This window comes from Peromyscus leucopus, chromosome 7 (assembly GCF_004664715.2).
Source record: "Peromyscus leucopus breed LL Stock chromosome 7, UCI_PerLeu_2.1, whole genome shotgun sequence".
Lineage (NCBI taxonomy): Eukaryota > Metazoa > Chordata > Mammalia > Rodentia > Cricetidae > Peromyscus > Peromyscus leucopus.
Window position 1 is genome coordinate 7,579,854 of NC_051069.1, and position 126,409 is coordinate 7,706,262.

At 51.2% G+C, this 126,409-nt stretch overlaps 2 protein-coding genes, 1 long non-coding RNA gene and 2 other non-coding genes across 6 annotated transcripts; 3 read left to right on the forward strand and 2 right to left on the reverse strand.

Annotated features, from left to right (window-relative positions):
- Nucleotides 1-8,032: 8,032 nt before the first annotated feature.
- LOC114692050 lies at nt 8,033-8,148 on the forward strand. Its single transcript, XR_003734324.1, has one exon. It is a non-coding gene; the product is annotated as a U5 spliceosomal RNA (small nuclear RNA).
- Nucleotides 8,149-14,088: 5,940 nt separating this feature from the next.
- Nucleotides 14,089-14,205, forward strand: LOC114692054. Its single transcript, XR_003734325.1, has one exon. It is a non-coding gene; the product is annotated as a U5 spliceosomal RNA (small nuclear RNA).
- An 11,937-nt stretch (nt 14,206-26,142) lies between these two features.
- On the reverse strand, nt 26,143-68,189 carry Igdcc3 (immunoglobulin superfamily DCC subclass member 3). Of its 2 annotated transcripts, none has more exons than XM_028866657.1 (14): nt 67,827-68,189; nt 64,537-64,842; nt 35,290-35,434; nt 34,796-34,926; nt 34,301-34,438; nt 32,886-33,044; nt 31,782-31,947; nt 31,228-31,475; nt 30,870-31,034; nt 30,392-30,583; nt 30,205-30,309; nt 29,327-29,465; nt 29,034-29,238; nt 26,143-28,035 (listed from the first exon to the last, which is right to left on the reverse strand). In XM_028866657.1, exons 1-14 carry the CDS (start codon nt 67,939-67,941, stop codon nt 27,895-27,897), a joined length of 2,355 nt encoding a protein of 784 aa, XP_028722490.1. In that variant the 5' UTR covers nt 67,942-68,189; the 3' UTR covers nt 26,143-27,894. The 2 variants fall into 2 exon arrangements, with proteins under 2 accessions (XP_028722490.1, XP_028722496.1); XM_028866663.2 differs by having other exon boundaries at nt 29,327-29,405; nt 67,827-68,135.
- A 3,342-nt stretch (nt 68,190-71,531) lies between these two features.
- On the reverse strand, nt 71,532-108,243 carry Igdcc4 (immunoglobulin superfamily DCC subclass member 4). The gene is given in 23 exon segments (XM_028866672.2): nt 71,532-74,363; nt 74,703-74,867; nt 75,499-75,727; nt 76,220-76,325; nt 77,510-77,647; nt 77,761-77,931; nt 78,085-78,212; nt 78,744-78,927; nt 81,593-81,694; nt 81,780-82,016; nt 83,585-83,698; nt 83,701-83,757; nt 84,966-85,103; nt 85,606-85,770; nt 86,213-86,383; nt 86,386-86,535; nt 86,538-86,624; nt 87,297-87,452; nt 88,076-88,216; nt 89,579-89,715; nt 95,602-95,743; nt 96,371-96,724; nt 108,138-108,243. Coding segments are annotated over 23 exon segments (3,753 nt in total). The 5' UTR covers nt 108,202-108,243; the 3' UTR covers nt 71,532-73,946.
- Nucleotides 104,129-104,763, forward strand: LOC119088305. The gene is made up of 2 exons (XR_005091926.1): nt 104,129-104,181; nt 104,294-104,763. It is a non-coding gene; the product is annotated as an uncharacterized LOC119088305 (long non-coding RNA).
- Nucleotides 108,244-126,409: the final 18,166 nt, after the last annotated feature.

Sequence of the window (126,409 nt, forward strand, 5' to 3'; positions counted from 1 at the left end):
CCCAGCACAACACTACAGCAGAGTGTGGCCGTGGCTGTGGACAGGAGGAATTCTGGGGCTTGCTAGCTGCTGGACTAGCTCCAGGTTCAGTGACACCTATCTCAATGGACTAGGATGGTAGTGATAGACCTGGTCACTTCTTCCTCTGGCCTCTACTTCCATGAGTGCAAAAACTCACACACCAAAATGGGGGGCAGAGAGGGGCTGGGGAGATGGCTTAGGGAGAAAAATACCTGCTGCCCAGCCTGATGACCTGAGAATAATCCTTCTTACCCCATGGTGGAAAGAGAGAGACTCCAACACATACACAAACATTAAAAACAAAAACAAAACCCTAACCAAACATATTAATTAAATGATGTAAATAAACATACACATACAGTCACTTTGCTCTCTCTGAGAAATAAACCCCTTCCTTGGGCATTCAGGCGGGGCTGGACTCTGTGCTCATCAAACTCTGGGTGGGGGAAGGCGGACAAAACTACCTCCCCAGACCCCACAGAGCCTCCCAGGTCAGGCAATGGGTGCAGGCTACCCCCAGGAGTCCTCCTGATAACAGTTGTCCTAAGGCCTGAGCTAATCCAGAATCACCAAAATGTCTGAGAGTTTCATGGCCTCGAATAAAACCCCTCGAGCCCCCAAAGTCCTGGGGTCCCGTGAAGCACCAGAAACGCTAAGGTAGCTGCTGCACATCTGGAGTGCAGTGGACGAACCTCATCCTGGGAAAACCTGACCTTCACTCCTGCCAGGTAAGTATAATAAACGTAATTTTTAAAACATTAATGAGGGCTGGAGAGATGGCTCAATGGTTAAGAGCATTGGCTGCTTTTCCAGAGGTCCTGAGTTCCCAGCAACCACATGGTGGCTCACAACCATCTAATGAGATCTGGTGCCCTCTTCTGGTCTGCAGGGATGCATGCAGGCAGAACACTGTACACATAATAAAGAAATAAATCTTTAAAAAAAAAAAAAATTAATGAAGGGCCAGAGGGATGGCTCAGCAATTCAAAGAGCTTCCTGTTTTTCCAGAGGACCTGAATTCAGTGCCCAAAACCCACAGCTGGTAACTCCACTTCCATGGGATCCAACACTTGCCCTCCATGGTCACTGCACTCATGTGTGGAGTGCACATGTTAATTATGTGAAGACACACATAGTTAAAAATAAAGGAGCTGGAGAGATGGCTCAGTGGTTAAGAGCATTGGCTGTGCACCCAGAGGACCCAGGTTAAGTTTCTAGCACCCACATGGCAGCTCACAGCCCTCCGTAACTGCAGTCCCTGGCGATCCAATGCCGTCTTCTTTGGGCACCAGGAAAGCATGTAGCACACAAACACACATTCAGGAAAAACACCCATGCACATAAACTATTTTTAAAAATAATCTTTACAATTCTTTTAGAAATAAAAAATACCGCTGGGCAGTGCTAGTGCACACCTTTAATTCCAGCACTCAGAAGACAGAGGCAGGTGGATCTCTGAGTTAGAGGCCAGCCTGGTCTATAGAGTGAGTTCCAGGACAGCCAGGGCCATAGAGAAACCCTGTCTTGAAAAATAAAAACAAAACAAAACAAAAAAGTAAAAAAATTAAATTAAATAAATAAAAAACACTAATTAAACAGAGAACAAGTATATGCTTACAGTTTTGTTCTATTAATTTTATTTTTTGTTTTTTGAGACAGGGTCTCTGTGTAGTTTTGGTGCCTGTCCTGGATCTCACTCTGTAGCCCAGGCTGGCCTCGAACTCACAGAGATCCGCCTGCCTCTGCCTCCTGAGTGCCGGGATTAAAAGCGTGTGCCACCATACCCAGCAACAACTCGTTTATGAAATTTTCATTTGTTTTCTTTTTGGTCTTACTCTGTAACCCAGGCTGGCCTGAAACTATGTGGCCCATGCTGACCTTGAACAAAACAACTTTTCTCTCTCGTGATACACTCTATTTGATGTGACATTGTCCTTGGACAGGCCTTCCCGTCTTCAATCCTAATTCCTTTGGCTCCTTGTTTACAGCAGTGACTTTGAAGGCTGCGTCCATCGAATCTGACCTCTGCCTGCTTGCGCAGGCGGTCTCTGCTGCCTGCTTTCGTTTGATTTTCACTGTGTGAGTCATATTTTCCTGTTTCTTTCCATGCCTTGTGATTTCTGTTGTTTTGGAGAAAGGGCATTTTAGAGAATATACTGCTGCTTGTTCTCCTATTTCTGGAGCGTATGATTATTGTCTGCTTGTTTATTTATTTGGTGATGTCAATGGAGGGAATCAAATCCATGTCACCCCTTCAGTGCCTCTAAAGTTGCCACTCATGCTACACATCAGGGAGTATGCTCACAGTGACTGTAGAGGGTGTGTTCACAGTGACTGCAGGTGTATGTTCACAGTGACTTTGGCAGTGAGGGTTTTTGTTTGTTCTGTTGGTGTTGGTGTTGGTTTCGTTTGTTGTTTTTGTTGTTGAAGACAAGTTCTCACTATATAGCCCTGACTGGGCTAGAACTTAACCATGTAGAACAGGCTAGCCTCAAATTCACAGGGATCTTCCTGTCTCTGTTTCCTGAGTATTAGGATTAAAGTCATGTGCCACCCCACCTGACTGAGTTTTTGTTACATGGTTTTGGGTTTCATGAGACAGGGTCTCATTCTACATAGGCTGTCCTTGAACTCTGTTCAGCCAAGGTTGGCCTTTTCATTCAGCAACCCTCCTGCCTCAGCCTCACAAGTGCTGGGCAGTATATTTTGCAGACCTTTTATGTGTCTTCGTCCCTGGCCACATCCAGTTGTTCAATTCACTCAATACTGTATGATTGCTCAGTTGTTTTGGACTCCTGGGAAGGAACAGTCCCTGAATCGGTGTTCATATGTTGTGACTCTGTTTACTCTCCTGAAAATCTGCAAGCCTATAGATGAGCACATAAAAGAAGTGAGATTGTCTGTCTCCCAGTTGCCCTTAACCACAACCTCCAGGACAGCCTCACTTTATTTCTCTATTTATTATTATAACCATTGTTGTTATTTTTATTATCATTGTTATTTGCCTTGCTAGGGATTAAACTCAGAGCCTTTCCCATACCAGGAAGGTGTCCTACCACTGAGCCACACAACATCCCAATCTGTTTGCAGGAGGTTTCGCCATGCTTTGTTACATACAGAGTCCATTCCTTTGGGAAACCATTAGTCTTCTCTGGTAGTTAAAGCCTCTGGCCCAGGACTACGGAGACGGGGTGGGGACAATGAGAGGCTTCTTTCTGAGTGGCACTCTTGCTCTGTAGGAAATGTGCTGGTAGGGGAACTGGAGGGATGTCTCAGTGGTTAAGACCTGATCTGCAATCATGAAGAGGAGAATTCAGATCCCAGCACCCAAATAACAAGCCGAGGCCCCTCAAATATCTGTAACTCCAGCCCAGAGGGATCTAGTGCCCTGTTCTATCCTCTATGCATGCACAAACACAAATAAAAACATGTCTTTTAAAAATACTTTTAAAATGCTCTAGTACACGGGTCAGTGGTGGTGCATGCCTTTAATCCCAGCACTTGGGAGGCAGAGCCGGGAGGATCTCTGTGAGTTTGAGCCAGCCTGGTCTACACAGCAAGTTCCAGGACAGGCTCCAAAGCTACACAGAGAAACCCTTTGGTGGGGTGTGTGTGTGGGTGCTCTAGTGAAAGGAGGAGGGTACAGCAGCGTAACCTTGGCTTACTACAACTCAAATTTAGTCCAGGGAGACCTCGAATTGAAAGCAATCCTTCTGCCTCAATCTCCTGAATGCTGGGATTACAGATGTGAGCTACCATGCCTAGCGTTTACTATGCTCCTTAATAAATGTTGTATGTCCTTAGGATTACTTCTAGAGACTGTAAATTGTGTTGAGTGTGACGTATGCAAACACCCACGTACACGCACAAAGGCCAGAGCAGAAGTGTCCTGCTCTATGATGCCTCACCTTATTTCCTTGAGACAGGGTCTTCAACTGAACGTGGAACCAGGCTGGCGGCCAGCAGCCCCTCATGGTGCTGGGGTTATTCCCATACTCACAACCTACTTTTCACATGGGTGCTGGGGATTCAAACCCAGGTCCTTACGCTTACACAGCAGGCACTCTTACCCACCAAGCCGGCTCCCCAACTCCTGTAAATGTTGGATTTTTTTTGTTTGTGTTATTTTCAAGACAGGGTTTCTCTGTGTAGCCCTGGCTGTCCTGAAATTCTCTCTGTAGATCAGACTGGCCTTGAACTCACAGAGATCCGCCTGCCTCTGCCTCCCAAGTGCTGGGATTAAAGGGGTGTGCCACCACCGCCCCACTGTTTTGTTTGTTTGCTTTGTTTAGTTGTTTTAATTTGGGGCTACAACTGGAATAGCTGAGTGCTCTACAATCTCCTTTCGTGTATAAGATCCTGGATTCAATTCCCAGCATCATATAATCCCACTTGAAGAGTAAAGAAGGCAAAAATTCAAGAAACAGAAGAAAGCCATTGAAAATATAAGGAATCGAATAAAAATAAGACCAGAAAATAGAGTACAGACATGAAGCATGGTATAAAAGGGTATAGAGGCGTGGCTGGAGAGATGGCTCAGCATCAAGAGCACTGGCTGCTCTTCCAGAAGACCTGAGTTCAGTTCATAGCATCCCTATCAGGTGGCTCACAACTGCCTGAAACTCCAGCTCCAGGGGATCTGACGGGGCTTTTAGGAACACATAACACACACACACACACACACACACACACACACACACACACACTACATATAAATAAAAGATAAAAGCAAATCTTAAAAAAAAATTAATAGCCAGGCGGTGGTGGTGGTGGGTGGTGGTGGTGGTGGTGGTGGTGGTGGTGGTGGTGGTGGTGGTACACGCCTTTAATCCCAGCACTTGGGAGGCAGAGGCAGGCAGATCTCTGTGAGTCTGAGGCCAGCCTGGTCTACAGAGTGAGTTCCAGGAAAGGGGCAAAGCAACAAAGAGAGACCCTGTCTCAAAAAAAAAAAAAAAAGAAAGAAAGAAAGAAAAAAAACTTTAATCGGGACATAACAGCATCACCTACAGCAAACCAACACTTGGGACATGGAAGTTAGGCGATCAGGAGTTCAAAGCTATCCTGATCTACGAACCTTGTTCCAAAAAAACAAAATACTGCCAGGGTCCACACCTTTAATCCCAGCACAGGGGGGCTGAGGCAGGTGGATTTCTGTGCATCCAAGGCTAGCCTGGTCTATATGGAGAGTTCCAGGACAGTAATGTCTACATAGTGAGATCCTGACCAAAAAGAAAGAAAAATAGAAAACCCATGGTCATCTTCATATCCAGAAAACTAGAAGTAGAGTAAAAGATGCTTCGTCAAAACAATTCCTGCCGTACGATGGTGATGCTGCCTTTAATCCCAGCAGGCAGAGAGGCAGGAAGATCCCTGTGAGTTTGAGGCCAGCCTGGTCTACTTGGTGAGTTCCAGGACAGCTCGGAACAGAAGGAGAATGCAGGGACATTGAAGATTCTCTAGGAAGGTCCGGGGCTACAGCTCAGCACAGAGCACCAGCTCAGTAGTCACGGGTCTCTAGTTCAATCCCCGGTGCTGGATAAATAAGTTACTGAAGCGCATCACGAAGGCGTCAGCAACACGGGACTGTGTACTCATCAGACCGTAAGCGGCTGCGCGGACACCCTGCCAGGAAAGCCGGGCTGCTCTACTGAAAATCTGGCACTTACCAGGGACTACTAAAGCCGTCAGTCAAGTGAGGAAAAGTACAACAAGGAAAATAGATAATATACACAAGGCAGGATTAAAAAGACGGGGAAAGTTCAGGGTACATGGAAGGGAAAGAAAGCGCTCACTCCAGGATCTGGTTAGCATTTCTTGCTGGCTGAGGGTCAAGAGCTTCAATAGAACCAACAAAACCGGGGAAGACTGCCCGCTAAAACTACAATCCTGATCCCTCGTGATTGCTCAACGTGAGTCAAACAGGAAACATGCTGTGGTTGCTTAACACCAGAGAGACATGTATGCAGTCTTCGAGTTTATCAGCAGTTTCTCATCTCCAGACCTGAACCATGCACCTCATAGGCCACTTTAATTTTAGATTTACAGAACAAAGGTCTTTCATAAACTACATTTATTTGTTTGTTTGTTTGTTTGTTTGTTTATGTGTATGTGTGTGTTGTACACATGTGGAGGTCAGAGAAGAACTCCTGGGAGTCTGTTCTCTCCTTCCATCATGTGAGTCCTGGAGACTGAACTCAGTTCATCAGGCTTGGTGGTCAGTGCCCTTACCCATGGAGCCATTTGCCAGCCTCCCCTCGCTTCTTTTGGAAGCAGAGTCTTATGTATCCCACCCAGGCTAGTCTCTAACTCCCTACGTAGCTGAGGATGCCCTTGAACTCGTGACTCTTCTGCCTGTCCTTCCCAAGGGCTAGGATCATCAGCATCTTCCACAAAGTCCAATTTCATGAAGCTCTGGCAATCAAACTTGGGGCGTTGTGCAGATTAGACACTTATCAACTGAGCTACGTTTGTCCCTAGCCCACAACACAAAATTCTTTAGGATACATGAGTAAACCAGCACCTTAAAAAATATTTCTAGGGGGCTGGAGAGATGGCTCAGAGGTTGAGAGTACTGGCTGCTCTTTCAGAGGTCCTGAGTTCAATTCCCAGCAACCACAATGAGATCTGGTGCCCTCTTCTGGCCTGCAGGGATACAAGCAGGCAGAAGACTGCATATACAATAAGTAAATATATCTTTTTAAAAAATTATTTCTAAGCTGAGCAGTCGTGGCATATATCTTTAATCCCAGAACTCAGGAGAAAGAGGCAGGCGGATCTCTGAGTTTGAAGACAGCCTGGTCTATAGAGTGAGTTCCAGGACAGCCAGAGCTACACAGAGAAACCCTGTCTCGAAAAACCTAAATAAATAAAATAAAAACCTGGATTTCCCGACTTTAAGAAAAAAATTTGTGCTGAGCTGTGCTGGCACACACCTTTAATCCCAGCATTTAGGAGGCAGAGCCAGGCGGATCTCTGTGAGTTCGAGGCCAGCCTGGTCTACAGAGTGAAATCCAGGACAGGTACCAAAACTACACAGAGAAACCCTGTCTCAGGGGGGAAAAAAAGAATACTGAGAAAAGTAAATTTTACTTAAGAAAAAAGATTACCGAGAAGAAAAAAAAAAAGTGTTAGGTGCCAGAACATTAACAGAAATGTGTTTATCGAGACTTTGTTTTTGACGTATTTTAATGGGGTGTGCTGGATGTCTCTACAATTTTATTCATAGGACTGCAGAACCTGGGAAAGCTGCTGCTGCTATTGATGCAGAGCGTGCTGTAGTTATTGGCCTTTTTATATAAATAAAGACGTACACATACACACTCACTCACAAATAATGATGCATATGTCAACCGTGGGAAAGGTAGCCCCCTTTACTACGCTGAGTTGGCACGGTACAGAAATAAAAGCCGCGATGGTTTAGAAATGATGAACTTCGTTTTTTTCCCCCTCCATTTGTACAGAGGTAGCACACTACACTGAATATGCGAGATCTTATCTACGCTGGTTTCCTTACAGAAACTAAGAACAGAGAAAACACATCGCCAACACTCCTGAAGCCCTCTGGGCTCCTGTCCCAATCCCACCTCCCAGAACAGGAAATCTGTCAGTATCTCGTCCTTTTCAGTTCCTCGATGCCCAAAACCATCGGAAACATTCTTTATTTTAAAGAAACCGTGCTCAAATGCCTGGGTACGGAGATGTGAACCCAGTCACTCGGTGAGCAGGAGGCGTAAGCCTTCGCCCCGCCCCTGGAGGAGGCCCCCGGGAACGCCGCCAGTCTCTAGGGCGACTGCTCGGATCATTTGCATACCCATAACACACTGCAACTGATACCGATATTTTCGTGGAAATATACTTACCTTTCCTAGAAGTTTTAAAACTAAAAACATATATATGATATAGTACAATCATGAAGAAATGTCTGTATGTAATGACTCTTTAAATACATGGTCACCATCAGTACACTAGGAGGTTCAGGTCCTTTAGGAACGTATTCAGCCGCCCAGACTCCATACTCTGGTTTCTCTTCAGATCGTATAAATCTTTCGCCTTTTACTAAAGATTTCCGTGGAGAGGAACAACTCTGAGTCTTAAACCAATTTTTTGAGGCCTTGTCTCTACAAGGCTCCATATGCTTGTTTTAATGATAGACAACCTGTCCGGCCGTGCTTCGTCTTAGCTTGGCGTGTGCTTGTCAGCGGTGGCTGCTGATTCTCATCTATATGGAGTTTGTGGTGTGCGTAGTCGCTCTGGCTGCCCTGGAAGTTGGCTCTGTACACCAAGCTGTCCTGAGGTCAGTTCCTAGAACCCGCAGTGGGATCTGGTGCCTTCTCCTGGGAGTAGAGGCGTACGTGCAGAGAGAGAGCTCACGTACATTAGAAGAAGAAAACAGGACCTTCTAAAGGGAGCCTCCACGTGGAGTGGGCGACACCACCCGGGTCCCGGGTCCTCAGCAGCCGCGGTCCTCCCTCCTTGTCCTGACCGTGTGACAGCCGCTCTGACTGCCGCCCCAGACTACACCTTCTATCCGCACGCCAGAAGGTGCCCCTCCCTCCTGAAGTTGCTCCAGCCAGGCGTGGTTCACTGGCTCCGTCATTAATTCACTGCATCTCCCAAGAGCATCTGCACTGGGCTGGTGTGACGTGTAACCTCGGAGCGCTTCCCGGGACCCCGGGCCACCGTCCCGTGTCACACCTCCAACCATCCCCCGATGAAATCCACTCTGCTCCTGTCATCACGCGCCGCCCAGAGCATCTGAACCGCTTTTGTCCTTTGTAACAAGGAGGCTGGTCTTTCCTTCCGTAGTCACTCAGGCCCTCTGCCTCCCGGGTTGTTTTCCTCTAAGGCAGATGGTCAATATAAAAGGAGCTTGAGAACACAGCTCAACGTGGAGTGGTGCCTGCTACATACAAGGCCCTGGGTTTGATCCCTAGCACTGGGGGAGGGGGTACTGGGGAGGGGAGGAGTTGACTCAGCTCAGAGGAGATTGGAGCTGTGACTCGCTGCTGCCTGTCTGACCCAAGAGTTCCTAGCATCACTCAGATTTCACTCTCAGATGTCTCTAGATACACCTTTGGGGTCCTCTCTCTTCAGAGCCTGAAGAAGTTAGGAGGTGATAAGTGGATAGAAGGAGAAATGAGAGCTACTTTGACCTCAAGAGCAAACTTTCATTTATTTGTTTGTTTGTTTATTTGTTTGCTGGTTTTTCAAGACAGGGTTTCACCGGGCAGTGGTGGCCCACGCCTTTAATCCCAGCACTCGGGAGGCAGAGGCAGGTGGATCTCTGAGTTCGAGGCCAGCCTGGTCTCCAAAGCGAGTTCCAGGAAAGGCGCAAAGCTACACAGAGAAACCCTGTCTCGAAAAACAAAAACAAAACAAACAAACAAAAAGACAGGATTTCACTGTGTAGCCCTGGCTGTCCTGGAACTCTCTCTGTAGACCAGGCTGGCCTCGAACTCACAGAGCTCCCCTGCTCTGCTCCCGGGTGCTGGGATAAAGGCGTGTGCCACCACTGCTTGGCATTAAGAGCAAATGTCATGCTGTGGATTTTTCCGTATGCTGTGAATATATGTTATATATATTCATATATATAGTATATATATATATATATATACTATATATATGAATAATTTGTTAACAATTAAAGCTGCATTGGCCTATGGCAGGGAAGAATGGAGGCAGGCAAGAAATCCAAGAGGGATAGAGAGAGAAGGAAGGCAGGGTCAGAAGGAGATGCCAGCTTGATGCAGTAACACCATGGCCACGTGGCAACACATAGATTAATAGAAATGGGTTGATTTAAGATGAAAGAGCTAGCTAGCAAGAAGCCTGAGCCATAGGCCATACAGTTTGTAATTAATATAAGCCTCTGTGTTTACTTGGGACAGAGCAGCTGCCGGACCGGGCAGGACACAGAAACTTCCCCCTACACTTTATTACTACTCCTCTAGAACCTCTCAGCTAGCTGGGCACAGTGGCACACACCTTTGATCCCAACACTGGGAGGGTTGGGACAGAGGCAGCAGATCTCTGTGAGTTCCAGGCCAGTATGCTCTACAAAATAAGTTCCAGGTCAGCCAGAGCTGTCTCAAAAAAAAAAAAAAACAAAAACAAAAAACAAAAAACAAACAAACAAAAAAAAACAATAAATAAAACCTCTCAGCCTAAGAATTAAATTGGCAGCCAGGATTGGTGGTGGATCTCTGAGTTCAAGGTCAGCCTAGTCTATGGAGAGAGTTCCAGAACAACAAGGTCTACACAGAGAAACCCTGTCTCAAAAAAATAAAAAGAAAGAAAGAAAGAAAGAAAGAAAGAAAGAAAGAAAGAAAGAAAGAAAGAATACTCTCCCAGAGGATCTGGGTTTGGTTCCTAGCACCCACCCATGGTGACTCATAACCAGCCATAACTTCAGTTCCAAAGAATCTGACGCATTCTTCTGACATCCAAAGGTACCAGGCACACAACATGCAGGCAAAACACTCATGCACATAAAATGCATAAATCTTTTTGTAAAAAGATTAATAGGAGAAAAACATACACATTTATTTATTTATTTTTTATTTTTCCCGACAGGGTTTCTCTGTGTAGCTTTGTGCCTTTCCTGGAACTCCTTGGTAGCCCAGGCTGGCCTCGAACTCACAGAGATCCGCCTGGCTCTGCCTCCGAGTGCTGGGATTAAAGGCGTGCGCCACCACCGCCCAGCACATTTTCTATCTATAAAAAAGTGACCACTGAAATAGATAATCACGTGCTTATGCACTGCCGAATAAAGAGAAGGAAAGGTGGGCTGGAGCCCTTGGCTGTAAAGCCAAGTGGAATCAACATTAGGCAGAGATCCGCCCTTGTCTCCTCCCTTGAGGTTTAATCCAGTGGGGCAGGTCAGGGATCTGGCTAGGGGACCCCCTCTAGGAAGAAGAGTTCATTTGACAATTAGATACAATTTCTTTCTCTGATCCCGGTTCTGGTGGGGATCTCAGGAGTGGCGGGAGGTTGGGCTGGGTCCACCCACCTCTCCGAGATGTGACAACTGTAACTATTCCTCTTGCTCTCTCTGGTCTTTTTCTTCCTGTTGCTGACCATAGCCCGAGTATGCTTGAAGCTCCTTAGCTGGCGCTTGAGGCTTCCTCAAAGCTCCCCGCCCAGCCGTGTAGCGACCATACTGCTTATTGTCTTCGTTCTCCTCCAGGCAGCTGCAAAATCTACAGCTTGCCTGCCCGGGGCAGGTTTTTCTTTAAAACCCGGGCTTCTGTTTGTGTCTGTTCTTAAATTATATTCTAATAAGACTAAGAACCTCAAGAGGGGACACCCAGATCCCTGATGTCATACGATAGCTCTGCTGGAATGCCCCGAGATTTATGATGACACTGCCTTTCTTTAATCATCAGAGAAAATGAAGCCATTCCTGCACCCCTAAATAACATCAAAAGCAGTGACTGCCAAGCCTGATGACCTGAGTTTGATTACTGGACCCCACGTGGTAGAACTGACTCCCCCAAGTTGACTTCTAACCTCCACGCATCCATGATGGCATGCCCCCAATAATGTCTTGTAAAACATTAAGAGGACAGGGGGCTAGAGAGCCAGGGCTGTTACATAGAGAAAGCCTGTCTTGAAAATCAAAACAGACAGACAAAGATGAAATGAACCCTTTCCTCCCGGAGCTGATACTGCTCCACAGCAATAGAAACCTCACTAGAATGAGACTACAGGAAGCTGGGAGGTATTTTATCAGGGTTTGTTTGCAGAGACTTCTCTCAACTGGATGCCCTCTCTCTGGTGATCAGAATGTTCTTTCCTCCTATTGTGGAGAGGGAATCTTTTACAGGGAGCTGGTCTTGTTTCCTGATGTCAGAAAGAGGAGGTGAGGTCAGAGTGGCATTCATGTGCAGGCTGTTCTGTTTTTCTTTTTTCTTCTTTCTTCTTTTTTTAAGACGTATTTATTTATTATGTATACAGTGTTCTGTCTGCATGTATGTCTTCAAACTAGTAGAGGGCACCAGATCACATTACAGGTGGTTATGAGCCACCATGAGGTTGCTGGGGATTGAACTCAGGACCTCTGGAAGAGCACCCAGTGCTCTTAACCTCTGAGTCATCTCTCCAGCCGTTTTTTGTTTTTCTTTTTTCTTTTTCTTTTTCTTCTTCGAGACAAGGTTTCACTGTGTAACCCTGGCTGTCCTGAAACTCATGTGTAGACCAGGCTGGGTTCAAACTCACAGAGATCCTCCTGCCTCTGCCTCAGGTGAGCTGGGATTAAAAGTGTGCACCATCACTGTCCAGCCAGCTGGGTCCCCCCCCCCCCGCCCCCAGTCTTTGGCTCAAAATAAATCTCGTGCCTCTGTGTCATATTCTACTGCTCTCAGACCTGACTGCATAAGAGAGGGGACCTGACCCCCATCTCCTCTTTGCTGTGAGAGAAAATCCAACATTCCACCCCCTTCCTCAAGTAGAAAACCAAGCCCCAAACATGGCTGGGTAAACGCTGCACAACACAGTAACCATTATCCATGCCATCCATTTAGATGAAATTAATCCAAACTATGAAATAAAAAGCCCAGGAGTGCGTGCGGCTAGACAGACAACACAGTGACTAAGATCATTTCCAGAGGCCCCGAATTCTGTTCCTGGCACCCACATGGTGGCTCACAATAGTCTCTAACTCCAGTTCCAGGGGATCTGACAAACATTCATACACAGAAAATAAAAGTTGAAACATTTTTTAAGACATATTTCCGGACCTGAGCGTGCATGAAGTACAGAGTAAGACCCGTCTCACAACAACATTCAGTTCCCAGATGCACTAATATTTCAAGGGCCCAGCAGTCACGTGGGGCTAGTGGCTGTCACTTTGTGCATATCTTTTCTGTCTAAGCTATTCCAAACCAAGAGCTCCATCACCTCCCACCCAGAGGCGAGAACCTGCTGACTCAACCTGAGTCACACAGCAAGACGGCCTCCAAACACACAAAAAGAGCTGGTTTCCATTCAGAACATGGAGTCGGGGCAGGCCAGCCCCGGGTGCCACTGCACTAAATAAAGTTCAGGGTCAGAGACCCACAACATCTCCTCCACAGCAGTGGCAGAGCCTGCAGGAAACCGGAACTAGCGTGCACGCTGCAATTATATTATTTATTTATATATTTTAGGTTTTGTTTGTTTTTTTTTTTCTCAAGACAGGGTCTCACTATGTAGCTCTGGCTGTCCTGGAACCCACTATTGTAGACCAGGCTGGCCTCGAACTCCTAGAGATCTGCTTGCCTGGGCCTCCCGAGTACTGGGATTAAAGGGGCACACCACTACACCTGGCTGCAAGCTCCAATTTTAAAGCAAGCATCGTCAGCGTCAAATAGCAGATACGAAAGCAGAATATTCACAAACGAAGCGCTGCGTGCACGGCTAACATTCACTACAACCACAGTGGATGTAGGAGATGCCCGCCGTGCAGAGTAAGAAACAGGAAACTGGAGCATTGTTTACACCCGTCCCTCGCCCTCACTAAAGCGAGGAACCCGCGTCCTGAACTTAGCATCTCCACAGGTGATAGCTATCTTCTAGTACGAGTCTATTGCAGTCACTAGGGCCGGGATTATAGCTCGTGGGTAGAGCGCTTGCTTGACATGTGTGAGGTTTTAAGTCCAATCCCCAGAACTACAAAAGTAAAAAGAAAAAAAGAAAGAAATACAGTCTTTAACGTTAATAAAACGTAGACGCACAGAAACCCAAAACCCAAAGAGTCCGGGTCCTGGACTGAGCGCAGATCCGCTCCTAGCCAGCTCTCGGCGTCGCCCCCTGGTGGCCCGGCCGAGCACTGCCTGCGGCGCCGTTCCCGCCCTCGTCCACGGGGCGTGGCCGCCACAAATTTGCATATCCGCGGAACACCGCGCACAGGACAACCACAAAACGAAAAATTAACGTATCGTTCTAAGAATGTCTTTGTGAAAGTGAGCTTGAGTTTATAAAACAAAAAGAATGGTGCTTTTGAGCTATAGTAGTCTTGCGCCAAGTAAGACACCACCACTGTGCTGGGAGTTGCTGTTACTCGAGTTGTGGATGGCCGGAAGATCAGCCATACTCTGGTTTCTCTTCAGATCGTATAAATCTTTCGCCTTTTACTAAAGATTTCCGTGGAGAGGAACAACTCTGAGTCTTAAACCAATTTTTTGAGGCCTTGTTTCTGGCAAGGCTACATTAGTTCTGTTCAAAATAAGAATTCTTTTTCTCTCTACTGTGTACTTAGATGGACTGGCTGAGCACTCACTTGGTTTCCAACAGTTCTAGAGCTGAGGGCCTTACTTAGGGCACTACAAAACCACAGCTACTTTGCCCTTCTTAGGGTGGGGGAAAGAGTTTTGCTTTGTTTTGTTTTTGCGCTCTAGGCTGGTCTTGAACTCAGCAGCAATCTTCCTGCCCCAGCCTCCTAAGTGCTGGCATTACAGATGTGAGTCAACGCACCCAGGAAACAAGAAAGGACTGTGACAGTCTTTGCTGAAGCCCCGTGACAGTGAGGTTTCTACCAGCCCGGATCGATAGGTCCCAGAGAGGCCAACTTTGTTGTTGAGGCCACAGTAAAAAGAGACCGGGGAGATGCTGTTCTCAGCTGGCTTGGGGCTAAACGCTGTGTGACCCCCAGTCCTGATTCAGGGACCTGTCCAGGGCCTGGTCTCCCTACTTGTCAGGTGAGTCAGATCATCTCTAACCCCCGTCCCCCAGGGTCCCCCAGGCTCTGACATTTCACGATGCTAAGCCCCGGGCCCCAGGGAGTAGAGATGAGAGAGCGACAGAAACCAAAGTGCACACAGTCTATAAGAACCGCCCCCGCCTTTAGTTACTACAAGGCTGCCCATCCTATGGAACCTGACTCAGACAGGCTTCCTGTGGGGATGAAAGACGCAGCAGGGACAGAGCCACACAGCAAAGTCAAGCCAAGATTGACAGGCTACGTATGCGGTCACATGTTCACGCGCATTCATAAAGCCAGGCACACAATACGCGTGCACTCCCATGCATACACTCGCACCTGCATACTTATAAACATGCAGTCATATACCCATGTCACATACCACATACACACTTGCACACATACATTCTCCTAAATAACATGCAGTTACTTATGCACACGTGCATACCCTCACATGCATATTCATGAAACTGCTGGGCATGCGTAGCTTGCATCAATAACTATGGCCCCATGCATGCTGGCAGGCAAGTGTTCTACCACTGAGTTACATTCCCTGCCCGTGGAGAATTTTCTATGTTGAGCATGGCCGCTGGTAGCATGGCCGCTGGAACTCTACAGCAATGGACCCAGGGGAAGCCATGCAAGTGAGGGGTAGTGGGAACAGACTACTCAAGAGTCACAAAGGCCTTGTGGAAGCAGAGATGTGGCTGTCAGACCTTGAGGCCAACCCAGAATGTCCCAGAAAGGACTGGCAGGCACATCTCAGCCTGGAATGGGTAGACTCCCTCCCAAGCTCACCCTTTGTGTCAGGGTCCCAGAGACTGTTTCCCCTTGACTCACTAATTCCCATTGGAAGGAACTAATTCCTGCCCATCTCTTCTCCCCTTCGGACTGGGGAAGCCTCCAGAAGGCAAAACAAGCCTCTGGCTGGCAATCTGGGTCCCTAACTTAAGACAAGCTCCCACCAGGGTACTCCATATTCGACATCAAGGAGGATGTAGTATGGCTTCTGAGCCGTTTATGCCCCGAACACCTGACCCCGGTCAGTTGGGAGGCACACCCACACTAGGATCACGCTGCAAGATGGCAGGCCTGGTACCATCTGAAACATCAGTGTCCTGGAAAACAAGCAAGGCGGGGCTGTTCTGGAGGGAAGGGGAGTACAGATGTGGCCAGCTGGAGAGGGAGAGTTTTAGCTTGACTTTGGATCAGGGGTCACTAACAAAGACACCATCGGGGTGACAGAAGACATCGGCTATGAAGGGTTATGACTAGTTAACAGAGATGAATCATCACCTTCTGCTCTTCAAAGACAGTCCAGAGAGACACACTCCATCTAAAAACCTCCTCACATCCGCTGCTAGAGTAAGCGCAGAGGAAGCCTGGTGGACAGAAGCTGAGGACCTGTTAACTAGTACCACTACCTGCTGTCTATCGCATAACCTTGAGAGGCCTGGATGTTCTCACCTCTAGAGAGGGTATGGTGACAATAACTTTTTCTTTCTTCCTCTCTCTCTCTCTCTCTCTCTCTCTCTCTCTCTCTCTCTCTCTCTCTCTCTCTGTGAGAGTTTGTGAGACACGGTTCCACTATGTAGCCCAGGCTGGCCTTGAACTCACAAGAGATCTGCCTGCCTCTGCTTCCCAAGCATTAGGATTAAAGGTATGTGCTACTGAGCCCAGCAAAACAAATCTAAAGAAAAGATGGCTCAGTGGTTAAGAGCACTGAGTGCTCTTCCAGAGGACCTGGGTTCAGTTCCCAGCACCCACATGGCAGCTCACAACTGTCTGTAACTCCAGTTCCAAGAGATCTGGCATCCTCACACAGACATACATGCAGGGAAAACACTAGTGCACATAAAATAACAATAAATAATTTTTAAAGTTAAAATTATTGTATCAAAGCCAAGTGTTATTAATTTTACTAGGTTATATTCTTCAGCAATTTTTTTTTTTAGATTTTTATGTGTATGAGTGTTTTGCCTGCATATATGCCTGTCTGCAAACCACATGGGTGCCTAGTGCCCTCAGGTCACAGCAGTGAGTGTTATGTCCCCAGGAATTGGAATGCTGGATGGTTGTGAGCTACTGTGTGGGTGCTGGGACCCAAACCTGGATCCTCTGCATGAGCCACAAGTGTTCTTAACCACTGAGCCATCTCTCCAGCCCCCCAACATTTATTTTTCAATGTTTCTAAACCGCCCACAAGAGACTTAGTTCAATCTGATAGCCAAAAGACTATCAGAACATACCTACACAGTACTGTTAGTTAGAGATATCAGAACTCCCAAATAAAGAGTGGTTTGTCCTTCAAAACATCATCTTACTGAAGTAAGTAAACTAGGGTGGGGAGATGTGGCTCAGCAGGAGAGCGCTTGCCTGGTTTGCACAAGGCCCTGAATTATAATCTCCCAGATTAAAAACCCTTCAGTGTCGGATGGGGATGGTGGGGGGCGTCAGGCTGCTGGGCAAGGGGCACAGACCTTTAATCTCAGCCCTGGGGAGGCACAGTCAGACAGGTCTCTGTGAGTTCAAGACCAGCCTGGGCTACAATATGGGAACCTGTCTAAAAAACAAAAAAGTACATTGACATGAGTGTTGGCTAAATGGCGCGCTGCTCGTGGCTGGAGTCATGAGCCACAGTTACCTTTTTAGAGCTTTATTGGGAGAGGAGGGGGAGAGGGAGAGAGAGGACAGATGGAAGGAGGGAGTGTAAAGGGAAGAGAGGAAGAAGGGGGCACACAGAGGGCCCACCTGCTTTTTAGGCTGGGACGCCGTCGCAGGCTGATGACGTAATTAAGGACAGACTCCTTACAATGAGGAATCACACATCTTGGGAAAACAAGGCAGGCAGGCAGGGGGATTGCTTTTTTCCTTGGAGGTCTTTAGAATGGGTTTCTGTGAGTTTCAGCTAAAAATAGGCAGGTAGTTGATCACCTAACGCAGACCATGGGAGGCCAGTGGGCAGTATACAGCAGGTGACAACTAGTGTTTGACAAGTTGGCTCCCCAGACGTATCACACACACCCCACGCCCCCCATGGGGAGCCCCACCTGGCAAAGCCGTGGGGTCACCGGCTGTGGAGACGGTTGTTTTCTGTCTATAACTTTCTCAGGTGCCACCACTATACCTCCCTAAGAAGAACAGTTGTGGGGTTCCTTCCACAGCCCACTGGTAGTGTGTTTTACATCTTTGGGCACACTTACAGTTGTGGATGGTCAGGAAGATGATTTCTGTTTACGCTGTATAATTCTGATGCATAGAAATAATACCAGAATACTCTTCTTTTTTTTTTAAAAAAAGATTTATTTTTAAGATTTATTTATTACATCTACAGTCTGCATATATTCCTGAACGACAGAAGAAGGCACCAGATCTCATTGTAGATGGTTGTGAGCCACCATGTGGTTGCCGGGAACTGAACTCAGGACCTCTGGATGAGCAGTCAGTGCTCTTAACCTCTGAGCCATCTCTCCAGCCCCAGAATACTCTTCTTTACTGACACAGGAAAGTAACGATATTCTGTCACTAAGACCACCACCACCTGGCATTTATTTTATTTCACCATCTGTTCATTCATCTATCTACTCTTTATCTATGTTGGAATTCGTGGCCACTGGCCACTCCTCCAGCTACATGACCCCCCATGCACTGGCAGGCAAAACGATTAGTCACCCCAGGGCCTTAAATCCTACGTAATCTGTGAGCTGCGTGATCATGTAATTTGAGCGTAGCGTGATCACGCAATCTATGCGCATGCGTGTCGCAACTCTGTAAGCTCATACGGGAATGTGCGGGGGGGGGGGGGAATCCATAAAAAATGGATCACAGACTCCTCCCCCTCCTTCTCCGTCCCTCTTCTTCTTCCTCTCTCTCCACACATGTCTCTCCAACAGGCCTGAGCACACTCTCTCCTGTCCCTCCCTTCTCCTAATAAACTCTCATAGTGGGTTTTTGTCTGCCTCGTGACTTTTCCTCGAAGGGTAAACTGCTCCACATAAAACCAACAATCAGGAGCTGGAGAGATGGCTCAGAGGTTAAGAGCACTGACTGATCTTCCAGAGGTTCTGAGTTCAGTTCCCAGCAACCACATGGTGGCTCACAACCATCTATAACGAGATCTGGTGCCCTCTTCTGGCCTGCAGTCATACATGCTGTATATATAATAAATGAATAAATAAATCTTTAAAAAAAAAAAACAACAACAACAATCTATCAATCAATCTCTACCTACCTACCTACCTACCTATCTACAGAGACCCTCACTGGCCTGAAACTCACCAAACAGGCTGGTCAGTGCGCTGCAGGGACCATCAACCAATTTCCACATCTTCAACACTAGGATTTTATAAGCATGTGCCAACCATGGCCAGCTTTATTTTTTTTTTATTTTTTTATTTTTAGTGTGGGTTCTGGTGAATGAAGTTAGATTCATCTACACTTTCACAGACCAGTTCTTAGTCCCCAAAGACTATTTTACAAGGGAAGAAGATACAGAGTCACAGCAAGGCAAACCCCTTGGGTTCCTAATGAGGCCTTTGTAGTTCCTCCCTGTGACACTTGCTGTTGGTTCCACTGCTCTCTACAGGGAAAGCAGGCATTGCCATCTCGGTGGCTACTGAAAGCGGAGCATGTGTGTGAGTAGCCCATGGCCAGGTCGTTCATCATCATGTCAACCTTGGTGGAGCCTTGACTGTGTGGTAACAGCACCGGCAGGGTCCCTCTGGGGGACAGGGTCCCACTTCGTAGGCGATAAAGACTCCCGACTCAGAGGTCTGTACCTCTTGACTACCCCACCTACCGCTGCAGCTCTGGGACAGGTGTGCCTGGCGGGATCTTCCAGCTGAAGGGGAAATGTGGACGCATGGCTCACATCCCTTTGTTGGTTTTCAGCAAATTAAAATTTATCTCTCAGGGAGGAAATGAGAGGTCAGATTTTTTTTTTCTTCTTCTTCTTCTTCTTAATGGGCCCTGATGAAGGAAATGAATTGAGGGGGAAGGAATCAGAAATCTGATCCACCTCTGCTGGCTCAGAAAGGGAGTGGGGACTCCCTGCACCCTGAGAAGGGCAGCTGGGCACAGTGTGTTTTATTATATAATTAACCTTGACCCTTCTGGGTTCAAAGAAAGAGGTTAGTTGGAAATAAATCAATAGTCTAGTCTGGTCACTTCAAAGGCTCCAAAACCCGCTGGAAAATTCCGTGTTTGTTCAGTGTGCAAATTGGAATAGGTGTGCAATTCTTTCTGAAAGGTAGGAGGAGGGTTTTAGGTCTAAATTAAAATTAATTGTATATCCGCTTCCTCTAATCAGGCAGTCCGGGCCCTTTATTGTGTCTTGCAGGAAGAGGGAGAGGCCAGGAGAAAGCATTGTGACCTTTGTGTGGCTGCTGGGCTGGATTGAAGACCAAGCCAGCCTGGAGAGCGGTAGCAGGGTGCAGCCCTTTGTCATATGTCTGAAAAATCTTTTTCTGTTTTACTGCGTGGTGCCAGGGGTCAAACCCAGGGCCTCCTGCACACTAGACAAGCCGTTTCCCCTGACCTCTATCCCAACTGGAATCCTGAGGCTCACCAAACAACCGCCATCACCACGACACAGAATGTTTATTGAGTGCCTACATGGCACCAGGTGCCAAGAATTTTCTAGCTGGGCCCTCATTTGATCTCTTCACAAAGCAGCCATTTAAGTCTGGTTAGGATCGCCACTGGTTCAAGAAACGCCGAGTGGGGCAAAGGTCAAGTCTGGAGCTGCACGGAGAGTCTCCAAGTCTGTTTTCCTGCCCTGGAGGAAGGGGGAGGGGAGGATGAAACTGCCAGCGTCCCCAGGCTCTTCCCTCATTTCCCTTAAGAAGTTAGAAGTTAGAGTTAGCTGGGACTGGAGCCCAGAGCGTCACACATGCTGGGTGTCTGCTCTACCTGCCCTGCGCCTTCAGGAGCAAGCTCATTTGTTCATTCTTACTTTAAAATACGTATTCATGTGTGTGTGTGTGCCCCTGTTCATGTGTGCGTGCAGGTATGGGGGATGCCGCCTGCTGACTTGGCTTCTGGGGTCTGTACTCTAGTTCCCATGATTGTATAGCAATCACACACTGAGCCATCGCTCCAGCCCTGTTGTTGTTATTGTTATTATTATTATTATTGAAATGTGGTCTTGGTATGTAGCCCAGGGTTGAAATTACAGGGTACATCACCATTTCAGCTCAGGTTTAACTTTTGTTTTTTGTTTTTTAGTTTTTTGAGACAGGGTTTCTCTGTGTAGTTTTGGTGCCTGTCCTGAATCTAGCTCTGTAGACCAGGCTGGCCTTGAACTCACAGAGACCCACCTGCCTCTGCCTCCCGAGTGCTGGGATTAAAAGAGTGTGCCACCACCGCCCAGTCTAACTTGTTTTGAGAGACAGGATCTCACGTGTATCCCTGACTGGCCTGGAGTTTGCTATGTAGACCAGGCTGGCCTTGAATTCACAAAGTTCTGTCTCCCAAATGCTGAAACTAAGGGCACGTACTGTTAAGCCCGACCTCAGTCACCCTTGGTTTCATCTCTCGTTCATCTTCTGCTTTTCCCCTTTCCTCTCTCTCTCTCCCACATTTCCTACTGTTCCACAAGTTTTCACTGAGCATTTAATGCTACTCCAGTCGGGTCATAAAGTCCCTTGGCCTTTGGGAAGTTGAACCCTTAGGTCACCAAGCCCCTGAAGATGGAGTCCACTATGCTGTTGTGTTTCCAGGGGAGAGGGTTCAGTATGAGAGAGCTTAGCAAGGCACCGCGGAGAGCACAACAGTGGCTCTAGCTGGAGAGGATGGGGAAGATCTCCCCAGCCCGCGGTGGTGGTTGTTACAGACCGAAGGTACAGCCTGCAGAAGGATGGAGGTCTCGCAGTAAAGCAGGCCGGGAGAGGCCAGGGGCTTGTTTTAGATAGCAGGGCTCCGTGATGGGACTAGAACATTAGCCTCATTCCTCATTAATAATCACGACAGTGTGCTCAGCCCTGGGGGCTTCCTGGGCTCTGACTGGTTCCCTCCTCTAGCAACCCAGGAAGGAGGAGATTAGGCCAGAGATTAGTGTTGTCTGTAAGGTCGCTCAGATGGACAAAGACGGGCCAGGATTATAAACCTTAGCCCATACTCTTAACAACCCCTGCCTCTTGTGAGGAGACCTTGAATGATGGTCATAAAGCATTGGTCCTTGGTCTGTTCTGGGGCAATGAGTTTATGGCAGGTTCCCTGTTCATTTTATGATATACTTAACACTCCTTTGGACAGGAGGTCTCTCTGACAATTCAGGATCTCCTCATTCACAAGTAACATATGCACGCAGACTGAGCAGGTTGTATTGATATATTTAGGAATACACAACACACCACACACACACATACACACACACACACACACACACACACACACACACACACACACCAACAATAAAAGAAAAAGTGGCCACAAATTTGAGAGAGAGCAAAGGGAACATATTGGAAAGGTTGAGGGGAGGAAAGGAAATGATGTAATTATATTATAAACTCAAAAAATTCTGGTAAACAAAACCAAAACAACCCCATTTCAGTTCATTTCGATTCCACCCCCAATTTCCCTTCTGAAGACACAGAAGGAGTCAGCGGCCTGTCAGGACAAGGACAAGGACTCTGGGAGTCAAGCCCCATCCACCCATCCACCTTCTCTTCTCTGGGCCTTGGTTTCTTCACCTGGTTAAGGCACCTGCTTTTTTTTTTTTTTTCCTAATTTAACTTTTTATTAATTCTTTGTGAATTTCATATCATGCACCTCGATCTCCTCATCTGTAGTTTTTTTGTTTTGTTTTGTTTTGTTATTTTTTGCTATTATTTCTCTTTGGGGGCCCGCCATCCAGCTCCCAAATAAATACATGTAAACTTATTCTTACTTATAAATGCCTGGCCTTAGCTTGGCTTGTTTCTAGCCACCTTTTCTAACTTATATTTTCCTGTTTCTCTTTAAGTACATTTTTGCCTCTGGGCTTTTTGCCTTTCTTTTTTCCATATATCTTTCTTCCTTTCTTCCTCCATGGCTGGCTGTGTGGCTGGCCCCTGGTGTCCTCCTCTCTTTCTCATTTTCTCACTCCACCCTCTCTTCCCTAAATTTCTCCTCTTCTTTATTCTCTCTGCCCACCAGCCCTGCCTATCTCCTCTCCTGCCCAACTATTGGCCATTCAGCTCTTTATTAGATCAATCAGGTGTTTTAGACAGGCAAAGTAACACAGCTTCACAGTTAAACAAATGCAACATAAAAGAACATCACATGAGCTGGAGAGGTGGCTCAGAGGTTAAGAGCACTGGCTCCTCTTCCAGAGGTCCTGAGTTCAATTCCCAGCAACCACAAGGTGGCTCACAACCATCCATAACGAGATCTGGTGCCCTCTTCTGGCCTGCAGACAGAACACTGTGGACATAATAAATAAATAAATCTTTTTTTTTTTTTTTTTTTTTTTTTTTTTTTTTAAAGAATGCCACACATCTTTGCATCATTGAACAAATATTCCACAACATAAATGAATGTAACACATCTTAAACTGATATTCCGCAATGTTCATCTCTCCATCCCTTCCCACCCGCTCTCTGCCTTTGCAAACCCCTCCCCCACATAAGATAAACAAAATAAAATTTAAAGGAAAAGAAAAATCTCATTGTGGAAGCTGTAGTGTGACACAGTGAGCCACACCGTATACCTTTTAGTCCATGTATCATTACTTGCAAGTGTTCATTGCAATGTGTCAGTGGACTGGTTCGAGGCCTCTGGTTTCTGCTACACCACCAATACTGGGCCTCACTGGGACGATTCCTGGATATCCTGTTGTTGTCTTGTGTCATAGAGGTCCTGCAGCTTTGGGTCTGCAGGACCGGCCTCTTCACATGCTCAGCAGATCACAGATGGGGTGGATGTTGGGGTGGGCCAATTCAAAGCCCTGTTTCTGGGCCTGGGTGGTTGCTGGGTTGATCAGCCCACCAACTCTCCTTCATCCTCACCATCAGGGCAGGCTCCCCAGCACCACCCCAGCTAGCTCCCCCTGTGCAGTAAGGAGCAAGAGGAAGGGCCAGTTCGCCTGCTCTCACGCCCTCGGGGCTGGCTCACCCACGCCTACACCACCATAGCCAGCTCTCCTGTGTTGCCCGGGTGACGAAGCACCTGCTTTTAAATCTGATCATTTGAATTCAGTCCTTGGGACTCACATGGTGGGAGAGATCAGACTTCCCTAAGTTGTCCTGTGACCTTCACATGTGCACCATGAGGTACATAGTGTCATCCTCCACGGTAAATGAACAAATGTAATAAAAAGAACTTTTTTTTTTAAAATTTATTTATTTATTCTGTATACAGTATTCTGTCTGCACATATCCCTGCAGGCCAGAAGAGGGCACCAGATCTCATTACAGGCGGTTGTGAGCCACCATGTGGTTGCTGGGAATTGAGCTCAGGACCTTTGGAAGAACAAGCAGTGCTCTTAACCTCTGAGCCACCTCTCCAGCCCATAAAAAGAATTTTTAATGCAAAATGAAAAGAAGAAATTACCGATGTCATCCTTATTATCGAGACATAAGACTTCACTAAGGCCTCTTTCTTTCCTCAGAAGATTCCAGGCAACGTCAAACCATGCAAAGAGCATACGCTGTGGGGATCTAGTAGTCATTCTATTTATATGTTTTCCATTTGTTTATCTAAGTGCCACACCCCACACAGCGAACGGCAGCCTCCTTCCTGGCTGTCCGGTGACCTCCGGGTTCGCTTCCACACCTCCAACCTTGCTTTGCTGCTCCCTGACTATTCCATTCCTCTTCAAAGCCTTCCTTAACCCAGCCACCCCATGCCTCCCCTTTCCACAGCGTGTTGCTTCTATGCACAGAAGACAGTCTTTGGATACTTGTGAGTTATTTGTATTGTCTCTGTGCCTCTCTTGCGGAGGGTGAAGCACGTCTTGATTGCTACTGGTGTTTTAATGAGGCACACCAGTTCCGTTGGCTGTAGTGTTCATTGCTTCCACAAGGTGGCAGCAAAGTCCGCTTATCTTAGCCGAGCACCGTAAGTCCCGGGCTACCAGGCAGCCGGGGTGGAACCAGAGGCTCCTTGAGCTCCAGAGAGCTCCAGGGAAGTCAGGCCAAGGATAGGATTCCTTTCCACCTCAGCTGCGGCTCCTCTCCCCTCACATAAGCCTTGTTTGGTTGGTTGGTTCTATGTGTGTCTGTGTGACTGTGCATGCTATAGTGTGCCTGTGGAGGTCAGAGGACAACTTGTCAGTTCTTTCTTCCACCATGTGGGTCCCAGGGTCATCGGGTTTGGTGGCCAGTGCCCTTACCTGATGAACCATTTCACTTGCCAACTCCTGTTTGTTTTTGACAGGGTCTTTAGCCCAGGTTGGCTTCAAATTCTCTCCGCAGCTGAAGATGACCCGGAACTTCTTATCCTCCTGCCTCTACAACCCAGATGCCGGAATTAAAGATGTGCAACACCATACCTGGTTTATGCAATTCTGGGGATTGAATTCAGAGTTTCGTGCCAGACTACCAACAAAGCCTCATTCCCAGCCTCTGGTTTTGTATGTATTACATGCCTATGTGTGCACATGTATGTGCAGGTGTGTGTGTGTTGGGGCTGGGGCTTGCCTTGATTGCTTTTTATCTCATTTATTCTGTGTGTGTGTGTGTGTGTGTGTGTGTGTGTGTGTGTGACATCATCTCTCACTGAACCTACAGGACTTGCTTTAATAAAATATATAGCAGTTGTATGATCATTTCTAACCTGGCCCTCGTGACACTGTGTTACCGATACATTGTGTATTAAAGCAAGTTGTGAGGGCTGGTCATACTTAGGGAAATAGATTATACCAATGGGAAGAGGGTCAGGCCAGTGAAGCTGAGTGGAACAGAGATCGCTGCCCACTCCCAGGCCCGCCCAAAAACACCACAGCTCATAAACAGTGTAGATGCCATGTTGGAACACATTACTGGGCATCAGGCACTCAGAATGGGTTTTGAGCCCTGGTTATTACCTGGCTGGTGGGAGGAGGGGGTAACTAAATGTAACGCAGAGGAAGACTGAACATACTGAAGCTTAAGTTCAAGCCTGACTCACACCTCCCGAGTGCTGGGATGATAGGCGCTCACTCCCATGCCTGGTTTATGTAGTGCTGGGGATGTACCCCAGGGCCTTACACTAGGCAAGTACTCTGCCAACCGAGCTACCACCCCAGCTCCTCCCCTTTCTTGAGTTATATATCTAATAATGGAAATAATTACTGGCACAGCTACTTCATGAGGCCATGCATAGACATGTGACCTGCCCACACTGTGCCCACTTGTGGGTGCCTCACACAGTTCTGAAGGTTTGGTTGCCATTATCCCAGGCCCTGACCCTGTGAGGGTCCTTTCCCCAAAATGCATCCCCCACAATCCCCAGAACCTGGCCCAGTATAAAAAAAAAACTCAATGTTCACTTTGGCAACAGTACTTTTATTCAGTTAAAATGAATAGACTGTGACAAGCCCAAGCCAGGCCAAGGAGGTGACCAGTTCCTCTCCCCACAGCCCCTCTGAGCAAAGGAGAATGGGGCAGAGGGTTGTCCCTCAGAGTGGGAAGAGCCCTGGAAGCCACCTATCATTTGGGAGAAGGGACAGACTGCCCTTCCCAAGTCCACTTGGACAAGACTCTAGTTCCCTAATAAAACGCCACAAATTCTACCTTTATCAGCTAATTATCTAAAGTTCAGGGCGGGCAGTCCCGAGAGGATTTGGGGTCAGGGATTTTATGTTCTAACCTCATTTTTAAGGAATACATTTATCCCCCCCCTTTTTTTTTCTTTAAAAAAAGTTTACCTTCTGCTATTTAAAAAAATGTTTCTGAGTGTAACCAAAAATAGGTACTTTTTTTTTCTTTCTTTCTTTTTTTCTTCTTTTTAACCTAACGAGTTCAAAGAACAACATAACAGAAAAGAGAGATAAAACGTAAACACACCTCATACAAAAATAACTCCTGGCCACCCCTGCTGACTGGGGTAGGCCAGGTTACCTGGGTCCCGTGATACAGAAAGCTGGGGTGCCTCTGTGGGGGTGTACCCACTCCAAATAACGCAGTACATTCCAGGGACTGGGCCCCCGTGTCTGGGCAGGACAGGAGACAAGCCTCCAGGTTATGTCCTACCTTCCCCAGGCCCAGGCAGGGAGGGTTATAGGGATCCCACTGGCCAGTGAGTTGTCTGAGAAGGTCAGAACAAGGGCAAGGAGACACAGGGGTGGAGGGCAGGTGGTATGCAGGGGAGTGACTTGTTTGGGACAACAATTTATACTTCAAGAACAATCTTCCTGGTTTTTGGCTTGTTCCACATTTTCTCCCCGGCCAATTTCATCTCTGTTTCTGTAAACCCCAGGGTCACTTAGCCATAGCCTCCTCTTCTGGGGGAGAGACAGGCGAGGCTGGAGGAGAAGCAGGCTTAGCAGGGTTCAGTGACAACAGGGCCCACGAACCATCGGGCCTGAGGTTTGAGGTAGACGGTTTCTTTCACACTCGGGAAAGCGGCTCTTGTTTTGTTTTGTTTTTTTTTTTTTTTTTTTTTTTCTTCTTTTTTCTCCTTTTTCTTTTATTCAGGGCAAGAATATGGGGTGAGAGGGATAGCCAAAAGGGGCTTGAGGTAGGAGTGCATTCGGGCTCTGTGGGGCAGGGGGGCTGAGGCTACTGCCCAGCTGCTCCCAAGGACATTCATTCCGGCTGAGGTAGGTGCTGAGAGTCAAAACAGCTAAAATCCATCCTGAGAAAACAAGATCGGAGCAGGCCGACAGCATCAGGGGCCAAGCCACAGTGGGGACATATTTCTGGAGCATAATTCACTTCCTCTCTTTCTTCTTTCTCTCTCTCGTGTTTTTTTCGACTTTAAATTTTTGATTTTTAAAGGAAAACTTTGTTTCATTAGAAGGCGTGTTTCATTAGCAGGCATTGGTGAGGGGATTAGCTCTAGTAGGGGAGATGCCTTCCTGTAGGACCCACTGGCTCCTGGGGTTTCAGAACCCTGTCCTTCCATCAAGCTAGAAGCACTGGCGAGCTCCTAGAACCATCCAAGTCCCACGGAACAGGAAAAAGCTCGCCTTCGACCTGAGAATGGGGCGCCGCCCCTCCGGAACACACCAACACTGGCTCACAGGGACGCTGGGACTGCTGGAGGCTGGGTGGCCTGTCCCTCACTGAGGAGGCCTACATTCTGGGGTTCTGGAGCAGGCCCAGGCCCTGCAAAGGGGACTTGGCCTCTGCTGTCCTTCCTGCCCCAAGGTTGAAGCCTTGAAGCTGTACCATGGAGAGCTGGGTCTCCCCACATGGAGCAGGGGCCGAGGGATCCTGAGGAAGGAAGTCAGTATCAGAGCCAGAGGCGAAGATCAGTCTCCATCCCACCCCAGGGTGTGGGTCCAGCAGATGTGTCTAAACTTTTCACACTGCCACAATCATCAAAAAGATCGTGCTGGAGAAAGTCACATAGGAAAATCCTTTCTCTCAGGCCAGGCGGTGGTGGCGCACGCCTTTAATCCTAGCACTCCGGAGGCAGAGGCAGGTGAATCTCTGTGAGTTCCGTTCCAAGACAGCCAAGGCTACACAAAGAAACCCTGTCTCAGAAAACAAACAAACAAACAAAAAACAACTCCCCCGTCAAAAAACCCAAAATCTTTCTCTTTTTTCTTTGCAACAAGGTCTCACTGTGTAGCCCTGGATGACCTGAAACTTGCTATGTAGACCAGGTTGGCCTCAAACTCACAGAGATTCACCTGTCTCTGCCTCCTGAGTTCTGGGATTCAAGATGTGGACCACCAAAGCTATAATCATAATTTTTTTAAAAGAGGGTACCATGTAGGCTTGCTCTCTATGTAGCCAAGGCTAATCCTGGAATTCTGATCCGTGTGCCTTTACCTTCTGAGTGCTGCTGAGAATACACCACTATACCCAGCTCATCCTAGGTTTTTTTTTTCTTTTTTCTTTTTTGGTTTTTCAAGATAGGGTTTCTCTTTGTAACCCTGGCTGTCCTGGAACTCACTCTGCAGACCAGGCTGGCCTCGAACTCACGGAGACCCACCTGCCTCTGCCTCCCAAGTCCTGGGATTAAAGGCGTGCACTACCATTCCTGGCCAGTTCATCCTGTTTTAAGTAAATTCACGGCTTTGTGTTGGGTCACATTCATAGCGCTTATCGCCAAGTGCAGAAACTTGTGGCCTGAAGGCTGCAGACTGGGTGGGCCTGGCCAGGAATTAGGTGCCCCAGGAAGATCTTGCCCCGTGACCGAAATGGAGGGGCAGGATGGGGGAGTCCGCGGCTGAGGGAGATGGGTGGGAGGCATGAACACTCACAGTGGACCTGGAGCCTGGCTGCCCAGCGGATCCAGTTGGGAACAACTGCTCCAACTCCTTGGCATCCACGTGCTTCGCATCTCGGCCTAGCTGGCCCCCCTCTCCTCGGCTCACCCCATTCAGGGCCAGGATACCAGGGTCCCTCTGGCTCCGGGGACCTTGGGGAGGGGAGAGCTGGTTTTCCACATCCTTGCACAGGAGGACCCTAAGAGATGAGCCGAGTGTTAGGGGAGTAGCCTCGGGGACAGAGGCAGAGGGCTGAGGTGCCAGCTCCTCCCAGACTCAGGACCCACCTGCCCCTCTGTCCAAACAGGAGGAAGAGGACACAGAAGACGATGCAGGTGACTCCGATGTGGATGCCAATGACAATGCCTGTGGTGGATGGATGGTTGGTGACATCTTCCTTCCGGCAGTCACATGGGGGACTCAAGGCTAGAGGGCAGGGCAGGTTGGGGCACAGCTTGCCTGGCCTGAAGCAAGACGCCCCAGCCCTCTTCCTCTGCCTGACCCCAGCTTAGGCTTTCAGGTCTTTCTTATAAGTTCCAAGCACCGGCTCTGAGCCAGATACCAAGACTGGTGCTGTTTAGTTTGAGACAGGGTTTCATGTATCCCAGGCTAGCCTCAAACTCACTATGTAGCTGAGGATGGCCTTGAACTTCTCATCCTTCAGCTTCTACCTCGTGAGTGCTGTGATTATAGATGCTATGCCTGGTTTCTGTGGCATTGGGGGTGGAACCCAGGGCCTTTGTAGACGACTAGGCAAGCACTCAGCTGAGCTGGATTCCTAGCCAGGACAAGTACGTTGTTTTGTTTTTATGGACTGTTTCATCCTTGCCATAGTTTTATAAAGTAGGTATCATTTTGTTTTGTTTTTTTGGAGCTGAGGATCGAACCCAGGGCCTCTACCACTGAGCTAAATCCCCAACCCTAAAGTAGGTATCATTAACCCTGTCTCCTACTGGGGGAAAACAAAAACAGAAAACTTGAGAGACGTGAAGCCACTTGCGCAAGGTCACACAGCTGAAAAGCTGCTCAGTTAAGCTTCAGGCTTCTGTCTAAGCTGTGGGCATGGGGGCTACAGACAGTGTTCTCCCTCCTACCTAGTCTTCTTGCCGCCCGTTTCCTTCGCCTCGGGCTGGGCTGCAGCCCATGTCCTACCCTCAGCCCTCACCTGTCCTCTCAGAGGCTCCCTTCAAGGACACGAAGCGGACTGTGGCGTTTCCGTCCCCATGCTGGTTATAGGCGAGGAGTTTCACCTCATACACGGTGCTGGGGTCTGCAGGAAGCAGGGCTACTGAGCACCCCTGGTACCCAGTGGCACCCCTTGTCCGCCCCCTCCCTTGCCCTGCAGGTCTCACCAAGCTGGCTGAGGTTGTAAGAGGAGACCGTCCCAGGGAGCAAGATGGGGCCGGTGAAGGAGGCGGCGCTGGCCGGGCGGTAAAACAGCTTGAAGCCCCCATTGTGCTGGGCTAGCCTGGGCCAGGGCTTCCACAGCAGTTGCAGAGAGGAGCTGCCCAGCAACCGCACGGATAACGGAGGTGGGAGCGGGGCTGGAGGGCCGAGATGTGAGCAGTCAGTCGGTGGAGCTCTGGCTTTCCACCTGTGACCCAGACCTAGAACCCCAGAACCTGACAGCCCTCTGACCCCAGGCACAGGGCATGCACGGCCTGACCCAGACAGCACCTTTCCACGAATTAGAAAAAGCTGCCCCTTCCTCCCAGCACAGGCGCAGCCTCCGGGCCAGGCACCTGGTACCCACACAACCTAGACAGCTGTATGCACTGGCTCCGCTCTCATAGATTGAACTTCTATGGTTTTGCATCCCATCCTCCTTACCTTCACCCAGGGTGCTGGCCAGGGTGGGGACCGAGGCTAGGCTGGCCCCCCTGGGTGTGTAGGCCTTGATGTAGAAGCTGTATGCTGTGGAGGGCTCCAGGTCTCTGACCAGGTGCTGGAAGGTACTCTTGCTAACGGCTTCCTGGTACTCCAGCTTTGGTGAGTCTGGGAGGCAAAGGGCGGTGCCAGGGAGTGTTCAGGGAGAGGAGGGGGTCTTGGAAGCTTTGGGGAATGGGGTGGTCAGGGAGCAGGGTGTGGAAGGGAAGGAAGGTTTTGGGTCAGGATGGGTGTGGTCCACAGGGGTGGCTATTGTGAGTGAGGGTGGGTGACAGAGCTCTCCCTGACGGCCACTACCCACCGGCAGCCTTCCGGATGTGCAAGACGTAGCCAATGATCTCCTTGGTGTGGGCTAGAGGCTCACTCCAAGACACTCGAACCTCAGTGGAGGACACCGAGACCGCGCGAACATTGCGTGGGGGGCCTGGCAGCCCCTCGGCCCACAGCACGGTCAGCCTGGCACTGGCCTGGGAGGAGCCGGCAATGTTCTCAGCCACACATTGGTAGATGGCCTCATCTTCAGGACCGACTCCAGAAATGCTCAGTGTGCTGGAGGAGGAGGGAGAACCTCAGAGGTCGGCCACACCTCCCGCCTGAGAGAGGGAGAGACTGAGCCCCTCCTGTCTGAGCAAGACTTATCGGCACGAGGGGTGGGTGTGGGTGGGGGAGATGAGGGGGGTGGCAGGCTCAAGACTGAAGGCCCAGGTCCCAGACTCCCATCTCAGCACTCTCCCCCGGCTAGAGACACACACTTACATCTGGGTCACTTATTTCAGCCCACCGTCTCTTCCGACGATAGCACCCCACACACACACACACACACACACACACACACACACACACACACACACACACCTGTTGTTGTTCTTGAGCCTGACGTGGCCTCCTGGCCCCAGGACTTGTCCATTCTTCAGCCACGTGACATGAGGGGGAGGTTCACCTTGAGCCTGGCAGGTGAACATGGCTGTGGTTCCAGCCGGCCTGGAGATGGACTGAGGATGCTGGACAAACTCTGCCGGGGCTGAGGGGTGAAGAGAGGAATCAGGGACAGCCACAAACGAGGGGGTGAGGAGGAAGGGGTGATGGGTCAGAGAAGAGTACTCTAGGTGGGCCAGGAGAGGCCCCCTCCCTTCTTCCTTCACCCCGGCATCTAGGAATAGGACTCCATCTTAAGGACTATTTAAAAGACTGACATCTGTATCCGAAAGCAATCAAGCTGAGCTCCCTGCTCAGGAAATTGTTAAATAAATAAATGTGCTAATAGGGCTGGCCGCACCTCCAGGGCTGTAACGACAGGAGATGGATGAGCCCCCCCTTCACCACCCAATTCCACTTCCCTCCAATGCACGGTCTCCAGCCTCTATTAACACCCAAGAATAAAATACTCCATCACTTTCCTGTGGACGGATTAACGGCACGCAAAACAAACGGCATTTAAGTTCCTGCTTCCCCATTTCCCATCTCCATTCCCATGCCATGGGAGGGGAGGCGGTCAGGGGAAAGCCCCGGGAATGGACATTGAGGCTGGCTGTGGGCCCCACATCTTGTGAGCAAGGTGGGAGCTACTCCGTGAGAGGGAGGTGACAGGCACGCTGGAGCGCACAGCCGGCAGGTGTGAGCGTGGAAGTGCCACATGTGCCACATGTGTGAATGAAACGGCTCCGCGGGAAGGGCCACGTGTGAGCCAGGGGAAGGACCTGCTGATATCAGAAAGTGGCGGTGCTTTCCAAGCTGGAGGGGTGGCACTCCCGTGGGCTGCAAGTCAGAGAACGCCATACCCCTCTGGGGCTAGTACTCATGTTCTGGGGAAGACCTGTGTCTCTGACCCGGCCAGAGACTTAGGAGAGGCCAGGGTGAGGCTAGGCGGCTGCAGGAATAGAAGGTACTGATCTCTGGTACAAACCAGAGGTGCTGGGGAGGCAGGGACTGGGGCATGGGAAAGGTTTGGCTGCTCTGTACCTTGTACCACCAGCCGGCCCTGGGCTGTCCTCCTCACCCGGGTGCCGGGCCTGTTGGCCGCACAGACGTAGACACCTGAGTGCTGGACGGTCACATCTGAGATGATGAGGTTCCCCGTGCCCAGCACCTGGATGCCCTCCACCCCGATGGGGCGGCCATCTACAACGGAAGCGGAGGGGGAATGAGCAGAGTCAGGAGTGTGCAAGGTGGGAAGGACGAGAACATTCCAGAAGGCTTGCCCCTTTACCAGTCTTTCGGAAAGCCCGGACCTATGGCTTTGGTACCATCCCTTCGCACAGCTCCAGAAGTGGCAGAAAAAACTCAGAATGTGAGCCCAGCAGCAGGGGCCGGAGTCCTGATTCTAGCGTGGTGATTGCTAGCTGGTTTCGTTCTTGCTTTTTTTGTTTTTAGGCAGAATCTCACTGCACAGCCTAGGGTGACATCCTCCTGCTCCAGCCCCTAAGTACCTCTAGTCCCTTCTCCTTGAGTCCATAGAGAATGTGAATCTGATCAGCAGTTGTGAATCCCAGGGCTGAGTCTCCGTCCTACTCCAGGATGCTGAGGCACATGCCCACGAATATAAAGGCTCTAAGAAGTCCCTCAGCAAAGAGCCTTGGTTAGCTTTGTTTCCCACACTCGTTAGGCCCCTGGGCCATTCTTTTTCTCCTGCTAGGCCATACTTTGGGAAATGATGGAGCAGATGGCCCCTGGAGTGCCTAGTGGCTCCTGATGGTAGCCTACCCTTTCCAGCCTCTCCCTGGGACCCAGGCCCTCCCCCCACCCCAGGGATCAGATTAGCAGAGCCAGAACACAAGGAGACAGCTCCCCATTCAGGCCCTGAAGTGGTGAAATCTACTCCATTATCCCACAGGGCCCCTCCTTCCCCCATCACTCAGCTGCTAGTGTGGCGTGGTCTCCTTGTGAATGCGGCCCCACCCCAGCCCTGTAGAGACTCCCTCCCCGCAGTGACCTTTCGGCCCATCTGCACCCTTTCACGGCTTTCTTCTGTTGCCTGGGGATTCTGGCTGGGGCGACTTGGGAGCAGGCAATCCCTGAGAGGGGAGAGCAGAGCCAGGGTGGGACGCTGGCTGAGATTTTGAAGGCGTAGGATTGCGTAACGGGGGGTGTGGCCAGGGCATAGAGGGTGGGGCGGGAGGGACGGGACTGGGTGCTGAGGGAGAACTGTCTATACTCGGTAACCCAGGGAACTAAGCCAGCCCCGCAGGGAGAGAGAGAATGCAGCAGCAGGCTGACCTCCAGAGAAACTCAGCCCCTTCCCAGGCCACAGGGAGGGGATTGACCCTTGGAGAGAACAAATACACTTTCAAGGCCCCAGAGCTGGGTGATGAGACCATGAGACCAGCCCTCCCAGGGGGTAGGCTGGCCCAAGAGCTGGGGCTATGGATAAGGCTCACCCAGGCGGCTCCAGGACACAATGGGGCGCGGGTTGCCCGTGGCGACACACTCCAGCACTGCGGTCTGGTGCACCGTCAGGGTGAGGTTCTCAGGCCCCACAAGGATGGTGGGCTCCTTGTAGACCCCGGAGCCTGAGCCTGGGAGGAGAAGACCACATTTCCTTATTCCAGTTGGAAGCTTTTCCATTTCCTGGTTCCCACTCATGACCCTGGACACACACATACCAGCCCCAAATCAAGTTTTGAGGACAAAGAGATGTTGGGGAACCTGAGGGTCCCGACAACCATCTTTCCTCTCCCAGCCACGCCTCCGGCATCGGGAGAGCCCAGGGCTCTCTGGGAAGACATGCTTCTCAGGAAGGGAGGGCTAGAGACCAGCCTCAGCTGCCTCTGGCTTGTGCTCACAGGGCCTCCATACACACTGGGGAACTGGGTCTGTCTGGGAGTAGACCAACTGGGGTGACTGAAGGAACTGGGCAGGCTGAAGGAGCTCACCTGACACGGTGAGCCTGGCCCCGTGGCTGACCCGCACACTGGCTATGTTTGAGGCCACACAATGGAAGACACCGCTGTCCTCAGGCCGAAGTCCTGTTATCTGCAAGACCCCCTTGGGCAGTAATGTGTACCTGTGAGGAGAGGGCACAGTTGACTACCAGCACGGTCATTGCAACCTCAAGTCCCGGGGACATAAACTGAGATGTGGGCACTAACCCAACCATACAGTTGTGATCACAGACGTTCACTGGGACCCTCCCAGGTGGATATACCCTCCTAATCTTGATAACAACCACACACAATCTTCACACACACACTTTCATGAGCCCTGGAGTCTGGGCCCAGGAAGCCATGTGGACCCCCAATTCTGACTGCAGCTTGCATAAATAGCACTGTCCCGGGCTGTGGGCACTGGTGGCACACACAAGACCTCCACAGTCATCTTCCAGTCAGTACCTCAGTCAGCCTCTCTGTCCTTCCCGTTACAGGCTCACCTCTCATTGTCCGTGTCCACGGGGACTCTGTTCTTCTCCCACGTGATCAGGGGCTTGGGAAGCCCATGGATTTGGCACTGGAAACGGGCCACACCCCCCTCCTCACCTATGGTGGCCTGGGGGTGCACATGGAAGTCCGACATGGCTGGAGAAACAGAAGGGGGGCAGATAAGGTGCACTGTGGAGGTGCAGAGGGAGAGATGAAGTGTCATTCACTGAGGTGCCGTCTGTTTGAGGCAGGACAGTAGCTTAAGAGACATTACCAGCCCTTCCCACAGCCCTGCCCACCGCGGGTAGGCAGCACTCTGGTCCCAGAGTTGACATAATTTTTAAGAGACCTGGGGAGGAGATACTGAGACAAGACATTGTCCTACGCAAAGTTCACAGCCGAGAACCATACACTCGAGTTACCAAGAAAAGGCAAAATAGTAATAATAATAGTAATGTTTTGAATATACATTTACAACATTGTGCTGGGCTGTATTTATGGCTTCCCTTGGCTGTAGGGTGGACATGTTTGGCAGACCAATTCCAGAATGATGAAGCTTGCCGGGCGGTGGTGGCGCACGCCTTTATTCCCAGCACTCAGGAGGCAGAGGCAGGTGGATCTCTGTGAGTTCAAGGCCAGCCTGGTCTACAGAGCAAGTTCCAGAACAGCCTGTTACATAGAGAAACTCTGTCTCGAAAAATCAAAACCAGAGCAGAGTGACGAAGCTCTATTAAGGTATGTGAGGGCTGTGGGAGGCTCCCCGGGGAGGAAAGGGTCTCCCAGACCTCACGCACGAAGGCCACCTAGAGAAAGGCACTCCTCCCAAACTGGCTACTGTCTTTTGATCTGCTGTGACCTGAGCAATGTGTGCCACATTCTACACAACTGGAAACCGAGTCCCAGACAGGGAACTGGTTCACTACTGTGGCCTCGTAGGGACATTGCCAGCCTCTTCCTGACCAGGGCCCAGTGGCTTTCTATCATTTTTTGTTTTTTTTAATCTTCCTTCCTTGTCCTTTCTCCCTACAGGCAGTTCTGCAGTTTCCACCAGATCCCCAAGAGGGTAGTGTATCCACGCAAGGTGACAGGCCTCTCAGAAGACTGTCAAACCCACCAATCTACATTTCAATGTGTCATAAATATTCAAGGACCCCCTCCCCACCTTTTGGGGATCAGACTCACACTTAAACTCTGATCTACAGAGGGGGCCATGGTGCCCCCTTGTACCCCCAGCTGGTTAAGTGTTCTTCCCACCCTGCTCCCACCCTGGCTCAGGCCCCACACTGCAGACCTGGGGAAAGGCCCCTCCCACACGAGCTCCCAGCTTCAGCACCCGGACTGAGATTTCATTAAAATCCACTTTGCTTCAAGTGCAGGAAGGCGGTACACCATCTGTCCAAGCTGTAGTCCCTCCCCTCTGGCACTCCATCGGTTGGGGCAGTGGCTCCCTCCCTCCTAGAATGAGTCCCCCCAACCCCCAGCAGCAGGGACCCCCGGAGCTTGTTGCTGGCTGACCCTGTTCTAGGCTCCCTGGCATGCCGGGACAGCCCTCCTCGTGTGGTCCCAATGCTCCCCGCTCAGGTTCCCTCAACCCACAGTCCTGCCCCGGACTCCATGGCAGCTCAGCAGCTTGAAAGGATGAGGACGAGCCTTTGTGCCTCCCCCTCAGGAGTCTCTGGGGGCTGGCTCCTTTGTGGCCATTCTCCATCTCATTTGCTTGTGGTTCATTAAATATAAACATGCATAAAAATCCCCTGCCCAGCCTCCTCCTCTCGGCTGGCCTCCTGGGAGTGTGGTGGGTGTGTGTGCACAACTCCTTGTACACATGTTCCGGGCCGGGTGTTTGCTGGGAAGCCTGGCTCTGTCTCCTGTATCTGGCCTAACTGTGCCCATCTGGACAATGGTAGGGGTTTGAATCTGCCGGCTACCACGGCGGGTATGTGTTTCTGGTGTCGTGTAGGTAATCAATCACGAGTGTCTCCCTGTGAGTAAAGCTCTTGCGGACAGGACTTTGGAGCCTGGGTTGGAGAGGGAAGGGCAAGTGGTCCAGCTGGGGACCCCATCAGGCTTGATGAGAGGATCCCCGGGGAGCATCCAGAGGTCAGCCTGCCCTGCCTCAGGCCAAAGGCTGTGCTTGGCCAAAGGCCTGTGGGTCAACCCAGGGCTCAGGAGTGGAGGTTGAAAGGTCTCTGGGGCCCCTGTCCAGCTCAACCTCCAGGAAGGTAGGGTTGGAGACAGATCTTGGGGGTCAGGGAGAGAGCACTCGGGCTCCAGAGTCGGCTCTCTTGCTCCCTCACCCAGACTCTGCCTAAGTAGGAGCTGATGCCCGCTTCTCACTCCAGCTGGAAAGGAGCTGTAATCTCCCTAGGCCCCCGTCCCCGACCTGGGGCGCGGACTAATGGTTCTGCTGACTGCAGATGCCTCCTCATTACGGAATCAAGTCTTTTGTGCCTCTAGGCCCCCAGGCTGGACTCCCTGGAGCCCCTAGAACTGGTCTGAGGAGAGACATGGAAGAAGCTGCTGCTTTTCAGGTCTGGGTGCTGGGATGGCGGAGTCTGGCCTTTACGGGGGAGCCCTCCCTCAAACCCCCAACCTCAGAAGGAAACTACCAGCACAGCGAGGTTGAGTATAAAGATGCTGGAAAGCCATGCTGATGCTGGAAGGGGACGGGGGACAAGGAGTCAGTCCTCAGACCAGCGGGGTCACTGGACTCCTAAAGGTCCCAGGGGCCCGCCCGGCCCTCGCTGTCTTCACTGGAGTGGCCCGGCAGGTCCTGTGTGATGTCTTCCTGGCACACTTATTCTGAAGGGTTGCTTTGCTTGTCCAAAAACACTTGAAAACCATTTTGAAGCGAATCCCGTTGTCTTATAAAAGGGGCACTGAAGCCTGGAACTTCTGTGGGGGTGTGCCTTAGTACCCCAGCCAGTTTCCTTTCTCTCCAAGGCTAGGAAAGCCTGCAGCAGACTATATGTTAAACTAGGCTCCTCCTCCTCCTCCTCCTCCTCCTCCTCTCCTCTTCTTTTTCTTTTTTTAAAGATACTATTTAGGCTGGATGATTGTGGAGCATACCTTTAATCCCAGCACCTGGGAGGCAGAGGCAGGTGGATCTCTGAGTTTGAGGCCAGCCTGGTCTACAGAGGGAGTTCCAAAACAGTCAAGGCTACAAAGAGAAAACCTGTCTTGAAAAAATAAACAAACAAAAATATAGTTATCTGTGTGTGCCTGTTGCTCAAATAGACCAAAAGAGGGGGGTCAGATCCCCTGGAACTGGAGTTACAGACAGTTGTGAGCACGTAGATGTTGGGAATTGAACCCAGGTCCTCTGGAAGAGCAGCCAGTGTTCTGAACTGGACCATCTCTGCAGCCCCAGCCAGCCTTTTCTTACAGGCTGGAGGGAAGGTCAAGAGCAAACAGAGCTGGTCCCCCAGCTTCACCTGGGGAGTCCAGCTGGCCTGTCAGATGTGCGCTTATCAGCAAGGCTTCTGCTTCCCTGGCCTCTTCCTGAACTTCACTGACTCCCTGGTCAGCCTGGGCTCACTGAGTGACCTAGTTTATGCACCATAAACGGAGGGGTAGACACCCTCAGGACCCTCAGATTCTGCGCTAACCTTTGTCACCGTCTCCATGCCAGAGCGCCTACCCAGTTTAGCTGCAGTCCTGGGGCCTTCAAGGCCCTCCTGCTCTCAAACCGGCTTTGGGCTCCTCTAGGGTCAGAGCAGAACATAGTTGGTTCATAAGTCGTGTGAGAATGTGTGTGTGTGTGTGTGTGTGTGTGTGTGTGTGTGTGTGTGTGTGTGTGTGTGTGTGTGCTGTTTTTGTTTGTTTGTTGTGAGATAGTTGTACACTTGTTGGTCCTCTGAGGACAGTTTCGGGTCCCTCTCTTCAAGCTGGGTGACAGGAGAGGCAATGAAGTAGGTGGGAGCCCTGCCAGGTGTGAGGGCCAAAGGATGCATCAGGGGAAGGGAGATGGCAGGCACCCTGTCCCTGTGCCCTTTGAAAAGGGTCTTCCAGCTCCCCTGGGACCCACCATGGGTACAGCAGGTTATGGCAGAGGCCGGAGGGGCTGAAAGTGAGGCCAGCAGTCCTCGGTTGGAAGGGAATGCAAACGACAGGAAATGGTCCTGGACACCCCTATAAATCACCCCAAGGGACGGGATCTCCTGAGAACCAGATCTACAGCAGCCCTGGGAGGGGAACTTATTGCCTGGCCCAGGGCCTTTGCAGAGGTCAGGCCTGGATTTGATTAGACAGGCTCCAGGGGGACGCAGGGGCCAGTGAGAGGTCCAGGCAGGGCATTGGGAAGGAAGCTCAGGTCTCCCACCTTCTGGCTGCGGCCAGATTACTATCTGGTGTGTGATGATAAAAAAGAGCTGTGGACATATTTGGAAAACTTAGACTCTGCCAAAGTTAGTAGCTGGAGAGTGGGGGGGGGGGTCCCTGAGAGCTGAATGCCCCATTCTCATACACTCATTCAAGAGGGGGGTCACTGTGAAGACTTACCCAAAGATCCTGGAGGCTAAACACACACACTCATAAAACCACACATATGTATATTCAATCTACAATTTACAACTGATTGGAATTTGAGGACTCACAGCCCACTGCTACAGGGCTGACAGTATACTGGTAAGCTATGAGACACTTAATATGCACCCAGGTAAAACTGAGATCTCCATAAATATAACATACACACTGGATTAGCAACTAAAAAAAAAGCAAAAGAGAGCTGGGTGTGGTGACACACGCCTTTAATCCTAGCACTCATGAGGCAGAGGCAGGTGGATCTCTGTGAGTTTGAGGCCAGCTTGGTCTACAGAGTGAGATCCAGGATAGGCTCCAAAGCTATACAGAGAAGCCCTGTCTTGAAAAAAACAAAACAAAACAGAAAATGTAAATTCTGTTCCTTAGACTTATGAGCACTTTTCAAATGCTCCACAGCCATGTTGGCTATTGGCTATGGGGCAGCCCCAATGGAATTTCATCATCACAAAGTTCTATTCCATAAGTTGGTTATTGGCTATGGTGCAGTCCCAATGGAATTTCGGTCATCAAAGAGTTCTATTCCGTAAGTTGGCTATTGGCTATTGGCTATTGGCTATGGGGCAGCCCCAATGGAATTTCGGTCATCACAGAGTTCTATCGATAGTGATAGTGCTCATCTCAAGGCTTCAGAGACCTAACTGCTTCTCGCTTCCTGTTTCTCACTGCTGCCCCATCAGAGAGGACCCTCTTCTCTCCATCTTCACTCCTGTCCTGCCCTCATCTCTCACAGCTTGCCCTCCTCTTGGCCATATGCACACAGAAACAGGACAAGGTCCACCTTTGGGATGTTGACCTGTGAGCCAGGTGGCTACACATGGCAAGATTCTGTCCTGTCCTAAGTAAGTAGTAAATATTTGCTAAGAACTCTTTGGAGTCGTGGTACAGACATCACAGAAGACTCTGGACTCTGGAATCACACAGAATGGAGTTCAAAGTTCAACACTACCGTTCACCCCAACTTTAGCTCACTATCATGAACTCTGAGAGCTTGGACAAGTGATACCATCTCTCAGAATTTCCTTTTTGTTCGCTTTTTGGTTTTTTTGTTTTGTTTGGGGACAGGGCCTCACTATATAGCTCTGGTTGGCTTGGAACTCACTTCCCAGGGGGTGGGAAGTACTGGCCTTAAACTCACAGAGATCCACCTGCCTCTGCCTCCCAAGGGCTGGCATGAGAGTTATGAGCCATTCCACCTGGTTCTCAGAACCTCCGTTTTTCCATTTATAAAATGGGTGTGCTCCCCTCACAAGGCCTGCAGCTACCTGCTGTTGGAGGTGGTCAGGAAAACGAAGCTAAAAGAGCTACAGGGTAGTGAACGTGCAAGGCTGGAGGCTAACGACTCCAGACTCCATCACGGGTCAAGCAGTCTTTCCCTGCAGAGGACAAAGCAGAGGCAGGCACCTCGAGTCCTTCTCCGGAGACGGGACTGAAGAGAACTTGCAAGAGGATGGGGAATGGGGAGGGAGTTCTTGGGGGTGAGGGGCAACGGGGTGTTAACCAGAGTGTGGTCTCTTCCAGCTGACTTCTGCTTGGAGGTTTCATGGAGACAAGCTGTCAGTCGGAAGAGGCCGCTGGGTAATCGAGGCCTTGATTTCTCTAGTAAAATGTTTATGAAGCCCATAAACTCATGCCTTTATTGGCCAGGCTCATTCCCCACGTTGGATGTGGCTCTCTGAGGCGTAGTTAAAACACCTGCTGAACTAGGCACCAATGGCGACCCTGGCCTCCGTCCAGGCCCCGTTCAGCAGAACCGGCAGTGAGGCCGAGTGGGATCTGGACGCTGGAGGGCCCACCTCGCATGCTCTTTAATCCCAGGGACACACACTTCTGTAAATGCCCCCGTTCCAAAAAGCCCAGGGGAAGGAGGGCAGAGATGGTGAGGGACGCTGGGGTCCTGGGGCAGCTGGTGGCACTGTCCCTGCTGCCCTTACCCCAGGGGTGGGAAGAATTGGCCTTTAAACACAGTTATCTGGCCACAGGTTTCTGGCTCACTCCTCCTAACACTGTTCACATTTCCCCACCATCCAGATCCCCCTGAGTCCCTAGCTCTCTTAAGGAACGGTACACCCTGACCAGCTGTGGTCATCAACAACTCTCAGCGGTCCTGTGGACTTCACGGTGGCTGGAGCGGGGTTCCGAATCCAAAAGTGCACTGGGAAATGGGAAGCGCTGTGTGATGCTGAAATAGTAGAGGAGGGTAGATGGACCTACAATCAGCTTCCTAAGACTGTGGCCCGCTCAGAAGCCTGCTGGGCTTTGCTGGCCAGCTTTTGCCAGGTGACCCTGCTGAGAAACCCCTGCATCCCTCAGCCTGCTTCCTCGAGCTCCTGACCCCTTCTTGGGACCCTGAACCCCAGGCTCTCTCTCCCCACCCCTGGCTCCACCACCAGCTCACCAATCTCCCCTACCCTGGCCCCAATTCCAACACAAAAGGCAACTTTGTCTTTCAAGTCCCCAGCCATAAATCCACAGCTCACCCCTCTGCAGCCGCCTCTGACAAACAGGGGGGGGGGGGGCTGGAAGGGGGAGTGGGGCGGGATGGTGTGTGGAGGGGGTTGCATTCTCCTTAGGAAAGCCTGTGTTTCCAACTACTGGCCGCTGCAAGACAGGGGTAACCTCCAGACTTTGATACCACAGTAGGCCAAAGCAGGATGGCAGGGGAGCCCAGGGGCTGGGGCCAAGGAGACTAAAACTCCTCAAAGCCCCGCATTTAATCACTTAGCCTGGAAGTTTGGACGCTCCAGCTCTTCCCTGGACGCCTCCTCCTCCAGCCTCCCATGGAGGATGTGAAGTATGCCTGGAGAGGGAGGGTGTGCTTGCCTATTAAGTATGTGTGCCTAAGGGTGGATGTGACACATGGCGGTGGCCTCTGGAGCACTGAGAGGTGCTGGGTGGGGGTGAGGGGGGGGACACAGAGGAAATGTAAGGAAGCCCCGCCCCCACCTCAACTCCAGCTCTGTGAGTCACGATTTCAAAAGCAGACCCAATTTCAGGTATCTTGTCCTCTTTTCATGCCACGTATCAGGTGAACATAGGTCCGGGGTTTGCTTCAGGAGGTACAAGTCACCTGTCCCAGGAGCCCACTCCGAGCACTCATTCAAGACACACATACAGAAGAACAGGAGTGCCAACGTCACACTCTCCGGCCTCCCAGGAACAAAGCTGTCCCACCCCTGGGCACTGCCCTTAGATGTTCCCCTTCTGGAAAACACCTAGTGAAATCACCAGGCTCTTACGTGCTGTCAAAAAAACACGGCGGTGAAGGCTGGAGAGATGGCGGATCAGCAATGGAGGGCACTGGCTGCTCCTCCAGAGAACCCAGTTTCGATGTCCAGCACCCATACTGTGGCTCACAATAGTGTACAGCTGCAGGGGATCCAATGCCCTCTTCTGGCCTCTGACAGTACCAGACACAACTGTAACAGTAACAGCCACATACATAGAACAAAGATTTTAAAACATGGCTCTGAAAACAGGTCCTGGGAGCCCGGCACACACCTTGATTCCCAGCACTTTGGAGGCCGAGGCAGGTGGATCTCTGAGTTCAAGGCCAGCCTGGTCTACAAAGTAAGTTCCAGGGCAGCTAGGGCTACACAGAGAAACCCTGTCTTGAAAGAAAAACAAACAAACAATTAAAAAAAAAAAGGCCCGTATGACTTATGTTAGCATAATAACTATGTGAGGTAGAGATTGCTAGCTTTTCTAGGGCTCAGAGAAGTTACGAATTTAATAAAGATCACCCAGATAATCACTGGAATTAAGGCAGGTGTTTGAACTGAAGGTGGGCTGACTCCAAATCCAGAGATCTTTCCCAGCATCCCAGCTGTCCTCAGTAAGAAAATACACATTCACATGCTGCTCAATATGCGGCTGACATGCCCACAGGAAGACACATGGGTGCCCTACATCTAGATCCTGCCCCCATCACTCCTGATCACTTTTTAAGAGATGCCCACACACAGCCAGCTTCACTTTCGTTTAACTGGCCCCGGGCTTGGTGGTTTTATAGAGTGTAACTAATGCAGAAAAGCACCCCGATAAGGTGGTGTTATCGCCACACTAATGGCCACTAAATTCTATTAACACAGGTAAATAAATAGCCACGATGCGCTTGTCCCAGGTGGCTCTTTTCTAAGCAAGCTCAACTCTTCCCATTAGAGAATCTGAGGAACAGATCTTTCCAGAGTGGGGAGGCCCAGGATACCCCAGTGGGATTTTCCCCCTCAGGCTGGGAGGGCAAAGCATGGTGAAATCTCAGTGGTTTCTGTGGGGGAGAGGGAGGCCTGACCCTCTCTTCAAATAACTGCTTATCCAGTCTTGGTAAAGTCAAAGTCCTTCTCTGGGCCTAAGTTTTGTTTTGTTTTGTTTTTCCCTCCGTCCAAGTGGGGAGTTAAGGTTGATGAGGTACAAAGTGTTACCCAGATGTAACCTTCAAGGCACCAAGTGTGGCCGGTGGTGCAGGGAAGGGGTGGGGGAGTGGACCTGGGCATGAATCTCTGCTTTGGCTTTGAAAATGCCCAGGTCTAGCAGAGCCTCTCTAGGCAGACTGTGTGTCTCTGTTAGTGTCAGGGTCACCAATCTTCCTTATGTAAACCTGCCAGGTCCCACCATATCCTCAACTTCCGTTGCTCTGGTCCGGACACCGGATCTCTCTCACCTCCCGGAAGGGCGTCTGGTTAGGGGGCCCAGGCTGGAGCTATTAAGTAAATTGCTTTCACATGACCACCAGGACAACTCAACAAAAACAGACACTTCCCCCAAATTTCCAGAGCCATATATTAGGATTTGTAGGGATTGATGGAGTAGAGGTTAGGTAATAGAGAGGCGAGCTGGATCAGGCACGGCTCTGACCAGCCTATGTATCCTCAGACCAAACAAGTGCAACCTTGGTTTTACTTGTCTGTAAAACGGAAGTGGAGGAGGATAGAAAAGGTAATACCTAAAATCTGGACCTAAAGATGGAAAAGAGAATATCTAGGATTCTAAAACAGGGCTTGGGACATAGCTCCGTGGGTAGAGTGTTCGCCCTGTATGTACAAGCCCTGAGTCCAGCACCACAGACATCCACTCTCAGCACTCGGGAGGAAAAGCAGGAAGATCAGAAGTTCAAGGTCATTCTTTGCTACACACACTTTGAGTTTGAGACCAGCCTAGGCTGCATGAGACCTTGGGGTCTTTTGTTGTTGTTGTTGTTGTTGTTGTTTTCTTAAAGACTGGAGAGGTGGCTTAAGTGGTTAAGAGCATCTACTGTTCTCAGAGAGGACCTGAGTGTGTTTCCCGGCTTCCATGTCGAGAAGCTTACACTCACATAACACAGCTCAAGGGAGATCTGGCTTCTGACCTCCGTGAGCATCGGCTTTCATGCACACACATACACACAATTAAAAACTTAAAAGGCTCTAGGACAACACTAGTCAGTGTCCCCTCCCCATCCAGAAAGAGCACTTCTGCATTATATCTCAAAGCACACTGTTGTTTCCTGGAATCTCTGGTGCCTCAACACCAAACCTAACAGATGGAGACCTGTAGGCCCCCCACCCCAATAACCCTACAATAAGTCATATCCATTTTCAGGAGGCAAGAGGTCCATGGCCCCGGGAGGACCATGGAGTTTCTTGGCTAGAGTGGAACAGTGGTTGGAGGTCTCCTAACACCTTAGGAACCATCTACAGTGGGTTTCCAAAGTTTTCCCATGAAGTCACAGGAACCATCTGACCCACTCAAGTGGAGATTCTCTTCTTCTTGTATACTTTATTAGTAGCCTCATCATGTGCCAGGAGGCCAGGTTATAAACAAAGGAGTCACTGACCCACCTCCCTCCCTCCATGATCCCGACTTATCCTCTCTTTTCTTCCCTCCTGCCTTGGCTTAGGGTCTCATCCCTTGCAACTGCTGTGGCAACAGCACACACACATCCACCCTTCTCTCTTCCGGTCTTCTGTCCCTCTTCCCAAACAGCCCAAAGCCACGATGTTCTTAAAGCGTGGTTAGTGTCTCTCTGTTGCTGTTTATCAGGGGACTCTACTTAGATTGGCATTCATGGTCTTCATTATTAGAGGGTTTCATCTCTCTATGCTCAAAAGACAGCAATTCTGTAGTCACATGATTTGTACTCAGTCATATGAGATAAATTTTCCTCCCCTGAATATATCATGGTTGTTTTGATTTTTAAAAAAGATTTATTATTTTTATTTTATATGTATGAGTATTCTGCCTGCATGAATAGGTGACCTCAGAGGCCAGAAGAGGGCACCAGATCCACTGGAACTGGAATTAAGGATGGTTACAAAATACAGAGAACCCAACCCAGGTCCTCTGCAAAAACAGCAAGTACTCTTAAGCACTGAGCCATCTCCCTAGCAACCTGTGCCCCCCACCCCAGACATGGTCTCACATCCAGCAGTGGTGGCTCACACCTTTAATCCCAGCACTCAGGAGGCAGAGACAGGCAGATCTCTGTGAGTTCGAGGCCAGCCTGGTCTACAGAGTGAGATCCAGGACAGGCACCAAAACGACACAGAGAAACCCTGTCTGGAAAAAACAAACAAACAAACAAACAAACAAACAAGACATGGTCTCTCTATGTAGACATATGTTTGAGGCCGGCCTCAAACTCAGAGATCCATCTGCCTGCCTCTGCCTCCTGAGTGCTGGAATTAAAGGTATAGACTGGAAACCAGGCTATACCATGGAAGTTTATGCTCACTTTTTTTTTTCTTTCTGCTTTTCTCTTCACTTGGCCTGGAACTATTTTGTACCTTCTCTTGCAAACCTTTCCATCTTCCACATCTCCCAAAAGAAACAGCATTGCCTCCAGCTCCCACCCCGCCCTTATCAAACTGTATGAGTCAAGTTCCCACATATCTTTCTGCCTAGTCACCTGTGGTCTATGAGTTCCATGAGAAAGGCGAACAGACTAACTTGTCTTCTTATTTGTAGCCCTGAGAAGAGACACAAAAGATAATAAATAGCAAGTCCTCATAAAGTGTAGTCTACTCTGAATCATCTAGGAGGTCAGTCGTTCCTATCCTTATTTTGAGGCAGGGTCTCCTGTATGGCAGGCTGGCCTGCACCCTGATGTAGCAGAGATCAACCTTGAATTTCTGATCCTTCTGCCTCCACCTCCCGGGTGCTGGGATTACAGATCCGGGCCATGAGATGAGACCCTGTTTAGGAAGGATTGCCTTCATACGTGCTAGACAGGCACCAGCTAAGTCCCCATGTCGTCCACTCAAGTTCACACCCGTGCACAGCTTCCTCTCTGCTGTACCCTCAACTTCTTCAGTGAAAACTAAAAAGTTGGACAGACCGCGGTTCTCAAACTGGGTTATGGATTCCAACAACCCAGAGTTCTGCCTAACAATGCAGACGGCAGAACCCCACTGTCAAGAGACTCCCTGGTCTGGGGTGGATGAAGGGGACAAGAATCCGTTTCTACTAAAGCTCCAGGAGAGGACTCGCATACTTAGCTGGCTGTGGGCACCTCTGGCCCTGTGCAGGTTCTTGAGAACAGCCACAAGGGCAGATTCTCAGCCCAGCCCCCCACCTCTTCCTAGAGGCCGGCTGGTCCTAGTATCCCGACTCCAGCGCCCTAGGCAAGGCAAGGCAAGGCGCAGAGGGTAGCAGGCGGTGGGGGAGCCTTCAGAGCGCAGCCCCCGCGGGGCCCGGGTGGAGGCATTCGGGGGGCGGGCGGGCGAGGTCAGGGCCCGAGCCGGGGGCCCTGAGAGTCTCGCTCGCTCAGCGGCAGGAGTAAGTGGGACCATCTGCTCCACTCCTCGGAGGTCATTGCTTTGTGTCAAGCTCCCCATCCCCCTCGCTCCCCTCCTTCCTCTCTCCCCCTTTGCCCTTTGACTCCCGAGACTCAAAGGGAGAAAAGCACTTGAGGTCCTGATGAAAGTGGGAGTGTGATGGGGAGCGACACCAGCCGCCGCGGCCCCGCACAGCCGCGGCCCGGAATCTCCGCAGCCCTAGCGCCAAGACGCGCAAGGCTCGATGCCGGTGCGCGGTGCCGGCGCAGGCGGCGGGCGCCCCCGCAGGAGGCAGCCCGGGTTCCCACAGCCCGCCCGGCCCGCGGGCCCCTTTGAAGTGGCCGCAGCTGCACACCCCGCCCCGCGGCTAATCCGGGCCGACGCGGGCGTCCTCGTCCCCCTCCCCGCATAGCAATAGTGTCCGCGCTGAATGGCACTGGCTAATTACCTCGCTCGCACCACCGCGGGTGAATGAGAGAATCCGACATTGTGCGCGGCGAATGGAGAAAATAAGACAGCCATTGTCCTCGCACGCCAAACGAGGGTTTGATGTCGCTGGGGCGAGCAAAGCACCATTTCCCGCCACCCCCCTCCCTCCCCAGCGCTTCGAATTCCCCAGCCAGGCCTGGCCCCCTGCTCTGGTAAGGGGAAACTGAGGCAGCAGTTCCTGTCCCCCCAAAGAGATGGCGGACTAGACGGGAGCAGCCTTCTCTCTCCTCAGCCAGCCTTCTCCAGGCGCAGTCACCTCCTCTGGTCTCCCCGCTTCCACGCTTGAGTCTGAGAGCCAGGCGAGGCCTGCATTCACCAGGTCCTAATTAGATTTCGTGAGAGCACATGAAACCATTGGCAGGGGGGGCGGGGGGGGACTGTCCACTTTGGTGCCCACCTGTGGGTCACCAACTGTAAGGCACCGAAGAGTTCAGAGAATGGGCAGAATGACTCAGAAAAGCTTATAAGAAATAGAAAAAATGGCAGGGGGAAGTCTGCGAGGCCAGGAGGCGGATTTGAATCGGAAGCACTGAAGCGAAGTTCTGAGGCCAACGCTGGGCTTCGATAGCAGGGTGAGATGGCTGGTAGGTACCATCACGGGCTGCAGCCACAGAAAGGTGAAAACAGACTGCTCATCAGAAACCAGTCAAGCCTGAGGCGTTTCTTCATCTATTAGGATAGTTAGCTCAGCCAGGAAATCAATCCGAACTAAAGGAAACGGATACAGATGGGCAGGTGACGATGGTCCTGCTGTGTGAGATGCTTCCCGTTGCATCTGGCTGCCGTTTTTTTCTTCACCACTACCAAAAAAGACAGGGGTCTTGGGGGTAACACGGACAGCACACCCTTCCATATTAGGAGTGTCTTCTCTCTGCCCTCTGTTCTGCCCAGGGTTAGAGGTGTGTGCCACCATGCCTGGTTTTAGTGAGCATCATCTTTTTGACACATACCAAAAAATTCTCCCTCTATCTGCAGGATTTTTCTAATGTCCGTGTCTCTACGACAGATTTGCAGGCAGCCACAGCCAGCTCCTTACTTGGAGTAACCATCGACTTTGAGAAATAGCATTAAAGGATGGAGGGCTAAGGATGGAGCTCAGATATCAGCACGCACACATAAGTCCCGAGTTCGATCCCCAGTACTGCATAACCCTAGCACCCAGGAGGCGTTCAGGGTTATCCTCTGCTACACAGTGAGTTCCAGGCGAGCCTGGGCTACATGAGACCTGATCTCAGAAGAGAATGGAACAACACTGGAGGGATGAGCAGCCACCAAGCCGTTCCTGGCTGCAGCAAACATGTTTAATGTTACCAAGTACTGGCTGTAATCACATGTGAAAAGCATGCTTTCAAAATGTAGCTGGTTGTTTTCCTTCCCCGATTCCGAAACAAGGTTCGGTGGAAACCCTGGTCCCAGCCCTAGATGTGATCACAATGTTTTCCTTCATAGCTCTAAGTAAATCTTTGTCCTCGACTTATTTCTTCTGCCTAAGGCTGTATAGGACCTTTTAAGCCTGCTTGGCTTCACAACACCTGCCGCTGTGAACTACTTACATTGGAAAGATCTGCCCAGTTAGTCAATTTAGAGAACACCAGAAGAAACAAAGAGATAAAAGCAGAGTTGCTGTGTATGGGGTAGAGGCAGGAGGTCTGGGGACCGCCCCCAGCCCAGAGAGACCCCCACCTCCCTCTTCTTCCCTCTCCGGTTCTTGAGCGCCTTCTTCAGGGCCACAAGACTCTAAGAATGATGTGTAACGTTTGTCTTTCTATAGAGAAAAAGGATTTATCCAAAGGGACGGCGGTGAGGAGCAGATCAGAGATCACTTTTAATTTGATAGAGTCCGCTTCCTTCACTCTGTGTGTACGTGCGAATGCATGTGTGTACATGTGTTCCTGTGTGCACATGCATGTAAAGAGGCTAGAGCCTGAATGTCCTCAATCATGCTTCATCTTATTTTTTAATTTTTTTTTTTTAGATTCTTATTTATGTGTGTGCCTGGGCACACACGTGTGCAGGCATACGTGCATGCACAAGCTATTGGAGTCCAGAAGAGTGTGTCAGATCCCCTGGAGCTAGAGTGATAGGCTGTTGTGAGCCACCTGGCCACTGGAAGTGGGTGCTAGGACCTGAACTGGGGTTCCCTGGAAGAGCAGCAAGTGCCGTCTCTCTAGACCCCACCGCCTTCATGTGTGAGGTAGGTTCCCTGGCTAGACTGGACAATTACCCAGAAAGCCTGAGGGGTCCTCCTGTCTCTGCCTACCCAGCACTGGGACTACAGGCGTGTGGTGCTGTGTCAGACTTTTTAATACGGGTGCTAGGGATCAGAACTCAGGTCCTTATGCTGGACAGAAATCACATCACCAAGCCATCCCCAGCCTACCACCTCTGTTTTATAAGATTTAATGCTCAGTCGAACAGAACTGACCTGTGTGTGCACGTGCCTTTATGGTTTGACTCTACACCTTTTTTTTTTTTTTTTTGGTTTTCTGAGACAGGGTTTCTCTGTGTAGCATTGCGCCTTTCCTGGATCTCGCTGTGTAGACCAGGCTGGCCTCGAACTCACAGAGATCCGCCTGGCTCTGCCTTCCTAGTGCTGGGATTAAAGGCATGCGCCACCACTGCCCGGCTGACTCTACACTCTTAACCGAAGCCTTTCGCCTCTTACTTACTCAATCCAAACAAGTAACCGCTGAGAAAATACTCCACAGGTAAGAACTCGGAAAGACAATGAGAGTGTGGGTTTTCCTTCCCTTCACATTTCCACAGCAACATCCACCTGTGGGGTGCGTCATGCCATTACGGTTGTAACGCTTTCAGGTGACAGGAAGGCAGCCATGTATATGCACCGCTCTTGCAAAGAGAAGGCACAGGGACGGGAGAAAAGGGAGACTTTCAACATAGAGTCTGGCCTGTTACTGCTTTTCGGGGTGAGGTCAGTAGTCTGGCATCCTGAAAGTGCCTCTCTCGCTTTCCCAGGAGATAGTCCCACCCTGAGGTGACAGTGCCTCTCTTGGTGGGGAGGGCTGAGGTCTGAATTCACTAGGCCAAGCTCTTCTCACTGGACACTTGCTACCTGTGACCTTGGAGGGAAGGCCCTTCAGAGACCCGAACAGAAGAGTGGTACGTGATTGGTTGCTTGTTAAGACTCTCAGGGACTAGAATGAGGACTAAAGGAAGAGAGTTGGATAGAACTCTTCTATCATCGTCTTTGAGCTAAAAGCAGCCAGACACAGCCACCGTGGACTCTGGATGTAGGGACTGAGAAGCTCACTGAGGGTGGGCTAGGGGAAGCCACTCCTGGAGCCCTTGGAGATAAACTCAGCTTCTTCATTCACCCACCCCATCCTGTCTGTGGGGCTCCAGAGGGCAAGCTCATCAGAGCAGGCGCGGTTTCTATCTTCTCACATGGGACTCCCAATTCCATCCTCAGGTACCAGCTCTAGGCCATGCTCTGAGGCTGCAAGAAGGATCCTCTCTTCTGTCCTCTCCTGTGTCTGTTCTACAGACCACAGGAAGAGCTTAGCCATCCACACCTGTCCCAGAAGGACTGAGCCTTCTGAAGGCCCCCAAAGGGCAAAGCTGTTCACACAGCCCAGTGGATCCTCCTCAGAATGATGTGGTAAAAGCAGTAGCTTGGTGGTACGCGCTTGTAATTCAGCACCTGGAATTGTCTCCAGAGCAACAGGGCTGTGGCTCGGTTGGTAGACCGATTGCCAGCATGCAGGAAGTCCTGGGCTTGACCCCCAGCACTACATAAACCAGATATGGGGGCATATGTCCATAACCCCAGCACTCTGGGATCAAAAGTCCATGGTTATCACTGGCTGCATAGCGAGTTCAAGGCCAGTCTGGGATACATGAGACCCTCTCTCAAAAAGTTAAAATAAAGTAATACATTCAATTAAAAAAAAAAAACAGCATCATTTTATCTCATGAAGTCTTAATCCCAGAAACGTCAGACTAGGTTGCCTGTTGTAGTATTAATTTTGGCACAGTTTGATGGGAAAATGATTGACTTAGAAAGCAAAGTCAGAAGCAAGGGAGGGGACAGGAATATCAAACAGGAACGATGCTGGGCTAATTCTACAGAATGCCATCACTGGTGATCTGAAGCAATAGAAACAGCATGTCCTAATCAACCTGCAGGTGACGACACTACACTAGACAGGGCTTCTCCAGGGTGACAGAGGAGTGTGACATAATTATCATGGATCTCAAGAAAATCAGGGTGAAGAGGATTGTTGCAGAAAGAGTGTGACATTCTATATAAGATGAGATGTAAGAGACATGATTTAAAAAAATACCCCAAAAGGAAAGGGAAAAGTAAGCCAGAATTGAAGACGGCAGAAAAAGATCCAGGAGTTGTTGTTTACCATGGGGTTCCAATTCTCTAAGGTCCTATTCAACTCTGGCTCTGAAATTAAAACTCAAATCCCATTTGACCAATCAGCACACGGGAAAGAGCATCTGGTCCCTTGCTGTCTTCTGCCACAGCTCTATATTCAGGACTTGGGACAAGGTCCTCAGTTTCCAGGGCAGTGGTAAGAGAATCGAACTACTCAGGAGGGTGGGAAGAGAGGAAGGCCTGGGCAGTGTGAGCCTGCAAACGCCAGGAGTTGTGTCCTTCCCATTCCGACGCAGTCTGGGCAGGAGCCCCTCCATGTTTAAGTCTGCTATCCTGTGGCCTCTGAGACCTTTGAGGCTTCCCTCCCAATTTCAAATTGCAAATGAATTGTCTAGTCATGCCCCGTGGTCAGAAACCCTTGGCCAAGCCCTTTGGGAAGAGCAGAGTGGGGAGGCCAAGGCTTACATACAGCTCTTCCATTCCCCCCTCTGGGGTTCCAGATTCCCAAACTGAGTGGAGGGCAAGTTTTCAGAGTTAACCAGGTAAAGATGTCCCTGTTCAAAATGACCACAGCCGACCCTGAGACACTGGATATCCAGAGCCAAGGAAGTGAGGAAACACACCATGGCACAGCCTTGCACACTTGCACATATGCTTGTGGCTGCAGAGGTGACTTGTGAGCAAGGGGCTAATAAACTACAGAGGTGGGAGGGGCATGAGGGGCAGCACGTGACCAACAGAGCCACAAGTGCTGGGACAATGCAATTGCGAGCAACTCCAAGTCCAAGTGATCTCAGGAGGAGTGCCAAGCAGAATCAGAAGTAACAGTGGCTAGGGCAGACTGGAGCCTTGAGCACCATGCCTGTCAGCTGAGTCCCCAAAGATACAATCTGTTTCGGGGCCTCTCAGCCACATCTACCCCTCACTAGTAAGGACCCCTGCTCTGTACCCCTCCTACAGATAGACACCTTTTGCTCTCCCCTCCTGGGCAGGCTGCTTGCTGCATTGTTCAACAAGGCCAAGGGGGCCAGGCGACCACCATGGGCTTCTCTGTAGAACAGCAGGAGGAGGTGTTCATCCATCCTCCATAGCAGCCCAGGAGAGACTATAACCTTGGGCAGAGGTGGCCAGGTAACTCCTGGAAGCATTGGGCCACCAAGCCCGGGGGACTGGAGTTACCGCCTTGGCCAGGGGACAAGAGTACAAGGACAATCAGCAGCCGCCCTAGCTCCTTCCTCCCGGCTGATTATGGCTCTTCCCTGACACCCTCCTTCCCCTCCCCCCTCCTGCCAGGACCCCTGGGGAGAAGGAGCCCTCACAAACCAAGCCAGTTCCTCTCCTGTGATTTGTTCTGAATTTTCAAACAAAGAGTAATTATGACAGATGTGGAGCAATCAGCATCATTATGCGTGAGGAAGAAGGAAGTGAAAGGGAGCCTAGGGACCCCGTGGGGGGGAGGGGAATTTGTCTTCCCTCCTCAGGAGCAGGCACCTCCCACCTCCACCTCCCAAAGCCCAGCGACCCCCCAACTTCCTTCCCTCATGCATTACTGCTCTGCCCCAAGCCTTCCGGGGAGTTCCTAACAGGGGCTCCGGGTAGGGGGAGAGGAACCTCCTCGGCCAGGGTTCTAAGCTGCTCTCTTCCCCACCCCCATGTGGCTTGGGTATCTGTGTGCACTGTAACAGACTAACCTGGGTTCGAATCTCAGCTTCCGGACTTCCTGGGTCCTTCGAGCAAGTTAATCAATCATTCTGGACCCCCATTTTCTCATCTGCAAAACAGCCCTGGAAATACTAGTGGGACTATTGTGGGAATTAAGTCAGTGAGCCCAGAGAGGGTTTATCACCGAGCAGCCCCCAGGACCATGACTACACCTTTTATTATTATTAGCCGGTTCACTCCAGGGCCGCCAACTCACGGCCAGTCCCCTGTGTCCGGTGTGCTTTGGGAACTCATTAAGTCCTCCGCAATCTGCCATGGGTGTGTCAGCAGCCTCACCAGAACTCCAGCCACGGCAAAAACAAAATAGAGACATACTCGTCCCAGTGTGTCCTGGGGAGGGGCACAAGGGACTACCCCCACCCTCTCTCTGAAGTAGGGGGGCAATCAAGTTCTTGGTGAAGGCCAGAAGTCAGAGAGGTGACAAGCCAGGTTTCCGAAATAACTGACGTGGAAGTGGCTGGGCCAAGGCCTGAAGAGTGGGATAGAGCGATGGGGTTGGGGGGGGGACCTAGGCACAGGCTGCCCTGGTTCAGGCAGGGTGAAGAGTTGGAAGCCCAGGCGGAAGGACTAAGAGGTCCTTGGACAGGTCTTGCCCTTGAGACCTCAGTGTTTTGTTTAAAAAGAAATGTTTTGTTTTGGTCTGGTTTGGTTTTTCGAGACAGGGTTTCTCTGTGTAGCTTTGCACCTTTCCTGGAACTCACTCTGTAGCCCAGGCTGGCCTCGAACTCACAAAGATCTGCCTGGCTCTGTCTCCTGAGTGCTGGGATTAAAGGCGTGCGCCACCACCCGAAGAAATGTTTTTTAAATTTTATGTGTCTGCATGTGCTTCTGTATGAGTGTCTGCCACACGTGTGCCGGTGGCCCACAGAGGCCAGGAGAGAGTATTGGATCCCCGGAAGCAGGCTTACAGATGGTGTGAGCAGCTGGATGTGGGTACTAGGAACGAACTCAGGTCCTCTGCAAGAGCAGCAAATACTCTTAACCTCTGAATCATCTTTCCAACCCTGAAGCCTCAGTGTTTACATCTATAAAACCAAGTATGGTGGCACATGTTTGTAATTCTAGCACCAGGGAGACTGCCTTGAGGTCAAGGTCAGCCTGGGCTACCTGGGAAGATGCTGTCTCAAAAAAAAAAAGTAGCTAGATTCACTTTCAAGTTTCTCTGGTTTCTCTTGGAGACTGGGAAGGCCACAGGGGTCCCCGTGGGCTGAGCATTTTAGGGTGCTTTTCAGCAGCATGCGGCTTGGGAAAGAGCTACAACTTGGTTCTCTCTCATGGTGGTCTGCCCCTCATCGGCCCCTCCTCTCCGTTTAGGTGGTCTGGTCTCCATCTGCCCACCCCACATCCCCAGGGCCTCTTGATAGGCTCCACTCCCTCGCATTCCAGTGGCCTTGGGGGCAGCAGCGAGACCAGAAAGTCCAGTTTCTGCCCATTATCAATCGCTAGCATCTCTTTGCAACCCAACACCAGCATTCCAGAGAGCAGCCCAGGGCTGCCCCAGCTCTCAGTCAGGGTCAGTGTCCAGCTAGGAGGCAGCCAAGAGTGTCTCAGATTCCTCCCAGTAAAGGCCAGCCGCTGGGGAGGCCCTTACTTGTGTGTGTGTTGGGGGGAGCCTGTGGAGCCCTTCTTTTGGGGTCCTCTTTGAAGCTCCTCTCGTTGGCTCTCTACAGAGGCCATCTGCTCCCGTGGCAGAGGGTGGGTTTCCCGGGAGGACAGCCGGTGAGAGAAGTCACTGTGGAGGAAGGTAGGAGGACCCGCAGACCAGTAAATGGGGAAAGACCAGTAAAGGGGTGCGGAGAAGATAAGGAGAACGGAGCGGAAGAAACTGGTCCTGGGGCAGTTAAAGGCAAACACACCAAAAGCTGCCTCGGAGGAAGGCAGAGGTGGGTAGTGTTTGGAAGTCCGAGCAGCAGGAAGGAGACTGAAATGGTGGTGGGAGATGGAAGGGTGCAAGTCTCCATATCAAACTCCTTGGCCTGAACCAGGCTGCACTGTGCCTAGGTTCCACCCACCTGCCCTCTGTCCCTTCTGGCCTTTTCCCACCTTCTCTGCCTGGGACATCAGGTCCAGGAGCCCCTCCTTGTGGAGTGCATAGACATTCCCCTTCCTGTTCTTTGAGAGCAGCAACTATCAGCATTTTAGCAAGTCTTGGAACAGGGCAGCAAGCTCAGAAACGAGGGGGAGGTTTGCGGGGAGGGGGAGTCAGCACGCGTCATAGGTTCACTAGGATGGCAGGCAGATTTGGGGAGCCATGTAATGGATGACTGTGGAGCCATGGCCGAGTCCCCCAGCTTACAGTCGAAGACCTCACCCTCGGAGCGATGACGCGTGGCTCACCTGCTTCCTTCTCACTTCAGTCCATTAGGACAGGAAACCATCAACCCTTTATGGGGCCTGCACCGGCTCTGTGGCCACCGCCAAGCTAAGCTGCTCACACCAAGAGGGTGGAGAGATGAACCTAGACCCCCCCCCCCTCCACTGCCACCGCCGCCGCCGTCACACACACACACTCACACACATGGCTACAGCTGGAGAAATTGAGGGTGTCTTAGGTTAGCTGCACACAGGGCAGACGTTTTTTGATGGAATTACTCAGTGCAGTTTAAACAAAGACAGGAGGGAGCTGTTTGCTTTGCCATTCTGGGTACCGTTCTGTTCCATTCACTTTTATTAAAGGAGTGTAAAATAACCGTCAAGCTACTGTGCAAAAGTCTGTCTTCGGGACACACACACACACACACACACACACACGCACACGCACACGCACGCACACACACACACGCACACACACGCACACCAGCCTGCAGGGGCTCTAGAGAGGAAAGAGAAAGGCGATACAAGTAGGCCAGGAGTGAAAAAGTCCTTTCTCCCTAGGGGTGGGAAGGGGGCAAGAGGGTTAAGGGGGGCCGGGGGTCTGTTTCATTTGCAGGCTGCAAATGCCTCTCCTATTCAGGGGCCCGCATTCCCAGCCCAGGCGCCTGGCCACTGACAATGCGGGACAGGAACAGAGAAGATTTGCACATTGTGTTCAAGGGGCCAGCTGGCTGCCTGCGACAGTGGAGCCAAGGTGTGGGAACCAGAGACTCTCAACTTCCACACTCGAGTCCTGCGGGCGGCGGGTGGGGTGGGGGCCGCCCGGAGCCCTGCGCAGAGCTGGAGGCCTCCCTCCCACCCGGCCAAAGTGCCTGGGGCTGCAGGACCCATCCAGCCAGAGAGGAAGGTTCAAGGCAGGAGATGCAAGACCCTACAGGGAGAATCAGGCAATGGAGTGTCACATCCCATCTGGTGGGGCAGACAGAGCTTCAGTTCTTCTGCAGAAGAGCAGACACCCATGATCCTGCCCCACAGTGTACTTTCAGGTCCATTCCCCACGCGCATGGTCTCTGTTCTTTGGAACTGTGCTATCAGCCTATCAATTTAAGAACTGTGTGTGTGTGGGGGGGGGGGGGATGGACACGTACTTTGGGCCCAGAAGGCCACATGTTCATTTAGTTTTTACTAAGCTCCTCAGGCAGGGGATGTGAGAAATACAAAAAAAACGAGAAGCCCTCCAGGAGCTTAAAATCTAGCTGAAGAGACAGATGGAGTGTGCAGCTATAAACCAGTTACTTAACAATGCCAGCAGCCGGCACCCAGGGGAAGGGCTCTAATCAGAGTGCCACAGACCACAGTCGTTCCCACCATAGAAGCAAAAGAAATAACTGCAAGTTAGATGACTCGGGGGTAGGAACCCGGATAGGGTAAGAAGGGCAAGAATGGTCTGGAGAAAGTTCCAGCAAAGGCAGGTCTGTCCTGAGGACCTTACAGCAGAGACAGGCCTGGGCCACACTCTCTAGTGACTTGTTTGTTCAGGCACACAGGACTCCTGGGTCCCAAAAGGGCCTTTCCACTCTCCTTCCCTCTCTATCAAACAATGGTCCACATGTGGGCTTAAGAGACAGCCTAGTCAGTAAAGTGCTGGCCTCCCAAGCATGAGGACCTGAATTCAATCCCCAGAAACTGCTTGTAGAAAAACAAACAAACAAAACCCCCAAAAATGAGACATCAGTCCCAGTGCTAGGGAGGTGGATACAGGCAGATCCCTGGAGCTCCCTGGCCAATCGGTCAACCCTACTTTGAGAGCTCCAGGCTACTGAGAGACTCTGTCTTAATAAAACAAGGTGCACTGGGTGTGGTGGGCCATGCCTTCAATCTCAACAGTAGGGAAGCAGAGGCAGGTGGATCTCTATGAGTTCAAGTCCAGTCTGGTTTATACAGTGAGTTCCAGACCAGTCAGGGACACAGTGAGACTCTGTCTTACAAAAACAAAAACAAATCAAGGTGGATGCTACCTATAGAATGACAGCCAAGACTGTCCTTTGGCTTCTACACTCAAATGCATGCACACACACACACACACACACACGACACGCACACGCACACGCACACGCACACGCACACGCACACACACACACACACACACGCACATGCACACGCACACACAGGTGAGGCATGATTGGCAGGTAAAAAGGGGTTGACCCTCATCCACCTGTCACTTCGTGATAGGGTAAACTTTCAGCAGGAAGTACGTCTACGTGTGGACCCTCACCCACCAGTTGATATTTTAGCTGCAAAGCGGCTTCCTGCCCTGACAGCAACCAGATACATGTTTGAAAGGCAGTGAGAGACATTTCCTTGGATCTCCTCAGCTAGGTTGCCCTTCAAAGACAGTAGGAAGGCTTTGGTTCCACTAAGCCTGGACAATCAACTCTCAGGTGACAGAGGCCCTCACATTTACCAGGCACAGTGCCAGGACCCACCTCCCCACCACCCATCACCTTACTCGGGGCCTTGTCCATACACCGAACCTCCCACCAAGTGGAGCCCCGGGAGCTTCTGCCCATACTTACTTCTCTTGCCCCCTCAAACCTAGTTTCAGATCCACACAACCACCAATCGTGAGGAAAGGGGGTCCAGAGCTGCCCCCCGCCTGCTCTCTCACATAAACTGAGGACAATTCAGCTCTCAGAGGCAGAAAGAGCAGCTCTGGAGGGAGCAGGGAACTAGAGGTGGCCTTCTCCCTCATGATATCCACTGCCTCACCTAGGAGTCTGGCCTCTGGCTTGGGGTTTGTCTTTTGTTTGTTTGTTTTCGTTTCTTTTTTAAGACAGGGCCTCACTGTGAGTCCTTCCTAGGAATCACACCACATCAAAGACTGCAGTCACAGGTTGAAATAGTAATAGTTCACATTGTTGATTCCTTTTTTGTTTTTGTTTTTTTGTTTGTTTGTTTTTGTTTTGTTTTGTTTTTTCGAGACAGGGTTTCTCATGTAGCTTTGGAGCCTGTCCCGGATCTTGCTCTATAGACCAAGCTGGCCTCGAACTCACAGAGATCCACCTGGCTCTGTCTCCCGAGTGCTGGGATTAAAGGCGTGCGCCACCACTGCCCTGCTGTTGATTCCTTATCAATAGTCAAAAGGCCTATGGCCTGTGCGGAACTCTTCGTACACAAAATCCTAGGAAACCAAGAGGTTAAGTGACTTGCCCAAGGTCCCGGAGCCAGTGGATAGTGGGGACCAAGGCCACCCTGTCCTGGTCTGCTTGCTGTATCAGTCCACATCTGAACGTAATGTTAGGACCGCCCAGCCTGCTTAAAAAGCATCAGCTGGCATTGTGGACAATGCCTACCATTACCCAGGATGCGTTTGAGCTTCTTCTAGATGTCAAGCCCTTTACTCCACTACCTCAGAAGTGTTCGCAAAGCCAGATACACGGAGGGGGTTACAGCCTCTGCTCAGGGGGGGATACAGTGGCTCCAGAAGGGTAAGTAACATTTGCGCAGGGCTTCTGATCAATGTGTAGCAGAGCTGGTTCAAACCCACCCAGCCTCTGCCCCTGAAGCCTTTGCTCTATGGACTCCAGTAGGCTGCCCACAGTTTCCCAAACTATAGATTATGCTGTGAGATTACGACGTGAGACTGGGTAGCCCTCAGAGTCAGCTGTGGGTCAGCAGCATTGCCGTTACCTGGGCTCTCATTAGATGCCGAACTCTGGGCCTTGTCTAGATATTTAGATTCAAAGTCATATCTTCTCAAGATCCCCCCCACCCTGGGGGGTTGTCAGGATGGGTTCAATCTGGGGAATCCTGCACTTGATCATAGGGTGTTTCTCTTCCACTCCCCCAGGAGCCTGGGACCAAGAATCAAGAGGCAGGATGGAGAGCTTCTACCAGAGGGCAAAGAGCTAGGAATGGATCCCTCACTAATCTCTACCACCTGAGCACAGGCCATCCTCCTCCTTTTAAAATTTTTATTGTATGTGTATGGGTGTTTTGCCTACACGTATCTCTGGGCACCATCACATCTATGCCTGATGCCCAAGGAAGCCAGGAGAAAGCGTTAAACTCTCTGGGACTGGAGTTCCTAACTGTTGTAAGGGGCTGCGTGAGTGCTGGGAACTGAACCTGGGCCCTCTGAAGGAGCTACCGGTGCTCTTAACCAAACCACTGAGCCCTGAAATCATCCCTTTTTGAAATAAACCAGGCACAAAAATCTCACTCAGCAAGAGGGAGTCAATGAATGCATGCTTCCCTCCAGAGGAATACCCGAGTGTCTGTGGTAGTTAGGCCGAGTCCAAGAACCCCGGGATCATGAATAGATCACAGAACCCGAGCTGCCGTATCCCAAACTCAAGTTCCGAGGATAAGCCAGCCTGCAGCACAGGCCACCTTGGGAAGAATTCGTTCAAGGACAGCATCTGGAGTCGTCAGAGTGGCCTCTGGCCTAGAACTCTGATGTCCCAGCAGACCAGCCTGTGAGCAGTACCAAGCATGCCACCCCCATGGGGCTCATGGGAGAAGCAGGGCCCTACGGGCTCCTCACACCTTTTCACAAAGCCACCCTCTCATGTCTCACGACGTCTACAGAGCCTGCGGGCAAGGCCAGGGGTGACTACCCAAGGAGGGACCAAGCGCTGATAATCAGCTCTAAAGCTCCAGAGACTTTAGCCTGTGAAGTAAAAAGTTGGAATCACTTACACAGTTGCTTGGGGCCAAAGCAAGTCCCCAGCGGACACAGCCTTAAGGGGGGGGGGGGGCGGGACACGACACGAACGGATGGACGGACTACCTCAGACTAACACTCAGAGACAATGCCCTTAGCTGTTCCTGGGACCCCGAAGAATTAACCAGGCCGGCTCTACCCACAGCTCAATTCCTTACATTGCTAGAGTTGAAAGAAACCCTTCCAGCCTTAAAACACAGGGAGGAGCCTAGTCTCACTGCAACTTGGTAGGCCATGTTTGGTTGATATCCAGCCGCACACCCGTGAGGACCTGGGTTCGAATCTCCAGAACCAATGTAAAAAGCTGGGCCTATAATCCCAGGGCTGGGGAGATGGAAACAGCAGGATCCTGGGACTTGCTGGTCCAGCTGGTCCAGCTGTATCAGTGAGCTCTGAGCTCAATGAGAAACACTATTTAAAAACTAAGGTCAGCCGTGGCTAAGGAGGACACCTGACATCAACTTCTGTCCTCCATACATGTATGTACATCCCCTCATACGTGCACACACATGAACATGTACACACATACAGTGAGACTGATAGAATGCTAACTTAGTGTGTTTAACTAAGGAAGTCCCTAGGTTTGACTCCCAGCATGGAAAAAAGAAAAGAAAAAGAAAAATTCATCTGCTATTTTTCCCCTTCACAGCTCTTCTCTCTTCTTCTGAAGTTTTACCTCCCAGGATCCTTTGCTGGACCCAATAGGCCTCTCCTCACTAACACTGGCCATGGCATTGTGGAAGGACTCATGACCATAGCCCTTACCATCACTGCCACGCAGAAGACTGTGGTGGCCCCTCTGGGAAGCTGTGTCATGCTGGCTGTGGGACTTCCCACAACATCATCCCTGTACCCACTGGCACTGCCAAGGATGTGGGCAAGGTCACCCCAAGCTGAAGGGGATGCTCACTGGCATGGCCTTCCATGCTCCTACCCCTGGCATGTCTGTGGTGGATCTGACATGCCACATGGAGAAATCTGCAATAACATCAAGAAGGTAATGAAGCAGGCTTTGGAGGGCCCACTAAATGGCATCCTGGGCTACACTGAGCACCAGGTTGTCTCTTCAGTCTTTTAACAGTGCTGCCCACCCAGCCTCCTCTGATGCTGGGGCTGGCATTGTTCTCAACAACAACTCTGTAAAGCTCATTTCCTGTCATTCCTATGACAATGAATACCGCTACAGCAACAGGGTGGTGGATGGCTTATGTTGCCTCCAAGGAATAAGCAGCCTTGGACCATCTACCTGGAAAGAGCAGAGAGGAAGAGAGGGACCCTCAGCTGCTGAGGAGTCCCTGTCCCAACTCAGCCCTGAAACTCTGAGTATCTCCCCTCAGAGTTTCCAGTCCAGACCCACAGAAGAAGGGGAGGGGCTTAGAGAGCACTACTCTCTTGAACACTATCAATAAAGTTCACTGCACCTGCCAAAATAAATACAATAAAATAAAACGGACCATGGAGATAGGCAGTGTCGTCCTGGGAAGCTCCCCCGACCCTCATTCTTCCCATTCCCAGACTCCAGGTCTTCCTCTGGTTCCCAACCTCCACTCACACACCCGGCCATCTGCTCAGAGACTGTACCAGTCTCTCTTTGCCTGGTGGAGAGGGCCAGGGCCAGGGGTGGCTGAGCCAGAAGTGATTCCCAGCTCAAAGTCCAGGGCTGCTTCCCAGCAAGCTCCATATGGGGGCCTGGATCAGCCTTCCTCAGAACAAAGGGGCATCTTCAGCCCAGCACGAGGGCTCCTGCCTGGAACAATTCATCACTCACCAGCCTGTTCACAGGAACAGTGCAAATGTCCTCGGAGCCAGGAAGGAACTTGTCAGCGTTCACAGGGAAGGAGGCAGCATGCCATAGGAGTTAAGTGGGAGGGTATGGAGTTCAGGTTGCCCAGGCTGCAGCCTGGCTCTTCTGCCTCCCAGAGTGTCGCCACTGAATCCCGCCCTCCTCCAGGCCCAGATATCTCATCTCTAAAAGAGGATTGTTAGCAAATGTCTCCTCAGTCATGAAGGTCCAACGGAATAAGTCACATAAAGCATTTTGGGTGCTCAGCATGCAGCAAGCACCAAATAAATGCTGGCCAGCACTATTACCCAAGTCAAAGCGCCCTTTCGGGGGACAGCTGCTCCCCCGAAGTACAGAGATTTAGGATGGAGAACACTGTTCACTGGCCTCTCAACTCTGCCATTTCTCAAGAGGGCTGTCTTTTCTTCTTCCTCTTTCCTTCCTTCCTTCCTTCCTTCCTTCCTTCCTTCCTTCCTTCCTTCCTTCCTTCCTCTTCCTCCAATAAATCTCTCTCTCTCTCCCTCTCTCTCTGGTTTGAGACAGGATTTCTTTGTGTAACAGCCCTGGATGTCCTGGAACTCATTCTGTAGACCAGGCTGTCCTTGAACTCAGAGATCCACCTGCCCCTGCCTCCCGAGTCTCTCATTGGCACCTAGGCTAGCCAATTCAACTGGGCTGGCTGGACAGTGAGCTTCAAGGATCTCCCTATCTTCACTTCCCCAGCACTAATTACAGGCTGCTGCTACCACACCTAGCTTTTTGCAGGGTTTTGGGGATCAAACTCAGGCCCCCACGCTTGTGCAGCAAGTACTTTTCTGACAGTTTCCCCAGCACCACCGACCACAGGTTGTTGTTGTTTTGTTTTTAAAGAAAATTATTGACAGGTTTGAGAACTCTATTACTGGCGTAGTGAAGTCTCATCCTACTCAAAATTAACCTATAGTTATAAATTTCATGTTGTTAAAATGTTGTTAAACTCTTCGAAAAAATCTAAGTGCCCCCTTAAAATAAGGCAAGTCTTTCTTTTTCTTTTTCTTTTTTTTTTTTTTTTTTTTTTAAGATTTATTTATTATGTATACAGTGTTCTGTCTGCATGCATGCCTGCAGGCCAGAAGACAGGACAACAGATCCCACTAGACATGGTTGTGAGCCACCATGTGGGTGCTGGGAATTGAACTCAAGACCTCTGGAAGAGCAACCAGTGCTCTTAACCTCTGAGCTATCTCTCCAGCCCCAGGCAAGTTTTTCTATGTTTAAACACCAGAACATATTCAATGGACCAGGATGCTCATGGTGTGACATACAGGTGAAAACCTTGATATCCTGAATGAAACATGGACGAGGCCCCACCTCCAGCCTATGAGTCTTTGGCTACAAGCTTGTCAGTTTACACTCCAGTCACTAAAAAGAGCACATGACATAACCGTGCCGCACAAAGTCACCACTGTGCCACCTGTCAACTGACCCAAGCTAGAAAATTTGTTCTTCTGAGCTTCACAAAATGGGCCTCCTCCCCTGTTCCCATGACATAGAGCGACCCTGGTCACCAGTCTGATCTACGTAAAGGGGAAAAAAGGGACATCTACTTACTCGCAGCCTGGATTCGAGCCTTCCGACTGACCAGCAGCCCAAAGCGGTTCTGCGCCACACATTCGTAGTCACCCTCGTCCGAAGGGCTACCTCCCTGCTCCAGCCTGAAGTGGTGGATCAGCAAGGACCCATTGGCCAGGACGGTGGAGTGGGTGCCCTCGGCCAGCTCTGCTCCATTCTTCCTCCAGGAAACCTGCACTGGAGGGGTTCCCTCCACTTTGCAGCCCAGCACTATGGGTTGTCCAGGGACTGCAACAGCATCATTTGGCTCCACAGCAAACGCCAGTTCAGCAGAGTGGCCCAGACCTGCATCGGGGAAGGAGAAATGGAAGGAAAGGAGAAGTTAGCATGAAATGTACCTACAGCCAGGAAGAACTCCACACACGGAGATTTCAAGTTCGATGGTTCTCTGTACCCATCGCATTCCTGGGCTGTGTCTTCAGCCTGGATGGGAATCCCTGCTATACGCAGAACTTGAATGTGTTACAAACTGCCGCCCTGTGCAGTATTGTACTTGACTCCAACCACTGCAGAAAAGTGAATGCGGTTTGTACCAGTCCTTCTTTCACAGATAAGAAAACTGAGGCCTCCAGACATTAGGTGACTTGCCCAGGGCCTCACAATTGGTCTTTGCAAATCTGAGTCTTGGAAGGCTGGAGAGATGGCTCAGTGACTAAAAGCACTGGCTTCTCCTCCAGAGGACTGAGGTTTGATTTCCTGCCCTCGCATGGGGACACAACAACCATCTGCACCCAGTCCTGGGGGTTTAATGCCCTCTTCTGGCCTCTTTGTGAACCAGGCACAGAAGAGCTAGACAGACATGCATGCAAGCAAAACACCAGCGCACATAAAATCAACCAAAATAAAAAAAAAAAAAATCAGAGTCTCAGCTGGGCACACGCCTTTAATCCCAGCATTCGGGAGGCAGAGGCAGGTGGGTCTCTGAATTTGAGGCTAGTCTGGTCTACAGAGTGAGTTGACAATCAGAGCTACACAGAGAAACTCTGCCCCCCCAACCCTCCCCCGAAAAAAAAAATCAGAGTCTGAAAAGCAAGACCAGTGCCAGCTCCTGGCTGCCACCCTTGCCATCCCTCGGCATAGGCACTGAAGCCTCACAGACTTTCCGGATGTGACCTTAAAATTTTCAATGTATCCTGGCGACCCATTGTCAACTATTTAAATGTGGCTTGTGACATGATTAACAAGAGAGCGCTGCGGAAAATTAAAATCACTAAAGCAAGGCCAAGGGCTGGGAATGCAGCTCAGTTGGTAGTGTGTTTGCCTAGCATACAAAAAGTGTTGGTACCCAGCACTAAAATCCAACACGGTTGTAATCCCAGCACTGGTGAGGTGGAGGCAGGTGGATCAATGAAGCAGGGTGCATTTTGGCCATCCACATACAAGGGTGACAAAGATGCTCCCTCACTGTGGATAAGGAAAAGGAAAAGGAAAAAAAAAAAAAAAAGGTGTGGTGGCAAACACCTTTAGTCCCAGCACTCGGAAGGTAGAGGCCAGTGGATCTCTGAGTTCGAGGCCAGCCCAGTCTATAGAGTGAGTTAGGAGTTCCAGGTCAGTCAGGGCTACACAGAAAAACTTTGTCTTGAAAAACCAAACCAAACCTAAAAAGTAGAGTGAGATAGCAATAAATTGGGTTTCCATTTGCTGGCAAAACTATCAGAGACCTGGTCCAATGTCTGGTTGGGAGAAGCAGGTATGGGCCCAGTACCCAGTACTCAGGGTACAGGCTAGGCTGTGTGTGTGGCCTGTGCTCTCCCCTTACCCAGGGCTCTGGGTGTTGGTCCTTCGGCCTTTGTTATAAGGAGAGATCAGAAATAGTGAACATCAATATAGATCTCCTAAATTTAGCAGAAAGTGTGTGTGTGTGTGTGTGTGTGTGTGTGTGTGTGTGTGTATAAAATCTTCACTCCTAGTTAACTTCACTGCTCCAGCAGGATAAAAATGAGCGTGTGTGTGTGTGTGTGTGTGTGTGTGTGTGTGTGTGTGTGTGTGTGTGTGATGGTGCCCAGAGGTGAATCAGAGCCCGGGCAAAAGGAATATGCACTTATATCCCACGGGTGACAGCCAGTCTTTCAAGCAAGCAATTTACCAGATTGGCTATGACTTCACTCTAAGAGGAATGAGCCCTCCTTGTCTAAAAGGGTGAGCATACAGCCCCCTCCTCACATTTCTAGGGCCTTGCGATCCTGGACCTGGGTTCTCCCTTACAGACTCAAGCCCTTCCCTGCTGAGCGAGACCTAGTCTTGCGGGAGGGGGCCTAGGCATTGCCTCCACTCTAGATAAGAACAGTTTAAGACGTTTGACGCTCACACTCTTTCAAATCCCTCGCATCCTCCACACACCCTAAGTTTGAGCCGCCTCCGCCTCCAAGCCAACCCCGCTGAAGCCATAGGGTATAAAGTTTCTCCTGGGTGAAGAGCAATATTTTGCTTTTTGGTAAGGAAGGAAAGGAAAGAGAACAGTTCAAATGTGTGTCTGCGAAGGACTTGAGAAAGAGGAGGACCTAGATCCACATCCTTCTTGGGTGACATGAGTCTTTTACAGCCACCGAGGAAGTGACGGGTGGCCGCGCAAACCCAGGGCAGGGACTCCTAGAGAGCTCCCTCGGGGAAGGGCGGGGCCCTGGGCAGTGCGGCTGGCAGGCGCTTGCCCTGGGCGACATCATCTCTCCTCCGGCTCTCGGGTCTCTTGGTAGGGTCCCCCTCTCCGCCCACCGGGAATCTTTCTTTCCCCTTCCTCGTACATATACGTCTGGACCCAGTCCCACCTCCAAACACTGTTGGGTGTTGGGGAGTGGGGGGAATGATGCCTTCTCAGTCCCGTGCAGGCGCGCCCCCATCCCCGGACCCCGATCTGCCGCTTCCGGCTTCGGTTGCCTCTGGTTACTGAGAGTCCTCCAGCCAGCCCAGCTCTGTGCACCCTAACTCGCTCTCCTCGGTTGGGACTCGTCCGCTCATTTTCCTCTGACTGGTTTCCTTCAGCCCCCAACGCCAGCCTGCCTCCCCAACTCCCGCTTTGCCGCGCTCTCAGCTCCTCCGTCCAGAATTAGGGTCCAGCCCTGCACTTATCCCGAGTCCCCGAGACCCAGGGAACCGACCTCTCCCCCCCACCCCTCTCCCGAGGTTCTGCCCCCCGCAGTCCTTCCAACCACAGGTAGCCTTGCCAGAGTGGCTCTCCCTGTGCCCACAGCGCGCTGTCCCGCCCGGTCTCTCCAGCACGCGCTCCTAGCGCAGGTCCGCCCCTCTCTCCTGGGTTCTGATCCCCGGCTCACCCCGGCTTGGCGCGGGCAGCGGCAACAGTAGCAGCAGCGGCAGCAACGGCGGCAGGAGCCGGGGCCGGCGCAGCTCGGGCGGGCGGCGCGGGGACGCGGTGCGCGGCGCAGCCATGGGGCTCTCGGTCCGCTGGGCTCGGCGACGCGCGGCGCTACCCGGGGTGGGGGCCTCTCGCGGGCTCACAGCGCCCCGCGGGGCCGGCGCCGGGGCCGGGGCCGGGGCTCGGGCCGGGGCCGAGCCCGGGCGGCGGGAGGCTGGGGCCGCATGCTGGCCTTAGCGGGGAGCGGAGAGCACCGCTTGCGCCATCTTGCACCCACCGCGGCGATCTGTCAGCCGCGCCCGGGGTGCGCGCTCCGCTCTCCGCCCGCGCCCGCACCGCCCTCCTCCTCTGCCCGCCGCCCCCCTCCTCTCCCCTCCCCCAGCCCCCTCTCCCCGGAGGCCGGGTCTGGGGAACAAAAGAGCCGGCGAGCGCTTTAAGCTGCCGGACATTCCCGGCTGCGCGGCGGACGCGCCCCCTGCGCTTTGAACTGCAGCGGGAGTAGCCGGCGCCGACCCGGGCCGCAGCCTGGTATCCGCTCCTCGTGGCCGGTCCGGACTTTAGGATCTGGGAAAGTGCAGACTGTGAGAGAGGGTCCCGGCTGCGGAAAAAGACGCAAAGCTGAGGGGTTTGCTCTCCCCCACTTTCTCTGCGGGGCCCTCTTCCACAATGCTCAACTCTGTTTTAAAGACAAATCTCTTAAAACTGCTCAAAGTTGTTAGAAATTCGGTATTCCCTAGTTCCTGGCCCTTCTGTTCAAGGGATGGGTCTTGTCGCTACAAGACTGACTCTCTAGACTGAGGAATGGGGCACCCCGGTAGATGACCTGGGAAGAGCAGCCCCAGCACGACAATAAGAGTCCCATAGAAACCCGAGACTCCACCCGGGTCTGCTGGCTGGTCAGCCCAATCATTCTCACTGAGTAGGTCTGAAACCTGAAGACAGCAGTATTCTCCCCTCAACTTTGTAGATCTTTAAAAGCAAAGGTCCAGCAAATGACCTGGTAACTGAGTAAGCACCCTGGAAGTTACAGTTGCCAGGATCATCTCTGTGCTGTATCTGATGTTTCACATACGGGAAGGCAACTCTTAAGAGATACATATGTATGCTACCCCACAGAGATCTTGAATCTTGGCCTTTCCCTGCTCTATACCCCCCCCCCCCCCGCCGTGGGTCCAACTTAATGGGTGAGTTAATCAAAAATAAATCCTGGTGGCTAGAGACTTAAAGGTGGCAGTGTCTGCCTCACGAAGGTGCTCTGACGTGACTGGAATGGTAGGGTGTAGTAAGTCTCTCTCACCTCTGATACAGGCCAGCCTGGCCTTCAATGCACTTTGTAATCGGAGGCTGACCTTGGACTCTTTAATCCTTCTGCCTCCACATCCCAGTGCTAGGATTATGAGTGTGTGCCACATGCTTTGGTACAGGTGAGTAAAGAAGTGCGGGCTTGGAGCTGATGAGATGGTTCAGGAGGGAAAGGCACCAGCGGCCAAGCCTGACTGACCAGCCTGGGTCCATCCCTGGGACCTACATGATTGAAGGAGAAAAATGACACCCACAGCAGTTTGTCCTCTAACAGCCAGCCACACTTGCTCCGTGGCACATGTACAGACAGACAGACAGATCACACACACACACACACACACACACACACACACACACCACAATAACTAATTAAATATATTAAAATTTTCTAATTTAAAAAACGTTCAGAAGAACCAGGCATAGTGGTGTAAATCTTTAATCCCAGCACTTGGGGGCCAGAGGCAGGTGGATCTCTATGAGTTTGAGGCCAGCCCGGTCTACATAGCAAGTTCCAAGACAGCCAAAGCTACATAGTGAAACCCTGGCTCAAAAGAAAGAAAGAAAGAAAGAAGGAAAGAAAGAAAGGAAGGAAGGAAGGAAGAAAAGAAAAGAAAAAAAACCCAAACAAACAAACAAAAACCAAAAAACCTCACCGGGCAGTGGTAGCACACACCTTTAATCCCAGCACTCGGGAGGCAGAGGCAGGTGGGTCTCTGTGAGTTTGAGACCAGCCTGGTCTACACAGTGAGATCCAGGACAGGCACCAAAACAACACAGAGAAACTCTATCTCGAAAAAGAAAAAAATAAAATAAAAAGCAACCCTCAAAACAACAATAACAACAACAACAACAATAAATAAATAATAAATAGATAAATAAAAACCCCTTCAGGTCTCTAGAAATCAGGTGCCTATACACACACAGATCCGCATTAATATAAGCCAAAGTCATGTGAGCAATGGAGAGATTCAAGGGCAGGGACCTGGGTCTGTCATTGCCACAAAAGGATTCATTGAGGAAGGGCCAGAGCGAGGCCTCTGCAGACAACAGGGAAGGTGGTATTGAGGGAGGGGCCTCTCTGGAGCCTCAAGTCCCGGAATGCCCTCCTGCAGGCCTTGAATCATCAACCACCCCTCCTTGGCATGTTCGGAACTCCAGAGAGGTCAAATTGCTGTCCTGAATTGCTGTCATTTTAAATTCATCTTGACAAGTGTTTAATTTTTCTTTATCACAGCCCTTGGTCTGAGAGTCATATGCAAATAACGGCTATTCTGCTGCACGCAAAATGTGCAGCATCTCTCTGTGTGATCTGTCAATTAACTCTGAGCCTGGCCCACCAGCCACTTTGGGGGTGGTCCTGGGCATGACAGCCTCTGCTGGCTCATGGTTCCTTCCAGTAAAAAAAACACTTTATAGGCTCCTTAAAGATTTCAGTGAAGGGCAGCCGTCAACTGTGATCCAGCAATGTGTGGAGTACGATCCGTGAGACTGTGTATACATGCGAGTTCTTGGCTAGCAAGATATTTGTGAAGGTGAGCATGCAGTTGTGAACCGAAGAGTGGACTGAGAGCAGGTGCATCCCAGGAGAGCAGTAGTGTGGCTCAACACATCTGTAGGCCCCAGTGTACGTCAACATTTCAAAAAGTTGGCAGGGGATCTGATACACTCTTCCAATCTCTCCCTGCAGGCATGCATGTGGTGTGCATGTAGACATGCAGGCAAACACCCATGACACATGCTATGTGTGCTCATTCTCAACCACACAATGACATTTTTGGCCCCCTTGTCTTAATTTGAAGTTTGAAAAAAATAATTAGGTTTGTATGTATGTGTCTATGAGAGTGTGTGTGTGTGTGTGTGTGTGTGTGTTTCCTAAATGCCTACTGAGTGAGAAAAAGGCTCCAGTTTTTGGGGTTTCTTTTCCCCTTGGGACCATCTTCCCTCTCAAAATTTTCTTTCCTATCCTGGAAAGAAATAAACTTCCTAGGCCAGTAAGACTGAGGAAACTCCAGTCATTTGGTTCTATAAAGAACATCCTGAGGCTGGGGGATGGCTCAGTGGTTAAAAGTGCTCACTGCTCTTGCAGAGGACCCTTGCTTGGTTCTCAGTACCCATATGGGATGGTTCACAAGTACTGGAAAGTCCAGTTCCAGAGGATCTGAAGCACTCTGGCCCCTGTGAGCACCTGCATACGTGTGGTCCACATAAAATTATGCATGTGTATCCTCAGTGCGCATACACACACACACACACACACATACACACACACACACACACACACACACACACACACATGCTCTCTCTCTCTCACACACACACACACAAAATCTTTGAGGGGAAGTTTAGAAAAGAGAACAACATGTCTGGAAAATAGTTTATTAATTCATTATAGAGACAGATACATGATCAATGCCTTAGTGTAACACTAAAGACTATCATATTTGTAAGGAGGAAACAGGATGTTGGAAAATGCAATGAAATAATACAGCATAAACTAAGTATGAGTAAATAAGTGAGCATGTAAGTATTGAGTACACTTGTCATGCGTCAAGAAAAGGAAGATTTTTAAATGAGACTCAAAAGAATTTAAGGCATCCATGGCAAGCGGCAAAGGGATTACTACCCTGTAAAAGGCCAATAGACTCCTTTCTAATAAAACCTGCAGCTATAAAGACACAAATCGAACACTGCCCAGTTCCTCAGAACCCAAATCATATGCAGTGCTCGTGAGTAACAGCTACTTGCTTATCAACTGTGAGTTATAGGCAGATACCAGATTTATTACTTATTTGCTTTTGAGAAACAATTTTCCACCCAACCTAATGGGTTATAAATTGTCTCATTTGCAGCTATTGAATTCAAACCAGAACCTCGGTGCCTGTTAAACAAGACCATGAGAAATGACCGTGGTGTGTAACGCTAAGAGCCTACTGTTGAAACGGCTACTTCATCCACGGCAAGGAAGAGAGAATCTAACCGGCAAAATAAAATGAGGCTTTTGACCTTCAGCGCAATGGAGACACAGCACAGTGCGGGTGGCCGTGGCCACTCTGAATGCTATAGAAGTAGTTCAAGTGACAATCCTGTTTTTAACGAGACACGAAACCACCATTAATAATCTTTAGTGTTATCATAGGCTGGCTGAAGAGGGAAGAGGAGGAGATGTAGGTGTCAAACGTGAGTGACACACGAGGGTAATAAACACAGATGCTTTCGGGGGCCGGGGAGGCTGCAACTCTGCTGAATGTATGTCAAAAACATAAAAAAAAAAAAAAAAAAAGAAAAAAAGGAAAGATACACTGGTTATTTCTAATTTGGCCCAGAAGCCAGAGTTAACACTTGATATGCCAGCCAGTTAAAATAAAAAGACACTCCATGAGAGAGCCAAGATCCCACATTCTCCACTCCTGGAAGATGACTAGTAGATGGCCCGGCTTTCACAACACAGGAAGCACAAGTCAGGCTTGTCCCTGTGTGGTGCGATGACCTCAGGATTCAAACTTTAAGGAAAAAGAAAACAAAACCAGCCGGCCACCCTTTTCCTGTGCACAGACCCCCCACTTCTAGCATCTTGGAGGAAACTCTTCCCACTCTGAATCCAGACAGGCTCAAGGGTCAGGGAGCTGAGCCACTGCTGCCCTCTGAATCAACTCCCCTCACCTCTCCAGCTTCAGCCAGGACAGGAGACTGAAGGGCAAAAGCGCACCCCCCGTTTTTCCTGTGCAGATGGGTGGCCTCCGGGTTTCAGTCCCTACCCCTTCTCTCGGCTACCCTGGTGCGGCCTGGATTCATCCCTTCCACAGACAACCTACCTGTCTCAATTCCACGGAGGAGAAGGAGGCCAGGGCAGCCAGAAGCTCTTTCTCAAATCTACTGGGAGCGGGTCATTTGCCCAGAAAGGGGGGTGCAGGGGAGCCGTGGGGACCCAGGGGTCACACGATGGTCTGAAGCAGACATGAGGTAGTCATGTTGTTAGGGAAGGGTGCATAGGTTGAACCCAGGGACAAGACACACATGACACCATGACAAACATGGACGACAGAGGGGGGGGAAAGAGCAGTGAGGAGGTGAGAGGCATCGCAGGGAAGAGCAGGCCCCCGGGAGAGGCGACCCGAGGAGGCAGATCACTAGAACAACGAAGGGGTACAGAAGAGGGGGCAGGGGAGAAAGACGATTTCCCAGACCAGGCACTTCCCATATTACAAAATTAGGGGCAGAGTTGCTCCAAGGAGAGGGGACACTGAGCTGGGCTCACCCAGCCTTCTGGGCCGATGGAGGCCGGCGATGGAGGCCGGCGGGGGGCATGACGGCCATGCAGCTTGCAGGCTGCAGCGCAGGCCTGCAGCGTTGACTGGCCCTCGGCTCAGCCCAGCTGACAGCAGAGGGCCGGGGCTGGGGCTGTCTTCATAGACACGGCATTGGAGACACTCTCAGAGTGTAATAAAAGGCTGGGCGACAAAGCCGCGATTCAAGGAGCCGGCGCTGGTCACGGTTACACCGTCCCGCCACGGAGGATCATTTAGGCCACAGTGACTGCTACCTGGGGCGAGGTTTCCCAGCTCAGCCAGCACACACAGGTGACTTCACATACGTCTGGAGCTCTGTCTCAAGTCCCTCCAGTATCACACATGTGGTGCAGAATATGGGGGACGTGAGTCAGGTTCTCCCCCATCCCAGCCAAAGGATCCTAAGAGGCTCCAAAAGGCTTGTTGATATCTCCAGCACGCATATGTGTGGCCACGCACGTCATGTTTTCTGAGCCATATCAGCCTTTTGCTCAGGGAAGCTGAGCAGAGGAGACAGGGGCCCTGGGGAGGCTTGGGCTGACTGCTAGAGGGCACAGGGCTTTGGCCTGGCAGCTTTTCCCAGGGGCCTCCTCTAGAGCAGTGTTGGACTGGAGCTCTGGGCAGGAGCAGGAGGCACTGGCTGCCTCTGGCAAGCAGGTGAGCCTCTCCGGCCCGGTGGTTGCCTCTTCGCACCCTTCCAGCTCCCTGCCTAGCCAGTCTGCTCCTTGAGACAGATCCACAGCCCCTGAGGTGGAAGGCAGAGCCTCTGTAGGCAGGGCTTCCTCAGGCTCCAGGTCTTGGAGGTGGAAGTCAGGACTTCCTTTGGATGCACCGAAGTCAGAGTGGACGATGACCTCAGCCTCCACCTGATTCCTGCAGGCTGGGGGCGGCTTCTTTCTCCCGTTGCTCTGGCAGAGAACAAAAGGCCAGGTGAGCATCACTGAGAATAGCCATCAGAAAAATGGCCAACATATGTGGGGTGGAGAAAGGCTGACCCTCCTCCACTAGATAATACAACAAGGACTGTCCCACCTGAGGTGGTCAGGCTCTGGCAAAGGCAGGAAATAGAGAATGTCACCTGCTGGCCTACGTTCGAAGGAACACTGTCTCCAAACTGGACTTCCTGTCACCTACTCCCGTTTGGAAACTACAAGGCCTCCTGAATACACGTCTGCCCCTGGAGAGGCCTAGGGGCCCTTCCCTCCTGCCCGCGGGCCCCCCCCCCCCGTTCCTCTCAGGACACGGACCTTTATGGCATCATACACCAGAGCCTGCAGCAACAGTGTCTGTCCAGTTCCGGCTGGAGGCAGCAGAGCACGGGTGACAGCAGGCCTAGGTCCGCCACCCTGAGGCAGCTCACAGCCTGCCCAGGAGCCTGTCCAGCTCAGCCCACCCGGCTGGGCCCAGGAGATCTGCAGAGAAGGAAGACGTCATACGCAGGGTCCAGGCCTGTAGACCCCTGCTATCTCCAGACAGGGTCCATGCTAGGGCCCCTCCCCTAGGCAGGGGTCGGGAACTGGGGTAGGGTGCACAGGAAGGGCAGTCATAACCCTAACAACACTTGATAGGCGAAGCCCGAGGCTGCCAAGCCTGGTGGACTCTTCCTCATCGCAGAGTAAAGGGGAACTGACTGTCTTCCTGGTCAGGGTGGCCAGAATAGCCATCAGAAAAATGGCCAACATATGTGGGGTGGAGAAAGGCTGACCCTCCTCCACTAGCTAATACAACAAGGACTGTTCCACCTGAGGTGGTCAGGCTCCCAGAGAACCTGACCTGAGGTCTTACCTTATCCTGGGCCCAGCCCTACTTGGCCACCGCCAAAGTGATCAGGGAAGTGAGGAGAGATCTGCGTGTTCTGAGTAAATACAGCTCTGGTGCCCTCCCAGGTGAGAGAAAATAAGGCTGGACATGGGCAGAGGCTTCTCTGGCAGGCTCAGGGCCTGGTGTATGTCTCCCGGTCAGAAGCTGTGCTCTGTCGCCCCCTGGTGTTTAGTTTGGGAATGGGTCCATGCAGGCCTCCGTCCTACCAGGACTCGGTCTCACCTTTCTCTTGGAGTGGCCCCGGCAATCTGAAACGCTGCCACCCATAAGGCTGTGCACTTCAGCCTTGTCTTCCATGTCCGAGGGTGGTGGGGACCAGTCTTGGGGGCGGGGGTGCACGAGGGACTCCAACTCATGGGCAGAAGGGAGATTGGGGGGCCCAAGCCGCGCTCTGGAGTACAGTGCTGGGTTCCCAGAGGTGGCGGTGGAGGACAGCCCTGGGAGGGCTTCCCTGCAACAGGACAGAATGGTCAACAGGAGTGGATTGGGTTTCCGGGTGTGGCATGTGCAACCAGGAAGGTGTGCAGCCAGTGAAGTCTTCCTCTACTGCCCGCCCAGCCTGACCCCTCAAACGGCACCCTTCCTGGTTTGGAGAGGTGGGGCGTCTCCATCCACACTTCTGGAAGCACACAGGGTAGCTCTACCTGCTTTTGCTGGGGTGGGGAGACTGGTACTCCTCTAAGTTCACCCCCCATTCTCATGAGAACGGTGCCCCAATTCTTCATCTCAGAATGCTAATAAATAAATGATTGAGCCGTTTTTCGGCTGCTGAGGGTGGAGCCCAGGACCTCACACAGGCTGGGCAAATGTAGCACTGAACCCACCCCACATCCAAAGCCCTGACTTTCATGGGGTTCCCTGTGCAGCAGGGAAGTATAGACTCGCTTGTCCGCTCTGCAGCCTCCCTGTAAACTCTCTTAGTCCTGAGGGGTCCCCGGTTCACCTGTGGGAGCTCCGTCGTAGGCCGGCACACATGCAGGCCAGGAGGCAGAGAAGGCCCAGGCAGACGCCCACGATGATGCCTGTGACAGAGTGCACGTCCAAGGAGTCTGGGGGAGGACAGAGCAATTCAAGGACAGAAGGACACAGTGCTCATAAATCCAGAGACCGGGGAGGGGGGGCTTCCACAGAAGATGGCTGGTCTCGGTCTCACCCTTTGGGACGATCCACCTCTTGTCTTTTGTTTTTGTTTTGTTTTGTTTGAGATAAGGATTCTCTGTGTAGCCCTGGCTGTCCTGGAATGCCCTCTGTAGACCAGGCTGGCCTCGAACTCAGAGACCCACCTGCCTCTGCTTCCTGAGTGCTGGGATTAAAGACGTTCGCGCCACCGCCCCTGGCTTGGAAGCTCGCTCTCTTCTGACTGGCCCTCACTGGGCCTCACACTAACTGAGCCCGCCATGGCCTTCCCTGCTATACACCACTTGCGCTCCTCATGAAACGGCTTTACAGAAGCTCCAGTGAAGCCGCCTCCTACCTGCCAACAAGGGCTTTCCTGGCGTCTGTGTGTCTAACCCAGAAGGGCGCTAAGTGTGGTGTGTACACATGTATCTGTGGTGTGTGTATATGTTCATGTAGGGAGGTGCAGTATGTGTCCTGTGGAGGTCAGAGGTCCCCATCAAACGATCTCCTCAACCACTCTCTGCCCCAGAGATCATCCAGACTCTGCTTCCTCAGCGTTGGGATGACAGTGTGAGCCGCCACATCCGGCTTTTACCCAGGTCCTGAGGCTTGGGTGGCAGCGTTTTGCCAACCGAGCGTCTCCTCAGGCCTCCGTGTGTTTATTGCTCTGTTGGCCACATCTCCGTGTCTGTGATAATTTTCAGTGAGGGGTCCTGGGCTCTCATTTTTACCTTAATTGAACCCTGTGAGTGTCTGTCCAGCCTGCTGTCCACTTCCCCTTTACAGAGTTCACAAGTTCACCAAGCCAATCATCTCAGCAGAGCAAGCTCCCCAAGAAGCTGCCTCTCTGAAGTCCTCTGACCTCCACACCTGACACACACACACACACACACACATGCACACGCACACGCGCGCGCGCACACACCCTATAAAATAATAAATAAAGGACCTCTCAAAGCTATGACAGCCCCTCTACCAAGCTGCCACTGCCCCCACCCCCAAGGGCCCCAAAGTCAAGGGGAGTGCAGTTTCCAGAAGGCAGGACCTTGGGAGCCAATCCAGGGGTCTTGGGGCCCCAGGTTGCCCCAAAGGCCTCCTCCCTCCTCCCTGGTACCTGAGAAGGTCTCCTGGAGAGTGATCACATCCTGCAAACGGGAGAAGGGCCCAGGCCCCACCTCTGTCCGGGCCCCCATCTTGAAGAAGTACCGAGTGTCACTCTCCAGGCCATGCACCTCTGCACTGAAGATGTTTCCTGTGGTGGAGAGCGGGGTGGCAGGCAGAAGGGGTGAGCATCCCACTCCGGGAGCCCCCAGGACATTCTCCTGACTAACTTGGTCACCTGAAAGGGTGGGACGGCACCCTTACCCTCTGTGGTGAGCAGCGTCCACTGGTGCTCGGGCTGGGTGTGGTTGTTGCTGTAGAGAATTAGATACTCCACGATCTCCCCATTGGGCTCCGTGGGGGGGCACCAGTGTAGCCGAACCGTGGATGGGGTCAGGGGGCTCAGGCGCAGGTCAGAGGGGGGTGTCGAAGGTCCTGCAGTGCAGGGAAGGAGTGAGGGGTTCAGAGACCCAGCCCCAGCTAAGGGCGGCTGGAAGTTAGGAGATGCGGGCACCGTCTCCCCTTCTTCCTCCTTCACTGGGCCCAGCATATGGTGGCGCATGTCGGGAGAGGGCGGTGGGTACTCACGGTCAGGCAGGGTGGAGCGCTCTACTACGGAACCAAAAGGCCCATCCATATCCACACCATGGGACTGTACCGCAAACTCATACTTGGTGAATGGCTTCAGCCCGCCAATGAGGATGTCTTCTCCGGAGCTTCCGGGGGAATGGACAGGGCTAGTGCCCTCAGACAGGCAGGCTTCAAGCCAGGCAGAACCCCAGATGCAAGCCTCTGTCTCCAGCCAGTCCTACCCTTGGAGGGAGCTGCTCCTTAGGACCTCTAACACCCCCCCCCCCAGAGAGACTGGACGTATGCTACTCCGGGTCTAACCTCCAAACCAGACCCTCCTGGCCTCCAGGAAGCCTTCCTGAATTAATCTAAGTTATTCTGCACCCGGGGAACCAATCACTTCGGCGGCATCTTGTCCTCTGTCTTGGCTTCTATCTCTGGTGCCTTTCACGGGATGTTTTTGCGATCGGACTAGCAGCTCTCCGGGCGCCCCAGCCGACTCTCACTCTCACTGAAGGGTGACCACAGGCTCTGCCATTAGGGGATGGGACCAGACAACTCTCCTCCCCTCTCACTGTTACACCCTGGGCCCGTGTGGATCCTGTGTGTGCCCTTGCCACGGCTGAGCCCTGGAAGACTCTCCTACCACTCCTGATGCCCCCCTCCCCTCGCGATACCTGGTATAGTAGGTGACCAGGGAGGCATTCCTGAGCCCCCAGGGACCAAAGCGCACGGTGTAGTTGACGATCTTGACGGTGGTAAAGTCTGGCTTCTTCCACCGGAGCCAGATGGAGGTGGAGCTGTTTGACTCGGCGTGGACGTGGGCGGGAGGCAGGGGCGGCCCCCTCTGGATGGGCAGGTCTAGAAGGGAAGATCAGAGTGTGGGGAGAGGGGGCGGACTCTCACGGTCCCCATAGGCTTCATTTGGTATTTTTTTTCTCCCCTCTTATTTTTGAGACGGTCTCATTATGTAGTAACCCAGGCTAGCCTCTAACCCCCGCCCCCCGCCTCTGCCTCTCTCGTGCAGGGGTTATAGCTGCGTGCTACCATGACGGGTACTGGCCCTCTCTTTGTCGATCCTGCGAGTTGGGTGGCATGATTCCCAAGAAGGAAGTGATTTTTGCTAAGGTCACACAGAGAGCAACTAGGACTCATCCCTGCGGAGGAGTTGACAAAGAAGGCATGCCATGACTCTGGAGCCAGGCTTGCCTGGCATTCCATTTCTGCCACTTTACTGTGTGACTTTAGAGAAGTTGCTTAACTTCTCTGTGCCTCCACAGTCTATGCTTATAGGGATCTGACGTCAGTACCTATGTCTTGAGGTTCCCTTTTTCTTTAAATTTACTTATTTAAAATTTTATTTTTATTAGTGTGTATGTGTGTGTGTGCCCTACATATGTGTGGGTGCCTGCAGCCAGAAGAGGGTATCTGAGCCCCTGGAGCTGGAGTCACAGGTGGTTGTGAGACATCTGATGTGGGTGCTGGGAACCAAACTCAGGAGCTCTGGAAATGCAGTAGATATTGTGAACCACTGAGCCATCTCAGTCACACGTGTTTGCTATGTGGAAGAGGGGGGGGTGAATGTACCGCTGTGTGCCTGTGGAGGTCAGAAGACAATTTGGGGGGCCTGGAGACCAGACTCAGGGCACCCGGCTCGCAGCAGGTCCTTCACCTGCTGAAACACCTCACTGGCCTCTCACGGGCTCTTCTGAGGTGAGATTAGTTAATACAACGCGACGAGGAAACTGTCTGGTGTAGTGTGTACTGTTTGGTGACTAATGTCTATTAGATAAGTGAAAAATAAGCCGGGCGGTGTGGCACACGCCTTTAATCCCAGCACTCGGAGCAGAGCAGGCGAATCTCTGTGAGTTCCAGGCAGCCTGTCTCCAAAGCGAGTTCAGAAAGCAAAGTACAAGAAAACTGTTCGAAAAAAAAAAAAAAAAAAAAAAAAAAAAGAAAAAGAAAATAAACCCCAAGAGAGCAGATACCTTATTTGTATTGTTCACCAACACTAAATTTCCAGAACAGAGCTGGCACGTGGTAGATACTTAGTAAAATATTCGCCGAATGAAAAAAAAATGAACTATTTAGAATTAGAACCCAGGTTTCTCTGCTTCTGACTGTCAGGATGGGTCCTCGAGGTGACAGAGTAAGGCCACCGGGCAGCACAACGCAGTGGATATACCCTTGCTTGGGAGCCAGGGCTCTTGGTCCTGGTTAGTCAAGGCGTTGTGGCCTTAGATGAGTCCCTTTGCTTCTCTGACCCTTGTGACACCGTAACAGGATGTGGTCACCTATAAAGTTCACTCTCAAGAATTGTGGGATTAGCCTGGTGTATGTGTGGGGGTTGGGTGGGGGGTGGGCATGCGTTTAATCCCAGCACTCGGGACGCAAACATAGGTGGATCTGAGTTTGAGGCCAGCCTGGTCTACAGAGTAGGTTCCAAGACAATCAGGGTTACACAGAGAAACCCTGTCTCAAAAAACAAAAAACAAAAATAAGAACTGTGAAATTGCTGGTGTGGTGGCGCACACCTTTAGTCTCAGTGCTAGGGAGGCAGAGGCAGGTGGGTTTCTGTGAGTTCAAGGCCAGCCTGGTCTATGTAGTTTCAGGACAGTCAGAGCTGCATAGTGAGACCCTGCCTTGAGAAAACAAAGCAAACAACAATAACAACAAACCCAAACTGGACACCCTCTGGGAGCATGAGATGGCCCAGTGGGTAAAGGCACCTATTATCCAACCTGAGGACTTGAATTTGACCCCCAGGACCCACATGCTGGAAGAGAATCAGATTCCTCCCACCCCCACAAGCACACCCACACACGTGCACACAAAATAAATAAAATGTAATAAAAATTTAAAAATAATTAAAGATAACATTCAAATAAACCTCAAAACGTTTTTTAAGTAAGCTTATGGTTTGTGCTGAGCAGAGTGCTAAACAGGAGCGGTCCACAGGCACACACGCAGGCAAAACACCCACACACGTAAAACTGATTTATTTTTAGGTAAACCATAAAGCGATTCTCCCTGCTTAAGAATTATGAGATAGGGGGCTGGAGAGATGGCTCAGCAGCTTTACGAGCACTGACTGCTCTTCCAGAGGTCCTGAGTTCAATTCCCAGTGCATACTGGTGCATAACCATCTATAAGGGCATCTGATGCCCTCTTCTGGTACAGAGAGGTACATGCAGATAGAGTACTCACATACATAAAATAAATAAATCTTTTTTAAAAAAAGGATTATGGGATAATCTGACGGATCATGTGGTATAGGTGGGTGGGTTTGAAAAAAACTAAAGGTTGAAGGTTGGAGCCAGGAATCCCGCACGAAGCACAGGGTTTCCCAAACCCTTTCCAACTCTCCCGTTTGCTCTGCTTAGCTGGAGAACGAGGGGGCCTGTCTGACAGCATGAGGACCCCTGCCCAGGAGGGGGCGCTGGAGTGGGTGCGGCATGCTCACTGCCCGCTGGCTGTTCCGGGAAAAGGGGAAAGAGGCTCTCAGCCCCTCCTGCCGCCCCCTCACCTGGTGTGGGTGCCTTCTCAGTCTTGCCTTTCCATACAGCTGCGTAGCCGTCCTCGTGTTTGTTGAAAGCTACGAGCTTCACCTCGTACAGCCTGCCAGGGACTGGGGAAGACAGACCACGGGGGTCACTCTCCCTGCACCCGGCTTGCCCGGCTCACACGACCCTCCCAAGCCCGGGCCTACTCACCTAGCTGGGTCAGTTCATACTGCTTTACTTTCTTCTTGAGGCGCACGGGCCCCACGTCCCAAGCCTGGTCTCCGCGGCCCCCTGCGGGGCGATCACCGGCTGTCTCTTCCTCTGCCCCCACCTCACGCCAGTAGAGTTTGTATCCAGAAATCTGGGTGGGGTGAGGGGGCGGCTGCCATGACACCACCAGGGATTCCATCTTTGCCCTCACCTTCAATTCTGCAGGGGCAAAGGGAACTGCGGGAAGAGGAAGATGATGGGGACAAGGGGAAGAGAATGAGGAGTGAGGAGGTCAGGGACCTGAGCCGGTGCAGGGCAGGGCGGGGCCCAGCATAGAGAGTTGTGCCCGGGCTTTCCCCACTGCTCCACTCTGCCACCTCCCGGTGGTCTTGAGCACTGCATGCTAGCTGTGAGCGCGCGTCTGTCCGACATGCACAAAAGAGACAGCAGGGGGCGCCTCTGCGAAGGCCCAGTGTCGGGGAACAGAGGGGCTTCTGCTGGTCTCTTGAAGGAATAAATACAGACAAGGGGCTGCGGAGGTAAGGAAGGAGGCCTGGGACCATCAGAGTGAGGAGTCCTACTCGGAGTCCAAGAACAGAGGGCTGGCTATGAATAAGAACTGTTTCAAACACCTTGTATACGTATTTTTAAATTTTTAAGTATTATTTATGTGTGTGTGTGTGTGCACGCGGAGGTCAGAGGACGGGCTGGGGACTCATTTCGTTCCTTCCACCATATAGGTTCTGTGGAGACAATGGCAGTCTGGCCCCCAGAAAAAGGAGCAAGCCCCTTTACTAGCTGGGCCATCTCGGCAGCCCTTGTATATTTATTTTTACTTCATTCTTAAAACTCTATAATCTGGGGGCTGGAGAGATGGCTCAGCGGTTAAGAGCACTGACTGCTCTTCCAGAGGCCCTGAGTTCAATTCCCAGCAACCACATGGTGGCTCACAACCACCTGTAATGAGATCTGGTGCCCTCTTCTGGCCTGCAGTCACATATGCTGTATACATAATAAATAAATCTTTAAAAACAAAGCAAAACAAAACAAAAACTCTATAATCCAGTTTTTTTTTTTTTTAAAGGCTCTTACCTTTACCTTACAGATAGAAACTGAGCTCAGAAAGTCAAGTAATTTGCCAGATGTCTGAAAATGGTGGCCGACTTTGTAGACATTTAATCACTCTCTACCACTGGGCCTCTAGGCAGAACCAGCTACTGTTTAATAGGTTCCTTCCTTCCTTCCTTCCTTCCTTCTTTCTTTCTCTCTCTCTTCCTCCCTTCTTCCCTCCCTCTCTCCCTCCCTCCCTTCCTTCCAGAGTTTCATGCATCCCAGGCTGGTCTCAAACTCTCTATGTAGTTGAGGCAGATCTTGAACTTCCGATCCTTGTGCTGGGATCACAGGCATGTGCCACCATGCTGGGCTTATGCAATGCTGGGCGTCGAACCTAGGGCTTTGTGCATGCTAGGCAAGCACTCTGCCCAGCGAGCCCTATCCCCAACCCACAGAGTTCCTGTTCTGTGCCAACCACTTTATGTATAAATGCATTACTAATCCTGCTGTCACCCCTTATAGCAGCGATGAAGCTTTAGAGATGTGACTCGTCAAAGGTCACAAAGTGAACAGAGAGATTTGAACACAGCCCTTCACCCCTACACCCAGGCTTCCCTGGTGTATCAAGTGTGTGTGTGCAGGGCGGTGGTGGAGGGGCGGGTGGCCATAGCAGGTCTGTGCTGGGGTGGCCTGGGGTCCCGAGGCCACAGAACACTCCATACCCACTGTCGTCTGCCCCTGCAGCTCCATACCATGGCTCTGGTTGTGCACAGCAGGCGTCCTGTGCTGCATCCACTGGGAAGGGAGTCCATAGCCAGCCCCGGTGCCAGCTGAAATCCGGACTCGGTACACCTTGTTCGGCTGAGTGAGTTTAACGTAAGTTGTGTCTCATTTCCGGGCACCTCAGTGGAGAAAACCTGATCTTCTGGGACAAAAGAGATGGGCTGCTGGGTGTCCTTCCTCTGGAGACCATGATCTCTAAACTTACCATGCCTCCAGGATGAGCCTGGGGCCTCCAGCTCCGGAGGCTGAAGCCCATTGGCCTTGGTTCAGCATGGGAAGACCAAGGCATGTTCTTCTCCACCCTGTGCACTGTCAAAATAACAGTCCACACCCCTTGTACAGTCTTGAGGACTAGCTGGGCGGTGGTGGTGCACGCCTTTAATCCCAGCACTCGGGAGGCAGAGCCAGGAGGATCTCTGTGAGTTGGAGGCCAGCCTGGGCTACCAAGTGAGTCCCAGGAAAGGCGCAAAGCTACACAGAGAAACCCTGTCTCGAAAAACAAAAAACAAAAAAAAAATAAAAATAAACAGTCTGAGGACTAGCTAAGGACACTCAACAGCACCTGGTGTCAGGAGCCCTGGCTGCTGCCTCAGGTCAGCCTCTCTGTCTCTCTTTGTCTCTGTCTCTCTGTCTCTCTCTTGCTTTACTCTGACCCTAGCCACTTTCTTTTCTGCACTCTCTGTTCCTTTTAGAACCACACCACCTCCCCTAGACCACCACCATCCCCCCAGCAGGGCCATCTCGTGCCCCACGTGCACACCCGCAGCACCCCATCTCTTCTCTGGTGCTTACACTCGAAGGGTTCCAAGGATCACCTAGGTGAATTGCTTGCTTCACAGAAAGGAAACTGAGTCAGAGGCTCCATTGGTTATACACATGGTACCTCCTTACCTTGCTCAGCTACTGTCTCTTTGTTCCTTTTCTCTACTGCAGACTGTGTTGTGTGTGTGTGTGTTGTGTGTGTGTGTGTGTGTGTCCATGAGTGTGTTTCACATGTTGCAGGTAATATCAGGTAACAACTCTGCTGTAATGTTGTTATTGTCACTTTTGCAAGGTTTCTCATGCCTGGAACTCACCAGTTTAGCCAGTGAGTACAAGGGATCCTTCTGTCCCCATCTCCCCTGCACTGGGATTACAAGCAGGCACCACCACCATGCCAGGCTGGGATTGAACTCAGGTCCTTGGACTTGCATAAGCACTCTAGGCCTCCAGCTGTCTCTCTAGCCTCCCATTGCTCTTTTCCAGAGCTTTCCCACGCCCCTGCTGGGACCCACTCCCACAGACCGCCCCGCATCTGGTGGAGAACCCCCTTTCCCACTGACGGCTCCCCACTGCCCCAGCCCCACTCACCTTCCTTTCCCAAACCGTACTCTATCTTGTATTTCACCACCTGTCCGTTGCTCAGGCCCGAGGGCAGGGGCAGCCACGCCACCCTGATGTCTGAGGGGTTGGGGCTGGACAGGGCGAGCTGGGGCGCTGCGCTGGGGACTGAGACAGAAGAACATCGGCGTGAGCTCCGCTCCACCGATGGGAAGGCGAGGCCAGAAGCAATCAGAGACTTGCCCAGGTCACACAGCAAGTCAGAAGCAGGCCCAGGCCCAGGATCTGAGGGAGGGAAGGGAGCCTCTCAGGAGAGCCCCAGCTGGAGGATGAGGACACACCCTTCCTACTCCAACGCTAGCGGACAGAGTGGGCCAGAGGCCTTTCTCTCCAATGGCTGGAAGATGCATGGGTGTAAGGAAGGAGGCCTGTATGACATGGGGACTCACAAGAGCTGGGCTCAAGTCCCAGCTGCCCTACTGACCTTGGGCAAGTCGCTTTCACTTTCTGATCCTCAGTTTCCCCATTTTACACTGGGATGCAGAAACCCTGCCCACTCCTTTCCAGGGCACACAAGACATCACAAGGCAAGGCAGAGGTCCTTGGGGTGCACTGTCTCTGGGTGGGGATGTCTCTGGGTCCCAGGTCACCGCAGGTTCCCAGGTCCTACCATCATCCAGTGTATGCACCAGGGCCGGGCTGGAGGTGCGGCTGGCCCCTAGCTGGGAATAGGCCACCACGTAGAACTCATAATCCGTGTTGGGTTCCAGGTCCCGAACCTGCAGCTCTGTAGTGTCATTGTTCACTGCAAACTGGTACTCCACGTTGTCCACTCCTGAGATGGTGGCACAGGGGACATGCAGGGACTGTCACAGCCCACTCCAGGGCTGACCAGCTGGAGTTGGTCTGGGGATCCTAACGGCCTTTGTATAGCTAAATTGTCGAAGACAATCTAGGCTGATGGGTATAAATGCCCTTGCCAGCTAGTCTACCCATTATATTAATTTTAGAACGGGTCAGGAAGTTCCTCATGCAGTCTAATTGAAGTGGTTACTACTGCAGTTAGTTAGCTGGGGAGGAAGATGGCGCCATTAACCCTGTCAAGACAAGCATCCTCGCAGGGGGAAAAGTGTGTCCACACTCTGAGCTCTACTACTAGACTGAAGGTCACTGCCGAGCAGGATCGCCTCCCATGCCCTCATCCCACCCACAGAGGTCCCCACCAGGCAGGCAGTCCTTCAGTCATCTAACCCGTGGTTGGTCTTGAACAGACATACCCCTTGCCTTTTGGTAGTGAAGGGAGAAGCCAATGATTTGCTCGCTGTGCAGTTCTGGCCGCTCCCAGGCCACCAGCACAGCGGAGCTGCTCAGCGGCGTGGCCGTGACCCGAGTGGGGGCGCTGGGCAGCCCCTCGCGCACCACCACGGCCAGGGGCGCGGCCGCACACGCGTTCCCGCGCTGTTCTCCGCCACGCACTGATAGTAGCCGGCGTCCTGCAGGCCGATCTGCGTGATGACCAGGCTGCCGCCACCGCCCTGCACCTTGACGCGCCCGTTGGGTCGCAGCGGCGCCCCGTCGTGCAGCCAGCGGAGCGCGGGTCGGGCTCGCCCGAAGCGCGGCACACGAAACGCGCGGTGCTGGCCCGCGTCCTCGACAGAGCCTCTGGCGCTTGCGAGATGGCAGGAGCCCCTGGGGTCAAGAGGGAGGCTCTTGACAAGAGGTTGGTCCCTCCCCAAGTGTCCCAACACCAGACCCCCAGCCTCTCCCTGAGGTTCGCTCCCCTAGTCGCCTGGGCCAAGCTCGGGTCCACCCGCCTGCCCACTGGCCCTGGCCTCTCCTGGGCTGGCCCTCCTCTCTCCCAGCGCCCGCCCGCCCGGGATCCAGCTCACACTCCTGCTACTTACAGCCTTCCAAGTGATGGGATTACAGGCAAGTGCTACCTCGTCCAGATTCTGGCTCCCAGGCTTCACACCATCCAGACCTTTCCATTGTCTCCTCCCATAACCTCACCCCACTCCAGCTCACCCACTCCTCTCACTCACCCAGGTCTGGCCTCACACCCCTCTCTATCCCTGTCTCAACTCTCTCCACTCTATCCTCCAGCTAGGGTCTAGTCTTCCAACAGTCACCATTAGTAAATAAAGACTGCTTCCATGGCATCCCTTTCCACATTCTATCTTCGAGGAATGCTCCCGCCTCCCTCGGTGCCCCACCCCCAGACAGGGTTTCTCTGTGTAGCTTTGCGCCTTTCCTGGAACTCGCTTTGGAGACCAGGCTGGCCTCGAACTCACACAGATTCGCCTGCCTCTGCCTCCCTCTGACATCCACCCGTCCCTAGTGTCCCGCAGCTCCAGCCCTCACCCAGCACTCGGAGCTCAGCTGCGGCGGTGGCAAAGTCGCGGGTGTGGGGCTTGTTGGCCCGACAGACATAAACACCAGAGTGCCGAGGCTGCGCGCTGGCGATGAGTAGATTGGTCCGGCCCATAACGATGACATCCGTGGAGATCGGCTTCCCGTCTGGGCACAGAGAAGGAGCAGGCTGGAGGGGGACGCTGGAACTGTCCCTCCACGCCCTCTCCAACTAAGGGGATCCCTCTACACCCCCACCCCCACCCCTGCAAAGCAGCATCACAGTGGCTGGGTTGAATTCCAGTTCCTCTGATCCTAGCTCCGTAACTCTGATCCCTAGGTAGATGGGAGATGAGAGAGGAGCTGGACAGACTATGGTTAGATAGCCTCTGGTGGGTGGGGGCAGACATTTAATACAATCTTTCTTTTTGCTGCTTTTATTTATTTATTTTTTTCAGACAGGGTTTCTCTGTGTAGCTCTGGCTGTCCTGGCACTCACTCTGTAGACCAGGCTGGCCTTGAACTCACAGATCTGCCTGCCTCTGTGTTGGGATTAAAGGCCTGAGCCACCACTGCGGGGCTTTAATATAGCTTCTTTACACTTTATTACTGCATGAATGTGTGTACAATGTTGGGCCTGCTCGAATGTGCTTACGGAGGTGCAGGGCAACTTTGTGGAGTCAGCTCTCTCCTTCCCTCTTTAGGTGGCTCCTCCTGACTTGGAGCCTCTGAGATAATGTACCGTCTTGCCCACTCCCCCAGTCTCCGCCTCCTCTTCCCTCCACACTCACCTTGTCGGACCCAGGACACAAAAGGCGTGGGGTCAGCGGAGGCCACACACTCCATCACTACACTCTGTCCAGACACTACCGTGGTGTTCTCTGGGGCTGCCACGATGACCACATCCTGGCCCCTGGTGGCCTCCAAGGACCCTGGAGAGACAACAGGGGGGGCGGGGTCTGTCTGTCACCTGTCGCTCCTGTAATAGCTGAGGCAGGAGAGCAGGGGGCATCAGGATTCCTTCTGTCAGAAGAGGAAAGCAGCTACCAAGTTCAACAGAGCCGGCCTGGGCCTCAGGGCTCTTTCTCTTGGAGCCAGAAGAATGCTCTCGACACAAATGAGCTCTCCTTCCAATGACTGGGCAGATCACACCCATATCACACACCACGTTTCCCTCCGGCCTCTTCCTTGGACCCAGCACTCAGCTCTAGATCTATATAAGCAGATCGATATAACCTATAAGGCGTTGTGTGAGTTAGGCAGATCCCTTTCCCAAAGGGCCTGGGGGTCCTAAGTGCAAAGCACGGGGTGGGCTCCACTTTTTAGCCAGGACACTCTCTCCGCGCCGCAGAATGGTGAACACCTGGTTTGTCCAGCAGGGGGAGGCAGAGACCCAGTGCAGAAGAGAGCGAAGCTCTCTCTCCCTGAGCCATGGCCCAGAGAAGCCCAGGGACAAGAGGGTGAGCCCAGCGGAGGGGAGGAGGGATGGCGCAAGTGAGCGACCTTGGGGGAGGCTTGAAGTGAGATCTGTGGAGCAGCTGCTGAGTGCACTTTGCATTCCCATCTAATCCCTCTGAGCGGGACATTTGATCGCCAGACCAGGGCCACACAGGTGGGCGAGGAAACTCAGGATTCAAAACAGGTCTTTGTGACCCCAAAACCAGTGAGTGCCCTTGACAGTGGATCTTATCCCGCCAGGAGCTTCTCAAAGAAAGGCAGAAAAGGACGTACGAAATGGCTCAACAGCTAAAGATGCTTGCTGCCAAGCCTGAAGACACAAGTCGGACCCCAGGGACCCACTTAGTGGAAGGAGACAACTGACTTCCACAATTTGTTTTCTGTTCATGGGCGTCATGGACATGCACACAAACACACAAAAATAAATGTAAAAAATTGAAGGAGGAGGAGGAAAAAGGCAGCGGCAGAAAAGGACCAGCCCACGGGTGGCAAGGGGCCAGACTGGCAGCATACGAAACGGAGAGGTGGGGCATGCCTCCCACCTATCCAGAGCCCGTAGGGCACCCCGAGGGGCAGGAGGGACCAGAGGCTGTGGGCACTGACACCCCTCTTTTGATACCTTGCTTGCTCACTAGTTCCTGCCCAATTCTAGGAAACACAGATACCCCATAAGAAGGAAGGACCCTCCACCGGAAGTTGGAATCGTGGGTCCCGAACCCCAGTTCTATGTAGAACTACTACCCAGTCATTTGTCTGAAGATCTGGCCTGGTCCCTTCCGTTTCCAAGACGGCTGTCCCCAGAACTCTCCAGGTGCCCTGTTTGCCTGTCCACTTACCTCTGAGAGCCACACTGAGTGAAGCCTCGTGGCTGAAGCGTCGGCGGGCTGAGTTGGTGGCCACGCATCGGTAGGAGCCCATGTCACTGTCCTGGACATCCAGGATCTGGAGGACGCCGTTGGGAAGAGTGATGAGCCTTGAGAAGGAGCAGAGGGAGCCTGTGAGGTGGGGAAGGGGATACAGGAGGTGGCCCACAGGGACAGAAATGCAAATCCCGACTATAACATCTAAACTCATCCGACAGACTGGCAAAGACCAAAAGACCTGGTAACAGCTTGGGCGGGTGAGGAAACTGAGGAAGGCGGATTGTCTTGCAGCCGTTACCTAATCCACCCTCTTTCCTGGGCAAGCTCACACAGTTCACATCGAGGAGGTCTGGATCTAGCCCTGGCCCTTCTTGGACTCTCACGGTGAGTCTCAGACATGCGCAGCAAACACATGTCAATGTTTGCTGCAGCCTATCCACCAATCCAGAGGCTGGAAACGGGTGGGTCTGGTCTGAGCTCACAGGTTTGGGGACTTCCTGAAGTGGAACGCTGCAGGTCCAGGAGCCGTCTGCCCAGAGTGCTTTGGTGCCACGGGATAACATGAGTGGAGACTAAAAATTTTTACAAGTTTGTATATGTACTGGATGTTCCTATAAAAGGAGGCTGTCTCTGGGGAGGGGACCTGGGAGCCTGGAAGCTGGGTGGGTGTGTGTGTGTAAGGAACTTAATGTTTATTATGCACACTTACCTCCCCCCCTTTTTTAAAAACATTTATTTACTATGTATACAGTGTTCTGTCTGCATGTATGCCTGCAGGCCAGAAGAGGGCACCAGATCTCATTACAGGTGGTTGTGAGCCACCATGTGGTTGCTGGGAATTGAACCCAGGACCTCTGGAAGAACAGCCTGTGCTCTTAACCTCTGAGCCATCTCTCCGGCCCCCTGCACAATACCCTTTTAACAGTTTGGATTTTTTTTTTTCTAGTGGCTGGAGAGACAGTCGTGGGTGCTGGGAACCGAACTCTTATATTTTTGGTTGTGAGCCTAGCCTTTAACGGCTGAGCCATCTCTCCAGCCCAACAGTTTGGATTTTTTTTAAACCTCTTTTTCCTTCTGAGGATTTTTTTTTTAAACCATATATGTATAGGTATGTGCATGTGTTAGTGCAGGTGTCTGCAGAGACCAGCAGAGGGCTGGAATTACAGACGGAGCTGGAGTTACAACAGGCAGTTTGTGAGCAGCCTGATATGGATGCTGGAAACTAAACCCAGGTCCTCTGGAGGAGCAGTACACACTTCGAATGGCTGAGCCATCTCTCTGTACCTCCCCAACACCCACCTCTTACCCATGTTTCCTTTTCCTGCCCCCCCCCAAAAAAAACAACCTTATTCCCTTATCTCATTTGACCCTCAAAAAGATCCTAAGAGACAGAGGACAATCATAACCTCCGTTTTATGGTAACAAAACTGAATCTCAGAGTAGGGTGTTAACCTAAGGCCTTCAAGCTGGAGCAGTTAAAACCTGAAACAAGGGTCTTGGGATGTGGCTCAGTTTGTAGCATTTATCTAGGGTGTACCAGGCCTTAGCTCCCTTCTTCAGCACCGTATAAACCAGTAATGCTCCAGGCCTGCAATCACGGCCCCAGAGAGGTGGAGGCAGGAGGATCAGAAGTTCAAGGTCATCCTGCGCTACATAGTGAGTGTGAGGCCAGCCTAGGTGATGTGTCACCATGCTACAAAACATCTTGAACCCGGGCGTCCTGGCCCTCAATGAGACCACGCTCATAGCTAGGGATGCCTGTGGGAGGGAATGGGCATGGTCTCCAGTCGGTCCCATCCAGCAATCTACACAAGAGTCCAGAGGGCCGGGAGGGATGAGGGCATTGTGACCTGACCTCCTGGTTGAGGAGGCCAGGAGACCTTGCTTGAGAAGTTTGGGGTAGGAAGGGTGGGATGGTGGGCACCGAGTATGCTCAAGCAGGAGGTGATGAGGGCTTCTCCGGGATCAGCTCCAGGTGGTGAAAATCTTAGGTGTACAGACTGGGTAGAGCCGGAGGGGGTCAGGGCAGTTGTGTGGTAGAGGAAGATTCTTTGCTCCTGGAGAAGCAGGGGCCAAGAAAACCTAAATGTCGGAGAGGTGGAGTGGCCCGGGGGCTGAAGAAGGGTCTGGGGAGATGTTCTAGAAACCTTAGGTGCTTAGAAACCTGCAGTGGCAGTATGACGCCTTTCCTCGTCCCCCAGGTAAACATTTGTCCCCCACATAACCTCTGACCTCAGCCCCAGATCCACTCATGCATGTGCTGAGGTAGAGAGGTGGGGGCAGTGAAGCAGGAGGGGATGCCGGGAAACATCTGGGCCAGGACCCAACCCACTGCCACGAGAAACGAAATGAGGAGGAATCAGGCCCCTCATGCCAGACTCTACCTAAATGCTGCCTTCCGAAGCTTTTCCTCTCCCTCCTCCTCCAGCCAGACAGGGCCTCAGCTAACTGCCTCCACTCTCTAACCCTAAGGGTCTCTGGTCTTGCCAGGAAAACGGTGCACCAAGGGTCAAGTGCAAATCCATTCCTTAACTTGGCATGCGTGAGTGGCCAGGCTCCTTCCTCGGGCACAGAGCTGGAGCTGCGGCCAGAGACAAGGTGGGACCCCTGCCTGCTCAGGGCTGTCCAAACCTTGTCTGTTTTTGTTACAGTGTGGTTTTGGAAGCTCTGGTTTTGGAGAGATGTCCGAGATGTATTGGTTAGTAGGGGAGAAGTCACAAAATATTGCTCAGGAAGAAATTCTGGTTTTGGAAAACAGATGAATGATAGGTTGGAATGCATGAAGAAAAAGCCGGGATTGGCAAAGCTTGTGTAGTGCGTGGGGCTTCCTCTGTGAGGGGGGATTATTGGGGACTCTTATTTGTTGAGCTCTACAAAATAAATAATTATTTGAGATAGGTTATCACCGGCTGGTGTGGAACTCATTCCATACAGCTGAGGCTGAGTCTGAACTTCCGATCCCCCTGCCTCGACCTCCCGAATGCTGGGATAGGACATTTTCAAATGTGAAACTTGAAAGGATGTGCCTTTCCGCATTTTGTTTTGTAATGGCGGGCGGGCTTCAACACAGAAGCATCAGTGCCCCGGGGTGAGAGAACCAGGTCTAACGTGTGTGACTGTGGCAAGTGCCAGGACAGGTCACTTTTCTCATCTGGAAAAGGGGTCCACTGACTCCCGTCCTGCATGCTTCACACCCCTGACCCTCTTCCCATGAGCTCACATTCCCCAAGGGACATAAACACTGTAACTTACAAGCTCCAAACACATGTATACAGATATGAACCTCACATGTATTTCAAAGGACTTGGATGGAATACTCAAAATGTTAGTAACTGTTTAGTGGTAGGTGACTTCCCTTCTCATTCTATAAAGTCATGTATTTTGGCATGAATCTTAACATAAATTCAGGTTTTTAGTCTCATTCATGACTGGCTCCCGTGGAAGAAAAAGTATCCCATCTTATTAGAAATTAGTGTAGGTGGGGCTGGGGTGTATGTAGTTCAGCTGGTAGAGTAGTTATATACAAAACCCTGGGTAGCACAGCGTTGGTAGCATGCATAAAACCCTGGGTTCTATCCTTGGCACCTCATGAAGAGGCCGTGGAGGCTCACGCCTGCAATCCCAGCACTGGGCAAGTAGAAGGAGGGTTAGGAGTTCAAGGCCAGCCTGGGCTACAGGAGACTCTGCCTTGAAACAAACAAACAAACAAACAAATAGTAAATACCAGGGAACTGCCTTGGGGTTTAGCCGTTATTATTAGTCAGAAAATAGGTGCCTGTCCCCTGGCGGAGCGTACCTGTTCTGCAAGGGCTCACAGCCTACCATCTCCTATAACCACTGGGCTGAGTTTGTGACTATCATATGTGTATAGCTGGGCACGTGCAAAAATACACACCTTGGCCACAATCAAGTTACTCCTGTTTTAGACATTTCTTTAGTCCCTGACACAATGTGCTGGGGCATGTGAGCCTGGGCTATTTATAGAGCAGGATCAATTTTCAGAGGACTTGGTGGCAAGTGCTGCTGGAGCCCGGAGCTGGCAGCCTCACCTCATGGGTGAGACCTGCAGCTTCACCGCCTGAATTAGATGCTGGGAGGGGAAATCTGATCCTTACTGTTTGGCTGAGGCCAGCCTGGTCTACATAGTGAGGTCTAGACAAGCCTGGGATACACAGGGAGGCCCTGTTTCAAGCAAAACAGAAACCTAGCAATGAGAGAAACACAAAAATTAATAAATGAGACCAAGTATGGTGGCACAGGCCTATAACTCCAGGACTGTGGAAACTGAGGCAGAAAGGTCATAAGTCTGAGGCTAGCCTGGGCTACTTAGCAAGACCCTATGTCAGAAAAAAGAAAAAAAAAAAATAATTGAACAAAAAAAAATTAACAGCAGTTGGGCAATGAGATAATTTTTCTTTCTTTTTTATTTCTATGAACTTTAAAAAGGTATCTTTGTCCGGGCAGTGGTGGCGCACGCCTTTAATCCCAGCACTCGGGAGGCAGAGGCAGGCGGATCTCTGTGAGTTCGAGGCCAGCCTGGGCTACCAAGTGAGTTCCAGGAAAGGCGCAAAGCTACATAGAGAAACCTTGTCTCGAAAAAAACAAAACAAAACAAACAAACAAAAAAAAAAAGGTATCTTTGGACTGGAGAGATGGCTCAGCCGTTAAAAGCAAGGCTCACAACCAAAAATATAAAAATGTATCTTTGGGCTGGGAATGTAGCTCAATTGCTAAGAACACTTGCTTAGCATGACCAAAGTCCTGGGTTCTATCCCCAATATCACATAAACTGTTATTCCAGAACTCAACAGACAGGAAGATCAGAAGTTCAGGGTCATCTTTGGCTAATGTTGAGTTTGAGGCCAGCCTGAACTACAATGAGACCTTGTCTTAAAAACAAAAAGACTGACATGCTATAAAAACCACATTTTTGGAAATTACAACTTAATCGAATGTCCTTCCCATTTCACTTCACAGATACAGGTAGAATGGAGCTGAATGGGAAGCAGTGTGTTAAGGAGGGGTAGAGGCCAAGCTATATTGGGTCCACAAGGATCTATCTGCTGACTTCATCTAACCACAGGTATCCTGTGATTTTTTCTGCACCCTCCACTCCCACCACTCGGCAAAAGTCAGCAAGGCTGAGGGCAGCCCAACATCAAGAAGTGAGTCGGGGATGGTGCTTGGGAGTGACTGGGAAGCCAGTGTTTCTGAGCCTGGGGATCCCACTTCCATGCAGCAGAGGAGAAAGATGCAGCTGATGGACAGATGCAGGAGAGGGCTGTGAATGCCTGGGAGAGACGTTTGGGGCCACGTCCCCCAGAGATGTGTAAGGATCCACGGGGTGAGGACCAAGACTTGAAGCCAACCCAGAGGCCACAGCGAGTCTCTGGGTTCTGGCCTGCTGCGTGGGTATCTGGACTTGCCAGGAGGCCACAGCAGGGAAGAAGCCTCGCCTGTGCTCTGCTTTGCTTCCAAACTGGAACTTTCCCTGGGTTGTTCCACTAAGCCACTATCTTTATAGGAAGAGAGGAGAATGAAACAGGACAGACCCTGTAGCCTGCTGCTCAGACGCCTGCACCTCACAGGGTCCAGTGGAGACAGGAAGGGCACTTAGGAGTCCAGGGAGGAATTGCAGAGGAACCTTGGAAAGAGCGAGCTGAGCAGAAGCCAGTCTTCTGCCAGTGGCTCCCGGTGTGGTCCGAAATAGATCACAGCCGCTCTCTGGCTTTTAGTGCCCTCAATAAAGCAAGTGGTGGACTACGAGGGCTTGGAAGGGCTCTAGACTGTCCTCTGGTTCTGTGCACCTCAGCCTGGTGGGTGGCTTTTCTTCCAGAGAGGAAACCTTCTAACTGGTCTAGAAGTCAGGCTAGCAGTTGGTTCTTGGGTGAGTTTAGGTGAATAGAGCCACCTCGGCTCTAAGAATCCCGGTTCTAAGCATATTCCAGAACCCTCTGCCCTGCACATTGGGACAGACTCCCTTTTGGGACACTCACCGGGGCTCCTCAGGCACTGTCACCTGGTCCTTTTCCCAAGTAATGATGGGGGCTGGCAGCCCCTCAGTGTGACATTCAAAGCGTGCTGTGCCGTTCTCCTCCACCGTCTGGGACTCTGGGTGCAGAGAGAAGTCTTCGAGTGCTGAGGACGAGCACAGTGAGGAGAGAGAGTGAGAGCATGAGAAGACAGAACACGGAGCCATGGAAACACAGAGCCAAGCAGATCCAGAACGACGGAGACGCAGTTGGGGAGCAGAGAGAGGTGGCCAAGGGATACGAAATGATTACTGGTTAGATGGCGCTGAGTGAATTCCAAGGCCCTCCTGCCCAACATCACCATCATGGTCACACTCTAGGACGGGTACATTTCTGGGTAGCCCGTGCTCTAAAGAGCCCTAAGGGGCCAATGCCAGGAGGATAGAGGTTGGTTATACTCCTGTGCAGGGTGCTGTAAGGGTAGGGGACACGAAGAGACAGCTTTGGGGCCCTGACCCCTTCCTGGCAGACAAGCTAACCCTGTACACTAGGAACTCAAAGGTCAGGGGAAGGACAGTAAGGGATGGTGAGGGGGTGAAGACACAGCTGAAGGACACAGGACAGGAAGGGCAGGTAAGGGACCCACTGAGCAGGACAGGACCGGAGGGAGGGACCTGGGCTGGGTTCCTGCTTCTGCTACAGGTAAGTAAGTAACTGTAGTTCCTATCCGCTGCCCCCATCCCTTCCCTTTGGTCTCCAAATCTCAACCCTCACCCCAGACGCAAGCACTTACTGGCAAGCTTGACCACAGCAACCTGGCTGGCCACTACGCCCAGTGGGCCGTGGGCCAGACAGGAATAGCTGCCCTCAATGACCTTCCATGTCCTAAAAGCTTCCTCCCCAGCACCGTCTCCTGGTTCTGGAGCCGAGGACAGCCACAGGGAGCCGTTGGGTAGCAGGTGCAGGTGGTCATGCTCCAGCACAGTGTCCCCATCCTTGCTCCACGTCACCCTGGTTGGTGGTCCCGCCGCGGTCGTCCCCAAACTGCAGTCCAACACTGCAGCCTGCTTGGGGCCCAGGACCACCTGCAGTGGCCCCACATCGCAGCTCAGCTTGACCGTTGTCTCCTGGGGCAACAGCAGCTCCCCTGTGTGGAGGAAGAGGCACCAGAGCTGCGGGTGTGGGGGTGTGGCCTCCCGGTCACTGGCTCACCCCCCAGTGCCAATCACGTACGGAGAGACCCTGTGTCTATCTAGGCCAGTTCTCGCTTTGCCAGAAGCTCCTTCCTCCTTGGGTCCCATCATCTACCCACAGCTTGACTTCTGCACCCGCCAAAGAATCCAGCGCACAGCAGCCCATCACAACAGCCACAGAGTAAATTCGACCCAAATGTTTGCTTTCCGTCCAACAAGGGACTAATATTTTGTCCGGTCAGCAAAAGAGATGGCGTGCTCTGCATGCTAGTGCACGGAGGAACCCTGGGAACTTCATGCCAAGTGAGAGACCCCAGTCACCAGATGCCACAAACTTTGTGATCTCACTTCCAGGCAATGTCCATGGACAGAAAGCAGATGAATGGTTACCAAGAATTTTGAGCAGAGAGGAATGGGGAGCGACCTCTAAGGAGCATGAGGTTTCTTTTTGATGAAGATGTTCTAGAATGAGACAGTGGTCAAGGAACACAACTTTATTAGTATATTAAAAGCCACAGGGTGTAGGGTGCAGTGCAGGGGGCGGGATATATATAGCTCAGTTGGTTGACTGCTTGTGTAGCGTGCATGAGGCCTGGGTTTGACCCCCAGCGCTCCATAAGTTGGGTGGGTGGTGCACACCTATAATCCCAACATTCTGGGGATGGAGGCAAGAGGACCAATAGTTCAGGGTCATCCTCATCTTCAGCTACGTAGCAATTTGGATGCCAGCCTGGGTTATATGAAACTTTGTCTCAAAAAAGCATGCTTGTACACGTGGTAAATTCTACGTAAATTGTATCTTGGTTTAAAAAAATGCATAGCAATCCTTTCCTTTCAGGGCTGTCATGAACGCCCACAGGGATGATTTGCAGAAGATGTACCATTGCCTGGCACTGTGTGGTGGCTCAGTGGTTTTATTCTCTCTGGAATCCAATGGGTCATCTCCACCACTATTACCCAACTGAATACACACTGCAAGCTAGAAAAAAATGCTGTAGTGGAAAACTCTGAGAAACGCACTGAGTGTAAAGAAAGTACGAGCGTGTGTGCATGTGAGTCTGTGCGTATACATGCTGCTGCCTGTAGAGCCTAACACTGTCCCTGCCACAAAGGGACAAGAAGGATAATAGAACACGCACTATCCCAAATCAAGACAAAACCACAGAGGGAAATATTTCTTATCATAATTAATGCTTCATCAGAGCCTGCCCATCATTATCCATGTGAGTCCTTTATCACAGCTGGACTGCTGTTTCCTGTCCCATAAAAACTCAGGAGCCCAAGGTCTCCTCTTAGTCTCTGGCCTGACTCCTCACTGTAAGGCAGAATGGCACATCTGAAAGCAGACCAAGGATGGAGGTGACATCCTTCCTCATCATGAGGCTAGTCTGGCGTGACAGAGCCACACAAAGCAGGAAGACTAGGCAATCAGGAAGATGTATGCCTTGAGCTAAGCACTTCTCCCGGGTCTCAGTTTATTTACTGATACAGAGATATCGGTTCCAGAGCAAACACAGCACCATCCACGCACACCCCACACTGTTCTATCTGTGTTCCCCGACATACATGTTCCTCTGTCTGCCACCCTGGTCAACACCTAGACTCCTCTGTGTCCCCATGCTTCCTCCCCATAGCATTCAAAGAGGAATAAGATAGTCCAGGGGCTAGGTGGTGGTGGAGCACGCATTTAATCCCAACACTCGAGAGGCAGAGGCAGGCAGATCTCTGTGAGTTCCAGGACAGCCTGGTCTACAGAGGGAGTTCCAGGACAGCCAGAGCTGGAAGGATGGTTCAGTGGTTAAGAACACCAGCTATTTGTTCAGAGGACTGGGATTCAGGCTTAGTACCCCCATCAGCTCACAACCATCTGTAACTCCAGTTCCAAGGGCTCTGATCCCCTCTTCAGCTCTCTGCAAGCAGCAGGCAAGACACAGGGCATATATGCAGGCAAAATGCCTATACACATAAAATTAACAACAACAACAATAACACAAAGGAGGAAAAAGACAGTCCTAACTGGCTGAGGCAAGGGATGAGGTTGAAATGTGAAGGATGGAGGGTCAGAGAGAACCGGCCCTCACACTCCCTCAGCCAGGCTCTGACAGGAACACTGCCCTCACACTCCCTCAGCCAGGCCCTGAGTAAAATAGCAACTGCTAGAGGAGAAGGCAGTCCCACTCCAGGCAGACCATCGAGGTTCCGGAGGCTGGGGAGATGGCCCAGTTGGGAAAGTGTTTTCCACACACTTATGAGGCTCAGAATTCAGATGCCTAGCACTCACATCTGGAATCCCAGTGCTGGGGAGGTGGATACAGGGGTGGGGGGATCCCTGAAGCCAGTTTAGCCAATGAGCTCCAAGTTCAGCGAGAGACCCTGTCCCAAAAAGCTAAGGTGAGGACTGGGTAGATGGTTCAGCCAGTAAGGCCATTTGTTACTCCTCACAGAGGACCAGGGTTCAATTCCCAGCACTCACATGGTGGCTCACAACCATCTGTAACTCCAGTTCTAAGGGATCTGAGGTCCATGCACCTAAACACACACATACACAAGCAGAACACTCATACACATCAAATGAAAAAAAAAAATCTAAATTTTTATTTATTTATTTTTCACTGTGAAATTGCTTTAATAGTGGTATTTGTACAAGTGATGCCAGGACATGGCTAGCCCACAGACTGTGAGTGAGTAAAGGGTTCCCCTTGCTCCCACACATTAGCTGCGGAGACAGACTCTCCCTCCTCCTCAGAGGTAGCATCCCGGTACTGCTGCTCTTCAGGACACCTGGTGGTTCATGTAGCTGTTATCCTCAGTGAACCCCATCTCATCCATGCCCTCATTTAAAAAAAAAAAAAACACCGATAACCTCTGACCTCTGCACGCACACTTACACATGAACGTGTCCATACATCTCTCTCTCTCTCTCTCTCTCTCTCTCTCTCTCTCTCTCTCTCTCTCTCTCTCTCTCACACACACACACACACACACACACACACACACACACACACACACAGATCAAGGCCCCAGTCTTGCTGCTTCCCCTGCCAGCTGTGGCAGACAGCCTGGTGTCCTCCCTGGGACTCAGTTTCCACACATTTAAAATGCAGATGCTACTGAGCCTGTGAGAATCAACCAAGCGCGCTGCCTGTCAAGGGTTCAGCTCAGAGTGTGACGGACATTGCTCAAGAAGTAGCGGGGCTCGTTCTCTTTTGGTGGGATGCTGGGGGATAGAACCCACGGCTTTGTGAGGTCAGGCAAAAGCTTCACCGCACAGCTGCACCCGGAGGCCCAGAGGCGCATTCTTTAAGACCCTGGGCACAGGGCGAGGAGCTGGCTACCCAAACGCTCTTTGCCGCCCTTCGCATCCAGCCCTTTCTCCTCTTCTAAAGCCCCAGATTCCACGATTCAAACTCAGCGTTGTGGAAGGCAAGTCGGGCTCTCGGCCCAGCCGCTTCAAATGCTCCAGCCCAGCGGCAGAACCGCAGGCTTGGGTTTCGGAGGAGAAAAAGCCCCACAGAACACCAATCCCCGAGCCCTCTGGCAGCCTCCCCACCCCCTAAAGCATGTCCGGGGCTTGAAAATCCCCTGCCGTGCTGAACAAACAGTGTGAACAGTTGGGGCCCGAGCAGCTGCTGGGCATGTCAGCAGCCTGGGCTCTGGCGGGCAGGACAGCCGCCAGAGGGGCTGGTGGCTGGCAGGGGGGCCCCCCGGGAGCTCCAGTTCCCTTCCTGAATATTCATGGATCAGCAGATGTCGAGCTCCACTACCTCCGAGGAGCCTAGCAAGGCGGAATCAGGGAAAGCCACAGGGCTGAAGACTCCGAAAGAACAGGGATCCGCCTCACGGAGCAGCAGACTGTGCCCCAGCCCTAATGGACCCATGTCAGCGGCGGGCGACTTCCCCGGATGAGGAAATAGGGACCAGAGACCGGGGTGCAGTGGGGAGATCTGAGCAAACTGTCCTTCAACTTTCGGGAGATGAACTCCCAACTTGTGGAGACAGAGGCTCCTGGAAAAGAGGGTTTCCAGGGAACCCTGCCCAGATGCCAGCCTCCCTCCAGGAGACTTCTCTGCCTTCCTCTAGGGAAGTTTTTCAAATGCCATTTGCAAGTTTCTTAAACATTTCCCGTTTCTTTTAGAGGTGAAACAAGCTTTGTGTTTCACCCCATCATCTGGTCTCCTCCTCCAGCACTCTATGTAGGTCCCGTCGTTTCTTGCAGTCTTGGGTTTAGCTCCGTTTCTGTCTCAGTCTCCCAGCCCTAAACAGGGAAATCTCCAAACTCAAACATTTGCATCAGACTTCTTGGGCTAGGGAAGTAGCTCAGGCCTAGCATGCTGGAGGCCCTGGGTTTGATCCCTAGTTCTGGATAATTAGGACTTAGTGGTACACACCTGAAATACCAGCACTAGGGAGGTGGAGGCAGGGGGATCAGAAGTTCAAGAGCAGGCTAGGAATATAGCTTAGCGATAAGAGTGCTTGCCAGCACGTCTGAGCCCCTAAATTAAATTCTTAACACTATACACAAAAAGTTTAAGGTCATGGAAATGACCTAGGGATTTCAAGTCCAGCCTGGGCTACATCATACCCTGTTTCAAGAAACCAAACCAGAGGCAGGCGGATCTCTGTGAGTTCCAGGCCAGCCTGGTCTACAGAGCAAGTTCCAGGACAACCAGGGATACACAAAGAAACCCTGTCTTGAAAAACAAAACAAAACAAACAAACAAACAAAAAAAAAAAGACAGTAGTGGCGCATGCCTTTAATTCCATCACTTGGGAGGCAGAGGCAGGTGGATCTGTGTGAGTTCAAGTCCAGCCTGGTCTTCAGAGGGAGTTCTGGGACAGCCAGGGGTATTACACAGAGAAACGCTGTCTTGAAAAAACCAAAAGAAAAAAAAAATGTATGATTCCTCTACAACCAAGCCTGTAAATAGTGATGACTAAAAGCGGGCAGATCTTACGTGTCCAAGGGATCTTGCTCCCCCAACCTACTACATAGGTGCATAGGTGGTTTTGCTTGTATATCTGTCTGTATGAGGGTATAACTCCTGGAACTGGAGTTACAGACAGTTGTGAGCTGCTATGTGGCGGACTCCCAAAGTCCTTCGTACAAGCACTTCCCTATTCTTCTCGAGTACACTGCAGGTACCAGGAGACCTGTTCATCACCAGTCTTCTGTCTACAGGGTTTTTCCTCAATCCTCATCAGTCCTTCTGTGAGACCCTATCAGAGATACAGAACTTCTGTTTTTAAATCTCCCAGCCATTTTCAATCTTATTTTTTTTCTTTTCTTTTGGAGACAGGGTCTTTCAACATAGCCCTGTCTGTCCTGGAACTCATATGTAAACCATGCTGGACTCAGACTCATAGAGATACCCCTACCTCTGCCACCCGAGTGCTAGGGTTAAAGGCTTGAGCCACTGGGCCTGATCCTCAATCTTATTTTTCTTGTTTCAAAATTTTATTTATTTTTATTTCATGTGCATAGGTGGTTTTGCCTGTATATCTGTCTGTATGAGGGTGTAACTCCTGGAACTGGAGTTACAGACAGTTGTGAGCTGTCATGTGGGTGCTGGGGATTGAACCCAGGTCCTCTGGAAGAGCAGCTAGTTGAGCCATCTCTCCAGCCCCTCAATCTTACTTTTCAAACATGTTTTGCTTCTCTCTCTCTCTCTCTCTCTCTCTCTCTCTCTCTCTCTCTCTCCTCTCTCATACATGGTCTCACTCTGTAGCCCAGGCTGGCCTCAGACCCACAGAGATCCGCCTGCCTCTGCCTCCTTAGTTCTGGGATTAAAGGTGTGCGCCACCACCGCCCGGCCCTGCCTCTGCTTCTTATAGAGGTTTGTGCCATCATGTTGGGCTCTGAGAAGCTCTTTTGCCTACTTAAGAGGATAAAGTAAATTTTATCAGAGCAATGAGAACCTAGTCAGAAAGGCAATTTGCTATAGAGTTCCAGGGTCCGACTGGAGCTATTCGGTGAGGTCATCAGGAGCCTGAGTTGGGTTCCATTCTCCGGGGAACAGTTCAGGAAGGATAGGGCAGGTAGGTGGGGGAGGAGGAAAAAAGGCTGCCCGGAGCCTTCCTCACTGTTCTGCACAGATTTACAGCCTGTTTTCAGTCGAAGGCCGCGCTTCTTTCCCAAGAGACACAAGTCCGTTTCTTTCAGAACCTTGGCCACCTTCCTCACCACACACTAGTCCCTCCCTCCAACAGCTGGAAGAAGGGTCTGAATGGGTGCCAAGGACACGAGGAAGGCCTCAGCCCTCCCTCTATGTACAATCCAGAGAGGGAGGCTCAGTGTCATCTAAGGTGACAGCAAAGCCACATTCAACATGGCCCTGCCTCCCCCAGTCCCCCTGATATCCGTGTCCACCAGGCCATACAAAACAAGCCACCGCCAAGCCTCTGGAAGCGCCTTGTGGGTCCCCTGGCTGCCTCTTCCTAGAAAGGCTTTGAACCCCCCACTTCTTCCCGACTCTAGGAACCTGGGTGCCTGGATCGCTGCAGTTACCACTCCGGACTGTTGGTTTTTTTTGAGACCCCTGTCTCGGGTAGCTCAGGCTGTTCTTGAACTCCATACGCAGCTGAGAATGATCCCTTTGCCTCTACCTCCCAAGAGCTGGGATGACAGGCTGGGCCATAGGGCCACCTGCATGCTGGGCAGAGCACTCTACCAACTGAAGCCACATCCTTGGCCCTGTTCTTGGCTCGTCTTTAACAGTCTCTCAGGATTATATCATAGTCGCCCTTCAGGCTTTAGCAGCTAAAAAGTGTCTTGTGTAGATACTCAATACATATTCCTCAAATGGCTGTGTAGACAGGCAGACCTTCTCATACAATAGCATAGAATCCCTTATGCCTTTCCAAGCCTCGGCTTTGTTTTCTGTGAAAACATAGTAACTCCCTTCAGAGCTAGAGACAATGTGAATAACATGGACAGAAACTGCCTGGCCTATTACGTGGCCTCTACTAGACGCCCAATAAAATGCTTTAAAACCACCTAGACGGGGGCTGGGGGTGTGCTCAGTTGGTAGATGCTTACCTAGCATGCATGAAACCCTGGGTTTAGTTCCCAGCACTGTATAAACTTCATGTGGTGGTGAACCCTGTAATCCCAACACTCAGAGCGGTAGAGGCAGAAAAATCAGAAGTTCAAAGCTATATAGTAAGTTCAAGGCCAGCCTGGGCTACGTTGGACCTGACTGAAACAAGCAAACAAAACCCACACAGAAACAGAACAGCAAATTCATAGTAAAACTGGGTCTAACCATCGGTACGGCGGGGGGGCCCTCTATCTTGCTGGTTCTACTGTACAGCTCACTTGCTGTGTAAGTATTTCTTCTGAGCCCACCGTGTCTCCACATAGGTTCTGCTGACGGGTGCCAGTCCTCAAAACTACACAACAAGGTCGCGTAAAGTAAGAGGACCCCTATCAAGTGATCAGAAGTCCTGACCTGCACCTGGGAGAAAGCTTCTTGGCCCTTGGCTTTCTTGACCCCAGTGACCCCATGGTCCCTCTACATTTACAGGAGCCCTACAGCTGGCCTGGCCCGGAAGAGAGAATGCCGGACTCCAGGATATCCTTTCTGGTTTTCCTTCCCTGAACCCCACTTTCCATCTCCTTGACTTCTCCATAGAGTCCCTTATTCTCCCCCCACCTCCCTCGGAGGCCCAGGCCTATCTGGCAGCCACATGTGTTCTGCATCTGGAATTCCAGAGACATTGGAGTGAACAGGAGGTGGGCGAAAGGATTCCATATCCTTGACCAACCAGAGAGAAGACTCAGGTCTAAAGCTGCCAGAGTTCTCCATGGAAGGGGTGCAGAGAGGATGAGCTCGTTAAGTGTGCACCAAACCCCGGGGAAGAGTGACCCGGCCTTACAAAGGAGAGCAGGAGACTGGTCTGGCCCCAGAGCAGTTCCTAATTGAATAACTTCAGGAAGTCACTCAGGTTTCCAATCTGTAAAACGGACTCACAATAAATCCTTTCTATTACTTTCTTTTTCGACGGGAGTAAGTTGAGTCACTAAGTAGCCCAGGCTGGCCCTGAACTCACAGCAATCCTCCTGCCTCGGTCTCTCAATCACTTGGGTTACAGATAGGCACCACAATGCCTAGCTTCCTGTGTTTCTTTGAGTGCTGACGTTACAGGATGCTCTGATGATGAGATTTCCTAGCTTGAAGGAGATATAGTCAGGAAAATAATCACATATAAATATGTGATTAACGAGGCCATGAAAATACTCAAATGCTCACCTGAGGGTCTAGGTAAATTCCCTGCAAAAGTCACTATTAAAAGAAGCTTCACATCTTAAATCCCAGCACTCAAGAAGCAGAGGCAGGTGGATCTCTGTGAGTTCCAGGCCAACCTGGTCTACAGAGCCAGTTCCAGGACAGCCAGGGCTACAACCCTGTCTCAAAACAAACAAAAGTTTCTAGTGTTGGCCTCAAAGATGGGCCTGAGTCTCAAGGTTGAGAAAGGAACCGCAGGGAGAGCTTTCCATGTGAGGGGAAGGCTGTTATGTTCTCAGAGCTCTCGGGGTTCCCCAAGCCCCAAACTCTAACGTGAGTGGGAGGGGGAGCCCCACTCCTTCATGTGGTAAAAGAGCTCAGCTTCCCACCACTGCCCTCGGATGGAAAACTCATTCCTATGAACTCACAGGCCAGGCGGATGATGCATTGTCCTAACCCAGCCTCTGCCCTTTATTCCGGTCCATGCTGACTTTGCTGGGAAGACTGATATGTCTGACCTTCCTCTCCTCCACTACTAATTGACCATATCTATAGGGGCTGGAGAGATGGCTCAGGGGTTAAAAGCACTGGCTACTCTTCCAGAGGACCTGGGTTCAGTTCCCAGCACCCACACGGTGACTCACAACCATCTGTAGGTCCAGTTCCAAGGGATCTGACACCGTCATCTGGCTTCCACAGGCACTGGGCACACACGTGGTCCACAGACATATTTGCAGGCAAAACACCATACGCATATAATAAAACTGAAAACAAAGAAAAACCCACTGATCTATGCTCACACCCTTCTGATTCCTTCTGATTCCATTTCCTTAATATCTCTAGAATCCCGCCACTCAGGCCATGCTATTCCACAGCCACCACAGCCACCACAGCCACCGCTCTGTCTCCCTGTCACCACCTCCTCCCCAGGAGAGCTTCTTGCCAAGCCCTGCACCATCCATTCTCCACACTGGCTGCGGTGAGTCGATGCAAAGCTGGTCTGAAAACCTGCCCACAGCGGGGCAGGAGGGTCTAACTCGGGTACTCCTTAGCCTCCTCTCTTAATATCCCTAGTTAGTTGCCCACCCCTCCCCCACCTGCCCAACTCCCACCCCGTGCGTATTCTAACCGCCAGCCAGATTTAGCTGGATGCAATGATGTGAACTAAGTCGCCTCGCTCCCAGGACTGGCACCCCCAGCTTCATCTGGAAGACTCCTCCCTCTGCAGGGCTGGCTCTTCCTCCTCCATCACTCTCTTCAGAACCTTTCCTGGTCTTCCCAGTATGGCTCAGGAGCCCCTCTTCTGCAATACCCTTTCCGGTTCTGGCCTCCGACCCCGACCCTAAGACCGACAGCCCGGGGTTAGGATCTTCTTTGCAACATTCTGGGCCTCAGGCACACGTGTGTTATAGTGTGGTATAAAGAGTGCTCAACAAATACTGCGAAGGAATGGATGACCTCCACTCCATGGGGGTGTCTACGGACTGCAGAGGTTTCCACACTCAAAGGAGGTTAAGCCAGGGCAAGAATAGGAGTTGCTGTAGCCATTCAGGTGGCAGCCAGGAAGAATCCCAATACCCGCTCCTCTCTGTCTGTGCACTGGGGAGCAGGGAGAGGCCAGTCTCCCGACTCCTTCTGGTGCCCCGGCCCGAGGCCTCAGAAGTATTTAAAAAAGCTGGAGTGCGGTTGCCAGCCAGGATCCCGCGTTGCGGGAGCTTTGGGAAGAACAGGAGGAGGAGGGGAGGCGCAACTATTCCTTAATCCTTTGGGCTCCACGGAGACAGACACCTCTCTGACATTTCCCCGCGCCGCATCCACCTGACAACTCCGGGGGCCCCCAGCCTCTGCGGCCCAGCCCCACGCGCCGAGCGGCCACCGGCTTGCCGCGGGGTCTACAGTCTCGGAGGGAAAGGGGCGTGTCTTGCCGGGCGAGCCAGGGTCCGAGCGGTTTCCAGCACTCTCCCACCCGCTGTTTTCCTGGAGATGGGCCTGGGGTTGGCCCGGCGGAGGCTCCTTCCCCCCCCCTCGCCCGTCCCCCCCACTCCCGCCGCCCTCCCTGCCTCCCTCCCACGTGGCCTGGCCCAGTCTCTCTGGAAAGCCGCAGCAGCTGGAGAAAAATCCCCCTCCCCACCCCCACTGCCAAGTCCCTCCCCGACTCGCCCCGGACACATCCTCAACTCCCCCCTCGGCAGGGAAAGCAAGAAGTAATCGAACAAAGCGGGCAGCCCATCCCCCTCGCGGCCCTAACCTCCCTTGGGCCGCCCCGCAAACGCACACCCCACTCCGAGTCCAAGGGCCCGGGGGTGTCAGAAGCAGCTCTGGCACACACACTTGGACACTTCGTTACCCCCTCCCAGCCCTTTCTCCGGTGTGTACAATCGTGACCCTTACCCCTGACCCTAGCCCACCCTAGGACCGGGGGACTGGAGGGGGCCTTGCTGACCCCGTCCACGCTTCCCCGGTCCGCCCTTTGGGGTGGGGCAGGAGTGACACGCGTCCCATCCAGAGACCGAGTGTTGGGGTCCGTTCACTAAAGCAACTGGTTTCTTGCCCTTCCCCCAACCCCCTCCGAACCCCGGGTTTGGGTCCACAACACCCCCACATTCCCCTACCGCCCCAGCGGGGCCCAGGGGCCACACCCACTGGGCAAAGTTGAGTGTGGTTTTTCTCACCGCCGCCCCCACCACGATCAAGGACACTCCCCAAAAGCCAAGGCCAAATATTAGCTCAGCCCCATCCAGTTACCCACGCACCCGACACAAATGGAGGTGTAAGAGCACACACTCCCGCCCCGCCTGCTCTCTCGGGCACACTCGCGACCGCGAGACGCGTGCGAGCAGGGCAGAAGCAGCATGCCCCGCTTAGAGCTACCGGCGCCGCAGCCACCCGCGCGCTGGCGATGCCACCCGGCGCCTTAGGCACGCGCTGTGGACACATTCTCCCGCAGGACACTCCCCCACCCCGATCCACAAACCTGCACACCTCACACGCACAAGGTCCACGCGCCGGGGGACACGCACGGACACAGCAAGGACACACACACACCCCCTGCGGGCAAGTCCCCGCAGCCCCCCGGCTGCAAACATCGCGCGCGCGCGCGCCGGGGACGCCCACTCGCGACTGCGGCCACCCGGGCCCTTACCGCGCGCGGACAGCAGGCAGAAGGTCAGCGCCAGGAGCCCGCGGCCCGTGTCCGCCCGCGCCATAGGGCCGGGCTCGGGCCGCCGCCGCCGCCGCCGCCGCGTCCGGGCGCCTGGGCCGCCGCCGGGGGAGGGCGCGCCGGGCGTCAGTGGCTCCGGGAGGCGCGGCGCCGCGGGCGGGGGCGCGGCCTCCGGGGCCCGGGCCCGAGCGGGGGCCGGCGCGGGGGCCGGGGCCGCGGCCAGCTCGCCCGCCCCTCCATCGCCATCTTGGGCGAGCGGCCCACGCGGGGGCGCCCCGCCAGTGTGGCCACCCTACCCCACAGGGGACCCCCCGCGCCTGGGCACCAGCGGGCTGCTCCTGCGCCCCACGCGGCCCCTTCCGCTCTCCCTCCTGATCGCCTCCCGCTTCTTTCTGTTCATCTTTTCACCTGAGCCTCTGGATCTTGTCCTTGTCATGACCCTACCTCGGGGTCTCCTCCATCTCTGTTCCAGGCTCAGTGGAGGCCAATTCATTGAGCCCTGTGTTTATCCACCTCACGTCTTGACCTGAATCCTGCTTGGCTTCTCCACAGGCTGTACCAACAGACCCACTGAGGACACCACAGTCCCTTGTCCCCTCTACAGCTCTGCCATCCCAAGCTGAGGGATTCTCTTGGCTTCCTTCCTTCCTCCTCGGTTGCCAACCCAGTCTGTGTTCGCCTCTGTGAGGGACAATGAAGACTTGCTTGCTCCCATTTGACACACCTGCATACTGGGAATACTGGGACTTGGGAGGGGGGCTTTCTAAGGACAGGAGGCTTAGAGCAGCAGGTGCAGGGCCTGCCCGTGGTGTTGGGTCCGCCGTACCTTTTTATTCCGATTGTGTGGTTCTCATTTTCAGGACTGCCTCTTCTCCATGCTTCTCTAGCTGGCCTAATCAGGTCAGTTGCCTCAGTGTCTAAAGCTGGGAAATCGATTGCCAGGCTGGGGCTGGGGAGGGTATGGCACACAAAATGGCTATTTGAAGTGCCACATTTGAGACTGGAGAGATGGCTCAATGGCTAGCGTGCTTATCGCATTTGCAGGGGACCTAGGTCTGGGTTCCAGCACCCACTCAGGCAGCTAGCTCCCATCAGTCTGTAACTCTCGATCCCGGCGGCCTCTGTGGTACCTGCACCTACAAGCAGGCACACAGTTACATACAACTTAAAATAATAAAAACGAGTCCTAAAAAAAACAAACAAGACCAAAAACCCATGTGTCGTAGTGGCTCACACCTTTAGTCCCAGCACTCCGGAGGCGGAGGCAGGCGAATTTCTTTGTAGGCCAGCTTGGTCTACAAAGTGAGTTCCAGGACAGCCAGGACTGTTATACAGAGAAACTCTGTCTTGAGAAAACAAAACAACAAACAAACAAACAAACAAAACCCCCACCCCATTTGAGGCTGGAGAGATGATGGCTCTGTGGTTACTGCGCTCACAGAGGACCTGGGTTCTGGTCCCAGCACTCACACGGCAGCTCAAAACCATCTGTAACTCCAGTTCCAGTGGATCTGATGCCCTCTTCTGGTCTCTGTAGCAGCTGCCACACACACGGTACATATAAATTCATGCACATACACACATACACATAAAAATAAATTTTTTAAAAAAGGAAAATACATTCTTCCATTTCTTTTTTGTTTGTTTGTTTTCGAGACAGGGTTTCTCTGTGTTGTTTTGGTGCCTGTCCTGGAACTCGCTCTGTAGACCAGGCTGGCCTCGAACTCACAGAGATCAGCCTGGCTCTGCCTCCTGAGTGCCGGGATTAAAGGCTTGTGCCGCCGCCGCCGCCGCCGCCGCCGCCGCCGCCGCGCTCCATTTCTTGTATTTGTTGGTGTTCCCGTGACTTGAAACTATTTAGTCTCTGGCTCATATGTCGTCAGCTAGCCCTTACTATGACTGTACTTTTGGGGAGTAATTTGGGATTGCACTTTTAGGGAGAGGTTAAGACTGTACCCTCAAACCCATTATGTAGTCAAAGATGACCTCGAACATAGATCCTCTTGCCCCCACCGCTAGAATGCTGGGATAACAGGTATGCTTCACCATGCCCCATTGATGAGTGCTGGAAACCCAGGGCTTCCCAAATGTTAAGCAAATGCTCAGTCAACTGCCATGTCTGTACTTTACAGACCGAATGGAAGCTGGCCTTGTCCCATTTCCTGCTCAGCCTCATTTTATCCCCAGAGTCATCATGAGTTTGACTTGGTGGTTGCCCCGTCCTTGAAACTGAGTGATCTCTTGTTCCTCAGGGCTTTGATAGGCTCCCATCTTCACCCTAGGGATGCTGAGTGGTTGCCTCCAGCCTGAACCATCCCCCTAGATTTGCATGTCCAGCTATCTGCTCCGTAGTTCACATCCTGATCTTCCAGGCTTCGCGGTCTCAGTTCCCAGCACCAATATCCTTCCTGTAGCTCAGGTCTCATTTTTTGAATTTAAGTATGAATTATGTGTGGGTGTGTGATTTGTGTGGCGGTCAGGCATGATGGACCGCTTTGTGGAATTTCCCTTCATCTTTAAATGGACTCTAGGAATTGACCTCAGGTTGCCAGACTTGCACACCAGGCACCTCCACCTACTGAGCCGCCTCCATGCCTTGCAGCTCAGCAAGTCTAAATCATCTCTCACATCACCTTGGATCCTTCTCCACCTGGTTTCCCATTCCACTTGCTCACCCTCTCACTTCTCCCCTGGATTGTTGATGTGACCTCCTCACCACCTCGATGTTGACCTTTCTTTCCCCTTTCAGTGCTGTGGACCATACAGCAGCCAGTGAGCTCCTGTCAAGACGAGATCATGTCACAGCTCTGCTCAAATCTGGCCTCCATCTCAGAGAGAAAGAACAAAGTCCGGTCTCCGACTCTCCTTTGAAACTATTTTGTTTGCTTACCCCCTCCCCAGTGACACTAAATTCCACCTCAAGACCTTTGCCCAGGACTGGGGACATAACACGTCCACAAGGCCCTAAGTGCAGTCCTCATCGTTGAGAAGAAGAGGAGGAGGAGATGGAGGGAGAGGAGAGGAGGAGGAGGAGGGGGAGATGATGACAAACTTTTGCCTAGCCAACACAAGTTGAGGTCTACTTTTCCATACTACATATTGTCAAGGAGTCTTCCAGGAGCCGGTGTTGGGGGTTATTCGATCACACTGTGAACCTCGAGTTTGCATTTGCATTGATTAAATAAAATTAACCTTGAGTCAGGAGGTTGCATTAGCAACTTGTTGACAGAATGTAATCATAGAACATTAGAGGGCATTCGGGAGAGATAGACACAGGAAGTAGTAGGGAGGGATTTGGAGGGGCGCAGCTTTTTCTGGTTTAGCAGAGTGGAAGCATGGGTCTTTCAGAGAACCAGCAAGGAGAGAAGGTTAGCTGCTTGCAACCCAGTCTCTCTGAGCTAGCAGGTTTTCACCCCAGCCTTCGAATCTTGAGTATTATTTAGAAATAGAACGATAGAGATTTAGTTAAAGCTACCTTTAGCAGCAGTGACAGAGCCAGTGCATGTAGGAACAGAATTCCCTCCAGACTGCAGCCTGAGTGGCCAGGCTGCTGCTAGGGAAGCAGGCCGGTAACTATGGAGTTACAGTTGCTGGCTGATTGCAGTAGATTAAGGCACAGCCACTGTACTGAAGTTAAAACAACAAATGGGGGTGTAGTTCCGTTATTGGGGAGCTTGCCTAGCATGCATGAAAACCTGGGTTCTGTCCCTAGTGGTGCATGTTCAAACATACCTGTGATCCCAGCACTCGAGAAGCAGAGGCAGAAAGATCTGTGCAGCTTTGGAGCCTGTCCTGGAACTTGCTCTGTAGACCAGGCTGGCCTCGAACTCACAGAGATCCGCCTGCCTCTGCCTCCCGCGTGCTGGGATTAAAGGTGTGCTTGGGCTAGTGAGCACACTTATAATGCTCTGAGGTGTCAGTTTAGATTGGAAATCGGGAGTTGGCACACCCTGGCAGATTTGGTGACACAGGCAGGGTTGACTAGAAAAATCTAGGTAAGTAGAACCCAGGAAGTGTGAGCTGGGCAGTGCATCCAGAACCCAGGAAGTGTGAGCTGGGCAGTGCATCCAGAACCCAGGAAGTGTGAGCTGGGCAGTGCATCCAGAACCCAGGAAGTGTGAGCTGGGCAGCAAGTGGCATCCAGAACCCAGGAAGTGTGAGCTGGGCAGTGCATCCAGAACCCAGGAAGTGTGAGCTGGGCAGTGCATCCAGAACCCAGGAAGTGTGAGCTGGACAGTGCATCCAGAGCCCAGGAAGTGTGAGCTGGGCAGTGCATCCAGAGCAGGCAATGAGGCCAACAGGGAGGCTGGGGCTGGACGGGAGGGGAGGGAGGCCCTGCACCTTCCTAAAACAGGTGAAGAATTAGCTGTGGAATGAAAGTGTAAACAAACCACCACAGTGTGAAGAGGTAAATTCCAAAAGCCACCAAAAAGGTTGTTAACTTTTCTCTATTCCAATCTCAGCATTGGGGGTGCAGCTCAGGCTGGCGTGTGTGTTTAGAGCATGCAGACCACAGACAGCATCCAAAAGTAAAGAGGGAAACTACAAATGCATTCGTCCACAGACTCAACCTTGCTAATGCACTTTATACAGTTCCTCATGTTGTGGTGTCCCCAACCATGAAATTATTTTGTTGCTACTTCATAACTGCAATTTTGCTACTGTTATGAATTGTAGTGTACACATCTGTGTTTTCCAACGGTCTTAGGCGACCCCTGTGAAAGGGTCACTGCTCTAGGTAGGGAGTAAGAGGGGGGGGGTAGGGGTGTCAAGAGTGACAAGCTGGCACAGCCAAGCCCAGTATAACTAGAATGTGGTGGTTCTTGTCAGGCCTCTGCAGCCTTGGGTGGCTTCTGTCTTCTCTCTGGGTTTTGGCTTATCACTGATGAATGATGCCACCATGCATCATTTTATCTGTTCATCTCCATTCTATCTATTTATTCTTTTAAATAGTGAAAAAAATCTCTGATTGCTACAATTCATTTTCTTTAACTGTCTAGGGAGCTTGCAGCCATTGGCTGTTCCTGTGGAATTTCACCTGCGACTGGAAATTCAGGAGCCCCGGGGGAGCGGTCTGCGTGGTGACCTTGTAGATAAAGTCGGTGTGTATTTTAGATGCTAGAGTGGGGGGATCGCTCTAAAATTAGCCTCTTTGCTTTGGTTTCGGCCAACTGACTGGGCCCCTCAGCATAGCCTTTATGGCTCCTGATGTTACTGCCTGTTTTCTTTTACAGCAAATTTATGGCCATCAGCAGTTGACACAGCCCAGGGCCTTCACTGCTACCCGGGTCTCCTCTTCTCCATCCATTACATTCTTAGAAACTTCTGCTTGGATCCCACAGGAACCTGAATGGCTTTCTGGGGTGGGATGCTGACAGCCTGTTAGCTACCTGCATCTGTAGGCAGCAGGTAGTGTTCTCTCCCAGTTTTAGTCTTTAATCAATAAAACAAAACATTCTCTTCTTTTCAAATGGTCTCACAGAAAGCTTCCAAGTATGTGAGGAATGTTCTAGAGGCCAGTGAAGCTCACTCACTACTGTGGAAAGAGGGAGTAAAGGCACAGAGAAGTTAACTCATTTGCTTTCGGGTCGGTTGGTCGCACAGTAGGTGCTGGATCAGAGGGACAGAAGGGCAGCTCTCAAGATCAAAGCTCACATTCCTCAGTGCTCACTCCTGCTCTGCCTTTTAGGGGCTCACCCAGCATCAGGTTACCTCTCTTTGCACTGGCACTTTTTCCCTCCCAAGATATGATTTCTCTGTTTAATCCTGGCTGTCCTGGATCTCGCTTTGTAGACCAGGCTGGCCTCGAACTCAGAGATCCACCTGCTTCTGCCTCCTGAGTGCTGGGATAAAGGCATGCACCACCACTGCCTGGCCACACTGGCACTTTTTGTCCCCACTGCTAGACTGAGAGCCCTTTGAGAGGAAAAGAAAATCTGATTCTTTTGACAATGTCCAGATCCATCGGCGTGAGTCAGTGGGATCAGGATTAGCATTCCAGTTTTGCATTGTGACCTTGGGAAAGGCCTACAACTTCTCTGGGCTTCAGTTTCATTCTCTGTAAAAAAAACAAAAACAAAAACAAAAACAAAACCTGGGAGTTTGTGCCTAACCAACATCCTGATCATACAGCGAAGATCCAGTTGAACACAGGGCAATGGCTCTGTGGAGAGAGCGCTTGCCACAAAAGCAGGAGAAGCGGAGCCAGAGCCCGCAGGATGGGAGGCCGAGTATCCATGCCGCTGGCCAACCAGCTAACCTGGCAAGCGCTTTGGTGAACAGTAAGAGACACTCACTGTCTCAAACGAGGTAGACAGTATGACTGACTCCCAAATTTGTCCTCTGACCTCCTTCGCAGGTCCGCCACGGCACCTTCTGGGACCTCAACATACACACGTCAGCAGTTTGTATCACCTGCATCACCGGCTGCTTGGCAAAATGTGTCATTCCTACCAAAGGCCTTACAGTCAGAGAAGCTTGATTCAGAGCAATGCGCCATACTGGAAGATCAGCTTGTGGGTCAGGAAGGTGAGGAGTCGCTGGGGCCAAGCAGAGTCCTGTCACCAAGATGGAAGCTTCTGGAACGCTGTCTTGCTCATGGCCCAGAACCTGCCACTCTCTCAAGATCCCAGAGGCTGAGTCACAGTCCTCCCCCCACCCAGCATCTGTCATCTCCCAGTGGCTGTGCCTTGCATCCAGGTCCTGGATAGCAGAAGGCTTTCCACTGGCAGCTGTGAAGGGGTGGGGTCAGACCAATGGCAGACGGCCAACTTCAGCCTCACAAATCACCGCCAAGCACCACCTCCTGCACTCCAGTTTGGCCTCACAGCCGCTTGGAGAGAGTAAGTCTGGAAAACCCATGTTAAGTCCGGAACGCCCCAGTGAGGCAAGAAGAGGGGTCGCTCAGAATCACAGCTGCTGGGCGTGAGCCGAGCACTGCCAGATTCCAAGTTGTCTTCTGTTTCCCATGCTCCCACTCACCCCCCGGGCAAGAAAACTCATCCCCAGAGACCTATCCAAAGCCTGCTTTTTGTACTAAGCAGGAACTCAAGCTCAGAAGGAACTCAAATTTCAAGCAAATATTACACTTCCTTGATTTTAAGATGTACCTTCCTCACAAGATCCTTTCAACGCTGGGGATTGAATCTTGGGCTTTGTACATCAGGCAAGCTCTCTATCACTGAGGCATATCCATAAACTATGTTCATAGGTTAAAAAAAAAAAAGCCGGGCAGTGGTGGCGCATGCCTTTAATCCCAGCACTCGGGAGGCAGAGCCAGGTGGATCCCTGTGAGTTCGAGGCCAGCCTGGGCTACCAAGTGAGTTCCAGGAAAGGCACCTAAACTACACAGAGAAACCTTGGTTCGAAAAACAAAACAAAACAAAAAAATAATTAAGGGCCTGTGGTATGGTTTGTTGGGTAAAGGGCCTTCTTCCAAAGCCAGAGGACCTGAGTTTGATCCCGTTATGCTCGTGGTAGAAGGAGAAAACTTATTCCTGCAAGTTGTCCTCCGACCCCCACATGCACGCCATGGCATGTGTGTACAGATACACACGCTCAGAAACCAATCCCTCAATCAATAATTGTAAAAAAGAATAGTTAAAATAAATTGGAGCCGGGCGGTGGTGGCGCACACCTTTAATCCCAGCACTCAGGAGGCAGAGGCAGGCGGATCTCTGTGAGTTCGAGGCCAGCCTGGGCTACCAAGTGAGTTCCAGGAAAGGCACAAAGCTACACAGAGAAACCCTGTCTAGAAAAAACAAAAAACAAAAAACAAAAAACAAAACAAAAACAAAATAAATTGGGCATGGTGATCCATGAGATGGCTTAGCAGTTCAGAGACCTGTTGCTCTTCCAGAGATCCTGAGTTCAATTTCCAGCACCCACACAGTGATTCCCAACCATCTGTAACTCGGGTCCCAGGGGATCCAGTGCCGCCTTCTGACCTCCAAGGGCGCAATGCGTACAAATGATGCTGTTGTGGAATATTAGTTCAAGAAATGTTACATTCCTTTATGTTGTAGAATATTTGTTTTATGATGCAAAGATGTGTTGCATTCGTTTATGTTGCATTTGTTTAACTCTGTAAAGCTATGTTACTTTGCCTGTTTAATACACCTGATGGTCTAATAAAGAGGTGAACGGCCAATAGCAAGGCAGAAGAGAGAAATAGGTGGGGCTGGCAGGCAGAGAGAATAGAAAGGAAGAGGAGAGAGCAGAGGAGGAATGAGAAAAGCAGAAGGAGAGAGGATGCCAGGGGCAGTCACCCAGCCACCCAGCCACCCAGCTACCCAGCTACCCAGCCAGCTACGGAGTAGGAAGTAAAGAAAGGTATATAGAATAGAGAAAGGCAAAATCCCAGAGGCAAAAGGTAGATGGGATAATTTAAGTTAAGAAAGGCTGGTTAGAAGGGGGCTGAAGAGATGGCTCAGAGGTTACGAGCACTGACTGCTCTTCCAGAGGTCCTGAGTTCGATTCCCAGCAACCACATGGTGGCTCACAGCCATCTGTAATGAGAACTGATTCCCTCTTCTGGCTTACAGGCAAACTTGCAGAAAGAACACTGCTTATATAATAAACAAAATAAATCTTTAAAAAAAAGGGGGGGGGGCTGGAGAGATAGCTCAGCGGTTAAGAGCACTGGCTGCTCTCCCAGAGGTTCTGAGTTCAATTCCCAGCACCCACATGGTGGCCCACAGCCATCTGTAGTGAAATCTGATGCCATCTTCTGGTGTGCAGTATACACAATAAATAAATCTAAAGTAAAAAAATAAAAAATAAAGGAAGAAAGAAAGGCTGGTTAGAAATAAGCCAAGCTAAGGTGGGGCATTTATAAGAAAGAATAAGTCTCTGTGCATTTATTTGGGAGCTGGGTGGAGGGCTCTTAAAGAGCAAAGAGTAAAAAAAATCCCAACTACATGATGCGCAGATATATATACAGATAAATCACTCATACACATAAAATAAAAAAATAAATACATGTAAAAAAAAGCCATTCTGAAACAGTACTAAAATTCATATGGAGACACAAAGGAGCCTGAAGAGCCAAAGCAGTCCTGAACCAAAGGACATAACTGGAGGGAGGCGTGGGGGCAGCTGACTCTAAAACACCACACGCCATGGCCATAGTTGTTATTTTCTTAATAATATTTTAATTTACTCTTTGAGAATTGGATACATGCCTACATTTTAAAAAATTTAAATTTATTTATTTATGCTATGTGTTTTGTGTGTATGTATGCCTGGTGTCCTTGGAGTCCAGAAGAGGACATTGGATCTCCAGGAACTGGAGTTATAGATAGCTGTAAGCTGCCTTGAGAGTGCTTGGAATTGAACCTGGGTCCTCTGGAAGAGCAGCTGGTGCTCTCAAGCCCTAAGCCATCACTCCAGCCCTATACAATGCATTTTGATCATACCCACCCACTGCTCTCCTCAACTTCCTCTCAACACATTCCCCTCCCAACTTCACGTCTTTTTCTTTTTTCTTTTCTTTTTTTTTTTTTTTTAAATAACCCACTGGTCCAATTATTGTTGACCATATGAGGATGGGTATGGAGTCATCCAACAGAGAATGGGCAATCTGCTGTTGGCCACACCCCCAAAGAAAACCTGACTTTTCCTTACTCAGCAGCCATCAACTGCCAATGTCTCTTCAGCTGGGATGGGGCCTCCCCAATCCATGCTGGATTTTAGATTTCTTTTTTATGTGTACGAGTATTTTGCTTGTATGTAAGTCTGTGTACCATTGCATGCTTTGTGTCTGTGAGGGTCAGAAAAAGGAGTCAGGTCCCCAGGAACTGGAGTTACAGTTATTAGCCATCATGGGGGTGCTGGGGATCAAACCTGTGTTTTCTGGAAGAGCAACAGTGCTCATAACCCCTGAGCCATCTCTCCGGATGCCAAGCTGAAATTTTCTCCACCACCCCTTCCTTTTTGTTTTGTTTTGTTTTCTTTGAGACAGGGTTTCTTTGTGTAGCCTTGGCTGTCCTAAAACTAACTAGCTCTGTAGACCAGACTGGTCTTGAACTCACAGTGCTCCTCCTGCTTCTGTCTTCCAAGGCTGGGATCCAAGGTGTGCGCCACCACCTCCTGGCTCAAGTTAGAGTTTAACTGGCTTGATCTAGTACATATAAGGACAGCTGTGTGAGTTCCTGAGTGCATCCGTATGCCGTGTCCAGAGCAGAGCACTACACAGCATCCTCTCCATCCTCCGGTTCTTACATTCTTCTGCTCTTCTTCCAAAATGGTCCCTGAGCCTTGAGGAAATGGGGTTTGGAGTGGAGTTACATTTAGGGTTGAGTCTCCACACTGAACCAGTTATGAGTCTCTGCTTTAACTACTACTCACTGAGAAAAGAAGTTTCTCTGGGGCTGGAGAGATGGCTCAGCCGTTAAAGGCTAGGCTCACAACCAAAAATATAAGAAGTTTCTCTGGCCAGTGCTGAGAGCAGTGCAAGTCTCTCTCTCTCTCTCTCTCTCTCTCTCTCTCTCTCTCTCTCTCTCTCTCTCTCTGTATGTGTGTGTGTGTGTGTTTAAAAGATATTTAGAAGGCAGTTTGAAAACATGACAGCTTAGTAAAATCAATAGTAGGTTTCTTCCTAGGGTTTAGGGACATATGTTTTAGAACATGGTTTTGCTGTATATTTCAGACTGGTCTTGAACTCACTATCCTCCTGCATCAACTTTCCAAGTGCTGAGATTACAGGTGCACATCACCATGCTTGGCTGATATCCCCCCCCAACGCACTGTGTGTGTGTGTGTGTGTGTGTGTGTGTGTGTGTGTGTGTGTGTGTGTGTGTGCATGACATGTGTGTAGGCACTTGTGCCACAGGGGACATGTGGAGGTCAGAGAACAGCTCTTTGGGGTCAGTTCTCTCCTTACATCTTTACGTGGGCTCAGTTGAACTCAGGTTGCCTGGCTTGCACAGCAGGCAGCTTCATCACCTGAGCCACCCTGAAGGCCTTCCACCTTATATTTTGAGACAGGGTCCCTTAGTGAACTGCCTGGCTTCTTATGCGGGCGGTGGGGATTTGAACTCAGGTCTTCATGATCACACAGCGGGTACTTTACCCATCAAGCCATCTCTCCAGCTCAGTTTTTGGCTTTTTCATTTACCCTGCTTTCCCCAGTCATCCATGAACGAAAGCCCGGCTGCTCGGGCTGGAGACCCGGGGCCCTCACTCTCTGTGGTCCACCCAGATGCCTTCACTTTGGCATTGGATCTGCTCATCTGGCTTGGTAGAGCACTGGGAGGCAGAGGCAGGTGGAGTTCCAGGCCAGCCTGGTCTACAAAGCAAGTTCTAGGACAGCCAGCACTACACAGAGAAACCTTGTCTTAAAAAACAAACATACAAACAAAAACAAAAAAGAAAAAAGATTGATTTACTTTTATGTTTTATTTGTATGATTTTTGCCTGCATGTGCGTGCCTATGTCCGTGGAGGCTAGAAGAGTCTGTTGCATCCCCTGGAACTGAGTTAGAGACAGTTGTGAGCTGCCATGTGGGTGCTGGGACTTTAACCCAGGTCCTCTGGGAGAGCAGCCAGTGCTCTTAACCACTGAGCCACATCCCCAGCCCCACAGATACACTTTCACGCCTCTCCTTCTCTCTCCCCTTCCCCCCTCCTGGCATGGTTTAGGTGAAATCACTTCCCAGCACGTCTCAGCTCCTCCGCGAAGCAGTAGATGGGCCTCTCTTGAAGAAGTGCGAACATCTTCCACCGGTCCACCTCAGAGGCTCTTTACTCTGGCTGTGCTTTAAGATCACTTGGGGAATTTACAGAAATTAAACGATGGCAGGACCCTCCTCTTTGTTTTGATGTGATCGATCCCAGGAAGAACTCAGACATTCATGTTTTTTAAAAGCTCCCCAGGCAACCGTAACAGCAAGCAGGCTGAGGAAAGCACTCCTCTTGGCTTAAAGCCTCAGTGGGACAAAATGAGAAAGGATCCCGGTGCTCTGTTCTGTTGATCTCAGTGTCTGTTCTCCTACTGAGCCCGTGCTATGCTGGTTACTATTGCTATGCTGTGTTGAGATCAGATACCACAGTGCCTCCAGCTTTGTTCCTTTTTTCAACTACTTTGTGTGTGTGTGTGTGTGTGTGTGTGTGTGTGTGTGTGTGTGTATGTGTGCGCGCGCGTGCGCTTGAGGAGGCCAGAGGTCAACCTCGGGTTGTGTGTGTTGCATGTACATATGGGATGCGGGTGTGCATACCTATGTGTATTCACACAAAGGCCAGAGTAAAGCTTTGGGTGTCTTTCTCTACCATTCTTTGTCTCATTGATTCCAGAATCTCATCGTTTTGGCTAGGCTGGCCAGCCAGAGAGCTCTCAGGATCTGCCTGTTTCTACCCCTAATTCTGGGATTACAAGTGTGCATTGCCATGCTCAGCTTTTTATGTGGGTCCTAGGGATTTGAACTCAGGTCCTCATGCTCTACAAGTGCTCTTAGCCACGAAGTCATCTCAGTGGTTTTAGAGACAAGATCTTTTGTTGGTCTGGAGCTCACCAAGTAGGCTATGCTGGCTTCCATTGAGCCCCAGAAACCCACCTGGTTCTGCCTCCCTGGTGCTGGGGTTACAAGTGTTGTACCACTATGCCGGATTTTTCACATGGGTTCTGGGGAGTTTATGCAGGTCCTCACGCTTGCATAGCAAGGTATATTGGATTGTATCAATTACTTTTCAGCAGATGGCTTTTTGTTGTTTTTGAGGCAGGGTTTCTCTACATAGCCCTGGTTGTCTTGGATCTCATTCTGTAGACCAGGCTGGCCTTGAACTCAGAGATCCACCTGCCTCTGTCTCCTGAGTGCTGGGATCAAAGGCATGCACCACCACCACCCAGATCAGCAGCTTTTGAGATGACTGCGTGTATTTTTTTCCTAGTGCTAGAGATCGAACCTCTTACCACTGAACTGTATTTCATAAGGAACTGATTATTTTATTCTTCATCCTGTTAGACGATTTGCATACATTGCGTCATCCTTGCAACCCTTGGATAAATTCAGCTTGATCGGAGTAAAGGATCTTCTGTGTGCTGTAGGGCTCAAGTTGCTGAATTTTATAGCTTTTGTACATACTTTGCATCTGTCTTCCTTAGGATATTGGTCCAGAGTTTTCTTTTCCTGTTGTTAATAGAGATCCCAGAAATAAATGCATATATCTGCAGCCAGCTGGTGACAGAGACATAAAGAAGAACAACAGAGAAAGGACAGCATTTTCAATAAATAAAGAAAATCAGATGTATCAAATACTCGTATAAAAACCAGCTCAAAATGATCAAAGTTCTAAATGTAAGACCTAAAACTGTGAAACTATTAACACAGGAACCATTGTTCAAGGCTTTGATATAGAGCTGGGTATAGTGGCACATGCCTGTAATCCTAGCACTTGGGAGACTGAGACAGGAGGACTGTGAGTTGGAAGCCAGTCTGGGCTACACAGTGAGGTCCCGTCTACACAGTGAAATCCCGTCTCAAAACTAAGCAAAGCAAAACAAAACAAACAAACAAAAGCCCCAAAACCCAGGGGCTGAAGAGATGGCCAGTGGTTAAGAGCACTAGCAGCTCTTCCAGAGGACCCGGGTTCAATTCCCAGCACTCATATGGCAGCTCACAACTGTCTGTAACTCCAGTCCCAGGAGATCCGACACCCTTACACAGACATAGATGCAAAACACCAATGTATATAAAAAAAAAAATCCAAAAACCACAACTTCCTTTCTAAAAAATAAAAACCAGGACTAGAGAGATGGCTCAGCAGTTAACAACACTTATGCCTCTTGCAGAGGATCAGAGTTCGGTCCCCAGCACCCATTCAGTAACTAACCACCATTGGAACTCCAATGCCAGGAGATCTGACAGTCTCTTCTAAACTCCCTGGGCACTAGGTACACACATAGGGCACGGGTGTGTGCACACAGATAGACTTGTACACACACACACACACACACACACACACACACACACACACACACACACACACGCCACAGGCAAAACACTCATATTAGTACTTTTCTATTGCTATGACAGAATACCATGACCAAAGCAACTTCTCTAGAGTTTATTTGGGGCTTATAGTTCGAGTCCGTCACCATCACAGGCAGGAGTATGGCAGCAGGAACGCAGACATGGTGGCTAGAGCTGCAGCTGGGAGCTCGTATCTCCATCCACAGGCGGGAGGCAGACAGAGTGCACTCAAATAGCACCTGGGGTTCGAAACCTCAAAGTCCATCCCCAGTGACATATTTCCTCCACAAGGTCATACCTCCTAAACCTACCCAAACAATGTCACCAACTGGGGACAAAGTACTCAGATGCCTAAGACTATGGGGGACATCTCATTCAAACCATTCATATATATTAAAAAAAGTTACAAAACCCAAACAAATAAACAAACACAAAAATAAATGGCTAACAAATTCGTGAAAAGCACTCAGTATAATTAGCTACCAGGGAAAGGCAAAACTATCCCATCACCTTAGTCTAACAGATGTCATCAAAAGAAAACAGAACAGTGCTGACGGCTATGTGGAGAAGAAATGCCAGAATGTAGCCTGGGGCCGAACACTGCCAACTGAACACAGCCCCAGCCCTCCCCTTTGCTTTTTATGAACTTCACTCTGTGTGTGTGTGTGTGTGTGTGTGTGTGTGTGTGTGTGTGTGAAATGCCACAGTTTGTGTATGGCGGTCAGAGGACAACCTTCAGGCGACAGCTCTCTCCTTCCATCACGTTAGTCCCCAGTTTGAACTCAGGTCACCTGGCCTGGAGGCAAGCACCTTTGCCTGCTGAACCATCTCAGTGGCCCATGTGTTTATTACCTGGAAAATTCTGGTAGTAAACATTTAGCAAGTGATTCCTCCTTGTGTGACTCCACAGAAGCCTGAGGAGAAGCCAGCCGGCGTAGGAGTGCTAGCTCCAGGGTCTGTAACCCAACTAGAGAGAGAAAGGCAGTAGGAAGCCGTGGCATAAAATGAAGTACTGACTCTGAGTTAACATCACTGGATCCTCCAACACTGGCTGCAGCAGGCGCTTTCTGGGCAGGGCCTGCTGAGGAAGGGTTTATCATGGTCACCTCACACCGAGGACGCAGAGGGAGCAAAGGTACACTGCTGGGAAGCTAATGTGGGGGCCATTCTGCTTCTCCACCTCTCTTGGGCGGCAATCCCAAACCCCATACAGGCCAAGAGTTCTGATGGAGACCCACACTGACTGAAAGTGGGAAGCCTCAAGCGCCTCCACAGGTGCTGAGGAGAGGGGAGATGAAGCTAGATCAGACGACACAATTCTTCCTGAGCCCCTCCCATGGCCTGTGACAAAGTCTGGCTACATTGCCCAAGCTTCCTCAAAATCTTGTGCTCCGTTGGCCTCCTACCTCGGCCTCCTGAGTGGAACCGTGGTGCACACCACCATACCCACCGGATCTTCGTTAACTTGTGTTGTTGCTAATGTGGAGACAGGTCTTGTCGTGTCTGGTCTCCAACTTGCGACCTAACTGTCTCTGTCTCCCCAGTGTTGGGGATAAAGGTATGCACCATCATGCCCTGCTCAGATGTTGCTTTATTTATTTATTTATTTATTTATTTATAGACAGGGTTTCTCTGTATAACCTCCTTGGCCGTCTTGGAATTCTTTCCATAGACCAGGCTGGCCTTGAACTCATAGAGATCTGCCCGCCTCTGCTTCCCAGGGTGCTGGGATCAGATGTGCACTGCCACGACCAACTGGGTTTATTTTTTAATTATGTGTTTATGTGCGGGTTTGTCCATGTGAATGGAGGCATCCCCTGGAGCTGAAGTTAGAGCTGAAGTCAGCTGCCTGATGTGGGTTCTCTTGTCAGAGCAGTATATACTCTGCATATACACCACTGAATCAGCTCTCCAGACCCACCCCCTCTTTTCTTTTGAGGTGCAAGAGATTGGGCTTTGGTCTAGCAGACAAGCGCTTTATCACCGAGTCCCATTCCCAGCCCTCAACGAGGGTCCTGTCCTTTGCTTTGTTTTTGTTAGACAGGGTCTTACTATGTCGTCTGGCTGGCCTTGTGGTGATCCTCCTGCTTCAGCCTGCTGAGTGCTGTGATTACAGGTATTCTACAGTCCCCACCCTCACCAGCCTGATGAGAGTCTTGAACATGAAGTGCACCATGGGTTGGCTTGGGAAGTGGGGTGGTGCTGGGGGTTTAGCAAGAGAGTAAATTAGCTCACCTCTCGGAATGGTGGGTCCTAAGGAAGGTTTGTGGGTGGGAGGCACAGCTGCTTCTGAGAGCCTGCTCCTTCAGCCTTTTCAGGGCCTAACAGGCCTGCCATGTGACTACTGCAAAATATTTGCTGAATCAAAGTTCAGACACGCTTCCTTAAAGCTGCCTGAGGTTCTTTTCTTCACCCCCATCAGGCTAGTGGGAGAGCTGCTGTAGGTATCCAGCTTGAGACAAGACCTACCATGGGGGAAGGGATGGAAGGGATGAGGAGGAATGGGCTGGACTGCAGAGACAATTAATTCAAAGCTGTTAACTGGCAAGGCCAACATCACAGAGCATTAGACTGAATTGTACATAGTAACAGTCCTATGCAAGTGTAGGGATATTTATGACCATGTGCTCCTTAACTAAGCCTACACAGACAACATACTTCATAGAAGAGCCACATGGTTTCAAGAAAGGACTGCACCCACACTTGAGTAGATTGTTAAACAAGACCACCTAACCAGGCGGCTTCTCCAAGGTGTGTGTGTGTGTTCCTGGCACTTGCTTGGTTGGGTCCGCCAAGTTGGTAGTTTCCCTAAACTTCTCTCTCAAGAACTCAAGTCTAGAAGACAGTTTAGAGATGGCATGCTTCAGGAAGAAGCAAACAGCAACCTTGACAATCCAGTGCCTGTGTCATGGCTGAAATCTGTATTTCCCCAGGGCAGCTTGTTTTCTGAATGGCAAAGTCAGGACATCAGATCTGTGGGTGGCCAGACTGAGGAGCACTTAAATCCCAGCAATTCCTGACCACAGGAGCCCCCAAATGGAGCCACACTCTGATGAGAAGATTCTCACACTGCTGCTGCTTTAACTGTGCCCGCTGTATGCACTGAGTGGGTGGGGTCAGGCCAGACACCAGTGGAAAGGGTTTCCAGGCCAGGTATTTGCTCCAGTGACTGTGGAAGTTGATGTGGAAGTTACTGTGGATGCCTGTAACACCTCCAACCTAGCATGCAGGCTGGCCAGAAGCTGCTTTCTGATCAGAAGTCAGTCTAGGCTGACTTAAAGACTAGGTCGTTTCTGTCATGGCACCACAAATAGATTATGTGCACATTCAGACCCAAATCCTGGTAGTGGGGCCAGGGAGGTGGCTCAGTTAAAAGCTCATGTCACTAAGTCTAGTGACTGGAGTCTGATCCCCAGAATCCACATGTATCCCCAGAATCCACATGTTGAAGACTCAGAACCAACGTCCAGAAGTTGCTCTCTGCATCCACATGCACACCCACACAATAGACAAATAAATGTAATAATAATAATAATAATAATAATAATAATAATAATAATAATAATTTCTTTAGGGCTGGGCTGGGCCTGGCCAGTGACTTCTGGCTACAATCTCAATAGATAATTCTGGTGTGTTTCAATTTACTCTAGTGTCATATCTTTTTTTTTTTTTTCCAAAAGTCCTAACTGGCCTGGAATTCACTATGTAGATCAGGCTGGCCTCAAATTCACAGAAACATGCCTGTCTCTGTCTCCCGAGTCTGGGATTAAAGGTGTTAATCACCACACTCAGCCTATGATTTCTTGTGTGTGAGAATGACGTGGCGAAAAGTCCAGGAAATACTAATTATACAATTACTTTACTTTTACATTTTAGTTTATGTGCACTATATGTATGAGTGTTCTGCCTGAATTTATGTGAACCATGTATGTGATCTGTGCTAGAGGTGGTACGAAGAGGACTCTGGATGCCCTGGAACTGAAGTTACAAATGGTTATTAACTGCTATGTGAGTGTTAGGATTTGAACCCAGGTCTCCTGGAAGAGCAGCAAGTGCTCCTAACTTCTGAGTCATCTAACCCCAAACTACCTTATTTAGAGATAATTTTTATCCCTAATTTTCATATACAAAAGACCCTAATATAGTCATGGTTGGTTTATCCTGTTTGTTCATGTGATGTTTTATACATAACTACAGAGAGCCACAGAATCCAGACAAACTGTGTTCTGGAACATCGACAAACTCAACTTGCTGTTAAAAATCAGAATTGTTGGCTTAGGGCTATAGC

What these genes read in the sequence shown, in the direction of transcription:
- Igdcc3 (XM_028866657.1), bottom strand. Translation starts at nt 67,941, where the DNA reads ATGGCTGCGCCGCGCACCGCGTCCCCGCGCCGCCCGCCCGAGCTGCGC. An exon ending in TGTGTCCTGGAGCCGCCTGG is followed by an intron (nt 33,045 to 34,300) that starts GTGAGCCTTATC and finishes CTTCCGTTGTAG; the next exon opens with ATGGCCGCCCCATCGGGGTG. An exon ending in GCACATCCGGAAGGCTGCCG is followed by an intron (nt 31,035 to 31,227) that starts GTGGGTAGTGGC and finishes TTTGCCTCCCAG; the next exon opens with ACTCACCAAAGCTGGAGTAC.